The following is a 122,542-nucleotide window of genomic DNA, read 5'->3' on the forward strand; positions in this document are numbered from 1 at the left end:
CTTGACCGGGATAAATCCAGGAGGGCCTGAATCCTGGTCACCTGAAGAAGGCCAAACTGCTGTTCTTCTTCACGCGCTACCCGAGCTCCAACCTGCTGAAGGCCTGTTTCCCCGACGTCCAGGTAAAGTCCCTTGGCTGGGTCCCGGGCTCGGCAGGCGGGGGGCCAGGAAGGCGGGCAGGAGCCCTGCTGGTGTCGAGCTGGGCTGCGATCCACCAGGTTGGCAGCTTGAAACCGTCAGTCTTTTCTTAGGAGAGTGACAGTCTCAGAACCACGTGGGTGCCCTGAAGGGTCTCTGTGAGTCGCATCGAACCGATGGCAGTGAGTTTAGAGAAATGACTACAGAGAAAGTCTCGTACTGCCCCATGTTTTACAAATGACAAAACTCATGTGCTGAGAGAGGAGGGCAGGCTCTAGCTCTGCTGGGCGACCCAGGGCAAGGGGAAGAAGTGGTGAGGGGCTGGGGAGATGCTAGGAAACTGTGAGGCCTAGTCTTCCGTGGGGATGTTACGAAAGACAACGTATTTTAAAAAGGCTTCCGTTCCGACTGCTGTTTCACATCTGAGGGCTCACCCGGCCTGTCCCAGGTGCTGCTTCAGAGAACCCCCTTCACCCTGGGTGTTGGGTGCCAGGGAAAACCCACTGCTCTCAGGACAGGTCAAGGCAGAGCGGCCCTGTGGGGCCACTGCGGAAGCCGACTGCACTGCGCTCTCGGGGACGGGCTGCTGGGTTTGAACTGCCAAATCTTCAGTTAGCGGCCAAACTGCTCCAACCACTGTGCCACTAGGGCTGGCTCCTCAGGTGTTGGGACCGGAACCGGCACACTACATCGAGATCATCTAGAAAATGTTTCTGAAAGGCCTTGCCCTTGTCCTTGGCTGTTTACTCCCCGAAGCAAACTCAGATTCTGACTCCTGAGATAAAGTATTCTCTCACCCCTTAACCCTCCATCCCACCACACTGACCTTGACCCAGAGGCTCCCAAAGTCACCCCCCACCGGATGGGGGATGAGTCTACGTAGATGTGGCATATCCAAAAACGTTTATTTTCTCATGGGCATTGTAGCAAAGTCTCACATTTTTATGGGTAACTAATGACTAGTTAAAACTAGTTTCAGAACATAAGCTTCCTAAGCAAAGGCTTTTCGACCGCTGGGAGAGCCCCTCTGGTGAAACAGAAGCTGACAGTTCGGATGCGCAGGGGCACCTCGAGGTGACCGCCTGCCCTGATGGGCCCATTGTTTGGACAGTTCAACCGCGGGGTCACCTCCCAGATGATCAAGTGGTTCAGCAACTTCCGTGAGTTTTACTACATCCAGATGGAGAAACGTGCCCGGCAGGCCATGTCACAAGGCGTCACCAATCCCAAACTGCTGCTGGTTCTCCGTGATTCGGAGCTTTTCCGAGCTCTCAATACGCATTATAACAAGGGAGACGGCTTTCAGGTAAGACCATGTGCCAAGGTCCTAGAGTCTGGTGAGGGCCTCCCAGGGGGATTTGGGGGCGGGGAGAGGGTAGAGTTTCAAAAAGAGATATTTTTCTTTGTCACTGAGAAGGCAGGGCAGCCCAGGCCTAATCTGGGCATCACCCAGAGTCCAGTCTCGGCCTCTTTCATGGCCAGCAGGAGGATGCTGCCAACTGGACATCAGGCTGAAGCTTTGTGCTGAAGCCAGGTCCCCTGGGGGTTCTGTCGCGTTCCACTCGTCACGGCCAGCAGATGCAGGGCTCCGTGGCTTTTCTGGGCCGCCACTCCCCCTCTTCTCATCACATGCTGCCTCTCCGCAGTCCCACCTGAACCGGCCTTCCCGGGCAAGTCACTCCCAAGTATTTCTGAGACCAAGGTCTAAGCGAGCTCGGGCTTCTCTAGCGCCAGCTCCCCACTGGTGGCACCGAGCGGTAATGCTCCAGGCCAGGTTGAGCGTGGGGCCCGAGCTCCAGGGAGAGGAATGCTGGAGTGTCCTTGGCATGCCCTCAGAGGCGGTCTGTTCTGTCAGGGCCTCCGCTGTCCCAGGGCATGTTCTTCTCCTCCCCACCTCTCCACTGTGATCACAAAGAATCGTCCGTGCATGTAGCGAGCTGCTGGGCCCCATTTGGCGTGATCTACCTTTGAGGGAAGCTGGCCACGCCTCCTCTGGAGAGACTTGTGGGGCAGCCTGGCAAGGTGGCAAGTGCCAGGTCAGGCTGGATCTGGGGAGCCTGTGGGAGGCCCCATCGTTTTAGGTGGCAGTCCGGCTGAAGGTCCTAGATTACCCCTCCTTGTTGGCTTCGGGAGCTGAGACTCCAAGCGCCTCCGGGCAGCCCTCGAGGTGGGAGGCGCTTGTGTTTCAAATACTGCTTCCTGCACTGGGCACGAAGGGAACCCGTTTGGGAACCATCAAGCCATCGTGTCGAGTTTCCCATTTCCTCAGATGTCACCATTTTTGGATGTCCTTTCCAAATAAGAGGAATCGACTCCTCCTCCAGAAGGCAGGTCTTACTGGGATGTCATCTAACGGTCTGTGAGAGAGGAGGGAGTAAGAGCCCACGGCCTGTGGTGCAGCCCAGCCCAGCCCCTGGGACAGGTGCCCTCGGGGCTGAGGGCTGTGCAGCGGCGAGATCCACAGCCTCACATCTGGGCTCTCTGGTGGGTCTCTTGGGGAGTGCAGGTTCCAGACTGCTTCTTGGAAACTGCCAGCGTGACGTTACAGGAATTCTTCAGAGCTGTCTCCACAGGGAAAGACTCAGATCCTTCCTGGAAGAAACCCATTTATAAAATTATTTCCAAACTGGACAGTGACGTCCCAGAGATATTCAAAACTGCCAGCTATCCCCAGGAGCTGTTTCGGAGTTAAGAGTTAACAAGAGGGCAATGGGAGGAGTGACTGACCAGGTACTGTGGGGCTGTCCTGAATGGTCACTAGTGAACAGTAGCCATACAAAAAGGGCAGAGAGAAACCCTCTCAATAGGTACCATGACTGTTTCTGATCATCCACTTATTTTGTTTTCCAGACACCTGAGCAGTTTCACCTTAACGATAAGAAACAAAAATCCATTGTCATCCAGCCAATTCTAACTCAGCAGCACCATATCAGGGCTCTGAGGCTGTCCATCTTTATGGGAGCAGACAGCCTCATCTTTCCAAGGAGCAGCCAGTGGGTTTGAACCACTGACTTTGAGGTGAACAGCGCACCACTTAACCAGGAGCACCACTGTATCAGTGAAGTGTCCGCTGTGTCGGTGTACTGTCAAAGGAACACGGTTGTTTCCAGATGTGGTAAGCTTAGCAATGTCCTGGTACGCCTGCGTGTGTCAACTGAGGCTTCAGGTACGGAGAGGCTCGATCCTAAAGAACTCTATAAAATGTTACTCTCGACACAAATGCTCGTTTCCCTGGTTTTCAGAGTTTGTGTAACTTTCCCTTTTTACAGATGGCTGCTTTGATTGTCGATCAGAGCTTCTCCTTCCCCCTAGACAGCTTCACACACACACATGATCTTTAAGCTGTTCACCTGGAAAAACCTAGCTCGGATCCTGATCTTTGAAAGGACCAGATTGCATTGTGAAGACAAGACGTTGGGTGGTTGACGGTTTCTGTGTGTGTGTGTTCTCACCACCACAGAAAGAAAAAGCAAACAACTTAGCCAACGGAAGAGCCACCGACAGAGACAATAACTGAGCAGGCTGGCGTTTCAGAACCATACAGTGGAGATCTAACCAAGGCTGCAAGACTAGGAAGCCTGGGTTAGTGGGGATGGCCGGGAATGCGGAGTCCCAGACCATCTGACACTGGGGGGGACTCATCAGTAGGCAGCCCCCAACACATAGACAGGCATGTACATTGCTCGCCATCTCCATCACTCCAGCAAGCCCATCGTGGCGCTTCCTGCAAAGCGTGAGTCTCGCTGCATGTGGATGGTCACCTCCCAGGCAGTGGCCACCAGCTGGGCAGGCCAAGTCATCGCGTTGCCAGCTGACCAACATGCTGGCTGCCTTTTGTTAGCTCAGGAAACTGAGCAGTAGGCTGAGGGAGGTAGAAAGGACCTTAGGAGACCACCTGGTCTGGCCTGTCCGAATCAGGAGGCTGAGGGCTTGGTGGGGGCCTTGCACAGCCCAGCAGGTGACTGGCAAAGCCACACGGTCGGATTCCATGAGGAACTTACTGCCCATAGCCCACCTTCTATGAACGAAGGAATTTGGGAAACTAACATTGTTTTTCCTCACTGTTCCCCATCCCCACCCCGCTCCATCGTGACTCACTCTGGGCATTTAGGCAAGACATCTGCAAAGCTATGTGACCACATCTGTTTTCTGAGCTGGTGAGAATCAAACCTTCCAAAGGCGTGTGTGTGTGTGTGAGTGACAGGTTCATACATGCTTTATGGAGCCAGAAGACGTGTGACATCCCTACCTTTGGAAGGTCCGATTCTCACGATCTCAGAAAACAGATGTCTGTGAAGGTGCAGAGTGCCTTGGTAATATAGTGGTTTGAACACGCCGCTTCGTGAACCAAAAGGTCAGAGGTCTAGCCCACCAGCCACTCTGAGCGAGAAGAATGGCCACCTTGCTTCCAGAAAGACTCACAGCCTTGGAAGCTGCCTGGGGCAATTTTACTGTCTCATGGGATCACTATAGGTAGGAATGGCCTCAGTGACTGTGGGTGGGCTGCTTCTGTACGTGCATGTGATGATACAAATGGTTAACGTGCTCCTCAGCTGCTAACCACAAGGCTGCAGGCTCGAGTCCACCCAGCGGTGCCATGGCAGTAGGGCCTGGCCAGCTACGGCTGGAAAGCCAGCCCCCGAAGACGGTCTGAGCACAGCTCTACCCTGACACACACAGGGCTGTCATGAGTGAGGATCGGTCGATGGCAACCGGTCTGGTGCTTGTTCTTGGTGACTTCATTCGTTCACTTCCTCCCCACCCATTGGAAACAAGTCTCCTTAGTCAGCTACCCCACTGCCGAGTTTCTCCCTGTAGGGTGCAAGCCCGAGCAGCTGAGACACAATCCCTAAGGGACTGCAAACGGCATCGCCCTTGAATGTTTACCTTACTTCAAGCATCTGAGAGAGCAGCACAGCACAGCTCAGCCCAAACCCGTCTCTTCAGGTGGTTTTTAAATGCATCCACATGTACTCAGATAAGCCAGGCCCGGTTCCTCCCACAGCGACCCCATCACTGGAATGAGGGAGGGAATCTGCCAACCCTGGGCTCTCAGAGTAGGCCAGCTCTGAGTGGCCTGCACAAGGACAGTCAACTCTGAGTCTGGAGCCAGACAGCAGGAGCCGGGGCATTCCAGTGACACCAACTGTATAGCTGTCTAAGACATGCGGAGGCAGCAACTCCAAGTCCATGTGATGGGCCCATCCGGAGCAGCCCTGCTTTCTGTCCCAAACCTGAAATTCATTAATGTGTGCTTTAAAGACCGAGCCAAGCCACCTCCAGGGCAGTGAACCTTGTCCCAGGGACTAGATGAGATGCACAAGCTCAAATTGAAAACATTTTGTATATTAGAGTCTTTCCAGGAAGTGTTCCCTAACCACTGAGCTAAACACAGAAGAATGTATAAATATATGTGCTCTGCCAACAGAAGAATTCCATTTTATTTTCCTGCTTCTACCAAGTCTAACTCTTTCTCTCTTGAGAACAGATTCTGAGTGTGAAGTGAGCTAGTTATTATATTCTTTTCGTAGTCGTAACAGTGCCAACATCTGGTCAGTCTTTCCACTAAGGGATGTGGGCACTGTTCTCTCCCACACTGGGCATGCTCACAGTCCACTCAACTCCACACGGATGAACCAATCCTTCGCTGGGGGCGGCGGGCCCTGGGCTGTGTTCATGGCAGTGCTATGGAGGCGTTAAAGACCAACTGCACATTCAAAAGGAGCCCGGCTGGTCCATGCAGTGGGCTATGTGCCGGGCTGCTACGTAGAGGCCGGCAGCCACTCTGAGGGACAAAGACGAGGCTGCCTGCTCTTGTGCAAAGACGTACAGGCTCAGGAACCATAGGAAGAGTTCTACTCTGAGACACAGGATCACTTGGAATTGGAATCCATGGCAGTACATGATGTTTTGTAGATGAAAAAGTAGGCTATTAATTGGTATTCCATGGAAGAAAAAGATCACCATGAACCTTTATTTCAGGCAAACACAGCTCCCAACCACAGTCACACAAAGAGAGGCCAAAGGCATCAACAGGGCATGGGAACCATCTGATTTCCATCAAAACGGGCGAGGCTTCAATGCCAAAGAGCCACAGCACAGTACTACAGCCCAGCCCCACGGCTCCCCGCGGCTGTACGAGGTCTCCTTTGAATGCTGCTGCTGGCAACGGACCTGAAAGTACCACGGACGGCCAGAAGAGTGAACACATCTGCCTAGAAGTACAACCAGAAGCCTCCTCACAAGCCAGGATGGCGAAACTTCACCCCACCAACTGTGCACATGGTATCAGGAGGGGCCAGTCCCTAGAAGACACTGTGCTTGGCAACGCAGATGGTCAGCAAAAAAAAAAAAGGTAGGAAGGCCGTGAGTGAGACGACTGGCACCATGGCAGCGACACTGGGCTCCAACAGCAGGGATGGTGAGGGTGGCACGCCTGGGCGGCGTGTCATTCACTGGGACACAGGGCCGACAGCAGTCTGAAAGGACTCAAGGCACTTTTTAAAATTTTGTCTTTGTTTTCAAATGACAAAATGTAGAATCCGAAAAACAAAAGAATGACTTAAATGTACATCTACAGCTTAACTTTACCCGAGTCTTTAGAAAGGAAAAAGAAATCAATTCGCTAGCATTCTGGTCACAGGAACCAGTTTTCTGGATGTTGTGAAGTGCTGTGAAATCAGCTAGAACCCACAGCGCCCCGGGTGCGACGGACAGGGGCACGGCCGTTCTGTGCCACCGCGGCGGTCGCAGTGTTGGAGCCACTGGGGCAGCTCTTGGGTCCATCTAGCTCGCGAGGGGCTCCCACTTTTGCGCTGACCCTCTGCTTCACCAAGGGTCCTTCTCCGGGGCCTGCTTCCTGCCGATGGCGTGTCCACGGGATGAGACGAAGTGTCGCCAGCCTCGCCTCCAAGCAGCATTCCAGCCGCACTGCTTCCAGTACAGACAGACTCCTATTAGATTGTCTACTTGCTCATAAAATCTGACTCTCGCCCCTCTCTTTGTAGTTTTGACCTTGGTTCTGTGAAGCAAACCAGAAGGAGTTTGATGATGCACGAAGTTAGAACGGGAAAAAATTGAATCCTTTGATATTTTTACATAAACTCTGCTATCTGCATAATTGTCACAAACCCTTTGATGTTTTTACACAAACTATTAGATCTTTCCACATAACGCAAGATCATTTTCTCAGGAAAACCAGAAAAAAGGAACTGGAGGGATGGTTAGGAGAGAGAGAAAAGCTGTCCGGGCAGCACCTGTGAGTCTGAAAGAGCGCTACAATGCCCAAAAGCTGCTGCCAGGTTCGATGTTTTGGGAGCACGGATACATTTGTGACAGGCAGCAGATACGCTGCTGCTTATGCAAAGTATAAAAGCGTTCTTAGTCAGATTTGCCAGAAGCGCGCACACATATGCCTGCGCACACACACGCACACCAACACACACACCTGGAGAGTCATGACTTTGAGTGTTAACTCATCCTCGATCTGTGTATGTATATATACACATATACATATGTAACATATTCTAATTCTAAGAATCCACCTGTAGAAAAAGACAATTCACAAAGAGTTATTTTTCAGGGTGAGCCATTTCCTACAGACCCAAAAGCAACTTTTCCAGACTCTAGGACCATGAACAGGGTGACCAAGTGCCCGGGAGTCGAATGCTTACTCAGACAAAAGGAGCAGACCCTAGCCTCCGATGACGGGGTGAGGGCAGAGGAGACAATGAAAAAGACAGAGTGCTCAGCCCCCAGCTCCACCAACTGTCCATTTCCATCATCTCCTGGGGTCATCTGTCTTTGCTTTCACCATCAGCTTTCACAATCTCCTCTCTCCACGCTCACAGACTAACTTGTTTTGCCATTTCTAAAATGTACAGACTCTCCCCTCAAACAACAGGGTCACCAAGAATTGGAACTGAGTTGATGACAGTGAATTTGTTTTCCTTCTTTACAGGTCCACACCGTGTATTTTCCCCCTTGTTCCTCTTTCACAAGCTCAGAATTAGTGTGGTATTTCTAAAATTATTCAATTTAACTATTATTTTCTAGGGCTGTATCTAGGTCCATTGAATAGGCCATTTAAGGTTCTTTTGTCTCCAACAGTTTAACTGGCATATAATTCACATAACATACAATTAAATACTTCAATCACATCAAGAAGAGATGTATAACCATCACTACGATCAGTGTGGGAACATTTCTTCATTCTTGTACTCATTGTTATTAGCGCCCCATTTCCCATGCCCCTAAGGAACCATTCAACCCGTTAACATCGCTAGAAGACTGACCTATCCTGGATTTCATATACAGACATTTAAAAAACAAACAACTAACAATAACCAAGCAAAATGGCCAAAAACCTTCAATCAAAAAGAAAGTCGAAATGCGAAGAGCTGTAACAAATTTAGCCCCATCAGAGGAGATCAAAGGACAGGGTGCTAAGTTTTAACCTCACTGCATCTACAACAAGCCACCTTCCAATGCAAGCTGCATAGACTGGGCTTGGGTCTTTTCTTGAGTAATTTCCAACATCTTGGTAGTTGGTCTATTTCATTGGTGACGGCAGAGGCTGCCTCCCTGCTGTTTTGAGTGGGCAGGGATGGGAGGAATGCCTGCTGACCTGACCCTGATTTTCCTCTCCCAACACTTAAAATCTATGTGAGGATGACTTCTTCATAAAGGTCAGCTTTTTTTAAATTGGCAATAACCTAGCCTCTTTTCTGGTCCTCTTCATTTATATCCCTTCATGTTCATTATCTTTTCTGTTTTTCTTCCACCACCCCACCCCCACCCCACGAATTGTGCCCAGTGGGTCGGTGTCTACCTTATTCAAAATATTCAAGACTTTAAATGGTTTTCTGGCTACCCTATTTCTAAATAAACTGCCTTTTCAAACCAAGCTTTATGAGACAATGGATTTATTATTTGATGCGCTGCTGAATTCTCACTGTATAAAATCCCTAACAACCCCTGCACCCCCATCAAAGAAAAAGAAAAAAAGTTCAATCTGGCAGGATGTATTTTTAAAAATAAATACTCCAAAGCTGCTTTTGCTCAAGATTCCTATCTTGGTGTTTAGACCCTTCTTCTTTCATCACATATCCCAGTGTTTCATCAGGGCTGAGTGAGTGGACTCTGGAACAAGCAGAGAGACCCCAGAAACCCTTTGCTGCGACGGAGTACTTGCCAACAGGAAGAGTTTTGTAGGAAGGGTGCAGGGTGCAGGCATTAGAACAAAACACCAAGACCAACTGTCTCGCTAGAATGTCCATTTGTTAAGGGAAACCCTTGGATTGGTGATTTTAACGCCAGCTTTGTTTCCCTAGACAGCTTAGCTTTGACAGGCGAGGCACAAAGATCACTGATCTTCACACTGTCAAATGGTTGCGATTGTGAATCCCAAGGATCTGCAAACAGTAGTAACCTACAGTTATGTTCTTAAGGCCTCCACACCAAACCAAACTCACTGCCATGGAGTCAGTGCTGACTCATAGCGACCGTCCTGTGGGTTGCCAGACGGTAACGGTTTAAGGGAGTAGAAAGCCTGAGGAGATGCTGATGGTTTCTAACTGCCGACCATGTGGATCGAAGCCCAAGACATATCCATTACACCGCCAGGGCTCCAGTCCTTTATGCCTGTTGCTATATGCTCCTGAGGGAATGCTTCCATTGACGAAATTATGTAACTCTTGCCTGTTCCCATCAGACTTATCAGGGCATTCCTCTGAGAAATCTACAGTCTAAGCAAGTTAGGGAACCAAGATGATTTACCACGAGTGTGTGTGGAGGGCTTACTAGTAGTTGAGGCAAAAGTTCAGCAACCATAGGTTCTGAGATTTGTCAGAAAAAGAACATTCTAGCATTCAATCCATTGCCATTAAGCCAGAACTGGTAGAGTGGTTCAAAAATATCTCATGCCTTGGGGTAGATCTTTGGGTGCTTTGGTGGCACAGTGGTTAAGTGCTTGGCTTCTGATCAAAAGACTGCCAGTTCGTACCACCAGCCACTCATGGGAAACCCCGTGGGACACGTCTACTGTCCCAAAGAGTTGCCGAGTCAGAATTGACTTCCTGCCAAAAGGTTATTGGGTTGGCTTGAGGTGTATGCTTCTCATTTCCCTTTCTTCAGATAAAGGAAGGGGCCACGCACGATTTACCTGCTTAAGACAGCTATTGAGAAAGGCATCTTATGATGGCCCCATGAAAAAGGTCAAGTTAAAAAAAATAAAGAAAAAAGGTCAAGTTCACTGAACAGAGTCTGGGTTCTTAAGAGCTTGCAAGAGGCCATTAAAGGCACAGCGACTGGTCTCTATTCACCTGAACGAGAAGAGAGTCAGTAATATAGTCAGGTTATAGAATTTTTGGCTAATTGCCTCCTTAAACAATGGCCACTTTTGTCATGAAACCACAACTACCATGACCAAACATTTTGATCAGATTCCACAGAAGAATCCCAAGTAAAATGGCGAACAGAATTTCAAATTCTAGCCATTCTAGACTTTCTGGAACCACGGAGGGTAGACAATCCCTAAAAGCTCTTGCTCTGAGATCATCTTAAACTAAAAGCATCCCCTGAAGTCATACGAAGCTGGAGTCATTTGGTTAACTAGGAAGATTGCCTGTCTTGAGCATTATGCTCCTTGACGGATCAAATTAACATGAGCAGCTTGAAAGATTGGACAGAAACCCTAGGGGGCAGTGAGTTTAAGTGTCCGGAGGAGGAAGAACTCAGGGAGGGAGGGTGAGGGCAGGCCACTCAATTGCACATGTACTAACAGTTGAACTGGCATATATTTTGCTCTATCTTCAATAAAGAAAATTTGGGGCTGAAGTTGTGCCTTTCCTTCTGGAATCGAAGTGAATAAGGTAATTGTACCTGCTTACATGGAGGGAGGGGGTGTTGTTACGGTGAACACCCCCCAGGCTGTGCAGCTGGATGCTGCCTTGTGAATGTGCGCGCTACAGTGAAGTCTGTAGTTGTAGCTGCTGCTGCTGTCTGTCTGGAGGATAAACCTGGATAGTTCTGCCTCCCCCCCCCCCCAAAAAAAAGAAAATTTGGGGCTGAAGGAAGACTAATAAGTGACTTAGGTTGCGAAAAATATTTTATCTACCACTCAAAGCTGGAGTACCCAACAGTATCAGGTCCTGGAATGCACATTAGCGACAGGGCAATAGCCAAGTGACTCATCCAACACCCCCGTGGAGTTCTGGAGCTTGGCTTTCTGAAGTGGGCATCACCCGAAGCACACATGGTCACATGACAGACAACTCCTTGGGTCTGTTAAGAGGGGTGAACTCTGCATGAACTCAGTAGAGTACACCAAGATCATTTCCCCTGGGCTTTGATAGCATGATGGATTGAACTGTGTCCCTTCCAAATGTGTCAACGTGGCTGGGCTGTAATTTTCAGTACCATGTAGTGATCTTCCATTGTTATTGGGCACAGTCATGCTACATGTTGTAAAGTTTAGCTTCTATGTTAACGTGGCAGTTCTGCTAATAAGCAGAGGATCTCTGGTGATGGAGTGGTTATGCCCTGGGCTGCAATCCACAGGTCGGCAGTTCAAAACCCCCAGAAGCTCTACTGGAGAGGGACTTCTCTTGGAAACCCACAGGGGGTCATCATGAGTCAGCAGTGAGTTTGATTTTTTTGCTTTTATGTTAACGAGGCAGGATATATATACAAGAGATTATAACCTTTTGGGGTAATCTACCAAGAAAGAAGAGTTGGGAGTGGAATTTAGGGCTCTAGCACTTCGAACCTCTTATACTCAGGAGGGCTGTTCCCATGAGCGGGGAGTTCTCCAAGGCCCACTGGACCCAGAGATGAGGACGGAGACGAGGGCCTTGCCCCAGAGCCGGAGGAAAGAGAAAGCCTGCCCGAGAGGCAGCACTCTGAAAGCAGCTGTTGAGAACCCAGCCACTTGTCCTGCTAACTAGCAGCAGGGAACTAAGACAGGTATATTCTGGCAGCGTCAGATGCTACCAGGGCCCTCTCCATGCTCTCCCCACCCCCAAACTTCCTGTGATTATTTCAAAATGAAAAGCTAAAAGAACATCTTATGTGGAATAAGGACCTTTGAGGCGTGCTAGTGAAGGAGTGATGTCTTTCTTCTAAGGAAGAGACAAAGTCAAGTCCACACCATCACAGATACATGAACGCTTACGCCATTCGTACTTGGTCTTAAACATCAAAGCAGATGACTTCAAAAAGGCACACTCAGCTTAGGTGAAATCATTATCATCATTTTATTAAGGCTTAGTTTTGTTCCGACCACACAGCTAACTAGAACCGCGGGCTAGTTATGCCCTAATCAGAATCAGAAAGAAAGCACCCACAATTCCTGCCTGCCCATTGCCCTTCTCCCATCTGTAACTCCTCCAGAGAGCAAATGTCTCCCTTAAACTTACAAGTGTAACTGATAGTGCTCTGCAGCCTTCATTTCTATCAATCCCCACCTCCACCTCAGAGCTCTAGGCTTGTACGCAGGTCCAGGGGCACACGTTTTAGATTAGAACTCATTTTCAACCTCGACCTTCTTTTCTCCCAACAAGCCATTATTTTCCTTGTGCCTAAATTGTTTCTTGGCTGTGAAGCACCTTCAGAAACTGCATTTACTTAAAAAAAATTATTTAAGAGAACACTTATTAAGCCTTAAATGGGACAAAGGCAGATATATCATTCAGATGAGGGAGACCATTAGCATGAGGTCATAACTGTATCCAAGAGTTTTCTGACATGAAACTGTCATAAAGACATAGTTGGTGGCAGAGCAATACATATTTATAAATGGGAACACTGAAGTGGGAATGGGACCACGATTGGTCCATGTACATAGCAAGGGGCAGAGGCACTGACAGGATTGGTCCAGGAGTCACCCTACTTATGACTATGCAACCCTCAGCACGGTAGTCTCCATCAAGGACATGCATGCACAGGCAAGCCCCCAGGGGATGCTGGCCGTCTCTGGGTTGGGCAGGGGGGTGGGGTGGGTGGGGAGTGGTGGAGGTAATCTACTTTCCAATGCACTGTTGGAAGGCAAAACTAATTATATCTCTGGTCAGTGGTCAAAGGGAACTCAATGAAAGCTTAACCCACATGAGAACACTACAAATGAATTTTGGGCTTTTTGCCCATTGCTTTCTGTAAACTGGGTGATCAGAATTTAAGATTCAATACAAATCCCTCCTGTGATCGTGGGTTTTATGATTTACAATCTTCACAGCCTGGTGTGCTCCTTCCACAGGGACCACTGCATTAGCTCTTTGCTTTACAGTCTTAAGGTGCTTGTTAATCACAAGTATCCCTAACAACTTTATCTCCCACACCTGGGAATTATTTAATGAACGTCTTTCTTCTTCAATGGAGATAAATCTACAATCTTTTGACTCGCTTGTTCTCAAAGTGGGCTTCACACTAGAATTACCTTAAAAGCTCCCCAGGTGATGCTAACATGTAAATCTGATAACCAATGCTTTATTTTACCACACACACACACACACACACACATTTTTTTTAAATCCACACACTTCATATTGAACACTTTTGATGCATAGATAAAGAAGAAATCATGTATTTGAATGCTTAAATCCAAGCAATTATTCAGTTAGACTCCTCCCAATCCATGGGTTAGGCCCTCCCTTGGCAACGGCATTTCCGGAGAGTAAGCACTGGGAATAACGTCTTTCAGAGCTTGTAGAGGCCCCACGCAGACACCTGGGGTTCATGTCTAGTGAGCTAAGGGTAAGAAGCAGAAAATCCTCCAACCAGGCTGCTTTAATGAAAGTTTGAATACCTAAATAAACTAGGTCCTCTCAAGACAAGTGGGGATTTTAAATATCACTGAACCACCAGTAACCAGTGCCTTTCTGTTTTGAAAAGCAGACACCAAAGCTGTCTTTTCTAGGATCACTCAAGGTGGGATTAAAGAGATGAGAGGGAAGAAGGTTTTTCCATAGCACATGGGCATTCAGTTGTCAGTCTTTCAAAAGGGGCAGAGAAGTATTCAGAGAGAACTTCACCATTAAGGAAGCATCTTGTCAATGTTATCCACTGAAACAGCACCTAGTTCCAAGAGCGTGTGTGTTTTGAACTCAAGCTACGACTTACAACACAAGTGCTTTATCCCTAGCAATTCCAAATCTAGATCAAAAGGTGGTGTTCAAAAGAGGGCAGCATATAAAACTGCCATTTTATAATACAAAACATTTTAGATTCTGTGGGTAACAAATTAGGGTTATCTTCAAAACACAAATAAATAATCATTAGGAGAAACTGTTTCGCTGTGGCCCAGGAGTGCTGCTCTTCTGTTTATCCTCCTTGGGAAAATTTCCAAAGGCGGTCACTGCAACATTGTTAGAAGTTAGTAACACAAATTAACGAAAATAATGTTATAGACAAATCAGATTACGCATATGAAGGGGTACTGACTGCCCCCAAAACCTGGAAGGTGGAACTTTCGTAGTATGCATTTCTCATGCTAGGCAAGCAAGTATGGAATCGCAGATTTGCCAAATGTATTACACGTAATGGAGAGTACTTTGAAGTGTTTTGTAAAAAAATCAAAATGCATACCTTTAAAAATATCCATTTTGCGGGGGGGGGCTCCCCCCTTGTATACACTGGTGTACACACAAAAACACAACTCAGAGAGACTTTGCTGCTAGGACCCCAGCCCACGCGTGCATGGGCTTACTCCAACCCAATGCATCCAAAGGGGCCTCGGCAGTGGGTGGCAGCACACACGCGCTCTCGGTGAGACGCCTGCCCAGTCCTGTCAGGGTGCCTTCAAAGAAGTTAAGAATACGTTTCAAGCCATGGTGAAAAGCTGCAGTCAGGACTAACACAATGTGTTAAACAAAATTCAAGTGGACATCTGCCCAGGTCACTGAAGCTTTGTAGGTTTGCAGAAATGCTGTCCTACATAAATGAACGGTCTTTAGATGGCTCATGGGCTTGAAGGAAGGTTAGAAAGATGAACTCAGAGGCAAGATCGTCACCTCTGAGAAAATCTCTATGAAAGAACACACTATGGCTGGACTCCTTCCTACACATGAGGGAAGATGCCTGCAGGACTCCACTGCTGCAGCAGCCACTGGGGGTGGGCTCTCAGAGGCCTCGCATTTTCCTTCGGCATCAGCAAGGTCTGGCTCTCCGTGAAGATGAGCTAGCTCAAAGCGCTGCCATTCTATCCCTTCCCAACATGGTTCAAGCTCCTGACGCTTATTTCCGAGGAGCCGTAACTGGAACCTTGGATTTACCACTGTAGCCCAGAGCTGAAAGGTCAGTCAAAATAGTGGCTGCCCAAGGGATTGGCGGGGCCAGTTCAGAAGGTTATGGACCGACTTTCTGGTCTTAAATTCCAAAGGGATCGTCTTGGTAAGATTCTCTCCAAGGACACAGGACGACCATAGGGGGTGGGGTTGGGTGCATATTAGGAAGAAGTTAAAAGGAAATGGAAAACTGCCTGGTGGAGAAAAAGGCCAGGAAAACTGGCCCCCTCTTCCCATCACAGTGTGCTTTGCAGGGAGTACAGGCTGTTGTGTGATAATTTATTGGGAAGTCTTACCCCACCCATCCCGTCAGTCCTCATCTTGCCCCTTCGGACATATTTCTAGTCCTTACACTCAAAGAACATCGAAGAACATCGGAAGGGGAACAAGGCTGGAGTCCCTTGAGAATGCCCAAACTGCCACTGTGACGTGGTCTTAATTGAACAGGGCAGCGTTCTCCAGGGAAGGGTTAGGAAGACAGATGGAAGTACAACCTTCAGAAAGCGGATCGACCCACTTGGAGGCTCTGTTGAGAAACCATAGCTTCATATTGTGATATTCCTGTTCAATAAAAGTTCCTATGATTTTATAGCAATAGCTTTGACTCACCCTCGTATGTAAGAAACATAGTGGATCTGTAGAAGAATATGCAGAAAATGTCACTCATAAAACATACAAGCACACAGAAAAGGCCCAGAAGCCCTAGACTCCGAAGCAACAACAATTACTTCTAGGATCCAAGGTGTTCGCTGCTCAAGGAGGACAGTTTTGTTTGATACTTTTTTCCACAAGAATGAATTCATGCTTGACAGCTGAGGTAAATTTGTAACAGGTGCCCCAAAACATACTTTAAGATACCCAACGTAACAAAAATATACCCACCTTGACACTGATGGGTGCCAACAATGACGTCCCATTGCCACGCGTCCCATCTCCCCAGGTGGGCGGAGCAGGAAGCAGAGGGACACTATGAGCAGGACACGCTGGCCAAGTCCACATCTGGCACAGCTGCTCAACTGGACCAGAGGGAACATGTGTCGTCTTCTCTTGCCGCTGGGGCAGGCGCACCCACTGTTTAACTGTGCACAGGCATCTTGAGAAGTGGAGGTCGTGCCACGGGGTGGGACAAGTCACACTTTCACGTGAACAAAAGTAACTCACTGCAAACTCAAGGTCATCATCTTATGCCTGCATCTGGCTCAGGGCAATCAGAATTACTCACTCCAAACTATCAATAAATAGGTGTTTGTAAAAAGAGGTAGATTAAAAAACAATCCTTCTAATAGAGATAAGAGTTTCAAGTATAATCTGATGCTGCCCCTTATACAACTCTTTTCTGCACAATATTTGTCTTTCAGAATTGTCACTGTCCTTCATTCAGGCTGTCCTGTAGTAGGTTATGTGAGAAGTTCCAAAGCGATGGCCTGAAGGCATGACTGTACTTTTATGCAAAAATCAGTTAGTGTCTTTCAGGGAACATTGGAATCCATGAAAGCATCTCAAAAGCTAGCGATTCCAGTTTAAACGAAATGCAAGAAAAATCACATTGCTGACTTCAACTTTAATTTTCTTCTCTATCCAACGGCTTTAATGTTGCCTTTGTATTGGTGCCTGTTGACACACAACTTTGGTTCCCAAGACACTTCAGGAGCCTTGAGCTTCCTTCCAGCAGGGTTCCACCCAGCTCTGCAAACTACTTTCTCCAGCGCAAGAAGCACTTTTCCCACACTAGAGATGGCTCTCACCAGAGCAGCCAACCCGAGCCCAGGAGCTGCACACCTGGGGCTGGTGGCCAGTCAGGTCAGGAGGGCGAGGCTAGTGCCCGGCAGCCACCAGCATGAAACCGGGCCTTGGATTCTGACCACTCAGCTGCTGAACCTCCTGCCTTCTGGATGTGACAGTGTCAGATACTGAGGGATAGGATGGTTAGATACAGGGACCGACTCTGCATGTGCCTCACTCCGATGAGACAGGTTCCACTAGCTTGTCTGGGGCTCCCTGGAGCCCGTCTTGCTGCCTGGCTTCATGTGGGGCTGGCACCTGAAGACCTGGGAGCACGTGGGCAACAAACAGCCTCACCCACTGCAGGGCCAGCCCACACTCCGGCTGCGGCAGGGCTTCACACAGCCCTCAGCCCACCTACGGATGCAGAGGGTGACTTCCCTAAAGGTGGAAGTCCATCGCTCCCAGGCCCAGCTAAGAACGGCCCCAAAGCCAAAGTACAGTTTCAATTGTGTTATTTCCTCATTACCTGGACTTGATCCAGGACTTGACAGTGGGTTATGATTTTGATTTTATTACTATATGAATGTGATCAAAAGTGACATGTTCCAACTACTGAATAAGAGAACAGTATTTTGAAAACTAGACCGGACTATCTCTACAGCCCACAGTGAAGCTCAGGGTTGGCTGCCACGCAGGACTCGGCTTCTGCTATTTTTCTCAGCAAGAAGTAAGTCAAGGGGCTTCAAAAAGGAGCTAGTTGAAAAAGCAGCTGAAAGAAGGAATTTTCCCACGAGCGTTTAGAAGTTCCCTCGTCCTCATACGCACACTCACATATCTACGAAATATGGTAAAACTGAAGACAGCAAATGCCACGTGTTTGAAGGACAGGGGAGAGATTTTTCCAAGAGAGGGAAGCATGTTCGCACATGTCTAACAAGGAACACTTCCGTTGAAGGAGTATTACTCGACGAAACCATTTTCTGAGGATCTAATTTACAGCACTTCCCTCCCCATTTTGAGAATCTGAATTTACAGCGCCTGGCTGATGCACGAAGGGGCTTCAAAAAGCATGTGGAAAATGGAGTCAAAAGAGAGTGAAATTTCCCCACGAACATTTGGAAACCCTCAGTTGTAACACTTATTGGGTAAGCAGGTACCAGCCAGTGGAAACAGAGCAAACGCTAAGACCGGCGCTTTGGGAATTCGGCATGTATTGACCTAAACGAACGGATTTTATATTTCAAAGTTACCAGATCACCCATTCCAGTGGTCGGCTTGTCCTCTGAGCAGTCCATGGTACTTTCAATCTTCTTCTCCAGCACCACCGTTCAAATGCACCGCTTCTTCTTTGGCCTTTCTTATCCAATGTCCAACTTCCACGTGCACATGAGGCAACTGGATATACATTGTTCCATCCACTTTTTTACAGCTGTGGAGAATGTCACTGTATAGCTATACTTCAATAGAGACCTGGTAAATTAAAGTACGGTAACGCTATGAAATGACATTTCCAGTCACGAGAGTGGGATGGGACAGTACTCAGCAATAACGGGAAACAAACTGCTGGTAACATATAGAAGCCTAGATGAAACGCAACATAGTTTGTGAAGACAAAAAGTCAAACTCAAGAAATTAGATACTGTATGTTTTCATATATATACACACACACACACATATATATGCAAGCATGGATGTGTGTTTTAAAGAGCTCTGGTGATACACTGCTTAAGCACTCAGTTGGCAAAACAAAGGGCAGCAGTTTATCCCACCAGCTATTCCACAGGAGAGAGGCGTGGCGCGAGTGCGTACACACACACACACACACACACACACACACACACACACACGAGAATGGTGTGGATGACTCTTACATGTACACACAAAACCAAACTCCCTGCCATCAAGTCGATTACAACTCAGAGCCACCCTATAAGGCAGGGCACAACTGACCCTGTGAGTTTCTGCGACTGTAACTGTTTATGAGAGTACAAAGCCTCCACTTTCGCCCTTTGAGCGGCTGATGGTTTCAAACTGTTGCCCTTACGGTTAGCAGTACCAACATGTAATCATTACTCTATGAATTGCTCAGGATGGAGGTTGGGGAGGGATGAAGGTGAGAACATATGCACACACAGCAATAACCTTGCAGCTGTCAGGTAAAAGTCGACTCAGGGTGGCCCTACAGCACAGGGCAGAGCTGTTCTGTAAGGTTGGCATCTTTAGGGAAGCCCAAATGCCACACCTTTCTCCTGTGGAGCAGCTGGTGGGCTGAACTGCTGCCCTTTCTGTTAGCAGCTGAGTGCTGAAGCACTGCATTGTCAGGGCTCCTGGAAATGCACACATTGTGTGTGTGTGTGTGTATCTCCCATGCTATAAATACAGAAAAAAATCAAAGTCATTTCTAAACTTTTTCATCAATTTTACACTCTGCAATAAGAATGTACCTTTAGGAAATTTAGAGAAAGACCGAGAATGTTCTCTATTTGTAATCCAAATGACTTATAAGACATACTGTTAGAGAAAACAAACAAAAGGTAGTATTTATAAGTATTTATCACTAGAGAAACAAACAAACCCAGAAGACCACATAGTGGGTTATGCACTGGGCCATCTGTGAGATTGGCAGTTCGAACCCACCAGGTACTTGGAGGGAAAAAGATGACGTGAACTTTGATTGCCTCTATGAATGGTGTAGCAGGAAGCTCAGGTTGAGATGGGAAACTTTTGAAGTACATCCTCTCTTTAATCTTCTGAATGAATGCTTTACCTCTTCATGAGATTACTTTCTCTTTGAAGACATGAAAAACCACTACTTCTGTGCTCTCACTGCTGTTCACACCTAAGGTCTGACAAGCACCCATCCCTTCCCAGGTTTGTCTTAACCACCTGTTTGCACCTAAGCCTCCACACTGGTTCTGAGGATCAGTGATCATTTTTAGTTTCCAAAAAATGCTTCTAACCATTGTTTTTCCAACACCTACCTCCCATACTACTTTCAGTTCAGTCTCTAATAGCAGGTTACCTCCCCCAAACCCAAACTCATTGGCATCCAGTCCCTGCTGACTCACAGCAGCTCTAGCAGACAGGGGGCACTGTCCCCGCGGGTCACTCTGTGGGAGGAGAGCCTCGTCCTTCTCCAGTGGAGGCTGGTGGTTTTGAGGCTGCCGGCTTTGCGGTTAGCAGCCAAATGGGTAATCACTACACCACAGGGCTTCAGCAGTTGACTATACAGGGGACAATTACCTTCAACTGAACTGGAAATTTTGAATATCAAAAATGCCTGTGAGAACAATAATGACAACTGCCAATTATTAACTTTATATGTGTTTGCTACTGTGTCAAGGAGTTTATATGCATCTCAACTAAACTCTCATACCAACTTTTAGTAGGTGTGCTTTGTTACTTTCATGACAGACAAAGATATTGAGAAAGTTCAGCTAGGTTAAGGGATTTGCTTAGGGTCGCATAGCTTCCAGGGTACCTGGCATTCGTACTAGAGTCTGTCACTGCTACAAACATTCTAATATTAAATGCACACAAACACATCCTCATTCCATAGCTCAGTGAAACTCAGCTGATTTTGGTACCTTAAGAACTAAACTTCAAAATCTGTGTATGTTCTTTGCCGCTAAGAACCTTTTGTTTTTACAGTCCTTGCAGCAAGCTGGACTTTAGACACCCACAAAACACTACATATTGTGGAAAAAATTACACATGGATTTCGATTTTTGTCTTGCACACCAGAATAAATTCATACAAACATTGTAACATGTCTGAACAGGCTCTAGTTAGAGGCGCTGAGAAGGGTAAGGCTATGGTTTGAACAAGAGCTCCTTTCCAGAGCAATGTTAAATGTATGCTGAAGTTCGGGCGGAGAACGGTGACACTGCTCCAAAGAAACGCGCAGCTTACAAATGGACAACTCGTTTGAAGAAGGGCTGAGACGATAGGCAGGCCGCCCATTAAGGCAATGGCTACCAAGGGGTGGACGTGGTCCAATCTGAGCAAATGCAGACCCGTCAAGAGCCAAAGCCATGGCAGCAGCTTTTTGGGGGTGCTCAGGCATTTTTCTTTTAGACTTTTAGAGGGCCAGAACGATAGCACCTGCTTAATCTGAACGTGTTTTGTTACTCAAGAAAGCTGCACCCGAGGAGCAATTTTGCACATTTCAGTTCTGATTTGGCTCCTCCCGACTTTTTCTGTTTTGCAGACAGGGTTGCTCTGCGCAAGAAGACTCAACAGCACCTAACAATAACAACAAATCTTACAAAATTAAAAGGGTACTGCCCCCTCTACCCCAATTAATAACATAAAAAAGACTCTATTGGCATGGTTAAATTCCTAGATCCCACAGTTCTTGAGGAATGGGCTTAGTGCTGATATCACTGTTTGTAAGTATTTTGACCTTCATGGAGTTTGTGTTGAGAAATAGTTTATATTTCTAATTTTTATCTCTTAATTCTGTTTTCCCATGAACACTTGGAAGTCATCATGTATTACCAAAATACCTACAGCTGGCAGTTAGCAAAATAATATACTTTAGAGCAAAAATGGCGAGCCCTCTGAGTAAGAAAACCTAGGTTGAAACTTTCAGTTAACCCAGTGAAGAACTTAGTAGTTAGTCTTCAGGTGACACAGCAATTATTTTGGTTTGCCCAATTAACAGCAAGAAGTCCTTAGCAGAGCTATAGACCCAAGCAGGAAGAGAAGGTTTTACCAGGCCAACAAATTTCCAGATTATCACTGGTGTCGGAATCACGCAAGCGCAGGTATGGTGCGAATCAAATAGGTGACCACTGTGTTATTACTGGCTTCCCAGCTTTGTAATCAGTCACTGATTCCCCAATAGAAAAGTTTCTGCATCTGCCAAGTTACTTGTCCAGTACAGATTTGAAATGTTTTTGGAATACAAGTTCAGTCCACTACATTCCAAAGGCACGCCGCTTAACAAGCTTAAACCATTTGACACAATCAAGGCATTTTCTACTCACAAATTTCTCCAAGATACCCTTGGGCTTCCTGATAATGTCAGTTCTTAGCAGGCCCACATCAGAAACGTAAAGTCAAACATCAATTGACAATTACTTTCTTTGTGGGACCGAATCCCTTTCTAATACATCTTTCTCCTCATCTCCTGTCATGGCGGTTATCTCTCAGAACAATTTCTGAAGCAGGCAACACTCCTAGGTTCATCACAAAGGTCACATTAATCTCCATCTTCTGAAAATTGGTGGAGTCCATTTGACTCGATCCATTCTTCGCTGACCCTTCTTGGCACAACAGCACAGACACAGTCATGGCTATGAGGCAACACATGAGGGACTCAACGAGATTCAACACCAACGATGATCACTTTTTATGCCAACTGACATACTACTGGCATGCTGAATCCGAATAGACTTGACTTGAGGGATTTGGTTTTATCCTGAATACGATCCATCTGATGGGAAAAGGATTAAAGGCAACTATATGCCTCATTTTCTTCTGAAAAGGGAACCCACTCTTGAAATTGTTTTTGATTCTAATAGACCGGAGTAGATTTGCTAAATAGGTAAGAGGTCACTGTACCAACAATAATTCTAACAACATGATAAAATATGTTGAGAAAGCTAAATACACAGAATGCATTTTAGGCCAAATAAGCAAACAAAATAGCTTATTAAATATGATAAACACGGTAAATTATTTACTGCAGCAGATGACACCTTCAAAATCCACTGGTTAACAAAACTTAAACGTATCTTACATTTAAACATGTAGAATTTCTGAGAAGATGAAAGTACCAAGGATGGTCAGAAACTCCAGGGCTGTAATTTCAAGTTGTTGAATGCTAAGTGACACTATTCAAATGCTGGTCAATATTCAACTCTGTTCACAACAGTATCTGACTGGTCAGAAAACAAAAGGATTCTTGGACTCTAGCCTGAAAGAGGATATTAAAAATATATTTTTTAAAAAGGCTTTTTGTCAAGAAATTTACACCTTGCCGAGTTGGATCATAAAAGAGAAACGTGATGTCCGAGGAAGAAAGCTTTTCTCCACCCTTTCTCATTCTGAAAGATGACATTATTTCTTCTCAGACTGAAGGAAGCAGAGCCCATTTCTGTTTTTACAGAGGAACCATATTCAGGCGTTAACGCTGCATGCTTCTGGGTTCCACCAGGCATTATTCACGAGAGGAAATTCCAAGCAGAAGGTCATGCTTTCCAAAAGCGAGCAATCTGGTAAGAACTTGCAAACTTGGCAGTCTTCAAGGTTACACGCCAGAGGCCCTCGCAGCTCAGCGCTCCTTCCTTCCTGTGACCCTGACTCCTAAACCGGCAAGCAGCGAGGCCGCTGCTCCTGAGTTCCATGCAATGTCCACCAGGAATTCAGCGTCAGAGCAAGTAAAAACCGAAACACACATAAAGGGAAGAGATGGAGAGCAGGAGGAAGGACCTCCCCAAAAAGTCCAAAAGGAAACACCCTACTGCAGAACTGCTGATCCAGGAGCAGGCGAGTCCTGCAACTGGTCCCTACCAATCCTCAGGACACCAAGAGAAATGAGACGTACGACAAAGGTGCGTGCTACACAACTACTGCGCTCTCGAATTTTCAACGGGAAAGAGATTTTGGGATGTTCAGCTAGCATGTAATTAGGACACATATTAAAAGCAGCAATGAAAGTAAAATTAAGAAAACAAAACAAGCGATAGGGGCCCATGCTTGATAGCCCATGGATCTCATTGGCTTTATCATGAAAGTTTATTGTTTTTAATCCTAGTACAATCAGCTACCAATTACATACAGTAAAAAACAAAAAAACAGCCACAAAGCAATGATGACCGAGATAGTCTGTGACATTGTCCAGTGAAGGAAATATTGTTGGAATCCCTCCAGCGGATCCCACCTGGCTTCAGCAGTCAAGCTACCACTCCCGCCCGCCCCAAAATAGTTAAAAAGAAAAATTATTGTCTTGCTTGGGTACAGCAAGATTCTAATACCTCTTGGGGACATTGGAGAACTTTAAAAAACTAAAGCAGTAGAATACTAAACAAAAACTGAAACGTGGAAGCAAGGTGACACACAACGAAGCTCCGTGCGGTCTTGGCTTCAGACCACCTCAAAGCGAACCACCTGCAAAGAAAAGAAAAGGCCGTCATGCTGGAGAAGAGCAGGCAGAGAGTTCACATCTCTCCCCTCCTTCCCCAGTCTGCATCCTCAGTTACACTGTCTACTTGGGCCAGCTTGCAGAAAAGTGCTTCCCGTTGTTGCTTTTCCAATCGGTCAATGCTAGCCACTAGCACAGACTCTTCCAGAAGCAGGAAGTAATTCAGGGAGTAAAAGCATTTTCTGCAAAGCATGCTGTCACCTCTATCTTAAACCCTCCAAATCAACCACCCAGTAGGCCATTTAAATGACTGCGCACCTCACCTCAGAGGAGCAACGGCTCCATTGAAAACCCATGTCTCATATGTATTTGGTTCGATTGAGGGCTTTTTCAGCCAGGTGACCACTCTCATCCGTGATCTTCTCCCAATCCGTTTGTCCGACCACAAACCCTATGGCCCTTTTCCTATCTGCGTCCTTCTTCTCTTCAAGGTCTGCCCATCTCACCTAAAAAGAACACATAATTAGTCTGGGTTTTTGGAGAAACAAGTCTATCAGGGGTCTCAACAGTCTAAGGGGTAGGAGAACGAATATGAAACCAGGAGTGCAGACAACGACAAGTCAGCCCCGGGGGAACTGGAGGAAGCCATCTGTGGCTCGGTGGCCAGTCACCAAGTTCTGGCCCTGGCACCCAGGGGAGTTCAACTCTTGGCTCAGTCTAGTCCTCTCCATGCCCTCAGCCACTCTGGGCAAGTTCACTGGCCTCATTTCTCAAACGAAGTAAAGCATGAACTTCCACCTAGCCCCTATGTCTCCATTCTTACACCCTCCATCCATTCTGCCAAAGTGAGCTTCCTAAAATGCACATGATCATGACTCTCACCTGCTCTAACTCCTTTTTCTATAGGATTTTTTTCCCCAAGCAATACAAAATGACGTTAACTCACAAGCACAATGGGCTTATGTCATGTTTCTGGAACTTTATACACATCAGTTCCTCTTCTTGAAACATCTTTTTCATTGACTTTGTCCGTCTGGCTCTGGTCATCCTTCTCTGCTCGTTTCCCTTTTTCTCTCTGCCAACCAAATAGTCTTCAGTCCTTCCCAGGTGTTATCTTCTGGATCTGGACTTGTCTGTTTTGACCTTGCAAACTGCACTGCCATTATCCACTTATGGAGTCGTCTTTCCTAGTCGATTACATACACATAGATACTCGAGTATAAGCCGACCCGAATATCCGTCAAGGCACCTTACTTTTACCACAAAAACTTCATTAAAAATGTGATAAACCAGCTTATACACAAGTACATACAGTACATTCTGGGTCAAAGACTGGGTTCTGTCTTCACATAATCAGTATTTCTTGAACTTAATTGAGAGGATACAGGAAGCCTTTTTCTTCCATTCATGAGACAAAGAGAGCAAGAGAATGACCCCACTGACACCACTGATGGCAAGATTGTAGCCACAAATAGACAGATCATGGATTTTTCCTATTGCTACTCTGGTGGTGGTGGTGTTTCGATAGATTCTTAATAGTAGATTAATAATACATTTTAAATCAAACAGATACAGTTGGTACAAGTGTGGATACTTCAGAAGAGAGATTAGATTATGTCACGGTTGTTGGCAATGTACAGCGCCTGTGCCTGCAGGGACTGTATTTTAAATGTGGCTTGTGACAAGAGGGCCCGAACCTGGGAAAACTCCTGACCTGGAAATGCGTTATTGCTCCTGGAGGTACACTGGCCTTGCTGATTATTTGCAAGACTGGTAATGAGATGACTAGGTTTCTTCGAGCAGCAATCACTTGGCCAACCAAGAAGTGATGTAGTAATAGCAGTAAAGTGATTGACAACACTTGACACTTCTTAAAGATTTGTGTGGGTAGAGTCTCTGGCTTAGTTTCCTTCAGAAGCCAGAGTGAAAACCTGATAAATCTCAGTGTTTGTCTACAGAGATCTTAGTCTTCTGCCCACTACGGTTGATGTGTTCCTTCTAAAGAATTCCAACACTCTCAGTTCCCTTGGAGTAAAAAGTCCACCTTTTAGAGGAAGATGACTGAGGGGAGGCTGAATGATGGAGTGGCTGGCCGACTGTGGACACTGAACAAGAAAAGCTAACCAGCCCACCGCATATTTAAATCCACAACCCTCCTTATCACAGAGTTAAGTACTTGCCTGGGACCACCTTAAATAAGTTAAGAACTAAGGTCCAAATCCACAAATTATAAGCCTTTACAATTCAGATAGACTGCTGGATACAGAATGAAAAGAAAAGGCATGTGCTTATACGCAGTACGCTTTATTATAAATCCCCATGGCATTAAAGTTTTGCTCACAACTGTAAAATGTGAGGGGCTTTAAAAAGTTTGTGGAAAAATTCTGTTATCTTTTAATTCCATTTTTCTCACAAAAATTTTGAAGCTCCTTTGTGAAGTGCCAGTAAAGGACACTGATGCCATATGAAGGTTACCGTATATACTCGTGTATAACCCAAGTTTTTCAGCACAAAAAAATATGCTGAAAAACTGGGGTTCGGCTTATATACGGGTCAGTGGTACCCCAGTGAGGACAGCGTCTCTGATGACCTCACACCAGGCTGAAGCTCTGCATTGGAATATGGATCATGAGAAGGAATCCAGTTTTGAAGGATTTTAACTCTACATTTTAGCTTGGTTACTGACTGAGCTCAGGGAATAGTACTCTTAAGGTATCATTGTTGATACTTTATTGTTTTTGTTGAACCTATTTTCCACTTACTGTGCTGGTTTACTAATGTTGAATATTGTCCTTTTATTTATGTTTTTTATTTAAAATAAATATTTAAATACATTACCCCACTGATGTCTCAAATTTTAGTAATTTTATTTTCATTTGTTTTGATTATTGAAACTCACCAATCGCTTCTGCACTTTCCACCCTAGGCTTATACTTGAGTCAATCAGTTTTTCTGGTTTCCCAGGTAATAATTAGGTACCTCGGCTTATACTCGGGTCAGCTTGTATGTGAGTGTATACGGTATTTATTTACATGGTCAGCTCCTCCACTGGAGGTTGCTCCGTAAGAGGCCTCATTCACAGTGCTAGCACATGGACATTCAATGCTGTAGAATGAATGGAGTAGATCTCAAAACACTAAAATTATAAGGAGCACAATAATGACTTTTAGCTAGAAATGCATTCTTGAATGTCACTGTCCCTCCTAAGCTGCTTGTTGCCACTGAAATGGATTCATGGTGCCCTCACGAACGTCGGAGGGGTGGTTGCAGATGGGGCTGCTACAATCTGTAAGGTTTTCACGAGCTGATTTTTGGAATTAGATTGCCAGGCCCTTCTTCCTAGTCCACCTTGGTTTGGAAGCTCCACCACACCTTGGTCAGCATCCCAGCAATATGCAAGCCTCCAGTGACAGACAGCTATTGGCTGCACATGAGGTAGATTATCTAAAATTAAACCTGGGATTCACAAGTGGAGGGGGAAGCTGGCCAACTGTGTCATCACTGGCCCAGCTCGGTCTCATCCTTGTGATCTACCAAGAGATACTTTTATCAAAATTACAACATATTGGTTTTGGTCAACTCTCCTAATGGAGAGTTTTACACACACACACACACACACACACACACACACACACACACAAATATGGAAAAAATCTTCACTAACACTCAAAAGGTTTGAGGTACATCAATTTCATCCTTTGACATGCAAAAGATTTCCACAATTTAGACTATCAAGGAAAGGTTTACTTTCTACAGTTATAAAAAATGCAAATTAAAGTTCACTTGAGCTACCATTTAATAATACCCAAGTGAAAAGAACAAACATCTGTTTTGGAAGTACAGCTAGAATGCTCTTCGTCCCCCAAACTTTGGACATGTTGTCGGGAGACCAGTCCCTGGAGGAGGAAAGGAGAGGGCAGCAGAGAGAGAGGGGGGCCCTGGACAAGCTGGAGTGACAGAGCGGTGCAGCTATGGGCTCACACATAAACAACAGTGGTGAGGATGGCCAAGGGACCGGGTGGTGCTTACTGTGGTGTCCTTAGGGCCTCTGAACTCAATCGCAACGAGCAGCAGCACAACAACAAGAACAGGGGCCCTGGTGGCTCAGGTCATGAACTCAACTGCTCATAGCAAAGTTGGCGGTGTGACCCCTCAGCTGCCCTGAGGGAGAAGCGGTAGCAGCCTGCTTATTTACAGATCCACAGTCGCGCACGTCCTAAGGCAGGGTCACTTTAGACAGATTCTGACTCAACAGCAATGTCTGTTTGTAAAATAAGTGAACCTTAAATATATATATATAGCTGTTATACACACACATATAATAAAACCTAAGGATTAGATGCAATTCTAGCGTAATCAATTCTACAAAAGTTTCTGTTGTAGAAATACACCCCAGGAACTCAATTGATATTCTAAAGAAAAGGAAGAATAGAAATCCAGAGACCCAGGAGAGGCATCAAGAATACAGCTGGCACTTCTTGCTACCTGCAGGACTTCCTTAGGCTCTGGCGTTAGACTAGTTTGAGAGTTGAAATCGATGTGAAATCAGGGTTTGAGGCTGGGGAGCAGACTTCCAGAGGAGCCACTGTCTAGAATTGGAAAAATGCAGCTCAGTCCTTTGCCCACTAAGTGGAAAGTCAGCAGCTAGAAACTAAAACCCTCCCCTCAGCAAAGAGCTAAGGTTTTCTACCCCCACAGAGAGTTACCGTCTTGGAAATCCACAAGGGCACTTCTGCCCTGCCCACCCCAAAGAGTGGCTCGGAGTCAGCATCGACTTGGTGGCAGTGAGTGAGAGCTGCTCCTTAGGAACAAGTCTGGGTAAGTGCAGCTGACTGCACAGTGGGCAACTAATTACAGGCCCGCGATGCAACCCCATCAGCTGCTCTGTACAAGAAAGAGGAGGCACTCTGCTCCCATACAGGGTGCAGCCTCACAAAGCCTAGGGACTTCTACTCGGTTACATACAGGGTCACCGTGACTTAGAATCAACTCCATGGCAGCAGGAACCTAAACCCTTTACTGAAGAAGAGTGACAGCTGAGTAAAAATAAAATGACCTCTCCTCATATTTACACTGAATTAATCTTCTGGAAAGTCTACATCTTCTAATGGACCCCGTCTTAAAACTGCAACAAAATTCCAAACCACACTCACTGCCATCAAGTCGACGCCCACTGACAGAGACGCTGTGCGAAATAAGACCACGGTCCCTCTGTGGTGCCACAGTCACCAATCTTACCAGATAGAAAACCTCATCTTTCTCCTGGGAGCCAACCACTAGTGGACCTGAACCCCGAATCCTGCAGTCAGAAGGCAAATGTCACCAAACGTCCTTAAAACGGGAATGAGAGGTATTAATACAAGCTTTCTTTGGGTGGCGCTGGGCCTAGAAGGAGGACCACTAATTGACTGCCTCAAGCCATGCGGAGGAAGACAGGCACTATCTGAACAAATTCTGAAACCTGGGACTCTCTGCAATGGTATCCACTGTTGTTTATTCGCTTACATTAAAATACTCTTAGATGTATGTTTAGAGGGCACTGAGTTTATGTTAATGGTGGTGAAATAATTTGGAAAAAGGTATCAATAATGGTTGTACAACACGAAAAGAATAATCAATAGCACCAAACTATACGTGTAGAAGTTGTTGAATTGGCGAATGCTTTGTTGTTTATATTTTTGCCACAATTAAAATAATTAAACAAATAGCAATGAGTGTAAGAAAGAATTAACTGTTCTAAAATTGATTGTGGTAATGATTGTACAACTCTTCGTGATATGTAGATGTAGTGCCAATAAAACTGCTTTAAAAAAAGAGGTGTGTTACCACTGGAGATCCCCTCATAGAGGGGTTTAGGAGAGGAGACGGGTCAGTCAGGGTGTGAGGTAGTACCGATGAAGAACACAGCTTTCCCCCAGATCCTGGATGCTTCCTCCCAACTACCATGATCCGAATTCTACCTTGCAAGACTGGATAGGGCAGAGGTTGTACACTGGTGCATATGGGAGCTGGAGGCACAGGGAATCCAGGGTGGATGATACCTTCAGGACCAGGGGTGTGAGGGGCGATGCTGGGAGAGTGGAGGGTGAGTGGGTTGGAAAGGGGGAACTGATTACAAGGATCCACATGTGACCTCCTCCCTGGGAGATGGATGGCAGAGAAGGGAGGAAGGGGGACTCCGGATAGGGCAAGATATGACAAAATAACAATCTGTGGATTATCGGGGGCTCATGGGGGATGGGGTAGAGGGGAAAAAAAAGAGAGGATCTGATGCAGAGGGCTTAAGTGGAGAGCAAATGCTTTGAGAGTGATTAGGGCAAGGAATGTGCGGATGTGCTTTATACAATTGATGTATGTATATGTGTGGATTGTGATAAGAGTTGTATGAGCCCCTAATAAAATGTAAAAAAAGAAAATAAAAGAGGTGTGTTAAGGATCGAATTATTTGTCCTCAAAATATATGTTGCAAATTCTACATCTATCCAGGTGGTTAGCATTCCATCTGGGTAAGGGCTGTCTCTGTGATTTTAATGAGGCAGAGTTGGTGGCAGTTGTGTCTTGTGGTGGTTAATCTCTTACAAAATACAAAAGAAGCAGATTAAGGAAACAGAAATGGAAGACGGGCGGATGCTAAGCCATGTGGAGAGCTCCAAGAAGCTAAGAAAAAGATGCCAAACCCGAAGACCCAACTCGCTGCCATTGTCGATTCTGACTCACAGTGCCTCCACAGGGCAGAGTAGAACTGGCCCTGCAGGTTTCTGAGACTGTATACTGTAGGGGTGCAGAAAGCTGTTGTTTCAAACCGCTGACCTTACAGGTAGCAGCTCAATGCGCAGTAACTCACTACACCACCAGGACTCCTCGGAGAAACAAGCAGCAGCCTGAATTTAAGCTCCTAGTGTCCTACGCGGCGAGAAAGACCACATTTCTATTTGTGAGAGCCATCCACTTGTTATTTCCACTACTAAGGATGTGCAAAGATGAGTGGTGCGCTTTCACTCTGCACTTACATTGCAAAACTAAGATCATCTCCTGCTACTCCATATTGGCAAAAGTTCACAGAAGTTTGATCATTGCACTTCTAGTGTGAACACGGAAATAGTCACTGAATTACATGTGGGTGTATAGACAGATATCTAGAAAAATAAGTTTGTAATGACCGTCATGATGATAAATCCTACATGTAGGAGCTTCAAAAAGGTGCTGGAAAATTTTTAAAAAATGGAATTTTCCCAGGAGCTTTTTGAACACATTTTGTATTCTATGATCATATAACTTCGGGGTTAAACATTTGCCCAGGTGATCTACTTGCATGAAGATGCCAAGCCAGTAGCACCCAGACGTACACCACAGGGTGGAACAAGGGACCGATGAAGGGCTGATGGCACACACGAGGCAGCCATTCAGAAACAGCTGGGAGGGGCTCTGGTGGCACAGGGGTTATGAGTTGGGCTGTTATCTGCAAGGTCAGTAGTTTGGAACCACGAGCCGCTCTGTGGGGAAAAAGACTAAGATTTCTCCCCTCCAGGGAAGTGAATAACAGAAACGTGGGTGAAGGGAGACAGTGGTCGGTATAAGATATGAAAACAATAATAATTTATAATTTATCAAGGGGTCACGGGGCGAGGCATGGGGGGGGGGGAGCTGAGACCAAGGACTCAAATAGAAAATAAATGTTTAGAAAATGATGATGGCAACACATGTACAAATATGCTTGATATAATTGCTGTAGTAGAGAAAGGGATGGGTGCTCACGACACATAGAATCCAGGAACAGGAGTGGGAATAGTGATACCAGAAGGGTACGGGGAGGAGGGGAAGAGGAAAAAAGAAAGGGGGAACTGATCGCCATGATCGACCTATAACCATATACCCCTCTACAGGGAGAACAGAAAACATGGGGGAAGGGAGACAGTGGTCAGTGTGAGAGATGAAAATAATAGCAATGTACAATCTATCAGGGGGTTATGAGGGTGAGGGGGAAGGAGGTAAAAAAAAGCTGATACCAAGGGCTCAATAGAAAGTAAAGATCCAGAAAAAAATGAGGGTAACATATGTACAAACATGTCTGATTCAACTGATATAAGGATTGTGATAGGAGTTGTACAAGTCCCCAATAAAATGATTTTAAAAACAACAAAAACCAGCTGTGGACCTGAGATCAAGAAAGATTCGCTGAAAAACAGCTGGCACAGAACAGTTTAAACAGCAACTCTTTAGCAATGTTCCTTACTTTAATGGATAAACACATGGAGCACTTTAGTTGGATCCACATCCATGTGAAAGATCTGCAGTGTCCTAGCTTGCATTCACTACTCGCCCTACAGGTGTCTACATTCGCCTTCTTCTTTATTTCCCGCTTCTTCTTACGCTCTTTCAAACGGACACTGCAGCCCCTTCTATCCTACAAAACCCTCGGAATCAACGAACTTCATGTTGTCACTTCCAGTGGCCATTCTCTATTCCCACCTTACTTCTCTGAATCAGCTAACAATTAAGACCACTCTCATTCCTGAAACACCTTTGTGTGGACTTCTAAAGTTTGGAGGCCTGAGTCTCAATAACTTCTCTATTCAGACTTTCTTCTCCAGGAAAACCAATCCCACGGTTTTGCCATGAATATGCCAATCACGCCCAAATTGCTAACTCTAGCCTGATCTCTCCCATAAGCCTCAGACTAGTAAATCCAGAAATGTGATGTCTTCACTTCATTTCTACCTTAGTATAGCTCCTCCTGGACTTTCCACACCTAATCCAATGAGTGAGAAGTCCCACAGATCCTCCGTAACAGCTGGTTCTTTTGCCCCATGACAAAATGTCACAACTGGCCACCCTCAACTCTGATAGGTGGACAACATCTGACCTATCCCTGTAAGGCTCTGGTCTCCACATTTTGAGTTCCTGGTACATGCAGATCTGATAACGTGTAAGGTTCGACTCCTCTTTTGGATGTGCTCTCTGATACAGTATAAATTTAAACCTAAACTCACTGCCATTGATCAATTCTGATTCCTAGCAACCCTAGTTCACTCTAAAAATAGTATTCATAAAATTATCTCCCAGATGCTTACAGGCGCCCTTGCTCGCAGTCACTGACCAAGTCTCTTACCCTCTTCTTCCCAGGCTCAGAAGCACGAGTGTCATAATCATCAGGGAGCTGGAGATAATCCTCCATTCTGCTGGCAATGGCCTCCCAGTCACGCTTCCTTTTAGTGCCAGTCCTCAAGCCATCCAACTTGTCTGGGGGACAAACACAGAGCCGTAGCATTAAGGAACGGTGTGAATTTGCACAAAACACACACAACAAGGGAAAAGAAAGCTGGAACACTTTGAGAAGGCACATCCACATTTTCGAGAGCAGCACAATCGACTGATCAAAGTATCTTCTTGGCTGAGATACTATCAATCTCTAGGCAATTTCCACTGTTTATATGATGTTCATGCTGGTAGCCACTGTAATGTTAGCTCAAGTAACAGCTATTTGCACAGGCAAGAAAAGGGCACTTGTCTCTTAGCCTCTCTGCTCCCCAACCTTCAAAAATCATGACACATGAGCTCTTATGTTCTAAAGGGAAACGCAAAGTTGGCTTCATTCTACAAATGACGTCTTCCATCGGAGCACCAAAATAAAACAGTATCAGCACCACCCATCTGGTCTGCACTCTGGTGTGAGACTGTGTCACGTGAAAGCAGGTGGTATCAAGGACATACTGAGTCAGGCTCGTGTTTAAGAATGTTTGACATCAACAGTCAATATTGAGCATGAAGGTCTGCATTTTGGAGATAGTTTACCATGAACTTGTTTGTAAAGAAGGAGATTTTTCAAGATCACTACTTTTTCTGGTTCTATTATGACGTGCTGCTGACCATTCTGTGGCTAAAGATTACCCAGTCAAAGCAACCGCACTGGATGCTCCTACTGTGCTCTCTCAGTCTCCAAGGGCCCAAACTACAATCAATTAAATAGACAAGGAGTGCCTATGCAGAAATTGTAAGTTTACATGTCTTCAAGAACACACATGGAAAAATGTATTGTTTTTTAAAATTTATTTGCTGAGAATTGATATTTGAAACATCAGGAGTCATCCTTATATATACATATTCTTTAGCTACTTCGAAATATGAAACTTTTGATCCATCTGAAGTTACAGAAACACACTATTACTAAACAGGCCAGTGAAGAAAAGCCTAAAATCTTTGGAGACACACAGTGACCAAAGAGGATCCCACACACTTAAGAGGATCCCAGAGAGGGTACAGCATGTACAGAATAGAACTCTTTGAGAGGCCAGTTGAAAGATCTTGATATGAAAAGAGACGTGCAATGGAACAGTGGTACAAGGGAAGGTGAGTTCATATTTCAATTATGGAAATTTCACACACAACTCACAGTATCCATATCACACCAGCTTAAAAAATCAGTAAGACTTTGCATCTTTAGAAAAGCTTTTATTTTCTAAATCCTTCCCCCATAGAAGCAATATACTTGAAAAATGAGTAAGGCGAACTACAGTATTTTTACAAAACTCAAGAAAACTTTTATCATCTCACTCTGGAAAAAATTTTTTAACATAGATGGCTTCAACATAAAGTCTTCTCATCTCTTCCACAAGTCAATGGCTCTATCTACATGTAAAGGACAGGCCGTACTACACAGCATCTTCAAGTGACGGCCGCTTGGCTGCATAGGGCCACAAGATCTGATAGTATAAAACCAACCAAGTCCCACAAACATACAGCTATTCTAAAGTCAACATGCGCAGTCTGATCCGAAGAACAGGATGGGAAACTCTAACACACTTATTCAACAACCCCCAAAGAATTTCCAAACTTACTAAGTTTAGACATTAACATATCTCATGGGGGGGGGGGAGAAAATCCATATTTAACTTCTAAGAATACAGCATGGTGAAACGGCAATGCAGAATAGAAGTGTGAAAACTGGAAAAACTTCCCCATACATTGGGATACTGAAGGAATCACAGATCAGGAGTTCCATATCTGCACCAGGGAAGTTCACAAACGCGTGTGTTTCTAGTGTGAGCACCCATGTTTGAAGAAAAGGAACGGTGTTTTAGTCTGTGTGGTTTCCTTGTTGAGTCTGCAGAAAGCTCACACCTCTTCCACATGGCCCTGAAAGCCCAGAGGCACAGATGACACACGGGAAGGGGACAGGAACACAAGGTGGGCTGTTAAGTGTCTAATATACGCAACTCTTACTAATAATTTGCAGAGGTTTTAATTTTAAAATAGGAATTTTAATATGAAGATGAAGTTTCAAATATTCACCTTGGTAGGTCACAGAATTCTACATCTTCAAAACAGTATATATTTTTGCAGCATAAAATATTTATATATTTAGCTATATCTATTTATATTTGACATGTAAATGATATTCTAAACAGTCTTGACAAGGTGAACATACATGGGTTGCATGTCTGAATAATAGTTATACAACTGTGAGAGGTGAATCTGTCTGATAGAGAGACGACTCAACTTGTGCTCATGAGCTTAGTGACCTGTTCTCACTAAAAGATTACTATGAGAGGCATTTGAAAATGTTCAAGAGAAAATATCATTATCTTTTCATTTCATCTTCCTAAGAACTTTTAAAAGCCTCCTTGATATACATAACTCATAAGCACAGGGAAATGACACTGAGGTAAGAAAAGCCGAGTTCCTGGTTTGGAGAAATCTAAGCTAGAATGATAAGCACCTCAAATATTTCAGTCCTCACAGTCTGAGAAACTAAAATCATGCCTTTGGAACTTAAGTGGCTTTGGTGTTCAATCCCAACACCTGAAGTGGCAGGTGACACTAACCTCAGGGTGCCTGTGTCCCAGCTAGGCAGAAGCTAGCCGAGTGGTTGGAAGCTGGGACACAGACAGCCTTCAACAGCCCCAAGACAGGGGCGGTGGAGGCCTGTTCTGAACTGCATATGGTATCCACTGAGCACAGATCAAAATGTCTGCAATGAGGCGTGACCATTTGCAAGAAAGACTGTAGGTTAAGCAGTTTCTCGTTGGCAGACTTGTTTATGAGTTGAAATTCCTCAGGTTCAGATTCATTAAGCTTGTTGGAAACCTATTATGTTAGAGTATAATATAGCTCCATCTTATTTTTCAAGATATTATCAAGAATAATTTAAGAACGTCAGCAAAATATTCAGAATAAGAACTTGTATATGGTAACCAAACTGAATTGTTATGAGACAAGGAAGGCAAAACAAATAGGCAAATTCTTGGATTCAAAATCCAATTCAAGAGGGGAATCTCGTCAACTGGCTCTATGGATAACTTCAAGGATGCTGAGCTCTTTACCAAGAATGCTCACTCTCAACTTGTCTTCCTCAATAGCTGGATTAGCTCCTAACAGGACACAAACGGTATGAGGTGAAGGTTATAAAATATGGGGGCCATCAACATTCTTATTAAAAACAAAGAAAATCCAACTGCAAACATGTTAGAAGTGCCTTTGACCAAAATGGTTTATTTAACAAATCCTTTGCTGAAATTCAGTGTCTAGAGTTCTATACTTTTTTTTAAAACCTTTTCCTCCAAGTCATCTTATTAGGACATAATCCCATAATCCTAAAACACATACCATTCAATAGTGTAGTCATATAAAAGTGTTCTGTCTTTAAAAACACCTGAGTTTATATAAAAGATATTTTCTGAGAAGTGAATGGTAAACGGGCCAGCCTTTTGCTTTTCACAGAAAATGCTAAATTTAATACCACAATTTCTTGAATAGTCATCATGATGATACCTCATTTACCTTTCTCTTTAGAAACTAAAAAAAGTAGAAAATGAACTAGCTCAGACTTAAAAGGCATTACGCTAGCTTACATGATGCCTCTGAAGATTGTATGCTTAGTTAACTTTGTCACTTTTACATTTAATTTCCTTATTTACCTATATTTATGATTTATCTCCTTATCCTAAAAGATAATTATTATTTGAGAACTAGATACGAATGATCTTAGTCATACAGGTTAATCTGACATACAGGACTACAACAAACAGACTCAATGTCATGTCAAAGGAAGCAGATCTAAAAGCACTATCACTTGATTACCCATTATAATACTGAATAGCATTTAGACACTTACACATGCTTTTAAGTTCTAACAAGGGAGAGAGTTGGTTATGGAAAAATGTCATGACCGCATTGAATTTTCAGATGAATTTACTAGATCTCTCCCCCATCACCCCCAAAGTTTGTAACAGAGCATCTACCTGGGCACTGTATTAATATTAATTTATTAATCTTTCAACATAGAACCCAGTCAACATGAACTGCGAATACAATCAGTTAGTCGAGCAAAATGAAGGTGTACTGTAGCCTATGCCATGCTAAGTACAATGTACCCGCTGATATATCAGAAGCACGGACCGTGTGGGCCAGGAGTGAAGCAGCGAAATGACTAACTTTGGAGATAGTCCGAGGTTACTCTAGTTTTAGAGCACGAGTATGAGAAACAGAGACCAACAGTTGTAGTTCATACATCAGCAAGCCCAATCTTTCCAAAAAGGTTCTGTCACAATTTCATGGATATTATTAATATGTCTTAATAAATGATTTAAACGGCTCTTTTTAAGTGAGGTTAAAAAATAATCACTGGAAAACTACATATCACCACCATGAGATATTGGAGGAAACCCCATTCTTTTGCTCAACAGATAGCCCCCAGTGTTGTATTTAAACAACCACTCCAACCAGTTCACCTTGTAATCTAGCACTAAAGACAACACGAAGGAAATGGAAATGGAGTCTTATAAAAGCGGGCGCCTCAAAAGTTTAAATTACATATCTATCCCTTCTTAACCAGAAATGTTCATTTATTGTATAAGGTAAATAACTTCCTTGTAATAAAATTCAATACTTTAATAATATTTATCATTATCATCATCCAAAGTATTCACAATCAGGACTCGCACTAGCACCAACATCAACGATTTATATCATAGAATGAATTTTAGAAGCAACAGGGTTCTGTTACTACATTTATCACACATTTCTGTTTAAGTGTTATGGAACGTTGTTCCTTTAAGATTTTCTTCTGTTCCTTTAAAATACTCTTCTCTCTCACAAGATGCAAACAGAATTAAACCCAAAACTAGCAAAATAGGTCAAAGGAGGAAAGGTACGCCGAAAAATCTTGGTTCAAGCGGAGATTTGGGGAAATGTGCTCATCTTACAGAAGATCTACGCCCATTACCACCAGGTATCACATATAAAAACAGGAAAAAGGAAATACCCACCTAGCTTTGCCTCAGATGTGTCCATCTCCCATTTGCTTTTCGGAATGTAACCCTAAATCGTACACAGAGAGAAGCTCGAAGGGTTAGAAAGAGACACATACATGCACATCACTTTTGAACTGGAAAAGCATTAAAACTGGGATTGCATTCCGTTCCCACTCACTAGTGACAAACGTATAGGGAAAGCACAGTTTCATCTTGGAAAAAATGGAATTACCAAATTTGCCGACCTTGACTGCCCAGCTATCAGAGGAGTCACTTGAGAATCGTGTCGTGAAGGTGCTTTTGAGGCAGCTACAGTTCAGAACTCATGATCACAGTCTGAACCACCGTGGTACAGCAAGTATGATGGGAATGTGTGGGTAGTCACTGTGCTAACATGAATACTATTTGGAGTTCGGTAGTTTAGGGTTTATACCAGCTGGTTACTTCCTACAGACAACTGCTAATCTCAAGCGACAGCAGCCATGAGGTCCAAAGGGTGTTTTCCCAGAGTTATTTGATGTTCCACTATAATTCTAAGCACTCAAAAGAAAGTAGAAAACTTGGTATCACTGAATCAACTATTAAGTTCAACCTGATTTAAAGACTCGATTAATTAGATCAGTCAGACTTTACCCAGGCTAATCCTACTGAATTAATTTCATAGCAGTTGTCTTCAATCACTTGGAAATTCAGTTACTATTTCTGATAGCGTTTAAATTTATGTTTTCCCATTATGTGCAAATGCAGGTATCTCCACAGGCAAATTACATCTTATATTCCATATCTGTGTGGTTTATTTGAAATAAACTCCCGTACGGTTTCCAAACTTCCCAATGCAGCTATTCAACTCTGAGCAGCCTTTTCAGTGTATGCACTTCACAAATACAAGGATTTTCATGTGATTTATTGAGATTCTTTTTCCTTAATTAAGACTGTGTTCTATTAAATGCTAACATTCAATCGAAAGTGCCAATAGCTTCTTTTAAGACCCAATATGCGCCTTTACAGTTGGGAATATCCCAAGCTCACAGCGCGGCTTGTTAGGCAGCTAAGTGAGGAAGCGCCTTGAAAGCTTCATGGCACTGCTTCCGGGTGAGGAAGCTGTCCTTTTCTACAGCAGCAGCAGCCTTCCAGGTGACCTGTGGCTTTCATACATTTCTAATCCCTAAACCACAATTAATTATTCAATTTCAACTTAGTAGATAATATTTCAGGTTATAAATTATATCACCTTTTCCAAAGATAGTTTTAGATTAAAACAAGACAAATTATGGTGAAGTAATGGTACTGAAAGTATCGATCAAATTTGTACAAGTCGCATCTCAGAAATCATCTGAAAACTGTAAGCTTCATTAGAATAATATATTTATAAACTCTGAGTCATATCTACTAGGTTCACTGAAACACTACTGAAGGCAAAATAGCATAACCAATGATCCCCCAAACGATTCTCTTAGCTAAGAAGAGGTTGGATTTCCCCCAGCTATATCATCAGCAGAGTGGAAAATGCAGTTTACTGAAAAAGTGGTCTGAATGTCCTGACACTTGCTCTTGACCCCCTTTGGTTTTGATTCTCCAGGAATCTCTTACTTTTGGAATCAAGTCCAATAATAGAAGATATCTGGATTCTGAATCGTTGAGTGAGTTAAGAGAAGTTTTATAACACAAACTAAACGAGCATGTTCACATCCCTCTGTTGGAACCTCCTTGTTCTTTCTTAAGCTTCATTACCCTCCAGTTGTTCTCTTAAACTGATAGGTCATTTAGAAACAGAAGAGGTTGTCCCGTAAGATAGAGCTCTGAGACTTCCTTGACAGGTCTCTGAAGTAAAACTACAGTATTACATTGTGCTTCTTTTTATTATTATTTTTAATTAAAAAGGATATTCCATTAAAAGTTCCCAGTTTTTACATATACCTAAGCAAGTCATTGTTATAAACAATTTTCTTGAACTGAAATCTCCACAAAGACGAGGCTGTAGAAAGCTGTAAGTTCACAGTGCACAGACTTCTCATAGGATGGCGATACGGTACACACGCTGTCAGGAGGGACAGAAGCCGCTAGCAATACTCCAAAACAGCGTGGGCCTTTACGTGAGTTTCCTGCCTACATTTTAGCTCATAGCAAAGAGGCTTCAAAAAGTTTGTAAAAAAAAACCAGAATTAAAAGATACTGGAATATTCCTCACGAACTCTTTGAAGCCCCTTTGTATGTCAAAACACAATTTTAAAAATGAATACTGAGACTCAAATGCTATTAATTTAAAACTGTTTTGTCGCCTACCCCCATCCCCTTCCACATTGGAAATTTGGTTGTGTAGAGGTTGACACCATCTCTACATCAACACAGTTAGTACCCAGAGTCTTCAATGTTACACGTGGTTTGAGGGGCCTACACCTCAGAGAATCTGTATGCACTAGGGGGTAGGGAAGTAGGTTGTCACTTTGTACATTTTCAGAAGACTATGAGAAGCCGCTTTCACAAGGGCTGAAGTATCGGATAAAGTTGAGTAGTACCTTGGATGAAAGAAGCAACACTATATTTCAAATCATTGCAGATCTTTGTAGTCATTAACAAACACTGAAAAGTCAACCTACCCCTAGAGCGCATGTTTGTGAACGACAGGGTAAAGCACACATTTCTACAGAGGGGTGATCACAGCATTTGCAGTAGGTTCTCGGGGGCTTTCAAGTCCCACTATGTGAACTTCTGATAGTGTGAGTAAAGCCCATTGTCTAGAGTCAAATGCCTGTCCCCATCACTTTAACAGCACTAGATGCAGAAGAACAAATCCAGCAGTAAGTGGTAACACTATGGCACAAATTCAAGTTTGGCATCTTGCAGCAAGGAAGAGACAATTACACACATGTTGTGTAGGCTGCACCACATCCCTGCTGGAATATAAAAATGTCCTTTCATATTTAATTTATTTCCTTGATACTCTTAAAATTACCTAGAGATAGTTAAGTTTGTACAGGTGTTAAGTTTCTCAGCACTCTTAAATTTTTCTATCAACAATACAATAGAGAGTCGGTTCTTTTGGTCTCAAAAAACAAACAAACAAAAGTAACAAGAGGTCTCCTTGGAGATGATTATGGAAACTTTTACCACTAAAAGACCTATCAAAACAGAAGCTATATTTGTACTGCAGATCTGAATTTGAAACCCTTAAGAATTTTAATAAAGAGCCACTTTGTTCAAAATGGTTGGTCTGTCTCCTACCAGTTCGCTTTCCTCTTCTTCTGCATCTTTCTTTTCTTCTTTCTGTTCTTCAATATTTGCATCAAAATCTTCCATCTCTACCTACAGCCCGCCAACAATTAAAACAAGACGCAGTGAACACTTAGGAGACGCTGACTTGCTCGGTCGGCTCTATGAGGAGCACAGGTGCCCAGGGCAAGCCATGGAGAAGCACGGCCACGCCACGAGCACTTCAAACCCCGAGTCTTCAAACAGCAGGCGGGACTGCGGTCTCTAAAGATCCCGGGACAGCCTGGGTATAATTTCCTCTGAGGCGAGTGAAGTGCTCAGTTCTGAATACGTGGTCGCCTGTTTTGAATGCCTATGGGTCACTAGGATTCCTTTTTCTTTTTTAAATAGGATTTCTTTCGAACAATCTTTAAAAATTATTTTTCCAATCAGACAAAACATTCATTATCCAAATTTTAAAATGTAAGATGGGGTATAATGAAAAGCTGGCCCAGAATGGTAATAATGGTAATATCAAGGAGACAAAGTTGAGAAGTAGTTACAAGGTAAGACAGACAAGTACTCACTTGAGGACACAGTGGGAGGTTAGAGCAGCAAGAGGAGGGAAGGGCAAAGATGACTCCCACATTATGAGGCTTACCAACCAACAGACAGTTGGTTCTAATTACGAAAATAGAGAATACAAGAATAAGTGGGGATTTGGATGACACTTTCAATTTGAGATACAAGATTATATACATACGACATATATACATACATATACACACATATTGATAATCTGAAAATTAATGATAGAAAGAATATAAAAATCACTCAAAATCCTTCCACTTGGATAATATTAGTGTTAAAGATATTAACACAATTCATTCCAAGCTTGACAATTTACTATTAAGGGTATAGTAAGAAGCAATTCAAATCATATACGTAGAGTAAAAATGGAGGCTAGAACAGCTAGAGCCCTCAAGAGCTCTGACATTTCAGGACTGGGTGGTGTCTAGCAAAGAGATCCAGTGAAGAAGACTGAAAAGGCCACACTGGTAAGAGGATCCAGGTAAGCAGCAACCCAGAGAACGAGGACTCAGAAACCAACAGGAAACACGAGGGGCTTCAAATGCTTTGTGAAAAATGGAGATGAGAGACAATGGAATATTCTCACAAGCTTTTGATGTCCCCATGTATGTTTTCAAGAAGCAACATTAATCTTGTCAGCGTGGCCGTAAAATTATACAACAAAATGATAGAACTGTCCAACATCACAGGAGTCACTGGTTAGAGCATTTCTGGAGAGTAACAGGAGCGAAAAGACAGACGGAAACGGTAGGAGTGACACTGGAGGTTAACAATGGAACAGAAAACAATGAAAACATTGCGTATTTATAGCTCACAGGAGAAGATCGAAGGAACACAACTGATGAAAATATAAATTAAAAAGACTTTTATAATAAAGACCCTTCAATTAGATTAATGATTGATTTAGATGAGAACTACTGATGGGTGAAAAGCTGTCGGGGAGAGAGGACATTTATCGTGTCCAAGCATCTTCCTGCAGACAAGCTCTGAGAAAGAGAAGGGTGCCTTTGCAGTAGTGAAGGCTGGCGGATGCCCCCTTGGCCACGTGAAGAAATAAGTAATCAATACCACATTGATGGGATGCACTGGGTCACTTACATAGTAGTCCTGCTGCTAAACCGAAATCTAATCATGTGGAAAGAGTCAGACAGATCTAAACTGAGGAGCATTCCACATGACTGACTGTCCTATAGACGTCAAAGCCCCCCGTCTTGCAGGACAATGACAGGGCTGAAAATTTTGAAAGGACTGGATCCTGGATTTTAATTGTTTTAATGTTATAAAGTATAATATGGGCACTGTTGGTAAAATCTGAATAGGGACGGTATGAGATCATTCAAGAAATGTAATTCAGGACACTTGCATTATGTAATGAGGAGCTAAATCAATGTTGAAAGCCATAAATTTGCTCATTGACTTCTAGTTAAGAGAATGTCTGTTTTCAGGTACTACCCATGGAAGCATTCAGAGGGGAGGTCAGGAGGTCTGCAACTTACTTCTAAAACAGTTGCACGATGACAACAGTGACCGTAATGATGAAAAGAACACCTGTCTATATGAGGAAACTTCAATGTGGGAAACCATGACTGACTGGTGAATCACGATGAAAGAGCTCTAAGAAGCCTTCAGGGGACTCTACACATCTTTTCTGAAAGGCTACAGTCTTTCCAACTAAAAAGGTGAAAGCCTGTCTCTTTTGCACTGGATTCAAGCAAAACGATACTCACCTCTTCAATAGCAGCGTCTTGCAGCAGAGAACGAATGTCCAGGCGCATCATGTGACGAGGTGCAGTTTCCCAGTGGTCAGCCATCTATCGAAAGGGTTGAGGTCAAGTTATCTCTGGAAATACTCAAAGGATGAGCATGCAAGACAAATGTAACTGATACATGTATTCCTTAACTTAGCGACTATCTCACTGTCTGACATTTTTCACTATGACAATAGCAGAATATCCCGTTAGGACTATTTTACCCTTGAAACTCTGGCAGCGACAAGCAACAAGGTTTGAGGCCTAGAATAACACTGGTTCTGATGGTCAATGATACGGGTCCAGCTTAGCTGGGCCATGATTCCAGTGGATGGGTAGTTACGTAATGATAAAATCTGGCCATTCGGTGGGGATGAGGCCATCCTCCATTTTGTGATCGGATGTGGTCACCTTCCATTTTCACACAATGCCAATATTCTCCTAACAACCTTGTCTTTGGAACCTAACCATGGAAATAAGCAAGTAGTGGGTATACTGTGAATTCTAACAGGCCAGTTCCTGGAACAGCTCTGTCATCCCTTTTACTCCCATGCAAAAGAAAAGAAACATTACTTAAAGCAAGCAGAAGAGAGATTCTAAAAGAAAATGAGCTAAAAGTTCCCCGCTAACAATGGTGATACTGACTAAATGAAATTTACCATACTCCAGCCCATTTGTTTTAAAAAATTACCTTATTTATTTCTTTAAGCTTTCTTCCATGAATATTTCTCTTGCCACAAGTCTGGTTATCAGCACTCATTTCAGCCAAATATACCTAGGAAAGAATTACCAATGCTTACGCAAACAAACACAAAAAATGAATACAAAGTGTTTGAAAGTCCTGTTAAATCTATACCTCAAAACCCTTGGTTTTTGCTGCACTCCAAAACTGGTCAAAGTGTCGAACTCTGTCATTGATGGCGTCCAAGATGATGAAAGGGAAAAAGCCATCATCCAGGGTCTTTTTGAAGGCTTTGAACATGCTGGTTCGGTACGTCTCCTCCATCTCAGCTTCATACTCATACTCCATCACCTAAACACCCCCGAGGTCTAGAGTTAGTGAACACTGACATCACCCAGAAACTCTTCCTGGGTAGCTGGTACATAAAGATGATTTTGCAGTCTTTCCTTTACACCTGAGTACTAAAGTTCAAATACGGAAATAAAAAGCTTTCCTTGGCCTACGAAAAAGCCACATCTCCCACTGACCGCATTTTCTATAAAACACTATTATTGAATCAGGATGCAATTCACACCATACCTTCTTTTTCACTTTCTTTCCAGAATCTGGATCTTTTTCTTCTTTTTCTACTTCAGCGATGAAATAATCATCCAGGCTTAGAACTCTGGGTGCAGGTCCTCCAAACTCTACCTCCTTATCCTAAGAATTACATAGTTGAAGAGATTCGAGAGAATTTATGTCAACAAATGTCCACATCAATGCTCCCTTCTAGTGACTAAACCACATACCATCTTTGGGAGGCTTCAAATCAAGCCGAGGTAAAAGTATCTGTCTGTGGTAAAAACGTATGTGTTGGCACTCACTGAAGACACAACGGGTGTGTAAGCAAATACGGTAAAGAAAGTTGCTGGTGCCAGCAGTGAAAAGATATAGCACCGGGGGTCATAAAGGCTTGCAGTTAATTCAACAAGCGACCATTTAGCAGGGAAGCAACAAAGTCCACATGGAAGAAGCACACCAGCCTGTGATCACAAGGTCTCAATGGGAATCAAGTATCAGAAGATCAAAAATAACCAATTTTTTTAATGTGAAAGAAAGGGGTCAGGGAGGGGCCAAAGTCCATCTGTGGACAACTGGACATCCCCTCACAGAAGGGGCACCCGGAAGGCCGGCAACAGCAATGGGGACAAGGAGGAAGAAAATGTTGCAAAGCTGACTGCAGCGATGACTGCACAAGCCTTCTTCACATGCCTGAGCTCCTGCACCGCGTCTGTAAATGTCTGTGAGCTCCCATCTGGAACATGAGCCAGCTACAAGGAGGCCAACTACACGAGACCATGCTGCCAGGAAGGCAGGCGGTCAGCTGCCTTGGCCTCTCATACTCACTCGAATGAGTTTTGCAACGTGTGTCTTTCCACTGCCAGGCAAGCCTCTCATGATGACAACAATCTGAAACACAATGGACCAAAACACACAAACATTCAGAGAGGATTTTTTGGGGGAAGGGCAATGACTTATTAAACACATGTAGTATCTTGCTGAAACTCTAGTGCTGGTTTATTCTAACAGAATCTAGTTATTTTGCAAGATAGTGCAAATTTAAGTAAGACCCACGTACATTAACTAATGAGGACACTGCACTTTGAAGAACAGGAGAAGGAGGTTTAGTTTTTGCGGGTGTATGGAACAAAGAGGGAGAGGTATGCAACTTAGTTAATGTACAAATGTTTTGAGAATGATGAGGGCAATGAATGTACAAATGTGCTTTTTTAAAAAAAAATGTCTCACAGGCAACGGAACTGACCCCCACTGGCAGAAGGGAAGCTCACAGGGCTCGCCTGGGAATGTGGCTCTTCTTCTCGTGCGAATCCAACAGCTGCCACCAGTGGCAGAAAGGAGCTCATTGAGAAGAGACAAATGTGCTTTACACAATTGATGTATGTATGGATTGTGATAAGAGTTGTATGAGTCCCTAATAAAACTATCAAAAAAAGATATTAAAGGAATTTGTTTAAAAATAAAAAAAACAAAAAAAGAGTTGTATGAGCTAATAAAATGACATAAAATTAAAAAAAGAAACCATTTAAAAAGAATTTTAAAAAAAGAGACCTGCAAAAAAAGAGAAGGAAAAAAGTGCCATTTCCCCCCCAAACGATGTATGCATTCCTCTCATTCAATCTGGATCTGCCCAAAGACAGACAGACAGATAGTGCAGGGATATTTTTCTTTTACTTCGTAGTGCAAACCAGAACAACAGTACGTTGGCCCAGGTCTGTCAATGGATGCAGTTAGTGATCTTTTAAAGTTTTCAACATTTTTTTTTTGGTCAAGCAACTAAGTTCTAAGTTCTTTAAGATACTAGAAGTAGACAACTGAGGAGAGTTCCATTGGGTGCTGATTTGGAGATGGTATGACACCTTAAACCTGCTACTAACATTGCTACAGAAAAGTAGAGAAAATGTGTGGGTACTTTTATAACTCCTACTTTCTGAATTGCAAGAAAACTGGTCAGCTTCCTAAGACTCACTCTCTCAGGTCTGCTCTCTCGGCCCGGTGGCTTCAGAATGTCATCAACATTCTTAGATTCAGGTTTCTTTTCCACCCGTGGAGCTGGAGGTGGCTGGTGACTCAGCGCAGGAGTGGACAAGGGCATTCGTTCCTCTGGGTAAGTTCTTCGTTCTCCTAAAAGTCCCACAGTTAAAGAAAATTACTACTAATGTGATCACTGTTTGAAAACTTAACTCTCCTCACTGATCCTATGGTAAAGTAAAAAGACCAGGTTGGGTGATTTGGTGAGTCATTAAAGAAAACTTTTTAAGAAAATGTACAACTATTGAAATCAAGAAAAATAAAAATTATGATTTTAAGCAAACAGAATATTCTGAAAAACATTAAATTTATCCTTGTTTGTATTAAATTTAGAAAAAAGCTAAGCTCCAAGGGATAGATATGGTGGATGGTAGCATTGTAAGTAATTTTGTTTCTGTTTCCCAAATATTCTTTTATGATATAAAACAGCAATTTCTGCTTTATTTCAATAATTAAATGAATTGAGTTTTTTTTGGAGGGGGTAAATCATTAGAAACTTTAATGAACTGTACTGACTGAATTATGCCATGTATCACCTTTTGTACTATTAAAGCTATTGTTACATATTATTTTTATTAGGAAACCCTCCCATGACAATGGATCATGTAGAGAAGAACGTTCAGAAGAGAAACTACAGTGAGGATTTTTACAGTACGGCTTTCCCTCAATGACAGCAGGAATGGAGGGACTTCAATGTAAGTACACTTACTGCTGATGACAGTGCTGCCATCTTATAGTCCCTAAGAAGCTCTTACTCTGCAAGTTCTTATCCGTGGCTGCCACAAAGAGGAACTCCCAAAGTTTACATCCCCAGTGCCCCATGGAGTAACAGGCACTGCCCTACCTCCAAACATGGATGGCCCTTCATAGGCTGGTCGGTCAGACTTCCGGTCATAGGAGGGCCTATCAAACCCACCTCTTCTGGATGAAGAATGGTCTTTTTTGTCTCGATATGACTGAGTCCTAGAAGGTGATAACAGAAAGTACCTTGGTAAGTTAAAAAGAAGTACTTGGAGGTCTCTGCATATAACACAACCCCATTATTTGCCTAGTTTTCTCTATAGGCAGTGGTTCCATAGTCAATAGCTACCTTTCGCTTTTGGAAAAGCACTTACCCTTTGTGCATATAAAAAATCTCAGGAACTGTACAAATAAATCACTTACCTACTAATTAAGTACTAATTGCACCTTTACTGACAACACCATTTCCTTTCTAATTGTCTCCCATCTCCCATTCAATTCCCTGAAATCCAAGCTGAGAAGACTCAAGCACCTGCTCTCTCCCTCCAAAGGACACACACGAAAGGGATGTGTCACTCACTAACCGCCATCAGCTGCATTGACTCTTGCTGGATATGCTCATTTGCACACCTGGCAGAGACACTTTGCAAAGCATACCTATCATCTCGGGACCGCCGATCTCTGTCGAATCGATCTCGATCATAGTCCATTACACCACGATCCCGGTCACGGTCCCTATGTGTTTCTCGATCCCTTTTAAAATCTCGATGATCTGCCATGACGTTGCTTTGACGATCAAAATATGGCTCACGGTCTCTGTCTCTATCATAACGATCACGTTGGCCCGTGTGGTCTATGAAAAAAAAAAGTAGGGAGGAGGGCAGGAGGGTGTGCAAAAAAAAAAAAAAAGGAAAAAAAGTAGTATATAGAATAAGGCTCAGGTCCCTTTTTAAAAGCAGAAAATTACAACTTTAATTTTAAAACCAGTATCAACTGCTATCCTAAATCCAATTTAAGAATCTTTTATCCACATCAAAGGGAGGCCAGACAATCTCTCCAAAAGGGAAATCACGTGATAATTAGGTCCCAAGAGGCTGAAAGTAACTAATCTCTGTGGGCCTCCTACCTGTCTCAAAAGTTGATCTCTCAGGTACCGGGTCTGGGCGCAGAGTTACTCTCTCCCCATAGGGTATCTGCTCAACTTTATTAGTGGCCATGTCTGGTAGGTAAATAGAAACAGGGACAGAAGCACTGTAAGACTGCAGCCTGAGGAAGCCAAAGCTGAAGCTAACGACTGCTCTAGACTCCCAGTCTAAGTTCACTCTCGTCACTCTCATCACTCACCTCGGCCATGGCCATAATCGACAGTCTGCTGCACTGGCGGTTGGTTAGACATCGGTGGCATACCCATGGGCATTGGGCCAGGAGGAGGAATGGAAGGGTGACCAGGTGGGAGGGGTAACACTGGCCCTGAGGGAATCGTCGTATTTTCTGACTTAAATTCTGAATTTAGTCCTTGGTCATCATTTGTATCCCAAAGGCCATAGAAAGAATCTTCATCCCAGCGCTCCTGTGCCACACCGGAAGCCTGTGACTTCATCACTGGAGGAGGCGGCGGAAGAGGAGGTATCGGCGGTGGTCCTGGGACAGGCGGTCTGTTCATAGGAATAGATGATCTTGCTGGTGGCACTGGCGGTCTCATGATTGAACCTGGTGGTGGTTTACCCATAGGAGGGGGTGGTCTATAGGGTCCTGGAGGCTGGAGAACAGAGGACGATGGCTTAGGAGGCTTGCATCCCAGCATCTTTTCACAAATATGTAAAAATTAAAAACTGACTCACAATCCATAAAAGAGAAAAATGGATAAACTGGATGTATTCAAGAGTAACATTTTTTTCATGCATCAAAAGACAACATTAAAAACATAAAAAAGATTAAGTCAAAGGGAGAAAAACTATACATACAGTAGTTTATCAGCTAATTTTAGGAGTAAACTGCCAGGTTTTTAAAAATCCTAGCCACTCTTAGTCTAGCCACTCTGCTGAGACTTGTCCAACGTCACAGCAGCATGCAAGCCTGCACAGACATGACGTCTGTGGATGCACATACCCGGCACTGGCCAGGACTGCTGGAGATAAGGATGTACCACTGGACCAACGCCCGTACTGCATCGGATGGAAGCCACTATAAGCTGGAGTTGAAACACATGGCTGCTCTTAGCTAAAGGTGACATTTTTTATGGTGGAATGGCGTTTTTAACTTGGCTGAGAAAATGGAAAAAGCTTTTCTTTGGAGCCGTACTATCCAGGTAAAGCTTAAGTAAAAAAAATAACAAAAAACCAAACCCCAAAACTTGTTATTATGTCTGCAAAAATAAAGCATAACTTTATTTTCTTCATAATATATAGTGAGAGCAAAAGATATATTTATTTTTTGAAACCTGCAGTATTTATGAGAAAGGATTAATTTCTATATTACATTAAGAATAATACAAATTAATATGAAAAACTTTAGGAGCCTAAAGGATAAACTAAAAGACAAAAACAGAATTTATATGAGGAGGTACTCATGCTCACCAGTTATCCAAAAGACAGATTGAAGTGTTTTATTTAAACTACTGGCGTAAGCAACAACCAAACAGAATTTTCTGGAAAGCTCTAGGAATTAGAATCTGATGGCAGTGAGGGTTTTTTATCCTCAAAGGCTCAGTCTGAACAGCGATTCTCAACTTGGGGGTCGAATGACCCTTCCACAGGGGTCGCCTGGTTTATAACAGTAGCAAAATTAGTGTTATGAAGTAGTAACAAAAATAATTTTATAGTTTGGGGGGGGCACCACCACATGAGGAACTGTATTAAAGGCATTAGGAAGGTGGCGAACCACTGGTCTAGAAGGAAAGAAATAAAGAAAGCCGAATGTGATAAGGAACATGACAGGGGCCAGTCTAAGGTGCTACAAGAGAGCAGTCGTCTCACACAAGTGGAAGAGAAGATGAAAGCAGAGCAGGAATTAGTCAATTGGGGAGCACATAAACAGTGTCACTGAGGAGTGAGAGTCTGGCATAACAAAGAGAGGGGTAAGCGTGTGGGCTAACAAGCAAGGGGTAAGCAAGGGTTAGGCCCGCTAGGAAGAACCTAGAAGGCCATGCAAAAGTCGAGATCTTATGCTGCCTGGGAGACACTGAAGGGATTTAATACCTGGGAACATAGTGAGAGTCATGTTTCATAAAACATTCACTTGGGCCAGAGATCACATTATTCTCCCTCGATGGAGGGTGTGAGGCACACTGTAGAGGGAGCACAAGGACACTTTGTGCTCTAGTGGAACTTTCTTGACCTTTCAGGATGCATTTGTCAACACTCAAAGTGCAGGCTTAAATTGGGTGTGTTATTTTATGTAAATTTTATCTCAAGAACGATGTTTCCAAAAATAAATAATCACTGTGTTGTAAAGTAGATATAAGGGGACAGAAGAGGGGTAGAGGTGAGCTAGGGCATTCCTGAATAAGTTAGGCCAGAACCAACATTGACACCAAGGTGCGGGTATGAGGAGGGAGGGGGGTTGTTGGTGTCCTCCACTTCCATTCAGTGAGTCATTCGACAGAGTAGAGCTGGTCCATAGAGGTTCCCTGGATGTGGTCTTTATGGGTGCAGATCGCCAGGTCTTCTCTCAAGGAGCCACTAGGTGGGTTTGAACTGTGCAGCGAGGGCTCCCTGAGCAATGAATCGTTGGTGTGGATTTGAGGGGATAAGATAGAGGAACAGGGTAAGGCTAAGGCTGACTTTCAGGCTTCCAATATGGATGACTAGGTGATGGTGAAGAGAAAGAACAAATTGAAGGGGCAGGGTCAACGAGTTCCATTTTGCACATGCTCACTTTGACAGGAGGCATGTCCACAGAGAAACCTTGTGGGCAGATGCATGCAGAGATCAAGAGACATCATTTTGGAAGCCAGCAACATAAGGTGGCCACTGATGCTAACAACCATGTGTGAGACATGAAAACAGACGACTTGATGGAATGATTTAAGAATAGTTTTTCCTCTAGCAATGTGCTGTTGTTCTAAAGTTGTCTGCATAACATTTGTCAAGCCGATTCTTGAACCGGGCATCGGGTTGCTTACAAGGCAGAACTACCTTCATGGCACCAACAAAGTCATCAATGGCTTACGACAAAGGAAACCAAAGGAAAGGGAGAACCAAATCCCTAAAGCCTTTAACGTAAACCAGTCTTCCTCACTGCTGCCTGGACTGGGGTTATGAGGTTCGAACCTGCGGTTAGGCTGCCCAGATGGGGAACAAGAAGATGTGGACTTAAAGGATTATCTGGAAAGTTCTACAACTTTGTGACCATGAAGCTATGTGGTTCAGGTGTGCTTGGTGTCTTTATCAAAACCTGGAGAGGAAATGAACATTTGGGCCACACTTTTAGTCTTGTTTGTAGGATTTTCAAAGGCCTATTATCCAAAGCTTTGTACTTTTCCAAACTTTACATTAAAATAAAAAAGATGAAATCTATACTTGTTGTAATACAAAATACTCCAACAACCCAGCAGCACACATTTCCCGTACCGGATACATGCCAGGTCTTGAAACTGTGCTCTGCAATCGTGATGAGTCCTGGGGTGGTGGATGGTCAGGCATCTGTGGTTCAGACCCAAACGCTTTCATTTTTTGAAGTTGTTCTTTCTGTTCCCTATAAACAAAGAAAACAAAATTCCAATGCATATAAATAGACATCTATCTACCATCTACTAGTCTACTCCTAAAGGACAATTAACACCAAAGAAGGAATAACAGGCCTAAAAACCTTGCCCTAAAACCCTCTACTGTACCCACAGAGCCCCTCTGGAGGAACCCTTTCCTGCCTTTATATGAGTCAATGCTGTCTCATAATGACCCGATAGGGCAGCGTTTCCAAGAAATCTTTATGGGACCTGGCAGCCGCATCTTTTTCCCTCAAAGTGACTGGTTGGTTAGAATTCTTGACCTTGAGGTTAGTAGCTCAACTCATAACCCACTATACCTACCACCAGAGCTCCTTCCTGAAGCCTGCCCCAAGCTAGACCCAAACCCAGGGTGCTCGCTCACGTGGATTCTGCCTTACAGCAAGCCGAGAGGGCTGCTTAGGCTGCAAATCTTGACAAGAGCAGCTGGCCTCATCCTGCTCCCCACGCAGTGGGCTGAAGCAGCCTGCAGCCAGCAGTCCAATGCTTACTTGACGCTGGTACCGAAGAGCTGGTATCACTGAAGCTCTTCAAAGTCAGATTCTACAACCTGTCTCATCAGTCCATTCTAAGGTATTTCATCTTTGCAGTCTTATTTTTCTCTTATCTAGCCAAACGCTTTCTTGCCCATCCACCTTTGTTCAGCATTCCTTGTGCCAGAGGCTGCAAAATGGAGGCCCGCGGATCAAATAAGACCCAGAGGTTTTTCACTCGTCCTTCTCATCAGTTTTAATAATCTGAAATGTTTGCTGTTGTTTACAAAGCACAAAACAAAATGTTTTCTCCAAATGCAATTTTTAAAGGCTTGATGGGGCCTACATTCCTACACATCAACCATCGGGTGGCTGGCCACTTCAGATGAAGCACTTTGCCACGAACCACACCGCAGTCCACGGAGTTACACCTGGCCCATTTTCACTTGCTTTTGCTGCCTCTCTGGTCCAAATGGGCATTTTAGTTTATGGCCCCTGCTAGAGATGGTGAGACCAACTGGCAGTATGCACCATTAAGCAATACTTCATATTCCAAAAGTGTAATTAGGGCTGTTTTCTTTTTGTTTTTCAATCTCTAGTCAAATCTCTTTTACTTTTTCTTACAAGGCCTACCTTAAAACGTGTAACATCTGCAGTCATCTCATCAGATCTTTAACAAATTTCTCTGTACATTTTATAAAGTGCTGATAACTCAAACGGATGAGAAAGAGTTGAGTATGCAAGAAAATTATTTCCTGCCTCAGAAAACCATATTCTTTGACTGTATACTGAAAACATAGGCTACTTGTATTCAATTATAAATGTGTACATGTTTTCTTTAGTACATATCTTTAGTATGTTTTATTTCTGTTACCTAGAAAGGGCGTCAGTAAAAATAAAAAGAGAAAGGGAAGTATCTTTACCTAGCATTTTATGCAAAGCAAAATGAATGAAAAGGACGTTTTAAAAAGACAAGACAAGAAATCCTGGCAGTTTAACAACACAACCAGCTGAGTGCTCTCCATATAAACAACATAAGATTTTAGAAATGGGCAGAGGTGGGGGCTTCAAATCTAGGTCTGTCACTTATTAACCAAATGAACTTAACCTCTCTGAGTCTTAGTGTTCTCATTTGTGAAGTAGAGATAATACTATTTACCTCTGCAGGCCTTTGAGAGGTAAGGTTTTGAGAAAAGCAGATTGAGGTGACATACAGGGATGGGGGCCTTAAAAAAATTTGTGGAAAAATTCCACTATCTCTTAATTCCATTTTTTTCATGAACTTTTTGAAGCCCCCAGTTATGCTAAGTGATCAACACAGCACACAGGTGTTCAATTAAAAACATCGATCATGCAAAAGTGAGTAGTGTAGTAGCTCAATGATCTGTCATGCTTCCCACACCTTCTTCACAAGAAATCTGGAAAAAAACACCTCTTGGTACATAACTTCTACAGACCATGGAAATCTATTTTTCTAGTTCTAAAACTTCTGTTACACTTCAATTTATATATTCACAGATGCAGACCAGAACAGAAAAACAATGCAAGCAACATACTTTGGAACCTATCAAAATCTGTTCACTTATTTTCTAAGAAATTGCTAAAAAGCTTAAAAGTTTGGCACTGATTCCTCACTTCCTAACCTACAATGCAGTCAAGTCAAAGTGAGGGATTAATGAGTTACTATACACAAAGCACTTAGGATGGTTCCTGGCACACAGCGAGCACACAACACACGCTAGCTCTTGTTACTGCTACAACATGGGAAGCATTATGTAGATACCTACACAGAGTTACTTGATTAGAAACAAAGAAACCCATATTCTATTCTCTAGCCCACCAAGAAAACATCTGATTAAGGCACATCCTCAAGCAGACAGCTGCACCTGACTATACTGAGAGGTCAGCATCCCCCAAAGAAAGGATAAGTGTTACAAGAATGAGGACACTTCCAGGTAAAAAGCATTCTTAGCTTTAAGAGAAAATCTTCAACAGCATTTTCAAAATTATACCAAAACTTAGTGCACATGGACTCTGTCAGCTCAAATACCAAAGAACAAACTGACTACGGGGAAAAGGGAGGCCACATCGGAGCCCTGTGAAGTCCAGAGCACTAGAGAGTCCTGTATTTCCAACATGCACTGCCATGGCATGTCAGCGACACAGCTCCAAGAGTCAAGAGTGGCTATCAATTTTCACTTTCGGGGCCTAAGTTTGTAACACAGTCCCTAAGTCCCTCTCCAAATTCTAAAGCAGTGCTGGATGACCAGAAATACACAAGTATGTGATAAGAACTTGAATTAAATGATTCCACTTAAATACATCACATCACTTTAAAAAGCGCAGTCTGAATGTGGTTTTGACTATAAGAAATGATCTTAAGTCGTCAACTTACCGAAGCATTTTCAGCTCTTGTGCAGCCTTCAAAATGATTTCATGCTGCCTCTGACTGAGAACCATGACCCCTCCCAGGCCTTGGTCAGAGTCTAAGTTTGCATCCGACCCCATCACTTCAGAGGAATGATGCGTGGAGGGCATGTGTTCCGCCATGGGGGAATGTCTATCCACATCAGATGTGTACCATCTGTCTGACAATCGTTCTCTTTCCCAGTCCATTCTGTCAGGAGCATAATCTCGCTTGTCCCGCCATGCATCTCCTCTTTCTGGATACTCTCGAATCCTCAGCTCGCCCCTGTCACGGAAATCTCGATCGTACCCATGGCCATGGTCTCGATTTCGTTCTTCTCGCCATCTATCATCCCGATATCTATCCAAAGGTGGAAGAGGTGGGAGGGTTGGTAAAGATGGAATAGATGGAATATCCCGTTCATGAAACTGTGATTCTTGTTCATCCAGCGGTCTCCCATAATCTCTGTCCCATTCATTATCCAAATTTCTATCATATACATCCATGGGTCTTCCAATCCGATCCATATCCCTGTCCATTTCCCTGTTGTAGTCCTCATCCATCTCCGGATCTCTTTCCCAATCATCCCACCAAGGGCCCCGCCTATCTCCGTCATGAGACCGAGATGGCGGCGCTGAAAACCTATCCTCTCTGTTATACGGATCTAGGGTATCATCCTGATAGTCAGGCTCACTCTCCCTCCAGTATCTATCTCTATCCCAATCATCAAGTCGCTCCCGTTCCATTGGAGCACTCCTACCATCTAATGGGAATTCTTCATGCCCTCTTTCTTCTCCATGATTCCAGGGGGCCCTAGGAGGCTCATCTCGGTGGTATGGATACATTTTTTCGCCACCATCTCCAGGTTCTGGTCTGAATGAACCTCTATCACGACCAAAATCTGGTCTTCCCAGTCCCCTTTCCCTGCTGCCAGGCCCTCGAGGTGGTCCCCTCTCCCGGCTCCCAGCTCTTCGGGGGGGTGGTATTCGCTCCCTACTCCCAGCCCTCCGGGGAAGTCCTCTCTCCTGACTGCTCGCCCCCCGAGGTGGTCCCCTCTCTCGGCTGCCTGCTCTACCTCTCTCCTGGCTGCCTTGCAGACCACCTGGCACTTTCTCCCGACTGCTTCCCGGTCTCACAAGCCCTCTGTCCCGGCTGCCTTCTCCTCGGCTCATCTTTTCTCTACTGTCTTCTCGTCTACCCATCATCTTATCATGAATGTCTTCTTGCTTGACCAACCCTGGGCTCCGGTTAATTGCCTGGCCTCGACCTCTGTTTACCAGACCTTTATCCCGTGTGTCTTCCATTCGCCCAGGACCTCTATAAGAGGAACTGCTGCCTCGACTGCCTTCTAATCTATTCTCTCTGTTATCTGAATGGGGCAACCCCTTTTCTTGGTTGTTTTCTGGAGCGGGTAGACCAATCCCGAGGGAGTTAAAATCATTATCTGCAGTTAATGGTGCTGATGTTGCTACAGCTTCGTCTCCTCCTTCCATCCCCCCTGATTTTGAAGGAAGAGCAGACTGAGAAGGTACAGGCTTATTTGCAAGGGCTACAGACTGAGTAACTGCGTGGGCTTTGTCCATGTGAGTCTCCACACGTTGAGAATTCTGATCCCAACTAGAAGACGCTACAGGTCCTTCCGAGCCTTCACTTTTAGGTGGCTCTTGCTGAGAGTCGCTTAGATTCTCATCTGACTGAGCCGCCTTGGCATCCTTTACATCTGCAGTAACGGAAAATGCAGCTGATTGAATTTTTAAATTCTTCTGCTGGTTACTATTGGTCTCTGCTAACGGTTCTTTGTTTCCTGATAGAGGCTCTGCTTGTGACTTAGGAGGTGGCTGCTGATGTTGCTGTCCAAAAGGTGGTTTGGGGCCTCGCCACTGTGGTCCACTCTGTCGAGGACTTAGGGATGTATTGGGGGTAATATAAAACTGAGATGCTGGCCCCCGGGGAATCATTCCCCATTTGCTTTTAGTGCCCTCTGTTGAGTGACCTTCATATCTGGGTCTTGGCCCATCGGGGCGATTTCCTTCAAAACGAGGCCCTTTGGGTCTCGGTCCTTCACACCTTGACCCTAAATCCTCAAATCTTCGAGGACCATCAAATCTACAAGTAAAACAAAAGATATTACTCAAGACAGTAAAGCAGGAAAAAAATGTAAAGTTCTCCATGTAAGAATATTTAAGGCAGTCTTGCCTTAGAATCTGTTTACAATAATGACTTTTTCAGTCATTACAACTCTCAACTCATCTATGTCTTAGAACCAGTATGCCTGAGTGGCAATGCACAGAAGGTCCTAGGGCAGGTTTTGGAAATCGGGTTGCTAGCAAATTCCCTTGAAAACATACCCCGCAGCAAGTCACTGAGGAACAGAATTGTTAACAAACAATTATATCTGGAGTGGGGGCAGAGAGTGGCAGGCGTAAATAATACCACTGAAAGGGACACACACAAATGGTTGAAATGGCAGATGTTTTGTTATACATCTTTTATGACACACACAAAACGTAATAGTAAATATTATGCCTTGGTGGACAGAAAAGTTCACTCACTTTCAATAGAAAAACAAACAAAGCATTAAGATCTTGACTAATTAACAACACTTTAAAGAGCAGCAGCATATCAAGTCCACTTCCACTCAAAGGAACCCTATTGGACAGAACTGCCCTCGGAAGTGACTCTTCTTCCTCTTGTCCAAGGGATAGAAACATCAAATGTGTATGCGCAAAGAATTTCCAATCCAGTAACAAAGAATGCAGAGAGCTGTGATAGGCACAATGACTCAGTCTATCTGTGTACAACGAGGGCAAGAAAGAGGTGAATGGTTAATTCTTCCAGAGTGAGGCTGGTCTTGTCCAAAAGATGAAGATGCTTATACTGAGTCTTTAAAGGCACATTTTCTGGGATTCGGCTGACAGATATGTATTGGGAACATAGGAGAGTGGGTTGTAAGGGCATCACAGACTCAGGAAGTATTTACTAGGAAGGCAGAGAAACTCACACCAGCATGTACAAATAGTTTGCAGGAGCTGAAGCAAAGGGCAGATAAAAGTAGGAAAAACTGGGAGGAGGACAGAATGGGAAAATCACACTGAAACACAAAGAGCTAGGCACGGGTCAATGCGCAGAAGACCTTGTCTGTCTTTGGTACAGAAACTGCTGGTGACCCTCCAATATACACCCTCCCCCTTTCTACAGCAACAGAGTTCCTCTAGTTTTAGGTGGAGACAGGCTGCCCAGACTTACGACTCCATTCCCCAATCTCTCGTGCAGATGGCAATAAACCAACTTCTGGCCAATGGACTGAGAGGGAATTTACAAAACATTCTGGGTTGTACCCTTAGAGAAAATTGAGAGCACAGCTTCCTCTTGACCACTCCCCTCTTCTTGCTGGCTACAATTCTGGTGTTGTGGTGAAACATCCTGGACTACCGGGCTTAGAGCTCCAATCTGGAGGAATCTGGATTCTAGATCCTGTGATTAAATTGGTATTCTGGGAGAAAACAAACCACTGATTTTTAAAGCCATGTTGGATGTTGAATCTGTAACAGCTAAATCAATTCCGCTGGTTAAGGAGCTTGGCAATGTTTTATAAACAGCGAAAGCCTTAAATATGGCCTGACTTTTAAGACTGCTTTGGAGAAAAGTGATCCGAGGAGAACATTTACAGGTGATCTTCACAGTTTGGGTGAGTGACGATGATGGCTGGCTCTCACGACAGTGAGTCTCATGAGGACATACTTAGAGGAGGGGGATGCAAGTGAGAGATGTGAAAGATGGTAGAACTGATAGGAGCTGGGAGTTCAACAGGATTAAAATGATGATGGAAGGGAGAAATTTAGACTAAATCTAGGCAACTGAGTAAACAATGATATCCTTCATGAGAAATACAAGGGTTTTGTTTCACTTGCTTGAACATTAATGAAGAATAATGCATTGCATTCCAATAAAACTTCTGCTTTCCATCCTGTGACTTTAGGCTTTGCAGGTCTAAAAGTCTTAGTTCTGAAGAGAGGACTGCTTCCCCCAGGAAACACAATGATTCCAGGGGCATCTAAGTAGAGACTGCCACCTAGCCATTGTGGGCTCTGGATCAGCAAGCAGAGAAGGGCGGGGGTCCTGCAATGGCTGTGGATGAGTGGTTTGATTCTGACTTCTTTTTTAAAATAATTTTTATTGGGGGCTCAGACAATTCTTATCATAATCCATACATGCATCAATTGTGTAAAGCATACTTGTATATTTGTTGCCCTCATCATTCTCAAAACATTTGCTCTCCACTTAAACCCCTGGCATCAGCTCATTTTTCCCCCTCCCTCATGAACCCTTGACAATTTATAAATCATTATTTTGTCATATTTGATTCTGACTTCTAAGGGAAACTGGATTACCAGCACACTGTAGGGGTAAGAAGGATATTCCTCTGGAATACAGGAGATCTGCTAGGGCATCTCTTAGGGATTAAAATTCATGGAAAGCTAGAAAACCCAAGTTAGGCCCAATTCCTAATAGCATACACTCTTCAAGAATAAAGGTTTAGATCACTCTACTGGGTAAGCATCTGTGACTGGCCAAGATGTTTGCTGAGGGAAAGGGATTATGGATTGAGTGGTGGAAGAAGGTAGTTCTAAATACTAGTTCCCACCAGTGACCAGCTGTAATAATAAAAAATTTAAATTAAAGAGTATTTCTTCCTTAATTTGAAATATTGTTATAATATGTAACTATATTAACTAGATATTTTCTGGGTATTTTGTTTTCTTTATCATCTAACATATTATATTGATAATAATATCTCAGCATTTAAACTATAGAAAGTGAATTAAAGAAAGTGAATCAAGTTTGAAAAATAGTACTAATTCTACCCGAAGACAAAAAAGGAACTTTATGTCCTTTCCTTTGGGGAAAGGGTTAGAATGTTTTTGGTTCCCAAGGATAACTGTATCATGTTAGGTGCAATAACCTCCTTTGGAGTCCATCCTAATTAGAAACATTTAAGAAAGGGAATTCTGAGAAATGTAGCCAAATTGCCACATGAAGTGTTCAAAATAAATTTAAAAAATATAAACCCATGAAAAATAAATGAGTTACAACACTTGGGAATAGGTTATCATATTAATTTTATTTTTAATTTAGATGACAAAAAAATGAAAGTGGGTGGGACTTATGGAGAAGGAAGGAGCTGGGGTATAAGAGTGCTGGTCACAGATGGGGATGCCACCAACAGAGACAGGGCTGGCTTGTCCACAAAGCCCAGAAGGTTCAAGATTCTCACAGAGTGAGTTAAGTCTTGGGGCTGAAAATATATAAATTAAAGTCTATATTTAGAGCCATCAAGCAGCCTCCCCCCTTAGGCTGAATGTTTAAATGTTCATATTTGTAGGTCTACTTGCATTAGCTGCCAGTTCCCAACTACCATCTGAAGCAAAATCTTTGACAACTGACTAGTCCTTCGCACATACACAGTGCTCCTAAAGAACTTGTCAACGTTCTCCACATTGGACCTAGTGAGCCAAGGATCACTAGTTGAGGAATGTCTCCAAAATAAAGGAGACCAAAGATAAACAAGCAGAACATGCATCCAGAGAAAACAGATCATGAACAATGAAAGAACATTAAAAAACAACATACAAAAACCCCATCACTAAAAACTCAAATTGGTATCCTCAGAGGGATTTTTAAAGATATTGTACCCATAAATCAAGAACAATTTGCTCTATATAAAATAGGATCAAAGTTCTTAAAACACACAATAAACACAGAAAGTACAACAAAATAAGAGAGAGAAAAAAGAAGACAAAAAATATAATTTATCAACAGGTCCAAATGCGACTAATGAATTTCAGAAAGAGAAAAAAAGAAAAGTTAATGACAAAATAGCATGGAAAAATTTCCCAGAGCTCAGAGAGTCCAGTTTTCGGAAAGATTTTCCAGTATAATGAATAAAAGGAGAACATTAAAGAAAAAATTCAAAGACCAAAACCCATAGTAAAATTACTTAAAAAATTCAATGTAATGCTGATACAAATAAATCCCACAATTTTTTTCAAAAAAATAGAAAAACGAATTACCAACTTTAGATGGAAAGGAAACAAAACTAGGATAAATAAAACACAATTCAATAACAAAATAGGAGGCCTTTTACTCTCACACCTTAAAACCTACAATATAGCCACAATAATCTAAACAACTTGGTACCAATGGATTAGAATTGAAAACCCAGAAATACAACCTATAGACACCTTAATTTTGATAAAGAACTAAAACACACTAAATGGGCAAGAGATACCCTTTTGAACAAATAGTGCTGGAAAAAAATGAATCTTTACTTGCAAAAGAATGAAACAAGATCCAAACCTTACACAATGTACAAAAACTAAAGATGGATCAAAGACCTTAATATGAATCTTATAAGACCATCAGTGAAAAATTAGGGACAAACTTAAGGACCCCAATACAAGACACAAACACACTACAAAAAGTAATTAAAAACATTCACACTATGGAAGACAAAATAAAAGAAATGGGACCTACTAAAAATATGACATTTACAGTATAACAAAAGACTTCATCGAGAGTCAACAAAGAACCCACAGATTGGGGGAAAATAGTAATAATACATCATATAAAGGGTTCACCTCTAAAATCTATCAAGAACTAACGTCTTAACAAGGAAAATACAAACAATCCAATAAAAATAAAAAGGAGCACAAGACATGAATAGGCACTCTTCCTACCAAAGATGATGCATGAGGGTGACTACAAACTCAAACAGTGTCACTACACACCACACGGTGGGCAAATGCAAGAAAATAAAAAATAATCTACTTGATATATAACCTAAAGAAATTAAGAATATAAAGGAATAGTCATATGTACGCCTATGTTTATTTATTGTAGCAACTTCTACAACAGAAAAAAAACAAAGAACCAAAAACCCCAACTATAGAGAAATGAATGAACAAGCTCTGATACATTCATACTATGAGATATTATGCATCAATAAAAAACAATATGTTAAAAAAAAAACAATATGTTCCTTAAATACTGCAAGACATTGTCAGAACTATAAATTATGTTTTGCAAATTCAATTGTACAAAATAAATATTTAGTATCACCATTGTTTGTTTGTTTTTTCTTGTCAAATCACCATTGTTTTAAAGAAAAACTATGAAGAAGAAAAATGGTTTATACACCAATAGATGAGACTTTGACTGGCTATATGGAGGCCAGGGACTGGGGTGGGAACAATGAGAGGGGAAGGCTGGGGAGGGGAGGGATTAACAGGATATTGCTGGTTTCAGATTTCTTGAGCTGTCTAGTATAATTAATATAATGTTTCTCTCTAAAAAAGAGTCTTCCAGATTCCTTATTCTTTAAGTAGTGGGTTTGAGTGGCTTTAAAAAAAGAAAAAGAGGAAAAGTAAAATTGAAATAGATTTGACAAACAAGTTCATCTCAAGCAAACAAGCAAATGCAAGGCACATCACTGTAAAAGTTCAGAACACCAGAGATAAAAACAATCTAGAAATTTCTGGAAGTGGGGTCAGCTAAAAGGAGAAAGAATGAGACAACAGTCAATTCCGACTCAGTGACCCTACAAACAGAGCAAACCTCTCTGCTGGCCTGCACCCTTAACACCTTTCCATTGAGTACAGTGTCGTCCATCTTAATGAGAGTCCATTGTTATACCTACAGTGTTGGTCCATCTTAAAGAGAGTCCATTGTTACACCTACAGTGTCGTCCATCTTAATGAGAGTCCATTGTTACACCTACAGTGCCGTCCATCTTAATGAGAGTTCATTCATTGTTACAGCTACTGTGTAGTCCATCTTAATGAGAGTCCATTGTTACAGCTACAGTGTTGGTCCATCTTAATGCGTCGTCTTCTTTTTCACAGACCCTCTAATTTATTAAGCATGTTACTTAGTATTATAATAAAATTGTGGATGTGAATGAGCTGCCTTCCCAAACAGATGATGAGTACTTTCAGAATTGTATCCATGACTGACATTTTGGCATGAGCCCCATTCATTGAACACCTACAAATTGCCTACTAGTATGTTTGTGGTAGGAGCCCCATCAGTGCTATGTGACGGGCTACTAACTGCATGACCGACATTTTGAAGACACTAATCACTCGCAGGAGAAAGATGAGGCTTTCTACTCCCGGAGAGATTTACAGTCTTAGAAACCCACAGAGTTGTTATGAGCTGAAATCAGCTCAATGGCAGTGAGCATTTTATTATTATTACTATTAAAGTGAGTGTTGGCAAGAGAGTTTGCAGCCCACAGGAAGAGTGAAATAATAAACAATAAGAAAACAGGGCACTATTTGCCCAAGGAGAAAGTTCAAAAGTCAATGGGAAATTCAGAGAAAAAGTAGAATAAGTGATGTTACATTATGGGATTACAATCAATGGCATAAAACAAAGTGTGTATGAATTGTTGAATTTGGAAAAATGGATCTACTTTTTACACCTCCACCAAATCAACAATAAAAAAGTTTTAAAAAAATAAAGTAATAAAAACAGAGTGATAAACATGAGGCATGTGTATCTTGCTCCTTCAAAAAGTCCAATACAGGGCAGGAAAAAAAAAGAATTAGTCAAGTAAAAAACACAAGGAAGGAGATTCTGGACAAAGAAACGAACATGTGTAAAGACCAGAGGAAAGAAAAGGCAAAATAAAACAAAACAGGAAGGGCTCAGAGGTGAGCAGGTAAACAGGAAGAGACCATGGAGCATATTGGAAAAGCTCATGAAGACACTGAACTTATTACTGCATAGCCTTACTCCTGCACATTTAACGTGTAGTTTCCATGGAAAAGAAAGGAGCTTTGCTTTCAGACTACATGTTGTTCAACAGCTGTCATTTTATACTGTGCTTTTAAATTTTCGAGGATGAATTTCATTTACAAAAGTAAGGAACTTGTAAGTTTCTAAAATAGCTATATTGAGATACTCATGTTAAAAAATAAGATATTGTGCTTGTTTCGGCAGCACATATAAAGGATGACATGCAAATTTGTGAAGCATTCCATATTTAAAACTAATAAACAAGGTATCTTTGGATTAATATAATGATATATAAGAGATTTCAAAACGTTTGTGAAAAATGGAATAAAAAATAATGGAATGTTCTACGGAATAAAAAAAAATAGAATTTCCATGAACTTTTTGAAGCCACCTCATACTAAGACCTTACAACATTAAATATATATCTAAAGTTAAAATAAACCATGTATTAAGTACAATCTCATTAAGTACGGATGCATGCACACTGGAAAAACACAAATATTTGGTGTTTTGATATCTACAAATTTTTCCTTAGTTCTGTTGATTAATAAATCCTTTAAAAATAAAGCCCCTAAAAGTATGAAACCCTAAATCTAAGTACAAAGTCCTAGATCTAAGTGTAAAGCCCTAAGAACCAAATAGAAAATTTTCAAGATTTGATATAATAAAAAAACCTAAGCAGTATACAGAACAAACCACCTCAAACCAAATAATGTTTATCACACTACCTATACAAACATACTCAAGTCAGTACACTATGTGACTAATAAGACACTAGTAACGTCGGGAATTAAATTCTAGAATCAAATTCTACTCTTTTAGTTTTCATGTCAAATAGTGCCTATTTTCTAACATGTATAGACCAAGGTCCTAAAAACTAAAAATTCCCCCAAAGAAATAAGTCACTATAAACTAGAACACCTGCGACTAATGAGCGCACAGAGAGCGCTACCATCCCTACAGCCGGCTGTTTGATCAGCTCTGACTTGGCAACGGTGTGTGTAGAAATAGCACTCTCCTCCACCAGGTTTTCAACCGCTTATTTTTCACAAGTAGATCATCAGGGCTTTCTTGCATGATTTGAACCACCAACCTTTTGGTTAGCAGTTAAGCACGCTAACCATTCACACCATGCTATTACACCAAAGGAGTAAAACAGAGCTCCAAAACAAACCCAAACACAAAGACGTTTGATTTATGATGAGCACAGCCCAGCAAAGCACCAAGAATTATTTTCTCAAAATACAGTGCTGGGAGCAACTGGAATACAGCAAGCCTTGAATGCTATACTTCACTTTTAAGGAGTATTCTGGATGGACCTAATCCAACAGATTTGTTGGTTCTCTAAGAGTCCATGAGATATTAAATATTCTTTGTCATACCTTTATTCAAAGGTATCACGTCTTCCTTATTCACTGGAAGCTTTCGAATGCATGTGAGGTGACTGAAAACACCATGGCTTAGGGTAGGTACACCTTTATCTTCAATGTGAAATCTCTGCTTTTTAATACCTTAAAGAGGTCTTTATAAGCAATACTTCACTTGACTTCTTGACTGCTGCTACCATGGCACTGATAGTAGGTAGATGCAAGTAAAATAATATCCTTTTACAGCTTCAACCTGTCTTCATTTATCACAATGCTATCTATTTGTCCACTCGTGAGGATAGCTTTACATTGAGTTGAAGTCCATATTGAAGTCTGTATTCTTTGATCTTTCCGAGTGAGCGCTTCAAGTCCTCTTCAATTTTAATCATCTCCAGAGTCCCACTTCTTGACTGTGTTACTTTCCTGATTCGAAACCACAGTCTCCTCTTGCTCTTTACGAACTGCCTCTTGATCTATGTGCAGGTTCTCATGAGCACAACATTAAGCGTTCCCAAACGCCCATTCTTCTCGTGTTATGTACAGTGTGTGATGATCCATGCAGTCTAATGTCTTTGCATAATCAAACAAGTGAACATCTTTCTGGTATTCTCTTTCTGCTCAAATCTAACTGATGTCAGCAAAGACAGCCCTTGTCCCAAGTCGTCCTCTAAATCTGGCTATTGATGCTCTACTACAATCATTTTTTAATTATCTTCAGCAAAATTTTAATCGCATGTGATACTAATGATAGAGTTCAATAGTTTTCACAATCTTTTGGATCACTTTTCTTTGGTCTGGGCATAAATATGGATGCCTTTCCAATCAGTTGTACTCCAAATTTCTGCCAGCACCTTCAGGTGCAGCATGGACTCCTTCAATACCATTGGTTCTTGATCATATGCTACCCGCCTCCATGGAATCAAGAGAGATCGGTCCCCAGAGAAGGACATTATGTTTGGCAGAGGATCAGCGAAAAGAAAAGGCCCTTGACAAGATGGACTCAGTGGCTGCAAAACCGGGGCCAACATAAGAACAATCGTGAGGACAGTGCGGGCGTTTGGTCTGTTGTACACATGGTTGCTGTGAGTCAGGGAGATTTGACAGCATCTAACAAAAACAACGAAATGGCTGAACACGAATTCTTTTTGACATAGTGACTTTATGTATTCATCCACCTTTTCTTAATGCTTCCTGTGTCTTTCAATGTTTTGCCCTGAGTCTCCTGCAATATAGAAATATTTCCATTTGAGGCTTGAATTTTCCATTCAGTTCTTTCAGCTTGGGAAATGCAAAGCTGGTTCTTCTCTTGCTTTTTAACTCCAGGTCTTTGCATATTTAAAAATCTGTTCAGCTTTTGTACTTCATCGTTTCCTTCTCTCTTTTTAAGTATTCTAAGTTCAAGAGCAACTTTCAGCATCTGTTTGTTTTTAATCATTTTATTGGGGGCTCATACAACTCTTATCACAATCCATACATACATTCACTGTGTCAAGCACATTTGTACATTTGTTGCCGTCATCATTCTCAAAACATTTGTTTTCTACTTTAGCCTTTGGTATCAGCTCATTTTTCCCCTCTCTCCCCACATCCTCTTCCTCACAAACCCTTGATAATTTATAAATTATTTTGTCATGTCTTACACTATCTGATGTCTCCTTTCATCCACTTTTCTGTTGTCTGCCCCCCCCCCAGAGAGGGGGCTATATGTAGATTCTTGTGATCAGTTCCCCATTCTCCCCCACCTTCCCTCTACCCTCCTGGTATCGTCACTCTCACCACTGGTCCTGAAGGGATCATCTGTTCTGGATTCCTTGTTTCCAGTTCCTATCTGTACCAGTGTACATCCTCTGGTCTTGGCTGATTTGGAAGGTAGAATTGGGATCATGATAGTGGGAGGGGAGGAGAGGAAGCATTAAAGAACTAGAGAAAAATGGTATGTTTCATCGTTGCTACACTGCACCTTGACTGGCTAGTTTCCTCCCTGCGACCCTTCTGTAAGTAGATGTCTAGTTGCCTACAAATGGGCTTTGGGACTCCACTCCACACTCCTTCTCATTCACAATGACATGATTTTTTGTTCTTTGATGCCTGAAAACTGATTCCATTGATACCTTGTGATCGCACAGGCTGGTGTGTTTCTTCCATGAGGGCTTTGTTGCTTCTGAGCTAGATGGCCGCTTGCTTATCTTTAAGGCTTTAAGACTCCAGGTGCTATATCTTTTGTTAGCCGGGCACCATCAGCTTTCTTCACATTTGCTTATGCACTCACTTTGTCTTCAGCGATCATATCGGGAAGGTGAGCATCATGGAATGCCAGTTTAATAGAACATAGTGTTCTTGCATTGAGGGAGTACTTGAGTGGAGGTCCAATGTCCATCTGCTACCTTAATACTAAACCTATAAATATATGCATATAGATCTATTTCCCCATCATATACATACTTACATATGTACATGGCTGTATTTAGACCTCTATAAATGCCCTTTGCCACCTAGTTCTTTTCTCTATTTCTTTTTACTCTCCTCTTGCCCCACGATCATGCTCAGCCTTCATTTGGGTTTCAGTAATTCCTCTCGGTTACATTGCCTTTGACAAAGCCCTACCAGGCCTCCTACACCCTCCACCGATTTTGGATCACCCATTGTTCCCTTGTCCCTGGGTTTGTGAACATTCACTTCTTTTCCCCCACCACCCCCTCTCTCATGTCCCCCCAGAACTGTGGGTCCCATTGTTTAATCCTCCAGATTGTTTATCCCGCCTATCTTATCTAGATAGACCTGCAGAGATAGCACAAAAACAAGACAAAGCGCAACAAAAGAAAACAAAACAACAACAAAAAATCTATTGTTTATATCTCCACAGGGAAAGAGGGACCAGACTTCAACCCTGTACTCTTAAGATGTGAATGCAACATGCCAGCATGAAGCAGGGAACCAGTATTGAGGTCTGAGGGGCCGGCCCCAATCCCAACTACATGGACAGCTACCTCTCCCCCCAGAAGAATTTACTTCAGAGGACAGCACTGAAGCTATAGCTCAGGGAGAGGGACATGTCTGAGCAGAGCACACAGGAGCAATTGAAGGGGGAGGAAGAGAGTGAAGCATGTCCCAGCCCTTCAAGTCTTGAGGATGATATACCTGCTCAGAGCTGTCATTGCAGAGAGGACCATGTGGCTGGACTCACCATGAGACACGGCATCCCTCACTGATCCACAGCCCTATGGGACAACACTGGAAACACAGTGCAGGAATTGCACCCAATCTGACCCCACCACACCGAGGCAAAACACTAAGCGTGTGCAAGAGAACAACAAGGGGAGCAGAGCAATTAAGTCCCCAGAGAATAACAAAAATAGACTTTGGGGCCAGAGCATGGCACCCCATCAGACTCGACCAGAAAACATACCTAAAGGTCAACAAACAGACCTTGAATTTTTTACAGGCTTTTCTGTTTGTTTGTTTTTTTGGTCAACGTCTCTTCTGACATCTCTTTTGGTCTTTTCTTTCTTTTTTTTTTGTTAGGGAAGAGAATGGCTTTGTTTAGACAAACAGATGGCAATCGTTTGTGTGCTTCTGGACATCAAGGTAGTTTGTCCTTCTTCTCTTCTCCAAGAATTTCTCTTCCTCTTCATCACCTGTAACAGTTTGTTCTCAATGGGGGTTCTCCCCTCTTTCCTGGCCTGTGTGCATGGATCCCATGACCCCCTCAGACAGTTCCTTCTGGAACAGGTTCTCTTCCCCTCCCCCAGCCAGCCCCAGTGGGTTCACCTTTTCAGGTTCTGGGGCTAGGACAGGAGGTAAGACATGTGATTGTTTCCTCACTGGGGTGTCTTTTCTTTCTTGTCTCTTTAATCACCTTTTGCATTTTGTGTATGATGTTTTTGATGCCGTCCCACACTCATGTTGACTTGGTTATTAATGTACAATGCCTCAAATCCAACATTGACATGGTTTCTAAATTCAGGTGGAATGCTGACTCAAGGTTATATTTTGCCTCTCGTGGACTTGTTTTAATTTTTTTCCACTTGAATTCCATCCATGTTATTACATTATGCAGCTCTTTCCCTGTAGCATTTTTGAACCTTCCAACCCGAGGTCATTTTCTAACACAGTATCAGACGATGTTTTGCTGTTGATCTTAAGGTTTTCACTGGCCACTTTTTTAGAAAGTAGAACAACGGGTCCTTTTCCTGGTATGTCTTAGTCTAGAAGCATTGCTGAAACTTGCCCACCAGGAATGGCCCTGATATTTGAAATATCAGTGGCATAGCTTCAAGCACCAGAGCAAAAGGCCAGCCGCCACAGTGTAACAAATAAACAGATACGTGGCAGCGGCTCGTCAGTGATGTCAAATTGATCATAATAGTGAAACTTCAGGCTATGAGTCTTCAAATGATAAATTTTCCCAAACTCATGATTTGATGAATGAACAATATATTTGAAGGCAGAAAGGAAATGCTTATCCACTTATTCAACAGGAAGAATTCCATAACTTATTTTGCAGCAAAATCCTGGGCCACCCTGTTGTGCTCAAAACGTGTGTGACACAAGTATCTTTTATATTTGTGTACCTAAATTTACTCGATGAAAGTTTTGACTTCTTAATTTGTTATTAGTTTCTAAGATGCTGTTCTCCATGATTTTTATTTTTACTTCTACATTAATAAAATTACCTTAAATTAGAAAAATAAAATAAATAAAAATAATCCATTGGACTCAAATAGTAACAAGTGAAGATACCTTTCTAATCTACTGGAGGTTAAGAAAGTTAAAAAGTAAGCTATGGGAGAAATTTGCAACACATAAAATGGACCAAGAACTGCTATCTATAGACTAAATGAGAGGGCTTCTAAAAGTAAAACTGGAATTTAAAGAATTCCATGGAACTTCTTAAAACTCCCTCATATAAAGAACTCTTACAAATCAATTATAATAAACAACTCAACAGAATGGGGATAGCCTTGAATCAACATTTCATAAAAAAGGAATTCAATTAACTAAAAATGAATTGGAAGGGAATGGCCACAGAACTGCAAATTAAACCATATTACAATAGCAAACATCTACTAAGACTGATGAAAATTTAAAGTTGAACTATTTTAAGTATTGACAGGATGTGGAAAATCTGGAACACTGAAAAGCACTACTGGTCCAGGTATAAACTGGAAAGAACCACGACGGAAAACTGTTAGGCAGCCCCAACACATATATGTATATACTCCAATAATTACGCAATGTCTTTCCTTAGCATAAACCCATCAAAATTAAATACACACAGAAACACCACCTTTAGATGTGCATCTGAAGGGATACATACAGCATCAAAAGACATACAACAGTATTCTTCATAATAACCAAAAACACTTAAAAGGACCATCAATATTAGAAAGAATTAAATATAGTATATTCATATAATAAAATACTATACAGGCATGAGAACAAATTACTGCTACACACAACACGCAGGAATATCACAATAATACAGCATTATGTGAAAGACCCAGATTCAAAAGAATACATACAATGACTCAATGTATTTAAAGTTAAAAAACAGGCAAAATTAATCTAGGGTTAAAAGAACTGTGATTCTCTCTGCAGTGAGGGAAAATTTCAGGGAAGGAGCATAACTGAGACTTCTCAGACGCAAATACTTTCTATGTGTTGATCTGAGTAACGAAAATTAGTACACTATGTGGCAGTTACATTTTATGTCAACTTGCACCTGTGTGGAAGTGTAGGGGTGGAGTCCCATCTATCAGGCAGGTCACAGCCTGATTATGCCTCCTTGGAGGTGTGACCTTTTAATAAGAGACACACTGGAAACTTTTTTTTCCCTCCTTGCCCCTTCGTCTTCCTCCTTACTGGACACTGTGCTTACTGGGGCACTGTGTCTGCCCCATTTGGGCCACAGACCCAGAGACCTAGTGTCCAGCCATGTTCCCAGAGATCTTGGATCCACTCAACTTTGCACACAAAAAGCCCGTGATCTCCCTGCATTAGCTCCACCTTTCTGTGTCATCGGCCTGCAGCTACGAGAGTCTAAAGAGAGCTGTGGCTAGCATCAGACACAGGGACTTGAGCTGGACTCTGCTGGGATGCCTCCTTGACATAAAATTACTTCCTCTATAGATGCGTGTCAATGACTTTGTTTCTCTAGACAGCCTAGTCCAACACACACATATACTGTACGTGTATACACAACTGTGCACTTCTCTGCATGCTACCTTCCGTAAGGAAGCTTCACTACTGAAAAACAGAAGGTTGTGGGAAACTAAAGTCCACTGACATGATGGGAAGGAAGACTTGTGAGTTCAATGACTGAAATTCAAAGTTTCACATCAGCGGCCTTAGACACTCTCATGGTATGCCATTGGCAATGATGTAGTTTTGTCACTTGACTTATTTTTTATATTGTCACAGTTTTTAAAAAGCAGTCTAAACTAGGATTCCTTAACAACTCAAAGCAACTTATAGTACTTTATTTTAATAGCATGTTATTAGAAAATCAGTTGAGTTCTCAAATTATTATTTGCCTATTCAGCTTTGTTTAGGGGAAAACTCAGAATGGATCTTCTTTAATGTATCTAACACACTGTATTCTAAGCCACAAAGCTAGTTTCAATAAATTCAAAAACATCAACATAACACAAAGCATCTTCTCTGGCCATATATTATAAATAGAAATCAATAAGAGATCAAGAAAACAAAATAAAATACATGAAAACTGAATAAACATCTTACTTAAAAACTATTGGATCATAGAAGAAATTTTAAAACTCTCAGAATCAAACAAGAATGAAGACACAACATACCCAAACCTTTGGGATACACAAAGAATTCAGAGAAAAATTTATAACAATAAATGCACACACTGAAAAAGAAAGCTTAAACAAACAGAAGAGAAATGGCAAAAGAAGTCCCTGGTCCCTAGAAGGAAATAATAAAGGTCAGAGCAGAAATAAATGAAATAGAAAACTAAAAAGCAACAGAAAGCTTCAACAAAACTAGACGTTTGTTGACAGAACCAATAAATCTGACAAATCATTAGCCAAACTGACAAAAGGGAAAATTAAGAAAAGATACAGATAATGGAAATGAAATAGGTGATATTATAACAGAATTAATTGAGATAAAGAGGATCAGAGAATAATATGAAAAATTGTATTTCAACTACTTTGAAAACCTAGCAGAAATGGTAGGTTGAGGCACACAACCTACCTAAACCAACAAAAACAGCGGTTAAAAAAATCTAAATAATAACAAAAGAAAGAATTGAGGGTATCAGTAAACAACAACAAAACACCTAACCAGAAAATCGTTGGCCCAGATGGTCACAGAAGGATTTTACCAAATATTCAGAGACAATGTGATACTAACTTTACTTAAACTATTCCAGTATTCAGAAACCTGTATAACCCAGATATCAAAGCCAGGCAAAAATACCACACAAAATAATCAAGTTACAGATCAATTCTCTTTCATGAATACATGAAAATTCTCAACAAAATTCTAGCCAGCAGAATACAAAACCAAAAAACCAAACTCACTCAAGGTTGACTCATAGTGACCCTGTAAGACAGGGTAGACCTGCCCATGTGAGCTTTTGAAACTTCACTGCAGTAGAAAGCCCCATCTTTCTCTGGAGGGGCAGCTGGTGGATGCCAGCTGCTGACCTGGTGGTTAGCAGCCCAACTCGTAACCACTACACAACCGGGGCTCTGCAGAATCTAAGAGCATATCTAGAAAATAATACATTATCAGATGGGAGTCACCCCAGGGGTGCAAAGGTGACTGAACATTAGAAAACCAATCAATGCTGCTTACCACATAAATTAAACCAAGGAAAAGAACCACATGATCATTCCACTCACTTCAGAATAGGTATCTGATAAAAATCCAACACTCTTTCTTGATAAAAACTCTAGCAAAATAGGAATAGAAGGTAAATTCTTCAACATAATTAAAGGCATATATCAAGAGAGACCAGTCCCTGGAAAAAACATTACGCTTGAACAGAGGGTCAGCAAAACAAAGGGAGACAGACCCTCAAGGAGATGAACAGTGACTGCAACAAGGGGCTCACGCAGAGCAATGGTTGTGAGGGTGGTGTGGGAGCAGGCGCGGTTTCAGGCTAGTGTGCAGAGGGTTGCCAGGAGTCAGAACAAACTCAATGGCACCTAACAACAGTACGTAAAAACCAACAGGCGACAGTCTTCTCAGGGAGAGATGGCAAGCACTTCCCTTGAAAACGGGTAGGTGTCAAAGACACCCAGTATCACCACTTTTAATAATCGACTGGAAAGCCTAACCAGAGCTATGAGGCAAGAAAGAAATAAAGGGTATCTGAATTGTAAGTACGGAGTGAAACCATCACTATGCACAGGTGACAAGTTCCTAGCCACACAAAGATCCAGAAGTTCCACAAGAAAGCTATGGGAACCAAGAGTTCAACAAAGTGTCAGGGTAGTAAGAATAACATTCAAAATCAAATGGGTTCCTATACACTAACAAGAAGAACCAGTAATATTTACAATAGTCCCCAAGAGGATAAGATCTAGGAATAACTCGAACGTGGCTCCTACAAGACTTCATGTAAGGAAAACAACGAAACACTACTACATGAGACTAAGAGAGACCTACATCAACAGAAAAGCGTCATATGCTTACGGATTAGAAGACTGTCCAGTGTGAACATGTCAGTACTGCCTAAAATCACCTGCAGGTAATGCAATCTCGATCGACACCCCAAGTAAGTATTTTTCTGTTAGGTGCCACTGGTTGATTCTGGCTATTAGTGACCCTGTGTACAACAGAATGAAACAATGCCCAGTCTTGTGCCATTCTTCAGTTAAATGAAAAACTAATCTCTGACCTCATATGGCAAGGAGCAAGGCCCTGCACACCTAAAGCAATACTGAAGAATGAAGTCGAAGGCCTCACACTTCAGGATCTTCAAACTGCATTTACAGCCACAGTAATCAAACAGCCTGACACCAATGAAACACAATAGTTGATTTTTGACAACAGGCCAAAGTTCATTCAATGGGAAGAGACAGTTTCCTTAATAAATGATGCTGGCAAAACTATATATCCACTTGCAGAAAAATGAAATAGGATCCGTACTTCACATGATACACAAAAACTAACGAAAAAGGAGTAAAGCCCTAAATTTTTACAGTTTACCTAAACCTTTAAAGTTTTTGGATGACATACAGAGCCAAAGCTAGGAGTCCTAGGTTTTGATATAAGCATACTAGGAAACACCACTGAAAATACACAAACCACAGGAGATAAACTAGAATAACTGAGACCATCTAAAAACTGAATATTGAGCAATGTTTACAAATGAAAAACAAAATGACTATTATGCTTATCAAAAGATTTACCCCTACCTATAACCTCCGCTCCCGGGGGGATGGACAATCGACAAGGAGGTAAAGGGAGACATCAGACGGTGCAAGACATGACAAAATAATAATAATTTATAAATTATCACGGGTTCATGAGGGAGGGAGAGAGGAAGGGGGAAAATGGGGAGCGGATATCAAGGGCTCAAGTAGAAAGAAAATCCTTTGAAAACGATGATGGCAACAAATGTACAAATGTGCTTGACAAAATGGATGGATGTATGGATTGTGATAAGAGTTGTATGAGCCCCTAATAAAATGATTTTAAAAGAAAAAGACTTTACCTAAAGAGTAAAGAGACCCTACAGACTGGTTAGAAAACTTTTAAAACATGGGTCTAATCTCTAAAATACTTAGAAAACCTCAACAATTTGGCCAATAAACAAACCAGAAGAGTCGAAAATGGGTAAAGGACTCAAATGAAGAGAAATTTTGCCAAATAGGACACTCAGGTGGCTAACATAAAACGTGTAATATTTAAAATTTCTAAAGAACTGCAACTCAACAACAAAAAGGCAAACAACCCAATTAAAAATCAGGCAGAGAACTTGAATAGACATTTTTCCAAGAAATATATACAAATGGCTGATAAGCACATGAAAATATGTTCAATATCATAAGTCATTAGAGAAAGGCCATCAAAACCACAGTGATACTACAAAAATAACAAGGATTGGTGAAGATGTAAAGAGATTAGAGCCCTTGTACACTGCTAGTGAGATTGTAAAGTGGCGCAGATGCTGTGGAAAACAACACAGGTGGGTGATTACTCTAACAACAGAGAACTACCACATGACCTTCAGTGTTCAATGTGTTCACAGGGGGTCTGCAGGAAAAAGACTTGGTAACCTGCTCCTCAGAGACCATGCTAGGGCAATTCTCTTTTGTCTAACGGAGTCAAGATCACTCAGAAATCAACTCAAGGGCACCTAACAACAACTATGCGCCTCAGCACGTCCACTCTTAGATCTACACCCAAGACACTTGAAACCCGATCACACATTATTCCCCCAAGTTGAGTGCACATTACTCAAAATAGCCAAAAGGTAGATATGTACATCAATAGGTGAACAGATAAACAAAATGTGATATACATACACAATGGAATATCAGACAATCGTAAAAGAAAAATTGTTATGATACATGTTGATATAAAGGGAGTTTGAAAACATTATGCTAGGGGAAATAAGTCAAATGTGGATACAGTGTCTAACCCCACTTCCATGAGATATCTAGAAGAAGTAAATGCAGAGACACAAAAGTTTATTGGCAGTTACCAGGGAGGGCTGCAGGAATTAGACGAGGAGCGTGTACGAGGTAATAAAACCTTGGAAACAAAGGGTGGGGATGGCTGCATAACGTGGCAAAACCACGCCACTCAATGGTATACTTTTAAATATGACATTTTTGATAAAAATTTTACCATGATAATTTAAGAACTAAACTGCAAATAAACCAAAACTACAGATGTATTTATAACCACTACCTGTATGGTTATTATTGAATCATGGCATTAAATTTAGTTTTAAATATGTAGTATTTTTGCTCTGGGGATCCAGTAGACTCGGCCTCACCTGGTTATGGACTGGGGCTCCATTCTCCCAGCCACATGACCTTGAGCAAGTTCTCTGATTCTCTCAGCCTCGGTGTGTAAGGGGTAAAAAAAATACAAAAATAACTCACCGCCAATTCACAGTGACCCTAATAGGACAGGGCAGAACTGGCCCTGTGAGTTTCCCAGATTGTAACTCTTTATGGGAGTAAAAAGACCATCTTTCTTCCGGGGATTGGCTTGTGGTTTTTAACAGCTGGCCTTGTGGTTAGCTGCCCAATGCGTAACCACCAGGGCTCCACTGTAAGAGAGGTGGTGAAGGGAGTAGAATGGGCCAACTTCATAGGCAGGTTGAGGAGACTTCAAAACTTACTGCCATTGAGACAACTGCGACTCATAGCATCCATAAAGAGCAGAGAAAAACTGCCCCTGTGGGTTTCTAAGGCTGTAAATCTTCATGGAAGCAGGAAGCCTCATCTTACTTCCATGGAGTGGCTGGTGGTTTCAAAGGGCTGTCCCTAGGTTTGCAACCCTAATGCGTAACCAACCCCCGCACCACCAGAGTTCCTTCTGAAAAGACCACATGAAGCTAAAGCCTCTAACTAGCCTTAGGATTCTAAACAGAATACTGTGTCCTAGTTTTCAGAATTAAAACTTGGGGAAAATGTATTTTGCTGTCAAATGCTAAAATCAAGTTTAAATTTAACATTACATAGATCCAGTAAAATGGGCTGGGAAGCTAACCACTAATATATTTTTACCCTATTTACCCTTACATTAAGTTCCATTGCTTTGTTTCACTAGAAAATTGGCTTGCTCATCTTTAAGCCCAAGAGCTAGCATATTAGCTAACAAACAGTAGTTATCAATTCAATTGCTTGTCCAATAAAGAGCAAAATAAATGATAGATGTAACAAAAATTATTGATGAGGCTGTAGAGTCAGCAAAAACTGTTAAGCATTACTTTGACACAATACATCCATTCAGGACTCTAACTTCGACATCTCACACAAGGTAAAGGCAATGACGTCAAAGAAAAAGGGGACACGGTACCATTTCCAGCTTTCAATGTCATGTCTGGGACGCGAATAATACTAACATTATTACATTTTGAATCAGGACTGTATATAAAATAATACAAAAATAGTACAGATGAAACTCTTTTATATAATCAAGACCTATGCAGTCTAAGTCAACAAAACCAAAAAGTTAAAAAAAACAGCAAACCTACCTTGGACCTCTTGGGCCTTCCAAGTAACTGCTTCTAGGAGGATCTGGAAGCAGTCCACCTGACCTCACTGGCATGTCCTTGACCCCAGTTGAAACAGCTGAAGAGTCCCCCAGTCCTTGCTCAGATGAGAACGAACTGTATGGCGGAGCAGACTTAATCAAAGGAGCTTTAGAATTCATTTGATCTGACTGCATTGGAGAATGGTATGCAGAGGGTGGGCCAGACCCAAATGACACAGGAGTGGGAAGTAGTGCTGGTCTAGGTTTCTCTGGAACTTGTGAGCTCTGAGAACTAGAAGCTGGTAGGCCTTTCGTTAACTGAGAAGGTATCCCTTGTGGAACTCCAGGGGGAGGTATTCCTGGAGGGGGAGTAGCAGAAGACAAGGGTGGAAGGGGCATAACAGGTGGAGGTGCTGTTGAAGAGAGAGATGGCGGGGGTAAAACTGGTGGTGGTCCTGTAGTAGAGAGTGAAGGTGGGGGGAGACCTGGTGGTGGCCCTGCTGAAGAAAGAGATGGAGGCATCCCTGGTGGGGGCACAGAGGTTGGCAGAGAAGGTGGCATCACAGGTGGGGGCATGCCAGGTGGGGGCACAGTAGCAGGTAGAGCTGGGGGCATCACAGGAGGTGGTAATGATGGAGGCAAGACTGGAGGGGGCATGGTTGGTGGAGGAGGAGGCATCTGAGAATATGGAGCAAAAGGAGGTGGCATTGACATGTTCCCCATGTACTGATTCTTCATGTTTTGAAGCGCATTGACTTTCTCCTGGAGATAGTTCTGAGATGCTTTCATATGTCCTTGCCATGTCTTCCACTGTTTCTCATACTCCTGAAGCTGATCTTTATGAGGATAGGAATGGAGCTGTTCCTCCCAGAGCTGAAACTCTCGCTCCCAATCTTGGTAGAGATGTTGAAACTGTTGTTGCTGCATTTCATAGTGCCGCAGCTGCATATCTAATGACATGGTCTACAAATAAAGGGGTAAAGTTATTTTACGACATTCACATATGAGGACAACAAGCTAAAATATTAATGAAGCAAGGGCATTTGGAGCCATAAAAAAATTAAAGCACTAAAGATGATGGAAGGCTAAGATTAAAATTTTAAAATTCTTCCAACGATCAGGTCTCTTTCTTTTTACTTACAGTTTTGTGATTACAGAGTTAGAAAAGTCAACAAAATATAAAAGCAAATATCTACTTCAACCATGATAAGTATTTCTCCAGTCTTTATTACTTCTCTAAGTATAAGAACTTCAAAAAATGATCTACTATTATAGAAACGTAAACACAAGATATAGTTACAATGATACAAAACAAAAAAATCCAAGTTGCTTAATTTTTTTATAAAGCCTCTGGTTAGTTTTTGTTGTTATTGTTTAGTATCTGGGTGGGTTATGTGCTTGTGGTTTTATTACAGAGGTTTGGATGTGAAACACAAGTTAACTTGTAACTATACAGTACAATCTTGAATAGTAAAAATCCCTTCACAATAGTATTCTAACAGCGAGCCAGGTTGGAGGGCTCCATTATACCCTTCCTCGCCAAGAACACGTGTATTATTCCAGCTTCCTAAGCCATCAGGACAACGCGACAGGTAACTAGCAGAAATCCCTTGGAAAATAACACTTAGTAGTCAATATTTGATGTTTTCAGTACTTAGCATTCAATTCTCATTCAGAAATAAACCCTTTACACTTCTTGGAGCAACCTGCGATTCGTCCATGGAAGAAGCACTCGCCTGGATATGTGGCGGCTGCTGTATCATCTGCTGGTACTGCTGTAGGATCTGCTGCAGCTGAGTGTGCTTCTGCATTATGCCCTGATACTGCAAGCCGACGCGGTGCTGCTGGTGCTGCTGCCAGTGTGCGGCTGCGGCCTGCAACTGTTTTAACCTGGCATCTTCTTCAGGGTCTTCAGACTGAAAATAATTAAAGAAAGAATGCAATATTATATAAGCCACTAATTAATTGTTTTTTAACCCGGAAAATTTGGTGACTGCTAACTATAAGGTCAACAGTTCAAAACCACCAGCTGTTCCTTGGGAGAAAAATGAGGCTTTCTACTCCCATAAAGAGTTAGTCTTAAAAATCCACAGGGGGAAAACAACAACAAAAAAAGAGGTGGGGGGAGCTGGGGGCAGAAGAGGGAAAAAAAGAACCCCACAGGGTTAGTTCTACCCTGTCCTACAGGGGCACAATGAGTCAGCATCTACTCGATGGCTGTGAGTTTTTGTTATAAATTCCAGAATTCCTTTGTCTCAGGCTGAATGAGACAAGCTCTCCTATCTTTAAATGAAACACCTAGCTAGCTCCAGGACTACTATTTTAGATCCTAGTATAAAGGAGTTTATAAATTCCACAGTCATCACTGGAATAATCTCACCAGTCCTAAAGAAGACAATCATTTCTCCAGCAAAAAGGAACCTACAGCTACTGTCTTCTTTTAGAATGTAAGAGAAATCGCCTGTTCTTTCGCTTTAGTCATTTTCCACCAAAAAACTACTCTCTAATCATTATATTTCAATAATCAGGTTTTTCCATAAGGCTCTGGAAGAACAATGGCCTTTGGACCAAGGTGAGCTCTTTCAATGTGTTAATCACTACGATAAATAAATAGAATTATCACACTTAATGCTCAAAGGCTCTTTAAAATACATAGGTACTATTTGAACATGATCACTTTACAGATGGAAGAAATCGAAGCACAGGATGGTTAACTAATATGGCACAAAGGGGTACTGCCTGGACTCCAGTCTGGGCAGTTTGACCTGGCTCTTGCCCTGGGCTGGCAATACTACAAAACCACCTTGATATTCCTATCCCACTAATGTAGATGGACTCTTGATATAGAGGGTGTCAAATTCTTCACTCTCGGGGGAAACCGATCACAAGGATCTACATATAACCCCCTCCCTGGGGGACAGACAACAGAAAAGTGGGTGAAGGGAGACATTGGACAGTGTAAGACATGACAAAATAATAATAATTTATAAATTATCAAAGGTTCATGAGGGAGGGAGGGTGGGGAAGGGAAAGGAAAAATGAGGAGCTGATATCAAGGACTAAAGTAGAAAGAAAATGTTCTGAGAATGATGATGGCAACAAATGTACAAATGTGCTTGACACATGGATGGATGGATGGATGGATGGATTGATTGTGATAAGAGTTGCATGAGCGCCCCCCCAATAAAATGATTAAAAGAAAAAATTCTTCAGTCTCATTGAACCAGAGAAAAACCACTCTTTTCTAACCCTCAAAGGACATAGAACTATTCTGATTATTTTACAAACAGACTTTTATGGGCTATTTTAAAAATATACAAAGGGGCTTTTAAATATTCCTGGAAAAGTAGAATTAAATGATACTGAAAAAATGGTTATCAATTTGCAGAAAATCCAAACAAGACTCATATGTAATATCACATTCATGATGAAGTCAAGACCTAATGTTTAAGACCTAAATGTAAAACACAGAGCTGTAAAGATTGTAATAAAAAATAACCTAGCATTCTGTAATGCTCACCTTTCCAAATTGATCACTGAAGACAAAATGGGTATATAAGCAAATGTGGTGAAGAAATCTGATGGTGCCCGGCTACCATCTACCTCTCCCCAGGACTTCCGGGAATATAGCAACTGAGTAACACATCCCAGAGGGACTCTGCAGAAATCAGCCCAGGAGAGCTACTAATAGGGAAATTCAACACTGCTGGATTGCAGGAGGAGCATCATAAAGATAAGTAGGCACAGATCCACAGGGTTTTGAGGGGCTGGGGGCTTTTGGTTAACACAGTGGAGGCCGGCTAGGGCTTGACTTTAGCACTGCCACTGTTTCAGCTGGAGCTGGGACCATTTGGAGGCAGCACAGGGCATTATCTCAACACAGCCACAGCTTGCCGCCTGTATGGGGGCAGCAATTAAACCCATGCAACCCCACTGGCAAGGATGGGGCTCAGCTATATTGTTACTTTTGTTTCTCTATCTTCTTTATATCCCCCCAGTCTCAGCCAGCTAAGTTTTTTTTCCTTTTTCCTCTTTCTCTCACACACCACTGCTGACCTCCAGACCACTCCCTTTACCCTAAAACGTCTGCTCCCCACCCCCCAGTTCTGTGAGCTCCACCCTGTGCAGCAAGCCCGAGGCTGAGAAAAGCCCGGCGAACTCCACCAGTGGATATTCTTATCGGGGAATTCCTGCCGTGTGGCTGGGGGAGCTCCTATTTTCCTCTGTGTGCCCACGTGACTGAGGAAACTTCCACCTACCTTAGTGCCTCACACAGCCTAAGGCAGCTTAGCCATCACTCGTCAACTTTACATGTTGCTGCTGGAACCTCTGCCCAACCTCAGCAGTGATCTACCTGGCCAGGGCAATTCCGCCCACCATTCGCGGTGTTCTCCACCCAAGTTGGCAAACCATTAGGCTTCTGGGGCTCTCCCCGGAGAAGGAAGCCACAGAAGGATAAAGTGCTAGGCTAATTCCACAGTGAAATTAGCTCTAGACAGTTCGAAGAAGCATTTCTACACATCTCCCAGAGAGCCAGTGCTCTTCGACTTCCTGGAAAATGGCACCTGGCTACTCTTAAAAAACGCAACACAAACAGCCATCAGCCCCAATAACCTCAACGAAAAAACAGAAGAAACAAAAGGCAATGGCAGAAGATGTCCTGAACATAATCACATGTATAGAAGAAGCAGACATTGAGCTCCCACAAAAAGAAATTTTCAGAATGCTTCTTTGGAGTCATACAGGATATGAGGGAAATAATACAAAAAAAGATTAAATTATAGAGGAGATAAACTCCATACACCAAAGGGAAATATAAGAGCTTAGGGAGGAGATAATAAAAACCAATAGCAGACTCATGAACTTTGAGAACTGACTGGAGGAAGCACAAAAACTGCAGTGACATGGAGGACAGCCAAGCAGACGTTTACAAATGTGAACGAAAAATCTAATAAGATCATCAGAGAAGCTGAAGAAAACCTAAGAGCTATTTCTGATGCTGTGAAGAGGAACAACAATAGAATTATTGGATTACTGGAGAAAGACACAACAGAGAAGTTATCTGCAACATTAGTAAGATAATTCATGGGGGAAAACTTCCCCAGCTTAATGAACGAAAACCAGGCAACCATTAAAGAGACTGAAAGAACCACTGCCAGAACGAATACCAAGAAGAAGTCACCAAGGTACATAATAGTTAAAACTATCCAACTTTGAGGAAAAGGAGAAAATTATGAGAGCAGCTAGGGAAATACAAGAATCACATATGAAGGTTCCCAAATAAGAATATGCTCAGACCTCTCAGCAGAAACTATGAAGAAGAGGAGAGAGTGGAGTAACATATTCCAAAAACTGAAGGAAAACAACACAAACGCAGGAATACTCTACCCAGTCAAATTATCAATCAAGATAGATGGAGAAGCAAGAGTCCTCCCAGACAAGGAAAAACTCAAAGAATAAGTTAGAAGAAACCCCGTCCTACAAAAGATACTTGTCGACCCAGTGTGAGCAGAAGAACACTCACCAAGCATAAATAAGAACTCGCCATATAGAACAACCTCACCCAGAGGGCAACAAAGAGAAAAGACCCCAAGATAGCACTGGCTTACAGATGGAAAGAAATTAAGAATCACACACACACACACACACACACACACACACACACACACACATTAATAAGAAAGGGTGGTAGAAAAACACCCAACACAAAAGGTGTAAGATGAGCTCACAGAGTCTACAGATGGAGATAATAATCCTGAATATCAATGGCCTGAACTCAGGCATTAAAAGACTGAGGCTAGCAGGCTGCTTAGAAAACACAATCCATCAATCTTCAGCCTACAGCAGACACATCTCAAGGATACAGGCAAAAATAGGCTGAGAATAAAAGGCTGGTGAAAGACATACCAAGCAAACAGCGATTCAAAAAAAGCAAGGGTTGCAATCCTAAGCTCGGGTACAAGTGACCTCAAAATGCAAACCATAAAAAGAGATGAGGGACACTATAAAATGCTCAAGAGAATGGTACACAAAGAACCACTAAGCACTGTAAACATATACTCCCCGAATGAGAGACTGTCTGAACATGTCAAACAAACACTCTGAAAGATGCAAATCAACAGTTATAATGGTGACTTCAATACACCGCTCTCTGAAAAAGATAGATCACAGTGTAAGAAACTCAATAAGGAGGCTAGAGATAAAAATATTACAATTAGACAATTTGACCTGATAAGAGTTTTTCATTCAAATACAAAAAAATTCATTCTTCTCAAGACCATATGGCACATAATTGAAGATAGACCACATGCTGGGGCATAAGGCAAATCTACATAAATTGAAGCATGTTGACATCATACAAACCACTCTCTCTGACCACTGTGCAATAAGGCTTGAAATGAACTAAAGGAAGACAAAGAAAATATAAGCAAATAATTGGAGGATGATTAACTCTAATGCAAAAGGAGTGTGTACTGGCACAGATCAGAGATGAAATTAGGAAAGTTCTAGAAACCAACGAGAATGGGAACACAACGTACCAAAACTTATGGGAAACAGCAAAGGCAATTATCAGAGGAAGTTCCATAGCAGTACATGCACACCTGAAAAAGGAAGAGACACTCATGAATGATATGCTGACAAAATTTACAACAAGTAGAGCAGAGTCAGCAGCAGGACAATCCCACTAATAGCAAAAGAAATAATAAAAATCAGGGCTGAGATTCAGGAGAGGGAAAATAAGAAAACTATGGAAAAAATGAATGCTGCTAAAATTTGGGTCTTTGAAAGGATAAACAGAATCGACAGACCGCTGGCAAACCTAACCAAAGAAAGGAGGGAACACATTTCAATAGTAAGAATGAGGGATCAAAGAGGGGACATTACAACAGACCCTAATGAAATCATAAGGATAATTACACAGTACTACGAAGGACTGAACTCCAATGAATTCAACAACTTGAAAGACTTGGACAAATTTGTGGAAAAACAAATAATCCAAATGACATCAAGAATCTCAACAGACCAATAGCAATAAAAGAAATAAACAAGGTTATCAAGGCATTACTAACAAAAAATCCCCTGGACCAGATGGGTTCACAGGAGAATTCTACCAAGCATTTAGGGAAGAACTAACACCAATCGCACACAAACTCTTCCAGAACACAGAAAAAGATGGCAAACTCCCAAACTCCTTCTATGAAGCTAGTATAACCCTGATACCAAAACCGGGCAAGGATCCCACAAGAATCCAGACAATAGACAAATATCATTAATGAACATCGATGCAAAAATCCTTAACAAAATACTGGCCAATAGAGTACAAAAGTATATGAAACAAATAATTCACCATGACCAAGTGGGATTCATACCAGGGATGCAGGGATGGTTCAACATATGAAAGACCATTAATATGATTCCCGACATTGACATAAAAACTGTAAGAACCACATGATAATATTGATAGATGCAGAAAAAGCATTCGACAACATCCAACACCAATTCCTGTTTAAGACACTTGAGAAGATAGGAATGGAAGGAAAATTCCTCAAGACAATACAAACTATATACAAAAAAGCAACAGCCAACGTGGTAGTCAATGGAGAAAAGACTAACACAATCCTACTGAAAAAGGGGACTAGACAATGTTGCCTTGTCCCCACTCTTATTTAATATCATATTGGAGGTTTTAGCTAACAATATAAGGCAAAGAAAAGACATCAAAGTTATTTGTCTGGGGAAGGAAGAGGTGAAACTATCATTATTTGCAGATGATATGATTTTATAGATGGAAAATCCCAAAATCTCCACAAGGGGAGTAAGCAATAGAGGAGTTTGGCAGAGTGGCAGGATACAAGATCAACAAACAGAAGTCCATCGAACTGCTATACAAATCAGATAAAATCACAGGTACTGTTCACAACAGCCAAGCACAAATGGAAATATCTAGGGATATACCTGACTAAAAGAACAAAAGATCTATATGAGGAAAACTACAGAACACTATTACAAGAAACCAAGAGTGACCTCAACAAATGGAAGAATATCTCATGCTCGTGGATTGGAAGACTCAATATAGTAAAGATATCAGTTCTGCCTAAGGCAGTATATAAGTTTAATGAAATCCCAATACAATTACCCTCATCTTTCTTCAAAGAAAGGGAAAAACTGAATACCAACTTCATATGGAAAGGGAAGAAGCCCACAGTTAACAGAGAACCCCTCAAGAAGAAGGACACAGTGGGAGGGCTTGCTTTACCTGAGTTTAGCACATACTATACAGCCACAGTGGTCAAACCCGCATGGTACTGGTACAATGACAGATACTTAGACCAATGGAAAAGAACTGAAAACCCAGAAATAAAATCATCAGCATAGAGACAACTGATTTTTGATAAGGGCCCTAAAAATATCCAATGGGAAGCGGATGCCCTCTTTAACAAGTGGTGCTGGAAAAAAAGGATATCTGTCTGCAGAAAAATGAAGCAAGACCCTTATCTCACTCCATGCACAGAATAAACTCAAGGTGGATCACAGACCTTGAAGTTAAACCCCAAAGTATTAGGGCTATCAATGAGGCAATTGGAATCAACTTGAGAACTTTGGCACAGGGAATACATAGGCTATCAGAAATAGGGAACGATACAAACACGGAGGAGACACAAATTGACAAATGGGATATATTGAAGATATAACACCTGTGTACATGGAAAATATTCACCGAGAGTTGTGAGAGTCCACGAACTAGCAAAACATCTTTAGCAATGACACATCAGACAAAGGCCTTATTACTGAAATCTACAATACTCTGTTAGCTTCCAAAAAGCAAAAAGTTAATTGCCCACTGAGGAGGTTGGCAAAGGACCTGAACAGAAGTTTCACAGGGGCAGAAATCCAAATGGCCCACAAACATGAGAAAATATTCCCGATCTTTAGCCATAAGAGAAATTCAAATTAAAACAATGAGGTATCACCTAACACCCTCAAACGTATCCCAATTGAAAAAAATCAGCAAGCAACAGGTGTAGAAGGGGCTGTGGGGAGATAGGAACTCTCATCCACTGCTGGTGGACCTGTATGTACAGCCACTATGGAAATTGATCTGGCGATATCTAAAACAGATAGAAATCAAGTTACCATGCGACCCTGCAATCCCCCTACTGGGCATATACCCAGAAGAGGCAAGAAACACATGGTCCCAAACTGTGCTCCAATGTTCATTGCGGCACAGTTCACAAATGCAAGGAGTTGGAAACAACCCAAATTTCTATCAACTGAGGAGTGGATTAAAAAGGTGTGGTACATACACACAATGGAGTATTACGCATCACTGAAAAGCAGTGATGAACATAGGAAGCACAATCCTGCATGGGAAGAAGTGGAAGAAATCATGCTAAGAGAAGCAAGCCAAGCACAAAAGGACAAGTACAACATGAGTCTGCTGAAGTAAGCTTTAAAAAAATGCTAAAGGGACATAGGGAAAAAGCTACTGTATACAAACACTCCTAGGGTGAGGACCAGATAGTATGGCAGGGACCAGACCAAATCCAGAGATACATATGGTAGCCAACTAAAAAGGATGGGAGGAAAGAAAAAAAACAATAAATGGGTAGCAGGTACATAGGGCACTAACCCACCCTAAGTAGAGGGTATTGTTTATATCTCCCCAGGTACAGAGGGACCAAACTTCAACCCACTGATCCAAGCTGTGAATGTAACATGCCAGCATGGAGTAGGGAACCAGTGGAGAGGTCTGAGGGGCTGGCCCCAATTAAAACTATGTGGACATCTGCCCCTCCCCCTAGAAGAGGATGGCACTGAATCTGCAGCTCCGGGAGAGGGACATGTCTGATCAGAGCGCACGGGAGCAAATGAAGGGGAAGGAAGAGAGAGTGGAGTACATCCTGGTCCACCAAGCCTTCAGGATGATATTCCCGCACAGAGCAGCCAATCCGCAGAGACCATATGGCCAGCCCTATTTTGAAATACAACATCCCTCACTGACCCACAGCACTACAGGGGACAATACTGGAGACACGGTATGGGAATCTCGCCCAATCTGATCCCACCACACCAAGGCAAAACACTAAGGGCATGGAATATAACAGCAAGGGGAACAGAGCAACGAAGTCTCCAGGGAATACCAAAAATAGACTCTGGGGCCAGGGCTTGGTACCCTAACAGACTCGACTGGAAAACATTCCTAAAGGCTAAAGAACAGTCCTTGAAGTACCTACAAGCTTTTCTTTCTTGTTGTGGGTTTTGTTTTTTTCACTGGCTTGTTGTTGTTCTTTTGTTGCTTAGGGTTGTTCTGTCTTGTTTTTATGCATGCTATTATCTCTGTAAGTCTGTCTAAATAAAATAGGCTGGATGAACAATCTGAAGGAGAAACCAACAGGACTGACAGTTTCAGAGGGACATGGAAGTTGGGGGAAAGGAAGTGGTGTTAACAAACCCAGGGACAAGGGAACAACAAGTGAACCAAATCGGTGAGGAGGAGGGTGTAGGAAGCCTGGTAGGGCTTCAGCAAGGGTACTGTAACCGAGAGAATTATTAAAACCCAAATGAAGGCTGAACATGACAGTGGGACAAGAGGAAAGTAAAAGGAAATAGGGAAAGAGCTAGGAGGCAAAGGACATTTATAGAGGTCTAAATAAAGGCATGTACATATGTAAATATATTTATATATTGAGGATGGGGAAATATATCTTAGTGCATATATGTATAGGTTTAGCATTAAGGTAGCAGATGGACATTGGGCCTCCACTCAAGTACCCCCTCAAAGCAAGAACAGTTTGTTCTATTAAACTGGCATTCCATGATGCTCACTTTCCCAACACAATCACTGAAGACAAAGCAGGTGCATAAGCAAATGTGGTCAAGAAAGCTGATGGTGCCCGGCTATCAAAAGACTTAGCGTCTAGGGTTTTAAAGACTTGAAGGTAAACAAGCGGCCATCTAGCTCAGAAGCAACAAAGCCCACATGGAAGAAGCACACTAGCCTGCGCGATCACGAGGTGCCGAAGGGATCAATTATTAGGCATCATAGAACAAAATATCATATCATTGTTTGCTCACCTCCCTGATACAATCGCTGAAGATAAATGGATGCATAAGCAAATGTAGTGAAGAAAGCTGATGGTGATAGGCTATTAAAAGATATAGCGTCTGGGGTCTTAAAGGCTTGAAGGTAAACAAGTGGTCATCTAGCTAAGAAGCAACAAAGCCCACATGGAAAAAGTACACCAGCTTGTGAGATCACGAGGTATCAAAGGGATTACATATCAGGCATCATCAGAACAAAAAAATCATATCATTGTGAATGAGGAGGAGTGAGGAGTAGAGACCCAAAGCCCATCTGTAGGCAATTGGACATCCCCTTAAAGAAGGATGGTGGACGAAGACAAACGGGTGCATAAGCAATTGTGGCGAAGAAAGCTGATGGTGCCCGGCTATCAAAAGATAGTGTTTGGGGTCTTAAAGACTTGAAGGTGAACAAGCGGCCATCTAGCTCAGAAGCAATAAAGCCCACATGGAAGAAGCACACCAGTCTGTGCGATCACGAGGTACCAAAGGGACCAGATATAAGGCATCATCCAAAAAATATATATACCATAGTGAATGAAGGGGGAAGTGCAGAGTGGAGACACAAAGCCCATTTGTTGGCCACTGGAGATCCCCTCACAGAGGGGTTTAGGAGAGGAGAAGGGTCAGTCAGGGTGCGATGTAGTACCAATGAAGAACACAGCTTTCCCCCAGATCCTGGATGCTTCCTCCCCCCAGTTACCATGATCCGAATTCTATCTTGCAGGACTGGATAGGGCAGAGGTTGTACACTGGTGCATATGGGAGCTTGAGGCACAGGGAATCCAGGGTGGATGATACCTTCAGGACAAGGGGTATGAGGGGCGATACTGGGAGAGTAGAGGGTGAGTGGGTTGGAAAGGGGGAACTGATAACAAGAATCCACATGTGACCTCCTCCCTGAGAGACGGACGGCAGAGAAGGTGGGGAAGGGAGACTCGGGATAGGGCAAGATATGACAAAATAACCATCTATAACTTATCAAGGGCTCATGAGGGAGGGGGGAGCCAGGAGGGAGGGCAAAAAAAAAAAAGAGGACCTGATGCAAAGGGCTTAAGTGGAGAGCAAATGCTTTGAAAATGATTAGGGCAAAGAATGTATGGATGTGCTTTATACAACTGATGTATGTATATGTATGGACTGTGATAAGAGTTGCATGAGCCCCTAATAAAATGTTAAAAAAAGAAAAAGAAGGGTGGCGGAGAAGAGATGAGCCAGTCAGGGTGCGATGTAGCAACGCTGTAACATACAACTTTCCTCTGGTTCCTAAATGCTTCCTCCTCCCCCACTCTCATGATCCCAATTCTACCTTCCAAATCTGGCTAGACCAGAAGATGTACACTGGTACAGATAGGAACTCGAAACACAGGGACTCCAGGGCGGATGATCCCTTTAGGACCAGTGGTGAGAGTTGGGATACCTGGATTGTGGAGGGAAGGTGGGTTGGAAAGGGGGAACAGATTATAAGGATCTACATATAACCTCCTCCCTGGGGGATGGACAACAGAAAAGTGGGTGAAGGGAGACATTGGACGGTGTAAGATATTTCAAAATAATAGTTTATAAATTATCAAGGCTTCTTGAGGCAAGGGGTGCGGGGAGGGGGGAAATGAGCTGATGCTAGGGGCTTAAGTGGAGAGCATGACTGAGAATGATGAGGGCAATGAATGTACAAATGTGCTTTATACAATTGATGTATGTACGCATTGTGATGAGTTGTATGAACCCCTAATATAAAAAAACCCTCTACCCAATTAACAAAAGAAGCTCTTAAATGCTTAGAAAGCAAAAGCAGCAAGGAAAGTCAAACATTTTAGTAAATTATAATTATTAAGCACATGGTTACCTGGGGTTCCTCAGGTGGGAGAGGAGGTGGCACTTCTTCACCAGAGGGGGGTAAGGGGGGCTCCTCAGACGAAGGGGGTTTTGCTTCTTGACTGGCAGCAGGTACTGTAACTACTTCTTTTACCGGCTCTGGGGCATCCTTTGCCACAGCAGGACCCTTTCTGTGTGCTGGCAAACGTGCTTTTGTCCTTTGCTGCAAACTTAGCAGGTGCTGTCGATACCAATATTGTTGCTGTTCCTGAAAGAGAAAGCATTTTAAAGTATTTTATTTTAAGAAACAAACATATCAGCAATTCAATAGCTCAACCATATCAAGAAGAGTCAATTTTAGAATATATTCTTCCTTCTTGTACTCATTTTATTGCCCCCCAACCAGGTTTAAATATTTTTAATTGACAAGTCTTGTATCTCTACACCTGGGTTTAGTAGGAAGTTAGATTTGTGTCTGTGATCATGTATCTAGATATAAAAATTTCGGCTGAGGAAGACAAGTAAACAAGATGTAAATCAATAGTAAGCTACAGAAAATTTTCAATTTGTTCCCAAGTTCATAAATTTAAATGAAAACATATATTAATTTAACATACTCCTCTTAAAATACATGTTCTTGAAGTTAGGGAAGAGTTTTGGATGAATTACTCAAACTCTACGTATTCACAATTACTTATTTCATATTCTGTGACATGTAAGACAAAGCAGTTGCAATTCAACAATTTTTACATGTAAATTCAGTGATACTGATTATGCTAATATCACATAACCATTCACACTATCCTATTTCAAATCACTCCACCACTATTAACAGAAACTCAGGATCCCCTGAACAATGACTCCCATTTTCCCTCCTCCACTCCCAATAACCACACATAAGCACTAGTGTCTCCAGTGGTGGGAATGGAGGCTCTGCATGTACAGTCTACATCAGAGTCTACGTCAGCTTATGTTTGATACTCTTTTTGCACTTTTGTCAAGAAGGGAAGCTAGATGGTTGGTCTTACAACAGATAAAGTGGTAAAGGAAAGCGATGAGCTCAGGATTTTGGAGTTACAACTCAGGTGCTGCATAAAAGACTTCAGTTTCCACTTGTGACTTGAAATAAAGTCTCATTTATTGTAGTAACAGAGTTGATACTATTGAAAACCAAATCCAGAATCTTACCATAAGAATGGATGTGCGGTTAAGAACTTAGAAGGAGCCAAGACTAGTATAACTGGTTACAGAAGGATGGAGAAGAATGGGCCCAAAACAGTGGAACTATTTATGTCTCATGAGAGTTCTCACCAAAAGGTTACCTCAGCAGAGGAGGATTTAACAATCAAGTGGCTAGAAGGACATGTTCTGTGAAAGTCAGTCAACTTCTTTCCCCTGCTACTCCCTGTCTTTGCCCAATGACATCTGAACACAGTGGTCATGACAGCAGGAATACAGGCTATGCATGGGTTTATCAACAGGGGGTTCCACTCAATAAGGCTGACTCGGCAGTTCCAGCCACTGCTGAATGTCCAATCTGCCAGCAGCAGACAGACATTAACACCAAGTCTGAGATGAAGGAACCACTCCTAGGGGAGATCAGTCAGCAACCCGGGGGCAGGATGATCACATCAGACAGTTCCATCACAGAAAGGGCAGTACTTTGGATTCATCAGCCCCTGCCGCTATGTGAGTCAGGAGAAGCCTCCCGCTTGAAATCTAGTCCACGGACCTGGAACTCATTCACCTCTACAACTGTGTGAGCCATTTCCTGATGGGAGGGAGGTAGGTCAGTTTCTTCCTAAGTATCAAACAAACAAAAATAAAAAATCAAATTCACTGCCAATTTTCCTATTTTTATACACACACACACACACACACACACTGCCACAAGTTGCTTCTGACTGTACAGAGCAGGGTAGGGAACTGCTCCCTAGGGTCTCCAAGAGAATACATCTTCGCAGGAGTCACCCTTCTCCCACAGAGCAGCTCGTGAGTTCAAACTGTGGATTTTGTGGTTAGTAGTACAATGTGTAATTTTATTAGGTCACCAGGGCTCCTTAATGACTACATATTGAAACAGTCCTATTTCTCCCCCACCGCTTCTCTCCAGTGTCACTCCCTTTGTGAACACCTAGGCATCATCATCAGCTCACACTGAGGGAAGCATATAGGGGAAGGTAGTCTTATTTTAAAATGTTTTTCACTTAGGATTCTAAATGTCTCAGCCTTTTCTTCCAAATCACACTGTAACTTAATTTTCCAGCAGCTTGTTGTGTGCTGCCATCTTTAAAGAATTACAGTACTAATAAGTTGGTAAAAGAAAATACAATAAGCAATTAATGAATTAACTAAAATCAATTTTTTAAAAACCTCACCATTCAAAATAACTACAGGGTCAATGCTAATGATCCCAGGCTTCATTATGGAATTCCCCACAATTGCTAAGTTGCACAAGAAAAAGGTGTCAGAGCCCTAAACTATTCAATAACAAACTACTACACCCTTTTATGATGAATAATAATGCATACTTTCACCTCAATTATGAGGCAAGATTTTAGGAAATTGATCAAAGTGATATAGAACTTTTGAATTCACTTCTGAAAGTTGAGGATTTGGCAGAAATCTGAACTGGTTAACAACCAAATATAACTTTTATAATAGGAACAGCAAGAGAATGATCTGAATATCTAATAACTGGAATATTAAATAATCAACCTTTAGGAAACTTGGGAAATTGAAAAATCCCATGACTGTTTTCCAATACATCCAAAAATTAGATTAAAGAGCTTTAAGTAATGCTGTCATATAATTTTGATACAAAAGTTATAGCACAGAAACCCAATCTACACATATTTTTTGTTCATTTTAAGACTTCGTTCACTTTAAGGTTACAATTCTGTTAAATATAAAACCAACATATTTTCATGACCAGGGGCTTTTTCGAGAAGGTGTCCCAATGAATTTTTAAACTTTTTATAACAAGCTTTTCGTCCCTATACTACATAGATTCACTTTTCCTTGGTAATTTTCTAGTCTGATTATCTTTGGATAATGAATTTTTTCTATATTGCTAATATTTTATTGTATCACTCCCAATTTTCCATATGCTCAGGTACATAAAATACACATTTTTCCCCTCACTAAGCCTAGTCTGTTATATGTTTTTTCATTCACAGAACATAATTTTCTTGGGGGAGAGATGACTCATGGTTTTCGGATGTATTATTTGGTAGTTACGCATACTGTGAGACCACACAAAACCCATTGCCAGAGTGGATTCCAACTGACAGCAACCCCAGAATGACATGCAGTTTCCAAGACTGAAAACTGTTATGAGAGCAGACAACCTCATTTTTCTCCCAAGGAGTAGTTGGTAGAATGGAACTACAGACTTGAGGTGAGCAACCCAATACCTGTGAAAGTCAGCTCACAAATCGACCAGGAACAAGAGGGATTCAGTCGCAATTGAGAAATTAAGAGATATGAGGCAAAAGACAAAGTTGGGGTATAGGAGGTACATGGAAAAGAGACTCCAAGGCCCAGATTTTATTCGAGACAGGTTTATATTCAATTCTTGTCAGGTACCCTGCCTCCTGTGACAAGTTCCCACACAAAGGATTAGTTGACAATTTTCTGAAGGCAAACAAAAAAGCAAGAATATTTCAGCCTATTAGTCTAATATCCAGAGGGGAAGATAAAGCCAGAAATAGGAAGTATAACTTGAACACCTTCAGAGTGCTGTGTTTCGGCAGTTTCCTAGGGAACAGGAGAGAAAATGTCTGCTTTATCTTAGTTGAAGGTCAGACCATCCCAGTGCCTCCTTCAGCTCCTTGGGCTGAGCTCCTTCCCAGGGGCCTTGCCTAAACCGTGGAAGGTGATAGCCCTGATTTGCTTGAAGAGGGAAGTGAGGTTCAGACTGCCCTGTTAATGTACTTGGACAGCGTTCTGCTGCCGGTCCTCTGCATTCAGAGAGTTTAGCACCAATATCTCCACGTTCAGAGACTTTGGCATGTAGTCTTTTCTCAGAGTCCACCTTAAGACAATCTGCTCCCACAAATCCCCCTTTTTAATTTAAAAATTAAGGTTATTTGTCCCCCTCCCTTTGTATTCTTTATTCAAGTTAAACTGATGGGAACTGTTTGACTTCCACATGAGTGGATCTCCTCCAGAGGGTTTGGATTCCTAGGAGAATGATCAATAAGACAGTTATTAACACAATCGCAGGTGAACTTATGCAGTGTCAGGCCACCGGCCTCAAGGGTCAGGGCTGGACATTCCTTTAGCAATTTGAGAAATAAAATCATTATGGGGGTTGTTTTTCACTAAAGGATTCAAAGATTTCTTTTCATAATAATTCAATGTCTGATGTTACATTATTTTTTACATGATTTAAATGATCTCGAAGTTCCATTCATATTTGCTTTGGTTGTATGGATATAATACAATAATCAGAACCTTCCAATCACATTTCAATAACACTTGTTTTGCAAATCCATAAGCTCAATCTCCCCGCCATGTCACAGCTCGTTGCAATTCAGCAACGTTGGCATTTAATTCATCTACTCTAGCTTGAGTAGCCTACATTATGAGAGTCTTTTTGTCATTCTTGCACAAAAGAGGTTTTAATAGATTCTTATAACGCAGCCCTGCTATGGCTGCAGTAGGAGTAGTAATGGCTATTAGGCCTAAGATAGTAGCAATCTCACATTCCAATAAACCTTTTATGTCTTTTTAGCAGTTTCTGCAACATCTTAGTCAGCAAATTAGGAACAGGACCTTCTTCCCAAGGGCAAGACATTTGCACTGGCAGCCACACTCCCAAAGGGATATCAATATAAGAAGACTTTCACAGGTTAAATTCACCTGCATAGAAATGTTAATGCAAGTATACAATTTGAAATTGCTGCAAGATACTGTTTCATTGACAAGTTAATAATTAACTGTCCAATGGAAATCGCTTAAGGTAGTTGTACATAAGAGGTCACATAATGGGTCTTGTTAAATGTAAACTTTTATAGGGAAGGGGAGCAACTTTGTCTCCAAATTCCCCAATACGGGAGACCATAGGCTACGTAGTTAAAGGCAATTTCCACAAGTCCCACTGCTCAGGTCCAACAAATGGACACAAAAGATGAATTTGAAGAGGGGCTAGCCCACTCTCATGCCAGGCCATCAGTTTTTCAGTGTGAACCCAGTAAGAAGGCCTGGCATGATCCCAAATAGCACCATGTACAGAATCACAAAGGTTTGCATTTATATTCTCAGAACAGTTTGTCAAAATTTCTCCATGGGGATCCCAATCAAAAACGGTGACAGAGTTGTTAACAATAATTTTCCCATGTGGCCCTTGACAGTGTAGCCAACACCATTCTCTTTGTACAACTTTATGATAAGTGAGAACTTCACAAAGATTCTTATCTCCCTTGCCAAGTTGTGTAGCATCATTTTCATGTTCAGCAAAAGTCATTCCCACAAAGGAGAAAAATCGATGGACAGTACGATCAACAGAGAGCCAAGTCATCCACACTTGCATTTCAGCTCTGAGGCTTCCTTCTGCAATTCCTACGATAGATAAAAGGTACAACCTAAAGTAAAATTTAAAGCACCTCCTTCCTCTTCCTCATTGGAGAAACTACTTTTTCTATCCCCCCCCCCCCCCGGTCATAGAGTTCAACAACTCATTAATGAATACCACAGGCCCTAGCAAATGCCATTCAGCAACTTGTAGTAATGGTGGATGAGGATTGTAAGCACAATAGGAGCGGTTTGCACTTACTTCAGGTGAAACAGCAAGCACTGCCATCGTGCCCAAAAATATATGTTCAGGGGTCTGAGGAGTATCGGTTGTTTCCGGTTCACCAGTTCCTCCATAAGCTCCTTGTTTTGTTAACGACTTAATCTGACCCCATGTAGGTAGGCTGGGTTGAACGCTTTTCTTCTTCTTGCAAGATGGTTCTTGTATTTTTAAAACTGCCATTTGCTGTGTTGGGACCTTGGAGGGAGCCATCAGGTCTCTGATGGAGACTGTCCCTGCAGGAGCCTCCTGACACAAGCCACCTGGTGCAGGAGCTTCACCCTGGAGGCTGGATACCTTGAAAGGAATTCATACACGCTGTCTATCAGCTGTGGAAACGAAAGTATAGCCCTTCCCTTGGGCAATTAACAGGAATATGTGCCAAAGTCTCTGAACGTGGAGCTATTGGTGCTAACTTCTCTGAATGCAGAGAACCTGCAGCAGAACACAAAGTGCATTGATGGGACAGTCTGAACCTCATTTCCCTCTTCAAGTAAAGCAGGGCTTTCACCTTCCACAGTTTAGACAAGGCCCTTGGGAAGGATCTGACAGCTCAACCCAAGGAGCTGAAGAGGCACTGGGATGGTCTGGCCTTCAACTAAGATAAAGCAGACATTTTCTCTCCTGTTCCCTAGAAAACTGCCGAAACACAGCATTCTGAAGGTGTTCAAGTTATACTCCTTATTTCTGGCTTTATCCAGACTATAAATACATTGGCTGAAATATTCTTGCTTTTTCTGGTTTGCCTTCAGATAATTGTCAACAAACCTTTTGTGTACAACTTGTCAGGGAATGCAGGATACATGACAACCATTCTATATAAAGCTGCCTGGAATAAAGTTCTGAGCTTTGAAGTCCCTTCCCCTGGTGCTCCCTTTGCCCCAGCGCTGTCGTATCTTTTATCTAGCTTTCTCAGTTGTGACTGTGCCCTCTGAACCCTGGTTCCATTTGTGAGTGCTGCCTTCTCTCACAGACAACATCACTAAAAGATACAATAATGCAAATATCACAAATTATAAGATAATGGCTACAAATATGTGTCCAGATTCCTTTTGAATCTGTACCCACCTTATTCTCTCTTTTTTTTCAGGGGATAGCACGAATGCAGTCTGCCACTCCCACAAATTATGCAGTCGAGTTCCCCACATTTGGGGAAATCGCAGTGGTCAGCACATCCAGAGTGCAATGGGTGGGCCTCGCCCTGGGAAAACCACCTTTGCGATCATGGTGTCTCCCCTCCCAGGTAAGTATGTGCTGATTCTCATCTTTGTCTTTGTCCTAGTCTAGGGCTAAGAACCTTGTTAGAGGCTCAAGTACTTGTTGATTCACTGACAGAAGGCCTCATATTCCTGTCTCCAGTATGAACCTAATGAGCAGCAACCAGATCTAATTCAAGCTTAGGGCTTAGACTTCTGTGTATTTCTGAAGTTCTATAAATGTCTAATAGTGAACCCTTCAAAAATGCCCTCAGTGATCTCCAAGAGACAAGTGATTATCTCCCTGTTTCAGAAAGGAAAATCCCAGCCTGGGTGTATTACTGAACTTGGTCCTATTGTTGTTGTAGTTAGAGAGTCAAATCACTTCCAACTCTCCAATTCTACACACTACAGAACACTGCCCAGCACAACTGTTATGCTTGAGCCCATTCCTGTAGCACTTTAGAAATCCATCTCCTTGACAATTGTCCTCTTTTTCTGTGCCCCTCAAACATGATGTCCCTCTCCAGGGATGGGTCCCTCCTGATAAAATCACCAAAGCACGTCACACAAAGTCTCACCATCCTTGCCTCTAGGCTCATTCCGGCTGTACTTCTCCAAGACAGATTTGTTTGTTCTGGCAGCTCATGGTACTTTTCGATATTCTTCACCAGTACAACAATGAAAAAACATCAATTCTCATTGTCCAGCTCTCACATGCATGAGGCAATTGTGAACACCCCGGTTTGACACCCTTACTCTTCAACACTTTGAAGAGGTCTTCTTAGGCAGATCTGCCCAATGCAAATTGTCATTTGATTTCCTGACTCCTGTTTCCAAGAGCACTGACTGTGAATTCAAGCAGAATAAAATCCTTGAAAACTTCAAACTTTTCTCTGTTTGTCATGATGTCATCTACTGGTCTCAGTTAGGATTTTTGTTTTCTTTACACTGAATTAAAGGCGTCAATCCTTGATCTCCATCAGCAAGTGCCCCAAATCCTTTTGGCTTTCAGCAAACAAGACGTGCCATCTGCATGTCACTGGTTGTTAATGAGCCTCCTCCAGTCCTGAAGCCGCGTCTCTCTTCATACAGTCCAGCTTCTCTGATGAGCTGCTCAGTACAGAGACTGGTAAGTATGGGGAGAGGATACAAGCCTGATGCACACCTTTTCTCATTTTAAGCCGTACAGTATTTTCTTGTTCTGTTTAAATGATTGCCTCTTGATCAATGTACAGATTCCACATAAGCACAATGAAGATTCTGGAATTCTCATTCTTTTCAATGTTATCCATAGTTTGTTATGATCCACATAGGGAAATGCCTTTGCATAGCCAATAATACATATGATGCATCTTCCTGGTATTCTCTGCTGTCAGTCAACACCCATCTGACATCAGCAGTGATATTCCTCATGCCACGTCCTCCCTCTTCATAATCTGGCTTGAATTTCTGGCAGCTCTTTGCTGACATAATGCTGCAGCAGGAGTTAACTGAGCTATAGCAAAATTTTACTTGCATGTGATAGCAATGATCTTGTTCAATCATTTCTGGATTCTGTTGGGTCATCTTTCTTTAGAATGGACACTACATGCTAATTTTTCTCAATGCCCCACCATATCAGACAACTTCATCTCATAGGGAATAATGGCTCATAGGTATAGTAAAATCACAGCATGTGTTACATTTAAAAATAATTGTACAGCCACCACAAACAGCTGTCACCACAAAAATCTGTATGGCACTTCCTTAAGCAAATGTCGATAGAAATACTATATAACCCAGAAATCTTTCTATTCGGTATGCACCCCAAAGAAATAAAGAATAAAACCTCAACAGGTACATGCACACTATGTTTATCGCAGCGCTTCCCACACAGCAAAAATATGGACACTACTAGAATGTCATCGTGGAGGAATGGATGCATAAACTCTGGTACATACACATAATGATGTCCTATGCGTGCCTGAAAACAACAATGAACGTCAAAGACCTCAAGACATGTACTAATTTGGAAACATTATGCTCAGCAAAGCTAGCCAGTCTCATTCTGTATGAGACCACTACTGGGAAAAAAACAAAAGAGTGAGAAATGTTTTAACACCAAAAGTGGCGGACTTTGATGGTTATGGGGAGGCTGGAGAGATGGAAAAATAAAAGGGAGAGAGGGAAAGTGAAATTATTTACAAAATTGAGTTAAGTGAGTCAAAAGTAAAGGATGTAAGCACTAACTAACCACTGCCATCTAGTCAATTCCAATTCACAACCTAAAACAGAACTTGCGAAGCTGTAAATCTTTGTGGTAGCAGCTAAGCCTCAACTTGGTCCCTTGTAGTGGCTAGTAGGTTTGAACTGCCAATTTTCTGGTTAGTAGTCCAACATATACCCAGCAGCACCATCAGGATTCCTATGTAGGCACTGTTGTTAGGTGCCGTGGAGTCTGTTCCAACCCCTAGCAACCCTCTGCACAACAGAATGACACACTGCACAGTCCTGCACCATCCTCACAATGTTCCTGTGCCTGAGTCCACTGTAGCAGTCACTGTGTTAATCCAGACACTCAAGGGCTTTCCAACCCCCCACCCCCGTTTTTCCTCATCTTCTACTTTACCAAGTAATGACATCCTTCTCCAAAGACTGGCCTCTCCTGACAATATGTCCAAAGTATGGAAGACAAATTCTCACCATCCTTGCCTCTAAGGCGCACTTTGGCCTTACTTCTTCTAAGACAGACGTACTTGACCTTTGAGCAGTCCCTGGTACTTTCAATACTCTTCTCCAGCACCACAGTTCAGATGTATTGATTCTTCTTCAGTCTTCTTTTGTCATAGATATTTTCACAAAAATATATATGATTTGTTTACCAAATAGATACTTATTACTGAGCACTTGCTATCTTTACAGTACTGAATTAGATTTAAATGATTTTCCTGGTATGAAAACAGAAAGGGCAAGGTATGCGGATATGCACTGTTTTAAAGATTAATTTGAAAAATTACCTTCCTTATCCAAGTTGATTATAAATTCTTAATACGAAATGTTCTATGTCTGTGTTCTAAAGCAAAATTCTAAAGCAAAGTCGGGGGGCAGGGGAAGCCCTAATAAAACAAACTAAGTTTCCATTTTAAAATTTTAACTTCAAATATGTTCATTTTCAATACTGTTGAAATTTATATTCTACTCCAAGAATTACAAAAATCAAATAAATTCACTGATGTTAATTCCATCTCTAAGCAACCCTAGGGAGGGCCTCCCTCCAAGGCTTATAAGTTTTTGCAGGAGCAGAAAGCATCATCATTCTCTGAAGGGCAGCTAGTGAGTTTGACCTGTCCACCTGTGGCTAACTCCACACTTAGCCAACAGCGCCAAACCCCAAGAACTACAGTCCTCAGAAAGTCTCCATGTTTTAAAAAAAAGTTCCCGTATTTCACCTCTTCCTCTAACTCACACCTTCATTCTCTCTCTTTAGTGTATATACTCACCATCCCATCTCGCTCACTGTCCATCACAATAGAAAATAAATGCAATATGGCTCTAGTTACTAAAAACTGCTTCTGCCAAGATAAACAAGTGCCCATCTAGTTCAGAGGCAACAAAGAGCACATGGAAGAAACACACCAGCCTGTGTGACCACGAGCTGTCGAAGGGATCAGGTATCAAGCATCAAGGAACAAAAAATCGTATCATTGAAAATGGGTGGGGAGGGGGGAGCGGGGAGGGAGGGGAAAAAAAAAGAGGACCTGATGCAAAGGGCTTAAGTGGAGAGCAAATGCTTTGAGAATGATTAGGGCAAAGAATGTACGGATGTGCTTTATACAATTGATGTGTGTATATGTATGGATTGTGATAAGAGTTGTATGAGCCCCTAATAAAATATTTTTAAAATGTTAATTAAAAAAGAAAAGAAAATGTGTGAGTGCAGAGTGGAGACTCAAAGCCCATCGGCAGCCAACCGGACACCCCCTTACTGAAGGGTTGTGGGGAGATGAGCCAGTCGGGGTGCAGGGTAGCAACGAAGAAACATATAACTTTCCTCTAGTTCTTAAATACTTCCTTCCTCCTACTATCATGATCCCAATTCTACCTTACAAATCTGGCTAGACCAGAGGATGTACATAGGTACAGATAGCAACTGGAAACACAGGGAACCCAGGACAGGTGACTCCTCCAGGACCAGTGGTGAGAGTGGTGATCCCTGGAGGGAACATGGGATAGAAAGGGGGAACTGATTACAAGAATCTACGTATAGCCTCCTCCCTAGGGGATGGACAGCAGAGAAGAGGGCAGGGGGAGAAGTCGGACAGTTTAACATATGACAAAATAATAACAATTTATGAATTATGAAGGGTTCATGAGGTGGGGGGAGTGGGGAGGGGGAAAACAAGCAGTTGATATTAAGGACTCAAATGGAAGGCAAATGTTTTGAAAATGATAATGGCAATAAATGTATTATGCACTTGACACAATGTGTGTATGTATGGATAGTGATAAGAATTGTATGAGTCACCAATAAAATGATTAAAAAAAAAAGTTTTCCTGACAAAGATGGGCTCATTAGGGTATAGAGCAGCAGTTCTCAACCTGTGGGTCTCGACTCCTCTAAGAGGTTGAAAGACCCTTTTACAGGGGTCACCTGATTCATAACAGTAGCAAAATTAGTTATGAAGTAGTAACAAAAATAATTTTATGGCTGGAGGTCACCACAACACGAGGACTGTATAAAGGGTTGTGGCATTAGGAAGGTTGAGAACCACTGGTAGAGAGAGAAACCTGGGCCAAACTCCTGTCTTGGATGTTAGAGTTAAGCTAACTAGTAGACAGAGGTAATTAAGAAGGATATTTGTTGCTCCTGATTGTAAAGTCCTAAAGACAGGAAGGGCTCTTGCTGAAACTTCTTCAGTAAGAAACAGGTGACAAATACATCTTCTGGATGCATATCACAGGAAAATTGCACAAGAACAATTGCAAGAAATAACTACAAATAATAAAACAAAAAAAATTTTTAAAGAAAAAAATAACTGCTTCTGCCAAGTTCAACAATAATCTACATGCCAGTAAAGGCAACACAATGACTTTATCTTGTCTGACTTCTCAAGTGTGTAACACAACTCCTCCCAGAAAGAGCCTTCCTTTCACTCCCGTGATGTGGTTCTGATTTTCCATCTACTGAGTTGGCCTTTTCCAGCTGGCCATACTAGTATGCCAAGGGGCTACACATTCACTGTCCTTTTACCTCTATTCTCAATCTACAGACATTTGGGAGATATTTCATCTATTTTCCTACCTTCAGATACCATTTCAGTGTTGATGATAAAGTCTATCATGTCTCCCAGATCACTCTTCTAGACTCCAGACCTCTTGCTAACTGCCAATCGTATGTCTCAAAGACCTTAAAACCTTTTGTCTTAAAGATCTTAATTAATAATTTTCCTCTCAAGCCAAAACTTGTTCTTCTTCCTCCTAGTTTTCCTATTTGAGTTCATGGAACAACTGTTTACTCAGCAGTTAATCTGAGAGCTAGGTAGGAATCATCCTTGAAGGCGCCTTCTCCACTTCCACTCAATCTCCAATTGTATTCATTCATTTACATATTTATCCAGTCCTTCCTTTTATCTCCTTCTCAATTATCATCAAGCACAAACCACTATTCTCCAGTCTCTCAAAGGAACCCTTGCTCCTTTCCACTGCTCTCTACAGGGCAGAGAGTGAATTTTCAAAAATGTCCACTTGCCAGTCACCTGTATAAAACCCTTTCAAGGTCTGTTAATCCGGGTTGACTAGAGAAACAAATTCAATGACAACTCATGTGTAAGAGAGAACTTTAAATCAAAGAGCAATTGTATATTAAGAAACATCCCAGCCCTGTCCAAATCAAGTCTGTAAGTCCAATATTAGCCCATATATCTGATACTAGTTCCTAAATTCCACTTTAGACTCAACGCAGCCATGAAATGATGCTGAATGCAGGAAGATCACAAGCCAGAGGGTGGAAAGTCTTGTGGATCCAGTGGCAGTGGAAGCATCTTCAGGACTCTGGCTCCTTCAATGTGTCGCCATGTGGCTTGTCAACAGGAATACGAAGCAGAGAGTCTGTGTGTTCCGCCTCCAGGGAGGAAGACTGGAGTTCCCAGAATCCTCAGAAAGCCATGCCCATAGAGAAGCCTACTGGCTAGGACCTGACAGGCCAGACTCCAGCCCTTTGCAAGTTGACAGGAGATTATGTAACTGCCACACAAGGCTTCCCAGTGGCTTAAGAACGAAGTCCTAAATTACAGGTAAACTGGTCCTCTCTAATCTGGCTGGCAGTGGGAGTCTAGTCTTTGCCTACCACGCTCACTCACCCTTCAGTTTCCAAAGTTAGCCTTCCTAAACTTTATTCTTTGAACTCTATCTGGTTAATCCTACCCATCCTTCAGCCTTGACTTAAATATCCCTTTTAAAAGGTAACCTCTTCAGGTAGGTATTTGGTCTTTATCTGCTATGTGCTAGACCATAGGCAGGGAACCATGAATATAACCATCAGTTAAAATAGGCTCAATTCGTATGAAATGGTGTAGTAAAATGATAAAATCCCATGACAACTGTCCTTCTCCAAATTACTTATTAAATGCCATTTCCCCCCCTATGGGAACAAGCCAATGAAGGCAGCTGCCATGTGCTCTCTAGTACATAGCACAATAGTTAGTAGGTGGTTGTCAACTAGTAAATATTGAGCATTAAGCAAATGACACTTCTAAGAATTCTAATTCTAATCAAAGCCAACAACTTTATCTAAATAAGTTGTTTTGAGAGTAAAAGAATAAATATAATCACAATTATACCTACTCTTCACTTATTGACAAGGTTAAGTTCCAAAGACAAGGATGTTATACAAAAATAGGCTTCATGTAAAAAGAGAGGAAAATGATCATAACATAACCACCAACTGCACAACTAACAATCATTATATGTGTCAAGCCACAGAACCAAGGGAGACCCAATGTGCCACATCTTCACCATCATAGCCAGTATTACTCTGACCTCACACCTCAGCATTCATTCCTACCAAAAAGACATTGTGATGGTGAAAATTGACCAGATTATTACTTTTTTCCCTTACAATTCTAAGCGCTGTCTAATGACATAGTAAGCGAGGTGTAGGTAAATAAAAGGATCCTTGGTGGTGCTGCTGAGTAAGCACTGGATTGTTAACCACAAGGTCGGCAGTTCAAACCGTATCAGCTGTTCCTGGGGTGTTAGGTGAGATTACCTACTCCCATAAAGATTTAGTCTTGGAAACCCTACGGAGAGTCACTATGGGTTGGAACTGGCTCAATGACAGTGAGCTTTGTGTTAAAAAATAAATTGCAAGGCGACCATGAACTCTATCTAGGAGCCCTGGTAATGTAGTGGTTACATGTTGGGCTGCTAACTGCACGGTCAGCAGTATGAGATCACCAGCCGCTCTACGGCTTGCTACTGCCGTAAAGAGTGACAGTCTCAGATATCCACAGCGGCAGTTCCACTCTGCCCATTGAAATCAACTCAACGACAGTGAGTTCAGTGCGATGTTCTTTATTTAGTAAATTTTTTAAACACACAAAAAATTCATTCTTCAAAAAAGACATATTCCATTAAATCATCAATGCTTTATTCTGAACATTAGAAATAAAATGGGAAATACATGTGTATCCTATTTTTCCTATACTAACTATATTTCTACCAAATAGTCCTAAGTTTTTCTGTACAGAAGAATACTGCAGAGTAAATGTGGACGAAATAGCACAAAATGACCAGGTTTCAGCCTCTAATGAAATAATTTATTGAAGCAAATACCGTAATAGATGAACTACTAGATGAAATATTAGATACAAGATAGAAAGATGGGAAGCTTCACAGTACAGAGACCAGACCGCCAACATCAAAATCTACTGATCCATGTTGACTGTAGCAGTCTAGTCACCTAGTGAGCACTAGGTGTCTCCTGATGGATGCACAGGGAGTACACAGCACGCACCACCTATGAAGTGCACTTGCCAAAAGAAAAATAGAAAACGAAAACAAAACACACCGCTGCTACGTCAATTCTGCCTCACAGAAAACTTGTAGGCTGGAACAGAACTGTCCCTTCTGACAGGGTTTCTTCTTCTTCTTTTTGTATGTGTTTGCTTGCTTATTCACAAAGAAATTCCAGAAGTACAAAAATCTAGTATCAATGGTTCTAGGTTGAGGAGGGGCCAAGTGGGCACATGAAGCATGGGATGTGAAGGACCTTTTGCAGCTTCTCTCAATATACCTATTTTGAAACAGAAGGATTTATATATTAACGTCAAAATATTTCAGTATTTCAATGTTGGAATCCTGTAATATGTTCAGGATTGAAAATCAGATTTGTTAAAAAGTCAAGTCAGTAAAATGATGTTTCTATAGTTGCACAATAGATGGAAATCTCAAATGATCTTGGACATTTGAGTATCTTTTTCGCTAGCACTTTCTTCTGAAGAGCTTAAAAACCATCATCAAATATCTCCAACCATCTTCTCCACATTTTGAATATAGAGCACACAGAAAAAGTCTGGTCTCTCCAGGCCTGTGCCGACTCAGTCAGCCTACCCTACCTCCAGGTCTGCAAGCAGGCGAATCAGCGAGTGTCTGACCCCAGCAGAGAAAGGGCAAATTCACACCCAAGGAATGAAGAACAGGGGAAGATGAGCAGAGAGAAAAAAAGATGTGGGCAGGGCAGCTAATAGGATCCATTGTGATAGTGATACTCTGGCATCTCATTGGCTACTGCACATTCAAAGCCTCGTTCTCTTCCAGGGAGGAGCAAAGCAGAAAAGTACATCTGGGTTGCTGGCTGTTCCTGTCAGCTGTTCCTTCGACAAGTCTTCTCCAAGACCGTCTGCCATCTAGGCTCTGGACCGCGCAGCACAGGCACTAACCAGGAAAAGCAACGGCGGCTGGAGAACAAACTGCTTCCGTGTGGAGCAGCCAGGGATGCCGCCCTCAAAGCCTCTACCCAGACACAACCCGACCGACCACCACCGGGTTCCTAAGAGCATGCATTTCTATCTATGGAAGCTGACTGTCTCCTCATGTCTCCTGCAGAGCAGGTGGGGGGTGTGAACGGCCCCAACTTTTTGATTAACAGCTGAGCACTTAAGCTCTTTGTCAAGAAAATTCCCACTGCCATCAAGTCGATTCAGACTCAGTGACCCCATACTGTATTTTGAAGCTGTAAATCTTTCTGTACTGGATCAGACAGCCTCATCGTTCTCCCTTGGTACTCCAAGCTGGTGTGTTTGAACTGCCAACCTTGTGGTTAGCAATCCAATGCTACACAACAGCCACCAGGGGTCTGAAAGAAAACTGGACTTAAATTTAAGAAGCCTTCAGAGATAACATCCAGTTTACCAAAAAAAAAGTAACATGGGAAAGGAACCAGTCAAAGGACACCACGAGAAGCAAGCAAATGCTAAATCCACGAAAGAGGAGATGCTCTAAGACAACTTCACGAGACTTTTCATTAAAGTGAATGGCATTGGGGTGGGGAGAGCGGTGGGGAAGAGTAGGAAGGACTATTTCAACCCGGGGTTATTTTGTACCCCACGGGGCATCTGACCATTTTAGAACAGTTTTGGCTGCTACCGTCGACTCGTGGGTAGGGGCCGGCTATACATGTCTAATGCATTGGATAGCACCCTCACGATAGCACCCTACCCAGGCCCAACAGAAAATGACCTTGCCCAAAATGTAGTCACAGGCTGAGGTGGAGAAACTCCAGTCTGGATTAAGAGTCTTTTGTGCACCCTGTTCGGATCCTAATTTCAATAGTCAACTGTGGAAAACATTATTGAGTCAATTGAGAAATGTTAACATGAACTGGTTATTGAATGGTCTCAAGAACTCTTGCTAATTTTGCTAGTATCTGAATAAGACTGACGTTACATGGACCAAGAAACTACTATTAATTCAGTTAGCTGTTGTAATATGATGCCCAAGGAAAGATCCTTTTCTTTTTTTCTTTCATTTTAAAGACACGACTCATTAAAAATAACGATTCCCTGGGTGGCACAATGACCACTTGACTATGAGCCAAAAGTCTGGCAGTTCAAAACACCCAGACATGCCCCAGGTGACAGGCCTGTCAAGTGGCTTCAGACGTCATTACCTTGAAAACCCGAGTCCTTCCACTCTGCACATGTCTGATCACCATGAGTCGAAGCCAACTTGATGGCAACTACTAACCAAGAATATCGGGCGCAGCATAGCACTGTCAAAACACACAGCATTCCTCTAGTGCAGCGGCTCTCAGCCTGGGGGTCGCCACTCCTTTGGGGGTCGAACGGCCCTTTCACAGGGATCACCAGATTCCTAACAGCAGCAAAATGACAGTGATGAAGTAGCAATGGAAATAATGTGATGGTTGGGGTCGCCACAGCACGAGAAACTGTATGAAATGTGGAGACATTAGGAGGTGGAGAACCACTGCTCTGGTTCTTTAATGCTTCCTCTCCTCCCACTACCACGACCCCAGTCCTACCTTATAGATCCGGCTAGACCAGAGCATGTACACTGGTACAGACAAGAGCTCAGAACACAGAATCCAGGACGAACCCCTCAGGACTAACCATGAGAGTAAAGATACCATGAGGGTAGAGGGAAGGTGGGGGGTGGCAACAGATCACAAATGATAGACAGACAACCGACAACTGCTGCACCCCCCCCCAGCGAGGCAAACAAAAGAAATGTGGGTGGAGAGGCAGTGAATGGTGCACAATGTGAAACTTAAAATAATTTATAAATTATTAAGGGTTCACTAGGGTGAGAGGGTGGGGGAGGGGGAAAAAGAGCAGCTATTACCAAGGGCTCAAGTAGAGAGAAAATGTTTTAGAAATGATGATGACAACATATGCACAAATGTGCTTGATACAACTGATGTATGGATTGTTATAAGAGCTGTAAGAGCCCTCAATAAAATTATTTTTAAAATAAATTTAAAATATTTTTTAAATTTCAAGAAAAAAACGGATAAAATGATGTGGAATCTGCTTCAAAGTATTTCAGCAGCAACAACAAAAAGGCCTACATGAAACAAGCATGGTAAAGTTTAATGACTATTGAATCTGAATGACAGGTTTATGAAGGAATCATACCATTTTTTCAACTCTTATATACACTTAAAATCTTTAACTATAAAAAGGCGACACATTCCAAAAGTAAAATATGAAAGACTAATAAATGGGAAGAGGATAAATTGCCAGAGATTGTCACAGTCATGAAGCATTTCTCAAATAAATCAAGGCATCCTAAGTGACAATGCTTGTATCTTATTCAACAAACCTTTATGGAGAGCCAACAATCTGCGAGGCACTGTCCTAGGTACTAAAAGAGGAAAAGTCTGCAAGAGACTTACAATCGAGAACACAGAACAAAACCAGATGGGGAGACCTGATCAGATATGTGCCTTACAAGGAAGGTGGAAGCAATGAGAAACTCGAGGTGAATTCTAGACAAAGCCAGAGAAGTTTCAAAGGCTTAGACCCTTTTAATCACATCCTCCACCATCGTCTTTCTGGCTCTCACCAAAGAACTGGAGGCAAGAAAAGAAGTTCACTACGGGCCAGGGGACAAAGGAACTAAAGCAAACACAGCACTCCACATCAGGATCCACAGTCACGACTAGAATGATCTAAAACAAGGAAAAAGACCAGAAAATATTTGTCTCTTCAAAAGGTCAGAAAACAATAGCCTAGTAATGACAAACAAACAAATGTCATGATTGGTTTAGACTAACTCGGAGAGTGTTTAACAAAAGCACTGAAGAATTGGGGGGGGTGGGGGACAAGGTAACTGAGAAAATAAGACCTGAGTTTCGGGATGGTCCTAATCATTTATTCCACTGTTTTATTCCAGCACCGCAGCTGTCTTCCCCAGATGATGGGGCAAACATGACTCCTTACAATAACCTGTTTCCGGCTCTCAATTTCTCCCTCCAAACCACTGAAACTGAGAGTACTACAGCTCCATCTTTGGGAAATCTTCTCTCAGTAGTCTTGAGTCCTCTAGTCACAACATGGCCAGGGCAAAGGAAAATTGTGGGAGGTATCTAAGAGTTAAAAGTAACCACAGTATATACTACGATATACTATTACAAACACAATCCTAAAGTAACAATCACTTACAAGTGGATACACATATGTAGGCTGAACGGGTGTAGAATGACATATAGGAGTATACCAAGAGCATACATAGATTTAGCAGAAAATATTTCTACATATGTATTTGTATGGGCTACAAATATACTCAAGTATATAATAGAGCATAAAAACTTCTTAGACATAACAAAACACCTTGAGATGAGCCGCTGGACTTGAGAGTTTAGGAGTACAGTGTAGGTCAACTGGCATGATGCGTCCATAGTCTACATGCTACTTTGGTAACAACTGGGGCCTTAAAGCTTGTGATCTGCTAAAATACAATTATTGGTCTCTTCCTGTCCAGAGTAAGTAAGAATGAAGAAAATCAATGACTCAAGGAAATAATGAGTCCCGAGGGCTAATGAGCCCCACAAACCACAGCCTCCACCTGAGACCAAAAGAACTAGATGGTGCCCAGCTACTACTACCAAATGCTCTGATTGGAATCAAAATGAAAAGTCCTGGGCAGAATGGGGCAAAAAGGGTAGAATAAAATTCAAAATCATAAAAAAGACCAGGCTTACTGGGACTGGTAAATTCCCAAGATATATTTAAGCACCCTTCAAACCTGGAACTGAACTCATTCCCGGGGATCACCTTTCAGGCACACAAGAAGTCCATGTAGAAAACCAACCAGATGAGACCAACCGGAGCATTTTTGCAAAAACAAAGCTCAGAAGACAGGAAGGGGCTGAGAAGATGGACCAATGGAAACAGGGAACCCAAGGAGGAAGTGGAAAAGAATGCTGTTACATTGAAGGTACTATAACTAATGTCATGAAACAGAATATGTGAAATAAAACAAATGGGATACTAGATTTTTAAGTTTCTGTCCCAGTCCAAGTCCACTAAAATGTTCCCACTCAACCACCAATCCTTTATTGAGCTTGATTACCAGTTTTACATAAATGATGTTTTATAGAATTTTTACAAACTATGCAACCCCATTGAGTTTCCAATGAATGTGTTATTTACATAGGCATCCTATACATGGGTACATTATATGCAAAAACACAATAGTAATTTTGAAGCATCACACAGAAATTCTATCAATTCATTTAATCTTCTCAAGGAAAGAATCACTTCTTACTGCTTTCCTGTCAATTTTGATCAAGTTTAAGAGGACTGGCTCTCTTGCTAACTGAAGACACATCATGAACTTTTTACCCTGGTCAAATTCTAAGGCTGTCACATCGGAGTGAATGGCAACACAACGAAAAGCTGACAAATGGTCATGTCTTAAAGTGATGTAAGAAAAGGATATAAGGGTCAATTCCACGAAGAGACAGCTAAACCAAAAGCAAACTCACTGTAATCACGTCTCAATGGTGACCCTACCGGACAGGGTAGAACTGCTTGGGGGTAGGGGAGGTTTCCAAGACTGTTAACTTTGTACAGGAACAGAAAGCCTCATTTTTTTTTTCCAGAGTGGCTGGTGGTTTCTAACTGCTGACCTCACGTTTAGCCGCCCGACACGTGGTCCATGACGCCACTAGGGCTCCTAAGAGATAGCCAAAGGGGGTCAAACTCACCCCTGTATTTATTGCAAGCACAAGTCCCATGTAAGGAACAAACTCTGAAACTGGTTAGACATTTCGAGAGTCAGTCTTGAAGAGACTTTTGATTGATGTTGCCTCTCAAATGAACATTTTTGTTTAAAAATGCAGCTGCTACCACCACCCCCTCCACTTTGGGGAGCAAAGCTATTGGTTGAGCAAAGCCATAGACCACATTGACAAGTAATGCTTGCGCTAGCCCAGTACTCTGTGGCGTCCAGCATCTCTACACACCCTTCTTGGAGGAATCACGGCTGAGCTCATTTAAAGCTCAGAGGTCAGATAACATCCTGAGGGAAAATTGGCCAAGGCACCTGAGTGCTGGAATTAGACTACTGCGCTTGTTAAGGTCCTGAGGCCAGCTCACTTAGGGCCCTCAGGGTGAACATCTGGGCTCCAGCAGATGCTCTTACCTGTGGGGTCATCTTCGAGGGATCTGGCTCAGACGTGGCTTGCTGCTTCTCAGAACTCTTGTTCTTGGGTCCACTCTCCGAAGGCTCTGGCTGAACAGGTGCCTTATTCCCAGAAGGTCCGGCGGGCGGTGGTGGAGCTTGGGGTTGGGATTTAGGATGGCCCTGGGAAGGGCGGGAAGGAGATGCCTGAGAAGAGGGCAAGTAGGCCTGGGAATGGCTCAAATAGGACGAAGAGGTGGAGGTGGAGGTGGAGGTGGTGGAGGAAGAGTAAGAGGTGGGCGCCAGGTATGACTGGGGCGGTGGGGACTGCGAGGGAGACGGCTGAGCGGGAGGCGGGTAGGACTGGGACGAAGACGGGGGGTAGTACGAGGGTGGAGGCATGTAAGGCTGAGAGGGGGGCATATAGGATCCTGGCGGCACAGGAGGAGATTCGGGAGGGGAATCCAGCTCCATGGGAACCAAAGCAGGAGGCCCGTCTCGTTGGTGATGAAGCATCTGATGTTTGTACTGCTGCTGCTTCTGATAGCTGAGGGCCGGCCCTGGCGGCGGGGGCATCGGTGGCGGCGGCGGCTGCCAGTCCCCATAGCTGCCCCCCGGCATCACCGGCGGGGGTGGCATGGGGGGCGGCGGGAGGTGGTGGGGCTGGAGCACGCACTGCATTTGCTTCTGGTGCATCTGCTGCAGCTGCTGGAGCTGTGCCAGGTGCTGCTCGCGGAAGCTCATGAAGCCCGAAGAGGAGGGAGCCGTCGAGCTCGAGTAACCGGGCCCCGGCGAGGCCTCAGGAAGCGCCACCGGCGGCGGCGGCGGGACCGGCGGCGGCGGGTAGTGGCTGCTCCCGCCATACCGGCCCCAATTCGGGTACATATCGGAGAAGGAGGCGCTGGGCTCGTCCTGGCGCCGTTACTCGTCGCAACCGACCTCCAGGAGCTGCGGCGGCGGCGACAGCCGGAACTCGCGGCGCCTACAGGCCCCGGAGCGTGTAAACGGAACGCGCCAGTGCGCCGGCGCTACGGAGCAGGGCCCGCGACCGAGAAGGCGGGGACCGGTCTGAAGCGAGTGCGCCTGCGCAGTAGCCACCGAGAGGAGAACAAAGGCGAGGTAGAGCGGCCCTTTTCTTGGCTACTCTCTACTGTCATCTTCCGACAGGTTTAGGTAGTGCAGGGGCAAGTAGCAGTTTCTCATAGAACAGAGGGACCATAGAGTTTCACAGCCAAAAGGGGTGGTTAGAGATCCTATCGCCCCATGGGTTCATTTTTGAATGGGAAAAAAAAGAGGTTCCATTCACAATAGCAACAATCGCAACAACAACCGAAAAAGCACAGAATAACCAGGAAACACTGTAATAAGCAATATGCGAAACCGGTATTTTTTTAAAAGCCTGTGAAATGTTCAAACATGAGGTATTCATTAAGCTGAAATAATGAAGAGGCTTACTATTGTCCAAATGGAAGAATGGATATTTGTAAAAATGTCAGTTGATTTTCAACGTCATGCCATTCTAACAATAACAACACAAAAATCCAATCAGAAACAAATTTTGCGAGAGGATGGAGACTTGGTTGAAGACAGAATGCAAGGCCGCACCAGTTTCTGCAAGCGTATGAAAGATAACGTTTGCTTTTGCAAGTATTGTGAAAGGAGAGACATGGACGTCTTTAGAATGTGTCATCGCATAAAAACCCATGTGGGAAAATCGCAGCGTTAAAGCACAGGTAGCAGAAACAGAGATTGGCTGGAGAAGATAACTTAAAATAGAATCCTCCAAAAACCTCAACATAGTACAGAACCTGAACACCTACTCTAGCTTGAGTCAATCATTGAAAAGTAAAGCCAATCAATGAAATGATTTTTTTTAAATAAGACAAAAAGAAAAATAAAGCCGATACACAGCAGATTCTGCAAAAAGCCACTACCTGACTCTGAAAACAATAAGTATCTCAGTAGTATAGCACATAAAAATTGAACCTTGAATCCACTTTAGCATCCTAGATTCAATCCCTACCCCCCTACACATGCGTGTGTGTGCACACACACACTGATCATGATTTAGGTGAAAGTTGACAGAGAAAATTGGTTTCCCATTCCATGGTCCGTACACATTGTGATTCCACACATTGCAATCCCTGTAATGTAACAGCCCTCTATTCATTTTCATCCAGTTTCTTATCCCTTCCTACTTTCTGAGCTTTATTACTGAGCCAATGCTGCCCTTTGGGTTGCTTTGGGTTGTTTGTTCTAGCAAGGGCTTACCTGTCTGTTGTTTGTAATCATTTTATAGGTCTGCCTACTGTTGGAATGAAAGTTGATCCAGGGAGCAAGTGCACTTCTAGACTTAAAAGCTGTCTACGGGCGACAGTCTTAGGTGGTCCACAAATTTCTAACAAACTAGTGAGGCTGGTCTTTTTAGTGATTTTTAGTCTTATGCTACATTTTTCTCCAAGGCTTTGCGGGCCCTCCTATTAATCCTGGACCTGATCTAGTTCTTCTGGTCTCAGGGTTGTAAAGGCTGAGATTCCCATAATCCACTAGTCCTTTGGATGAATTGTTTCCAGGAAGTTTCTGTTTTCTGCACTCTTCTTTGTTCCAGACGCTGAGAGACCAATAGTTACGCCCTAGCTGTCAATGTTCACCTCTCTGAGGAGGTAGAGGTAAACAGAGAACAGCTAAATATCCTTTAGAAGAAAGAGCTTCTTTTTCTGAAATAAGGATTTAGTTGATTTCTTTAAATGTATCTCTCTCCCGCTCATCTGTCTGTCACTTTGTCACACGGTGATGGCTTGCACGTGACAAGGATGCTGGAAAGGATGCCACGGATATTTCCAAAACCAATTTTCTGCTGCTTCCTAACAAGTCCCCATGACCTTTTGGGAAAATCTATCAAGATTATTCTTTGAGGTCCTATCAAATAGCCACCATAACCTTGTGAGCTGACCCCTTCCCCTTGAATCTAACTGGTCCAGCAGACAGCCTCAGAAGCCACTCTTCTGAGTGGATCTTTCTTTATTTCAGAAACCTAATGATGCTGAGAAGAGTTTGTAGCCATCCACTCAAAACCTCACCTCAGTCTCCAGAAGACATTGGCCTTCAGACTCTTGCTGTTGTGGTTAGGTGCTATTGAGTATGTTCTGATTCACAGCAATACTGTGGGTAACAGAATGAAACATGGCCCAGTCCTGCGTCATCCTTACAATTCCTGCTCTATTTGCCCATTATCACAAAACTGCGTCAATCTATGTCTTTAAGACTCTGCCTCCTTTTTTTTTTTTTTTTTACTGATCTTCTATTTTAGGAGACATGATGTCCTTCTCCAGGCATGGGTCCTTCCTGATAACAGTTCAAAGTACATGGGATAAAGTCATTTCCATCCGTGCTTCCAAGGAACTTTCTAACTGCACTTCTTGCAAAATAAATTCTCTGGCAGCCATGCTATATTTAACATCTTTGCCAACAGTTCATCTGTTGTCTTATTCATCGTCCCAGCTTTCTCATGACTGTGAGGCAATTGAAGACACCACGGCTTTGGTCAGGGCACATTAATCCTCCAAGTGACATCTTTGCTATTTAAAACTCTAAACCGGTCACTTGCAGCACATTTTCACAATGCACTATGTTTGTTTACTTGACTGCTGCTTCCATCGGCAGCATTGATTGTGAATACAGGTAAAATTTAATGTTGGACAACTTCAGTATTTTCTCATGTATCACCACATGAGAGGGGTGACATTTTAGTAACAGTGATTTCACAATACGTAATAAATTTCAGAGCCATATTTTTTAGTGTAAGATTTACTCATGTAAATGACAAAAGGTAAATAAAATAATTTATTGAAAATGATCTAAGAAATAAAATGTCTCATGAAGGCACAAGGACGCCAAAGGGTTTTGTGTGCGAGGCCTCAGCGATCTCACACCGTCAGTGCTGTCTGTGTCAACTACCACAAGTCCTCAGTGACAGAGATCTGGGGCCAGTCACGTGTCTTTCTTGTTAGGTTCCATCCTTGCTGTTACTAGGGAGATGGGTATTGAGTGGGAGAAGGAACCGGCATTTGACTGACGATGCTTTGAGGCTGGGTTCTGATTAGCTGGTGACTTGTGTGCCTTTTTTTGTGATATAAAAATTCCCAGTAGCTACTGCAGCCTCTGTCTTTCTAAACAATCAGATCTAGAAACATATTATCTGCTATTGGACTTCTGCACACATATTGCTGGCATTTTACCAGGGTCCTGGAGGGATAGTATCTAAATTCAAACTAACCTGGCTACCTATTACCTTCATCCCCTTCACATCACTAGGGGCCCAGGCATCATCCTTTCATACTACCCCGGGGCTGTGTCCCGTTTGATCCTAAAGAAACCCATGGGGGGAAAAAAAAAGAAAGAAAGAAACCTATGTGCTCATAAATCATCTAAATTGCCATTGTGGTGGTGCTTCTGAATATTCCCAACCATCTGTAGAGTTTAAGAGCGCCTGGAGCTTGAGGTTACTTGTACCCATTACAGTTACTTGGATGTTAACCATTAACAACCACTACACCATAGAGGAAAGCTACTGCGTGTTGAGATAAATGGTGTTGAATCTGAACCCTGCTTTGTGTGGTGCCCACATTTTAACAGTACTCAATCACCCAGTTCCTCCCCCTGGATGGCTTCCCATTTACATTGTTGTTGATAGGTGTCATCGAGTCGGTTCCGACCCATTAGGACCCTATGCACAACAGAATGCTCACTCCGGTGCCGTCCTCACAATCGCTCCTATGATTGAGCCCTCGGTGCAGCCGCGGTGTCAGTCCATCTTGTCAAGGGCCTCCCTCTTTTATGCTGCCCCTCTATCAAGCATGGTGTCCTTCTGCAGGGGCTTGTCCCTCCTGACAACATTTCCAAAGTATCTCAGACAGAGTCTCACCATCCTTGCCTCAAAGGATCACTCTAGCTGTACTTCTTCCAAGACTGATTGGTTTGTCCTTTTAGCAGTCTGTGGTACTTTCAATATTCTTCTCCAGCACCGCAATTTAAATGCATCATTTATTACTCGCTCTTCCTTATTCATTTATGTAGGTCTTTTAAATTTTCTTTCAGTAATGCTTTATAGTTTTCAGTATATCAGTCTTTCAGCTTCCTAGATAAAATTATTCCTAGGCATTGTATTCTTTCAGATGCAATTTTAATGGAATTATTTTTAAATTTTCCTTCTCGTTTATCACTGATGCACAAAAGCACAGTTGATTTTTGTGTGTTGATATTATACCTTGATTCTTAGCTAAATCCATGTATGAGCTCTATTAACTTTGAATATTCTTTGGCATTTTTAAAATACAGGGTCTTTAATAAAGAGTTTCATTTCTTCCTTTTCTATTTGGTTGCTTTAAAATTTTTCTTTCCTTTTTTTCCCCCCTAGAGAGCCCTGGTGGCATAGTGGTTATGTCTTTGGTGGCAAGACTCAAGGTTAGTAGTTCAAAACCACCAACTGCTCCTTGGGAGAAAAACAGAGCTTTCTACTTCCATACACAATTACATTCTTGGAAACTCACAGGGCACTTCTTCCTCATCCTGCAGGGTCCTTATAAATTTGTCTCAAGCCGATGGTAGTGAGTAATTTCTTTGGCTATAACATCCAGTACAATGTTGAAAATGAGCAGCCGATATTAGAGGCTCAAGTGGAGGGCAAATGTTTTGAGAACGATGATGGCAACAAATGTACACATGTGCTTGAGACAATGGATGTATGTATGGATTGTGATAAGAATTATACGAGCCACCAATAAAATGATTTGAAAAAGAAAAGAAAAGAAAATGGCAGTGGGAAAGTAGATATCCTTATCTTGTCCTAATTCTAATAGGAAAACAAATATTAATTGATTTTTTTTTACCTTTAACAAGGATCCCTGATGGTTTCATAGGTTAAACTTTGGGCTGTTTGCTGATAGGTCAGTGGTTTAAACTTACCAGCAACTCTAGGGAGAAAGATGAGGCTGTCTGCTTCTATGAAAATTTGTAGCCAAGAAAACTCTATGGAGCAGTTCTACACTGTTCAATAGGGTCGCTATGAAGCAGAATTGGTTCGAGGGAAGTGGATTTGGCTTTATGGAGTGGATTTGGTATGTATGTAGTCAGTCCTCTCTCCCTATGTTTCTGACTTCCCCCACTTTCTAGGCTTATGACGCTTCTGCTTTCTGTGAAATTAAATATGGCCATTTGTTTGATTCTTCTTCATCACTACTGATTTCTTTTCATATTAGAGAGGATGATTAAAAGCCTCTCCTTTTTAAAAAGTCATTTTATTAGGGGCTCATACAACTCTTACCACAATCCATCCATACATCAATTGTGTAAAGCACATCTGTACATTCATTGACCTCATCATTCTCAAAACATTTGTGCTCCTCTTAAGCCCCCGGCATCAGCTCCTCATTTTCCCCTCCCTCCCGACCCCCTCCCTCATTAGCCCTTTACAATTTATAAATTATTATTTTGTCCAACGTCTCCCTTTACCCACTTTTCTGTTGTCCATCCCCCAGAGAGGAGGTCACATGTAGATTCATGTAATCGGTTCCCTCTTTCCAACCTACCCGCCCTGTACCCTCCCAGTATCACCACTCACATCACTGGTCCTGAAGGAATCATCCGCCCGGGATTCCCTGTGCCTCCAGCTCCTATCTGCACCAGTGTACATCCTCTGTTTAGCCAGACTTGCAAGGTAGAATTCGGATCATGAAAGGGGGGGGGGTGGTTCAGAGAAAGCATTTAGGAACTAGAGGAAGGTTATATTTTTCATAGGTGCTACATCGCACCCTGTCTGGCTCGTCTTCTCCCCAAGACCCCTCTGCAAGGGGATCTCCAGTGACCGACAAATGGGCTTTGGGTCTCCACACTGCACTCCCCACTTCATTTACTATGGTAAGATTTTTTTTGTTCTGGTAATGCCTTATACCCTATCCCTTCAACACCTCATGATCGCACAGGCTGGTGTGCTTCTTCCATGTGGGGCTTCTGAGCTAGATGGCCACTTGTTTACCCTCAAGCTTTTAAGACCCCAGACGCTATATCTTTTGATAGCCGGATACTATCAGCTTTCTTCGCCACATTTGCTTATTCACCTGCTTTGTCTTCAGCGGTTGTGTCGGGAAGGTGAGCATCACAGAATGCCAATTTAATAAAAGAAAGTATTCTTGCATTGAGGGAGTACTTGAGTGGAGGCCCAATGTCCTTCTGCTACCTTAATACTAAATCTATAAATATAGATACATATATTTGCATATGTATATCTCTTTATCTGGAACTCTATAAATGCCCTTTGCCTCCCAGCTCTTTCCTCTATTTCCTTGACTTCCCTCCTGTCCCACTACCATGCTCAGTCCCCACCTGGGTTTCAGCAATACCTCTTCGTTACATTGCCCTTGATCATGCCCTACCAGACCTCCCACACCCTCCTCACCACCAATTTGGATCACTTGTTGTTCCCTTGTCCCTGGATTTGTTAACACCACTACGTTTCCCCCGACCTCTCCCTATGCCATGTCTCCCCAGAACTGTTGGTCCCGTTGTTTTCTCCTCCAGATTGTTCATCCAGCCTATCTTATTTAGCCAGACTTGCGGAGATAATAATAACATGCATAAAAACAAGGCAGAGCAAAACCAAGCAACAATGTACAACAAAACAACAATAAACCCCTGACAAAGAACAAAACAAAACACAACAAGAAAGAAAAGCTCATAGTTAGTTCAAGGATCGTTTGTTGGCCTTTAAGAGTGTTTTCCAGTCCAGTCTGTTGGGGCATCACGCCCTGGCCCCAAAGTTCACCTTCAGCATTTCCTGAGAACTTTACTGCTCTGCTCCATTCCCTTGCTGTTCTGCTGCACTCCCCCAGTGCTTTGCCTGGTGTGGCAGGATCAGATCTGGTGCAATTCTCACACTGTGTCTCTGCTGCTGTCCCCCGCAGGGCCATGGGTCCCTGAAAACCTCTCCTATGACGCTCACTTTGTCTATTTCTCCATATTGTCCGGTTAACTTTTGCTTTCTATATTTGAGGCTGTCTTAGTTATCCAGTGCTGTTGTAACAGAAATACCACAAGTGGATGCACTTAGCAAACAGCACTTTCTGTCTTTGCAGTTTTACGAGGCTGGAAGCTTGCATTTGGGGTGCCATCTCTGGGAGAAGTCTTTCTCTCCGGTTAGTCTCTGGTGAAAAGCCTGGTCTCTTAAAATCTGTGAGCCCAATGTCTCTTGGACATCTCCATGCATTTTGTCATCAGTCTTGCTGTGATCGGGGCCTTCTCAGTGCAGGACCCTGAGGTCCAAAGGGCAAGCTCCAGTCCTTGTGCTTCTTCCTTGCTGATAGTCGGATTTCTCTGATCACTTCTCATTTGTTTAATCTCTTTTATATCTCAAAAGAGATCGACTCATGATCAAATCGAATCCTGTCGACTGCACCCTGCCTCATTACTATAACTGCCTCTAATCCATCATTGCTGTTTGTGTTTTAGGTATTGTCCAGTTAGTTCGACTCATAGCAACCCTACGTAGCACAGAATAAAACATTGCCTGGTTGTACATATGTAAATATATTTATATATGAGGATGATGTTATTTAGACCTCTATAAATGCCCTTTGCTTCCTAGCTCTTTCCTCATTTCCTTTGACTTTTCTCTTGTCCCACTATCATGCTCAGCCTTCATTGGGGTTACAGTTATTCCTCTTGGTTACATTGCCCTTGGTCACGCCCTACCTGGCCTCCTACACCCTCCTCACCACTGATTTGGATCACCTATTGTTCCTTTGTCCCTGAGTTTGTTAACACCATTTCCTTTCCCCCACCTCCCCCTCTCCCATGTCCCCCTGGAACTGTTGGTCCCCTTGTTTTCTCCTCCAGATTGTTCATCCAGCCTATCTTATTTAGACAGACCCGTGGAGATAATAACATGCACAAAAACAAGATAGAGCAAAACCGAGCAACAAAAGAAAGCAAAATAAAAAACCAATGACAAAAAAACAAAACCAAACAAAACACAACACCAAAAAAGAAAAGCCTGCAGTTAGTTCAAGGACTGTTTGTTGGCCTTCAGGAGTGTTTTCTGGTTGAATGTTATGGGGTGCCAACCCCTCGCCCCAAAGTTTATTTTTGATATTCCCTGGGGACTTCGTTGCTCTGTTCCTCTTGCTGTTGTTGCATACCCTTAGTGTTTTGCCTCGGTGTGGTGGGATTGGGCGGAATTCCCATACTGTGTCTCCAGTATTGTCCCCTGTAGGGCTATGGGTCAGTGAAGAATGTCATGTCTTATAGCGGGGCCTGCCATGTGGTCTTCTCTGTGGACTGACTGCTCTGAGCGGGAATATCGTCCTCAAGACTAGGTGAACCAGGATGTGCTCCTCTCTCTCTTCCTCCCCCTTCACCTGCTTCCGTGTGCTCTGATCAGACATGTCCCTCTTCCTGAGCTGCAGCTTCAGTGCTGTCCTCTGAAATAAATTCTTCTGGGGGAGGGGCAGCTGTCCAAGTAGTTGGGATTGAGGCTGGCCCCTCAGACCTCTCCACTGGTTCCCTACTCCATGCCGGCCTGTTGCAGTCACATCTTGGAGCACAGGGTTGAAGTCTGGTCCCTCTTTCCCTGTGGTTAAAACTTTTTATTAGCCAGTAACAAGCACTGAAGTACCCTTAGGCTCATTTGCATACCCGCTGACTCTCCCTTCTGTATTTTTGTATTGCTTAAGCTTGCTAATTTGTTGCTGCTGCCCACACCCATAACGAATACCAGTGGGAAGCTCCCTAGTGGTTCACCCACTACTCCATGTGTGCAGTTGGGATTGAACATGAAAAACCACCCCATCCACTCACAGTTTGTTGCTTTATAAACCAGAGTTTGAGTAGTGTGATAGCAGACTCCAATAAAGCTTCTCATCCAACCAGTTTGGTGTGGTCCTGATGGATGTGGAAACTGAGTACAGCAATACTAACCCTTCAGAATACCATACAAGACTTCCTCCCCTCCCCTCCTGGAGCCCCTGATGTGGGCACACCCCCTTCTCCCCACTATTTCCTGTGTTCTGCTTATAAAACTTTCTAGCAGTTTATCTGAGCAGGACAGACATCTTTACTTCACGAAACATCCCATCTCAACATCTGTTCCTCTTGTCTCCTATGCTTCATCGTCTTTGCTTCATTTATTGGCCAGCACTTACTCATTTTTTGTTGTTGGATTTAATAAAGTTTTATCAAAATGTATAGTTGATTGGACCTGTTCATGTATCTTCATCAGTGGCTAGGGCCTCTCCACCTTGGGTGATTCTGGGGTAAGTTACCTGAGCGCTGTGTTTTCAAACCAGCTTAGTCAGTCCTGTACAAAGCACATCTATAAAGGGCTACCTGGCCATGGAACCTGGAGGCTTCAGTCTCTCAGAGACAATAGCTGGGGTTATAAGTTTATCGATGGGCTCTTCCTTACAAAGATTGTCCTGTGTGGCTTTGCTATAAAAGACAAGGTTATTGAGTTTGTCTTGACTTTTCCTTTGGATCACTAATTTTTCTGGTCT

The 122,542-nt window shown here is 42.6% G+C and overlaps 2 protein-coding genes and 3 non-coding genes across 7 annotated transcripts in view; 1 reads left to right on the forward strand and 4 right to left on the reverse strand.

The window, feature by feature from the left end:
- PROX2 (prospero homeobox 2) overlaps positions 1 to 2,830 on the forward strand; it is a 7,986-nt gene extending 5,156 nt beyond the window's left edge. The window contains exons 2-4 of the mRNA XM_075531680.1: positions 24 to 122; positions 1,250 to 1,444; positions 2,645 to 2,830. Coding sequence (XP_075387795.1) covers positions 24 to 122; positions 1,250 to 1,444; positions 2,645 to 2,830 — 480 coding nt within the window. The remainder of the gene's footprint in view (positions 1 to 23; positions 123 to 1,249; positions 1,445 to 2,644) is intronic.
- Positions 2,831 to 23,844: 21,014 nt separating this feature from the next.
- Positions 23,845 to 113,043, reverse strand: YLPM1 (YLP motif containing 1). 3 transcript variants are annotated; one of them, XM_075531985.1, is made up of 21 exons: positions 112,020 to 113,043; positions 90,910 to 91,146; positions 79,718 to 79,897; positions 77,983 to 78,944; positions 55,615 to 57,732; positions 52,592 to 52,715; positions 49,365 to 49,779; positions 49,147 to 49,239; positions 48,678 to 48,873; positions 48,124 to 48,242; positions 47,218 to 47,372; positions 46,077 to 46,139; positions 45,270 to 45,389; positions 44,865 to 45,041; positions 44,700 to 44,783; positions 43,988 to 44,071; positions 41,703 to 41,783; positions 38,496 to 38,547; positions 33,341 to 33,471; positions 24,555 to 24,737; positions 23,845 to 24,257 (listed from the first exon to the last, which is right to left on the reverse strand). In XM_075531985.1, the coding sequence occupies exons 1-20, from the start codon at positions 112,881 to 112,883 to the stop codon at positions 24,591 to 24,593; spliced, it is 6,402 nt and encodes a 2,133-aa protein (XP_075388100.1). In that variant the 5' UTR covers positions 112,884 to 113,043; the 3' UTR covers positions 23,845 to 24,257; positions 24,555 to 24,590. The 3 variants fall into 3 exon arrangements, with proteins under 3 accessions (XP_075388100.1, XP_075388101.1, XP_075388103.1); XM_075531988.1 differs by having other exon boundaries at positions 23,846 to 24,257; positions 55,615 to 55,986; positions 112,020 to 113,042; XM_075531986.1 differs by lacking the exon at positions 49,147 to 49,239.
- On the reverse strand, positions 46,847 to 46,978 carry LOC142427097 (small nucleolar RNA SNORA31). The gene has a single exon (XR_012779925.1). It is a non-coding gene; the product is annotated as a small nucleolar RNA SNORA31 (small nucleolar RNA).
- Positions 69,494 to 69,619, reverse strand: LOC142427074 (small nucleolar RNA SNORD22). The gene has a single exon (XR_012779903.1). It is a non-coding gene; the product is annotated as a small nucleolar RNA SNORD22 (small nucleolar RNA).
- Positions 97,763 to 97,926, reverse strand: LOC142426879 (U1 spliceosomal RNA). The gene has a single exon (XR_012779766.1). It is a non-coding gene; the product is annotated as a U1 spliceosomal RNA (small nuclear RNA).
- Positions 113,044 to 122,542: the final 9,499 nt, after the last annotated feature.

This window comes from Tenrec ecaudatus, chromosome 14 (genome assembly GCF_050624435.1).
Source record: "Tenrec ecaudatus isolate mTenEca1 chromosome 14, mTenEca1.hap1, whole genome shotgun sequence".
NCBI lineage: Eukaryota > Metazoa > Chordata > Mammalia > Afrosoricida > Tenrecidae > Tenrec > Tenrec ecaudatus.

Excerpts from the sequence above, each read along its gene's own strand:
- YLPM1 (XM_075531985.1), bottom strand. The coding sequence starts at position 112,883 with ATGTACCCGAATTGGGGCCGGTATGGCGGGAGCAGCCACTACCCGCCG. Across the intron at positions 91,147-112,019 it reads CCTCGAAGATGACCCCACAG|GAACAGCAACAATATTGGTA; the intron begins GTAAGAGCATCT and ends TTTCTCTTTCAG. Across the intron at positions 33,472-38,495 it reads CACATCTGAGGCAAAGCTAG|ACAAGTTGGATGGCTTGAGG; the intron begins GTGGGTATTTCC and ends TTTGTCCCCCAG.